Here is a 144,179-nt window from a genome sequence, read left to right as displayed (position 1 = left end):
TTCAAGAGCTTGAGAGAGATATGGAGTTTAGGGTTTGCGTTATGTGAGGAGGAAATAGGAAGAATGAAGAAGAAAAGGGGTTTATGAACCCGTATAATTTCCGGTACTGTAGCTTACTCGATCGAGTAGGCGCTATTTTATCCAGTTACCGTAGGAAATTCCTACATCTCAACGTCATAGCTTCCTAACTAGATCGAGTGAGGTCTACTCGATCTAGTAGGAACTCACACTCGGTCAAGTAAGGTTGGGTACATGGTCGGAACTTACGAGTTTAACTGAAGATTCCTGCAAAACAACATTACGTGTCGATTCCAAACCAAGTTCGGAAATCGTCACTTGTTATCATATTCATACACATTATACAATTACTACTCAATTATATTGCAACGGTTTCACCAACTAAGATTCATATCAATTATTTCATAACGAAATTCACACAACATAGTTTACCCTACTATTGAGTCATCCATGTATGCAATTAACTCATTATATCATGTCTAAACTTTTGTCTACAACATCGCTAACAAACTGATAATCACCTTACTCTGAGCACATATTTAGCATTGAATTTCCATGTGTCATCCAAGTGCATTAGCAACATATTCAAGCTTCAACATAAACTAATTAACCTACTCAAATTAATCACGTCATATGCGGAAACTTTCAGCCATACATGTATCACATTCATCCATTAACGTCTTATAATGCTCATTACAATTCTATAACTATTTAATTACTAACATTAGCACTATTATAGAACTTATAAAATCGTATAAGACTACCATTACCAACAAGTTGAAGAAAATATAGCCGTTACCACATTCCAGATCACATCACACATTTCTACTCTTTCGCATACTTCTATCGTATTAGACCTTTCACGTTCCTCATTATCATCACATACACACACTAACTCTATCAAAACTTCACCATACACGATTCTAACGAGACTATTGTGCCTATGTTAACTTCAACAGAGACTCGACCACAAACAATTTCAACATAATCACCGTACACATTAAACACATGATTACCGACTCTACATTCCCATACCCAGTGACTGGCTTAAGCACAATGAGGCCAAGATTTTGAAATGAGGGCGCCTACTCACCCAAAATCTAACATCAGCTGGGGCTCCCATTATACATACACCAGGTTCATTTTATTAGACTCACTACGTTCATTGGCTTCATTTGTTCAGGTTTCGAAATCGTCGCTCTGATACCACTTTGTGACACCCCCATATACCAAGGAGCCTAACTAAGACCTTCCCTAGCATATAAGGACATCACCATCTCGGTTGCCCGAGGAAAGTAATCTTCAAAGATCAATTAAAGAACATTTAAACTGTTTTACAAGTGTAATAACCAAACTGTTAAAAGAAAGATACAACTCATCACTATATACTACTTCCTGTCATAACTCGTGAGGACTCATCCCAGCCCGGACTCCAGCAATCATCCAAGACAACACCTACTAAGACTGACTGCTCACCATAAGGGATCACGGCAGACACAACAAAACAAACAAGACAAACCACACAAGGTCAGTAACTGAGACAAGACACGGCAAACATAACCAACTATAACAACCACAACCAAACACAAACACAAACACAACCACTCCAACCAATATCCGTCACCGACTGTCCACTGGACCAGTCCTGCCAGTGGGGGACCGCAGCCGTTTCCACCTAAGCCCCGCTCATCATATCAAGTGATAACCCTGTCCCATTAATGTGCACATCCCCTTCCGTAGCGGGTTCCACGGAGTGCGAAACTAGGGCGTGAAGTCACTCCCGCAAGTGACTCCACTCAGCCGAGGACACACCTCGAGAACCAAAGACAATCAATCACAGACAGCTGCAATACCACATTAACCAACAAAATAATATACACCAACCGAGTACTATGTATACTCACCCACACTACCACCACAACAATACAACACGACACAACAACCGATACACTAGACATCATATAAACTAAGTAGGCGAACCTATCTTTAACCAAAAGCAGCGATTCCTCGATCGGTCATACGGTATCAACCAAGCAAGCAATCCCTAAACAATCACTACACAAGCCTATTACTATCACTACCATCATACAAAGAATCACAAAGACAAAGATGGCGATGATGACATACCTACGCATCTCACAACGGTGTTAAGACCGCTACCCGGCTCAAGCAACCCATCCTCAAGGTACTAGCATCCTCAAAGGCTCCCATGGAAGGTATTTGGTGAAGGGAAGAGGAAGGGATGACATCTAGGTTTAGAGGAAAGAGGCGAAAATGATTTGCGGTTTTGACGAGACACGATTATAAACCCTCGCTGAAAAGACGCTACTCGATCGAGTACCACCCACATAGAAAGGCAAACAAGGCAAACGGTAACTCTAGCATGCATCACTAAGTGATACCACCTGCTCCCAAGGTCGGTCAAGGTTGGTCAACGAGTCCCTAAAAAGGTGGGTATTACACAGTGGACTTGTTAGAGTTTCCCTTGGATGGCTTTGAGATGATAGTTGGTATAGACTGGTTGGGTAAGTAAAATGGTAGAATAGATTGTCATCAAAAGACAGTCTCTTTGAGAGGTCCTAAGGGAGTTAATGTGTCTTATCGTGGGTTTGTTGTCAAATCCAAAGTTAAGTTGATTGCAGCAGTGGCCTTGAAGTCTTATCTGAGAAAGGGGTATCCGTTGATCTTATGCCATGTGAAAGACCATAGTATGGTGAGTCCGACAGTTGAGCAGATACAAGTGGTGGGAAATTTTTCAGATGTGTTTTCGGAGGAGATACCAGGTTTACCACCAAAGAGGGAGATCGATTTCAGTGTTGAGTTGAAACCAGGGACGGGACCAATCTCTAAGGCCCCGTACCGCATGGGTCCTAAGGAGTTGGAGGAGCTGAAGAAACATTTGGATGATTTGATCGAGAGGGGATACATTAGACCTAGTGTATCACCGTAGGGAACACCAGTCTTGTTTGTGAAAAAGAAAGATGGGAGTTTGAGGTTGTGTATCGACTACAGAGAGCTGAACAGGGTTACCGTGAAGAACATGTATCCTTTGCCAAGGATAGATGATTTGTTTGATCAGTTGAACGGAGCAGCAGTCTTTTCTAAGATTGATTTGAGGTCGGGTTACCATAATGTAAAGATTCGGGATAAGGACATACCGAAGACAGCTTTTACATCGAGGTATGGTCACTATGAGTATGTTGTGATGCCGTTTGGGTTGTCTAATGCACCTGCAGTGTTTATGAATTTGATGAATTGGGTCTTTAGTTAGTTTTTGGATCGGTTTGTCTTTATCGATGATATCTTAGTCTATTCTAAGACTAAGGAGGAGCATGAAGAGATTTTGAGGATAGTGTTGCAGACTTTGTGAGACAATCAGCTGTATGTAAAGTTGTCTAAGTGTGAGTTCTGGGTAGAGGAGGTTGCTTTTCTGGGGCATGTGATTTCAAAGAAGGGTGTTGCTGTGAATCCTGCAGAGATAGAGGCAGTTACGCGGTGGGAAGCACCGAAGAATGTAGCAGAGATCAGGAGTTTCTTAAGTTTGGCAGGGTACTATCGACGGTTTGTGAAAGTGTAACACCCCCATTTATTTAAGGGCCTGAACTAGGACTCCTCAGATAAATGACGGTGTTACCATCTCGGTTTCCCGAGGTAGTGAATAACAAATTAAACTCCAAGGCAATTTATTTAATATTTTAACTTAATTATTACAAATTCTCCTTTTAAATTAAATTACAAGAACTGACGTAAATAAAAGTGAAGTCTTCTAGATGATGATCTAGCTACTAGGTCGTCTGATCCAGTGTCTCACGCCCATCAAGCTCCCGTCCTATCTCTTAAACCTGTCAAGTCTGCTCCCCATAAAACGGTTCATCACAGGTGTTCACGAATACACAGGGTCAACCACGAGGTTGAGTAGGGAAAACAATAAAACAGTAAATATGATATGCATGATACTCCGACACCTCCACCTCCATCTCAACTCATCACACACATCTCATACCCCGGAACGCCCAGCCATACCGATCCCCGGTAGACTATATATCGACCGAAGCCGATCTGCCACTCAACAAATGAGGACACCAGGGCAAGTCTGCGAGAACCCGCCTGGGCCTTATCACAACATCACATCGTATCTCCACATCATCACCACCACATCATCCTCCAACTCCAATGCATATGAAATGCTCAACAGTAATTAATGCAATGCAATATGTATATAATTCACTAAACTGATAAATCATAAAGTCATGCCAGATACCCGATGTTGTGATATCATACTCAATACGATAAATTCAGTCAATCACTTCCCAAATATAAATGATAACGTAAATCAACAACCAGGAATCAAGTCAACACAATTCAACTATGACGATAATAGGACAAGTGTATTTCCCTACCTCAAAGTGCCAGCAATTCCAATTAAGCAGTTAAGCAGTCCAGAAAGTAAAGCAATGAATCTGATTATCGATCCTTCACGAATCCGTCACCTAAGACAATTATAATATTTATAATTACTAACTACTAAATATAGCAATCTCCCAAAATGGAAACTTTCCCTATATAGTAACTTTTCATTTTAACAAACCCGACTCAAAATCCATTTCTAATTATATTAAATAATTCGGGAATTACATTAATTAATTATTTAGAAGACTCGGGAATTAAATTAATTAATTAAGAATACGACTCATTACGAATTGTAACGATTTAAATTAATAAAAACTCGTTTCAAAACAAATACAACCCGTCCACAACCACCGTCCCTTCACACTCACTCACACAACCCCACGCACCACCTCACCACCGTGACAACCACCTGACCAAACCCCCACTCTGCCCCAGCCACCAACGGCCACCCCCACTGGGGTCGACTGCCGCCGGCGAGCCCAACCATGGCCGTCTTTTGGCCTGGTTCAAAGCCGTGCCTCACCACCGTCCCATTTTCTCCCTTTACCACCACCGCAGCTAACAACCACCACCTGCCAACTCACCACTGTCCTGCTCTCCGTCAACCCGTGAACCCAGACGTCATGGCACCACCATTTCGACCTCCCCCGAGTCCACGGTGGTGCCACCCCAACATAGTCGTGTAAACCGCCTGAAAACCCATATTATAAACCCGTCTGAAAGTCTCTGTCGACACAGCCCCCTGCCACCACTTCCACCGCCTAACACCCACCTAACCACCACCAAAAGGGGCGACTCAGACCACCCATTACCAATACCCCGACACCAACCACCCATATCCCCTCCTTAAGACCCGAAACTACAACCAACACCCACGACATAAATACAAAACAGAGGAACAAGGGGTTGAGTTCTTACCTTTACCGCCACCAAAACAGCCACCAGGGCCACCCTAGGTCGTCGCCAAACACCCCTAGCTCTTCCTTGCAGTGCCGTCACCACTCCTGCTCTCTCTCTCTCTCTCGTTTTGCGTGAGGGTTGAAGTTGGAGTTGATGAAAGGGGGGAGGCGTGAATGAGGGAGGCGGGTTGAGGGAGGCTGTTTTGGGTAGTGTACTATTAGGGTTAGGGTACTTATTAGGGTTAGGGTTATTAGGTTTAGGGTAATTGGGCTAGACATGTTATTGGGCCAGCTCAAATGGGTCGATATTTAATTGTTTAGCTCATCTTTCGAATTCAATATAAACCCGTCTTAATTAACTTACGATAGTTTAGCGTAATTATCGACTCAACAAATATCACGATATAATTAGTAATATAAATTGTATAATAATTAATTTATAATAATATCCATTTAATTAATTATATAAAAATACGGGGTATTACAGTCTTCCCCCCTTAAAATGAACTTCGTCCCGAAGTTCGCTCCCATACTCAAACAACAGAAGGGTATTGTATATCGTACTTACGGACGTCACGTATTTCTAACTCGGTTAACACACACTTTTGACACACCAATTAAACATAACAAATACGGAATGTTACATTCTGCCCTCCTAAAAATAAACTTCGTCCCGAAGTTTAACTCGTCTTTACTTAACCCAACTAACTACGACTAATAATTACCTGGGAACACAGATATATAACAACTATATAATCATCTGAGAACACCGTCATCTTCATCTAAATTCCGATCTCAAACTCAAGTAACTCAATAACCATGGTCGCCTTTGGACCGTAAACATAACTCCCGTAATCATCACTCGGCTCATAGGCCAACTCATAACTCATTACCAGTAGTTTAATCACACTCTCCTTTTTCACATCAATCAACTAATCGAAGTAGGAACAAAACATATAGAACTCATTTGCATAGGTACCCCACAACTAAACGTCAAATTGGTCAACTATAACCTACAAACAAGTGCAAATTAAGCATCAAGATTTTACAATCCTACCCAACTAAAAACATGGTTACGTCCTCGTATCCACCATTATACCTATGCAACAAAATCATTATCAACCACATGTGACAGGAAAGAATACATGGTAAGAGATTGCGCATCAACATTAAGGTCGAAACAAGGTTTTATTAAGGAATTAACTGGTTGTCAACAAGTAACGTTTATTACTAGCTCATGCGTAACTTAAAAACACAACATCAAACTAAAAGAACAACAAGAAAGGAATCATGGTTTACACGGTTTCACAACTAAACAAATTTGATGATCAATTATAGACTATGAACGCGCGAGAGCAAAATCAACAAAACAATTTGAGAACTTCTCACATTTGTAAACATATCACAGAAATAGATCTACCACCACTATCTATCACAATCACAGGATCTTATTGACATGTCCATACAACCATTTACTCACTCACTGGTTTAGGTCACGAATTAGGTCGATGAATTTAAGCAATCAACAACATACTCATAATTCATGTTTTACATTATAAAAATTGTTTGCACGATATCAATTCTGAAAACATGTTTCCCAATAAAAGTAACTACATATGATCTATGACAACGACAACATTACTTCCATGTCACACCTATGTTTCACATTTTAGCAACCATATCATTCAATTGTGTCCAGCAACTTAGTATAATTCATTTTCCGCAAAACAAGAGATATTGTATAAATAGTTTAAACATATACATTTGCCATCATATACTGTGTAGAACACTAGCAATGATAAAAGATTAGCAACTTGAACAACTTCTCTGATTTGCATGACTGAATAATTAGGCAACTCGTAGGCTCAATTAAATGTAACTATAATGACTATCATTTAAACCAATGCATATCATGTGAATCATCAAAAGAGTTATCCCATTATAATTGCCAACATAGTTATCATGACAAATTTATTTATTTATTTATTTTTTTTTATTATTATTTTTTTTTTTAATATAATTGATAGTAACGACTCGAGAATATAGATATGCCAATTGTCATGTTATATCAAACAGTTTCCTTTATATCACACCCATACAATTGCAAGAATCACTTTAGCATTTTATGACAATATAATAACGAACATATTCAATAAGGAATTACAACATTGTTTATTATCATGTTATAGTTTTAGGTCCAATCAAAATAATTTAATGTGATGAAGGTAATAAATATAACTATTGGCACACAACTCATATGAAAGACATTAGAACTTAGATGCATCCTACATGTGTGAACATTTAGACATACTCATTACTATCTTACATATGTAAACATTTAGACATAATTATTATAATTATTCATGCGAGTATATTAGAACAATCAAATTAACTTTTAACGCCATCAACTTTACCAAGATATGACAACCTAGTTTTATATTTATATATATCCGACCACCATGCAAATATGATGAACATACTAGAGATATTACAACATGCCAAACATACATAAAATATGCAACAACTGGGCTTGTTTAAAATATTTCACCCTTGATTAAGAATCAATTTAAGCTATCCAATTTTACTCACGCTATCATGCCAACAATGTTATCAACTAAGTTTTAATTTTATCACTTGTTAAGATACATAACTACTGAACATGCGTGCTACTATCGTCATATAAAGCATTATAAATTCACATTACTAAGGCTCATGAATTTATCAAACAACTGTATGAAACTCAACCTAGAACACACATTTACAAGTCATGTTTCACGTTGTAACTTTCAAAGATCGCGAATAAATAACCGTTCAATTAAAACTTGATTCATATTATTTTTATAAAACACGGAGAGATAAAAACACAGAGAAAAAAAAGAATTAGGTCTAAAGCACAAAAATTTCATTTTTAAAGAATTTTACAACTCAGTTGGTCCAAACAAACATGTGACAGCAATTGGTCCAAAACTTGGGTCAGTTTGCAAAACCTACCGTTTAATATAGAGACATCAAGAATTTTCGTGGCTTATCAATTTGAAAACATATGCGAATTTTATGACTGATGGAGTTGGAATTATGCAAAAATGATTAATACAATTTAAATGAGGATTTTTACAAAATCGTTGGTCAAACATCACTGCATAGAAACTTCCTGACCACAGCCCACTAAAATATTTATTACTCCTAATCCGTATATCCTATAAGCATGAAACCGACGCCAAATGGACCCTAACTCACGAGGCTATCTCCCATAAAATTTTCATCCATAGGAAATAAACAGAAAAGAAATGGCAGTAAGGTCAATTAAAGAGTACAACCAAACAAAGCAAGTTTCAGCACTAAGTCGTTCATTTTCTATGTTCCAACTCTTACAACCATATTATCGATACTAACCCATCCTAACTTAAATCTCACACTGTACTTTCGTAAACATCTATCCCGTAGAATCCCTTCGCATATCGATCTACTCCGTACATCTAAATCACGATTGCTATGACTATAAACATGTAATTCAGAAGTGTTTCTAATTACTGTCACAAGACTATACTAGCATGGCTTTGGGATCACATAACCGCATATTACTAGACATAATAGTACTATCAGCACATCATTCAACATCCACCTAGGTAACTATCATCGACTCGCAATTATTTTCATGCTCACGACTACCACAACACTTCATTGATTATTAACCTGAACTCGAAATTTTATTTCTCATTTCCACAACATTATATGATCACGTCATCATTCATACAAAATACTTACCGTAGCGTTGTCCTGCAGAATGGTTAGAATATATGGGTCTCAAGGTATACATCAACTCTTTTATGCAATAATCAATGTATCAATCAGTTAACACTTAGGCAACGATATATGAATTTCATGTTCAACCTCAAGCAACTTTTCTACCCTTTCTCTCATATACACTCAGGGTTTCCGGGTCAAACTGAGAGGGCCGCTGGTTCGGTGTGAGGGGGCCCCTAACTCATACCTTACCTTAGTGTGCTCCTAACAGTTCTATCCCGGGGTTCATTTTAATTAGACACATCCTATGTTCATTGGGCTCATTGGTTTAGGCCTGAGGATCGTTCGCTCTGATACCACTTTGTAACACCCCCATTTATTTAAGGGCCTGAACTAGGACTCCTCAGATAAATGACGGTGTTACCATCTCGGTTTCCCGAGGTAGTGAATAACAAATTAAACTCCAAGGCAATTTATTTAATATTTTAACTTAATTATTACAAATTCTCCTTTTAAATTAAATTACAAGAACTGACGTAAATAAAAGTGAAGTCTTCTAGATGATGATCTAGCTACTAGGTCGTCTGATCCAGTGTCTCACGCCCATCAAGCTCCCGTCCTATCTCTTAAACCTGTCAAGTCTGCTCCCCATAAAACGGTTCATCACAGGTGTTCACGAATACACAGGGTCAACCACGAGGTTGAGTAGGGAAAACAATAAAACAGTAAATATGATATGCATGATACTCCGACACCTCCACCTCCATCTCAACTCATCACACACATCTCATACCCCGGGCACGCCCACCATACCGATCCCCGGTAGACTATATATCGACCAAAGCCGATCTGCCACTCAACAGGTGAGGACACCAGGGCAAGTCCTGCAGAACCCGCCTGGGCCTTATCACAACATCACATCGTATCTCCACATCATCACCACCACATCATCCTCCAACTCCAATGCATATGAAATGCTCAACAGTAATTAATGCAATGCAATATGTATATAATTCACTAAACTGATAAATCATAAAGTCATGCCGGATACCGATGTTGTGATATCATACTCAATACGATAAATTCAGTCAATCACTTCCCAAATATAAATGATAACGTAAATCAACAACCATGAATCAAGTCAACACAATTCAACTATGACGATAATAGGACAAGTGTATTTCCCTACCTCAAAGTGCCAAAGCAATTCCAATTAAGCGATTAAGCGATCCAGAAAGTAAAGCAATGAATTGATTATCGATCCTTCACGAATCCGTCACCTAAGACAATTATAATATTTATAATTACTAACTACTAAATATAGCAATCTCCCAAAATGGAAACTTTCCCGATATAGTAACTTTTCATTTTAACAAACCCGACTCAAAATCCATTTCTAATTATATTAAATAATTCGGGAATTACATTAATTAATTATTTAGAAGACTCGGGAATTAAATTAATTAATTAAGAATACGACTCATTACGAATTGTAACGATTTAAATTAATAAAAACTCGTTTCAAAACAAATACAACCCGTCCACAACCACCGTCCCTTCACACTCACTCACACAACCCCACGCACCACCTCACCACCGTGACAACCACACGACCAAACCCCCACTCTGCCCCACCACCAACGGCCACCCCCATCAGGGGTCGATCGCGCCGGCGAGCCCAACCATGGCCGTCTTTTGGCCTGGTTCAAAGCCGTGCCTCACCACCGTCCCATTTTCTCCCTTTACCACCACCGCACTAACAACCACCACCGCCAACTCACCACCGTGCCCTGCTCTCCGTCAACCCGTGAACCCAGACGTCATGGCACCACCATTTCGACCTCCCCCGAGTCCACGGTGGTGCCACCCCAACATAGTCGTGTAAACCGCCTGAAAACCCATATTATAAACCCGTCTGAAAGTCTCTGTCGACACAGCCCCCTGCCGCCACTTCCACCGCCTAACACCCACCTAACCACCACCAAAAGGGGCGACTCAGACCACCCATTACCAATACCCCGACACCAACCACCCATATCCCCTCCTTAAGACCCGAAACTACAACCAACACCCACGACATAAATACAAAACAGAGGAACAAGGGGTTGAGTTCTTACCTTTACCGCCACCAAAACAGCCACCAGGGCCACCCTAGGTCGTCGCCAAACACCCCTAGCTCTTCCTTGTAGTGCCGTCACCACTCCTGCTCTCTCTCTCTCTCTCGTTTTGCGTGAGGGTTGAAGTTGGAGTTGATGAAAGGGGGAGGCGTGAATGAGGGAGGCGGGTTGAGGGAGGCTGTTTTGGGTAGTGTACTATTAGGGTTAGGGTACTTATTAGGGTTAGGGTTATTAGGTTTAGGGTAATTGGGCTGGACATGTTATTGGGCCAGCTCAAATGGGTCGATATTTAATTGTTTAGCTCACCTTTCGAATTCAATATAAACCCGTCTTAATTAACTTACGATAGTTTAGCGTAATTATCGACTCAACAAATATCACGATATAATTAGTAATATAAATTGTATAATAATTAATTTATAATAATATCCATTTAATTAATTATATAAAAATACGGGGTATTACAGAAAGATTTTTCCAAGATAGCCAGACCTATGACAGCTTTGATGAGGAAAGAGAACAAGTTTCGTTGGGATGAAAGTTGTGAGACGGCGTTCCAAATATTAAAGGAGCGTTTGACCACAGCTCCAATCTTAGCATTACCTGAAGGGTGTGAGAACTTTGAAGTGTACACAGATGCTTCAAAGAATGGTTTGGGATGTGTGTTGATGCAGAATGGGAAAGTAATTGCCTATGCATCTACGCAATTGAAGCCTTACGAGGAGAACTATTCGACACATGATCTGGAGTTGGGTGCAGTTGTGTTTGCTCTCAATATTTGGAGGCACTATCTTTATGGGGCGACCTTTAAGGTGTTTTCAGATCACAAGAGTCTCAAGTACATCTTCACTCAAAAGGGGTTGAACATGAGACAGAGGAGGTGGATGGAGCTGATTGGGGATTATGACATGGATATTATATACCATGAAGGGAAAGCTAATGTGGTTGCGGATGCGCTGAGTAGGAAGAGTGTGCATTCTCTTTGCACAACTATGTCTTTGATGAGGTTGAGAGATGAGGTGGGGAAGATGGGGATACATATGATACAGAAAGGGGATGCTAGAGAGGACTTGACAGTGGAGCCAGATCTTTACGATGATATTTGCAGGAAGCAGGTTTTGGATCCTAAGATTAAGGAGTGGAGAGCTGGAGTAGAGAAAGGGACAGTGTCTAGATTCTTTATTCATACAGATGGCAGTGTGAGATTTGATGGGAGGTGGTGTGTTCCTAGTGATGAGTAGTTGAAAAAGGTGATTATGACAAAGGCTCATTGCACACCATATTCGGTACATCCAGGCGGTGACAAGTTATATAAAGATTTGAAGAAGACTTTCTGGTGGCCTGGGATGAAGAAGAAAACAACTGAGTTCGTGGCTCGATGTTTGACATGTCAGCGGGTTAAGGGAGAGCAGCGACGACCACAAGGTAAGATTCAGTCTCTTGAGGTACCTGAGTGGAAATGAGAGTCTATCTCTATGGATTTCATAGTGGGTTTGCCGAGGAGTCAACAGGGTAACAACATGATATGGGTGTTAGTTGACCGTCTGACTAAGTCAGCTCACTTTATTCTGATGAAAGATACTTGGACCAAGATACAGTTAGCTTTGGCTTATAGGAAGCATGTGGTCCGTTTGCATGGGGTGCCTAAGGATATAGTTTCAGATAGAGATGCAAGGTTCATATCACGGTTTTGGAAAGAGTTGCAGGAGATGATGGGAATTATCTTAAAGATGAGTACTGCATTTCATCCTGCGACAGATGGGCAGACAGAGAGGACCATCAAGACTTTAGAGGATATGTTGCGAGCTTGTGTTATGGATTTTGGTGGTAGCTTGGAGGAAAGACTGGATCTGATTGAGTTTTCTTATAACAACAGCTATCACACGAGTATTGGTATGACACCTTTTGAGGCTTTGTATGGGAGGAGGTGTAGGAGTCCGATTTGCTGGGATGATAGAGTTGAGGCAGTGGTTATAGGACCACAGATGGTACAGGAGATGGTAGAACAGGTTAAGTTGATCAGACAAAAGATGAAAGCGGCCCAGGATCGACAAAAGAGTTATGCAGATTTACATCGTCGTGACATAGAGTTTCAGGTTGGGGACAAGGTTCTTTTGAAAGTGTCTCCTATGCGTGGGGTCATGAGATTTGGTAAGAAAGGGAAGTTGAGCCAGAAGTTTATCGGACCATATGAGATTTTAGATCGTGTGGGTGAGGTTGCTTACCGGTTAGCGTTGCCAGCTGCTTTGGATAGGGTGCATAATGTGTTTCATGTGTCTCAGTTACGGAAGTATGTGAGTGATCCTTCACATGTGTTAGATGTCGAGAACATAGAACTGGATGAGTCCTTGTCTTATCTTGAGGTGCAAAAACAGATTCTTGATCGCAAGGTTCGGAAAACTAGACATGGGGAAACAGTGTTGCTTAAGGTTCTTTGGTCTAACCATGAGGTTAAGGAGGCTACTTGGGAGGCGTAGGAGGCTATGAGAGAGCGGTATCCGTCTCTTTTTGATCAGGTATATGTGGTTACGGGGGCGTAACCATGTTTCTTTTAGGGGGGTAGTATATAGTCGCATAAGGTTTTTGTATGTTTTATGTTGGTTTTAGTACAGTTAGTAGTTGCCTTGAGTCGGTTTGAGTGTTGTTTGGGAGTTGTGTTTTAAGTTTTGTTGTGAGTTGTGGTTATGTTGTTGTGTCGGAGTGGAGATAGTATGTTTTGTTTTTTTCTATGGGTTGAACTTCGGGGACGAAGTTCTTTTTAAGGAGGGAAGACTGTAATACTACGGTTTTCTATGTCTATGGGTACTCTATCGAGTGGGACTTACTCTGTCGAGTAAGTACCTTTTTACGCAAAACAGTAGCTGGCCTGATGGGTACTCGATCGAGTAAATGTGACACTCGATCGAGTAAGGGGAACTCGATCGAGTAAGTGTGTCTTACGGGATTGTTTAGCCGGGTTTTGTTAATAACGCGAGATTAATATAAAAGGCTTCCGTCATTATTCTTAAACACTTTTAACATTCTAAAAACCTTTCAAGAGAAGAACAAGAGCTACGTTGATCGCATCTCTCGCGTTGTTAGCAAATCCCAAGGCTAGCTTCGTCGGATTGTCTTGTTCGTTATACCGTTGTGATCGCCATGTCAAGGGTAAGTTCCTTGTATAATTTTTATAGTGTTTTGTTGAGTTTGTTTAAAACCCTAATTGGGTAATGTTGGGGATTTTGGGTGTATCATGTGGTTTTGGTAGTAATTGTATGAATGCATGTTATAGGAGGAGGATTCATAGAGGAGAAGTTTTGATTAGCTGCTTGACGGTCTCGTGTGATTGCTATTCCAGGTAGGGTTTCCCTACTCAGTATTGATTACATAATGTGTTGGTGATTGTTTGTTGTTGTTGTATATTATATTGGAATTGGATTTGGAATTGGTGATTGTTGATAGTATAATGTGGTTATTGTATATCGTCTGTGGTTTGCGAGGTGCGTCCTCGGCTGAGTGGAGTCACTTGCGGGAGTGGCTTCACGCCCTTAATTTGCCTTCTATGGAACCCGCCACAGAAGGGATGTGCACATTTAGGAACTTGGGTTTATCGCTCGGATGAGATGAGCGGGGATTAGGTGGGAATGGCTGCGGTCCCCCTCACTGGCGGTGTGGAATACTTGTTGCGATGAGTATTCTGGCAGGACTACACACTTTAGTGTGAAGTCAGGTGTATGGTGATGTGATGGAGTTAGGTTGGTTGGATTAGATTATAATGTTGTTTTATTGCAGCTATTTGTTTTGTGTAATCATTACTGACCCTGTTTAATTGTTTTAAAAACTGTGGTGATCCATTCGGGGATGGTGAGCAGTTATTGAGCAGGAATGAGTTGATGCGCATGGGATAGCTGAGTTGAGTCACCACGAGCTGTTTTAAAAGTTTTCCGTTGTGTCGAACATTATTTTATATTGATTAGTTGGTTTGACAATTTTGAGAACATTTGTATTGTACTATATCATTTTTGTGATTTGAACTTGTATCGCTTTAAACTTAATTATTAAAGTATGTTTCTTTATTGTCTATTTGATATTCATTGGCTCGGGTAACCGAGATGGTAGCACTTCCATGACTTAAGTGATCCTGGTAAGGCACTTGGAGTATGGGGGTGTTACAACACTCGTATACTACACATGCTAGAAGTAACGTTCATCTTTTCTTACCACATTCATGCTCATACTTCCAAACGAATGCTACACATCGCATCTCATCAAAATGAAATTCAACGCAAACATATCACAATTCGGTACCATTCATATTGTTCCCCCACTCACCCATGCCAATCATATTACTCGTCAAAATCACCATATTAGTCGACATACCCATACTAATGCACATAGACTACTACATAATACAATTTCCACACCACTCCCAAAAAAGATACGCATACACCACTCCATTCATACACATATAGACACACATATACACGCAACGATCCCCTTGACACACCCCATGTTGACCGGCTCGAAGTTGTAAGTGGTTGAGCTTGTGTCCTCCACAAATTAGTATGATAACATTAATAAATCTCTTATAGGTTCACAAGGGTATACTTCGTATTTTATCAGTTGATTAACGATTACTTAATAACTATTGGCTTGCTAGAAAGTTTAACGTTATTATCATACAGATGGCGGTGATCAATTGGTCCCTAAAAGTCACACCTATAGAATGTGTTTGATAGATGTGATTGTATGAAAATATAATCACATTGATGCCTGATTAAAAGGTTAGTCCAAGTATTTGACTAAACAGTTAGTCAATGTGTTGATGAGACGATTATTTAATTCAATTAAATAATATTAGCTGAGACGAATTAACTGTCAATTCGTAAATTGAATATAATAAGTTATATTTAATTATTGTATATAATGTTAGCTTAAACGAATTAAGATGTTAATTCGTAATTAAATATAAACGGTTATATTTAATAAGCAAATTATAAATATGCGATATTTATATTTAATGTATATATTATACAATATTGTCATAATAAATGTTGACAGACTGGTATTGACAAATCGACTGCAAACTGTTATAAGTGGACTTATTAATACATGTCGATATATATGACAATTGATAAATAATACACATAATATACAATTAAAACAACAACCAAAAATAAGAAGATTATATCCTCATTTTGGTTGTTGGGAATTCGGTCAAAACCGAGAAAGAGGAAGCAAATAAAAGAAAAAAATCTTTCCCCATTTTCTCTAAACCTACACGGTTTAAGAGGCCAAAGGGATTCATTTTTTACTTACTTGTTTTTTTGCTTAACCTAATTCTTTTGACCTAATTTTTCCTCTCATCAAAAATCACACAAAAATCCTAAATTAATTAGTGAATTTGGGGATCGATTCTAGCAAGAACAAAAGGGCATTTCTCATATCATCTTAGGTGCAACGATTAGGCGAATATCAATTTTGATATTGTTCTTAGGCCATATTTGCAAGGACCAAAGGTTGATTCATAATCCCTATTCTATTTTGTTTATGCAATTCATTTATGACTAGTTTCCATAGATTATAATTTCGTTATAATCCTTAATTTTAAGGGAAGTATACCGATATTTCCTACAATTGGTATCAGAGCCAAGGCCACGAAATTATTTTATATGATTTTCATAGATGATTTAAACAAAAGAATTTCGAAAAGAAAAAAAAAATCGGCCGTAAAAAATTTTTGCCGTGAGAAAATTTTTTTTTTTCGATTGGTTTTCTGTTTTTTTTTCCTTGGTTTTTGATGATTTGTTCCATTTTGATTTATTCATATTATTGTTTTAATAGGTTAAGATGATATTATAATAATTTTGTAGATGTTTTGATTTAATAAGCATTAAATTAAAATGTAAATGGAAATCGTCTTGATTGATGATGTTAAATTTATTTTTTGCTATATAGTTTTTGGCATATATGGTTTAAATCGTTGTTTAGAATCATGTTTCATTAATTTAGATGTTCCTGATTATGCCAATCTTGTTCTAATAGCAACTATAAACGAATTTGTTCATCTAAATTTTTTTTTATTAGGGCAAAATGCCGAAATACAAAAGGAAGTTTGTTTGTGTTTTTGGCTCTAAGCCGTGAGCAAAGAAAGGAAAAAAAAGAGGCTGTTTTTTTATGTTTTGTAAATGCCGAGACAATAAAAAAAAGGAGATTTTCTGTTGTTTTTTTTTTTTTTTGCTGAAATGCCGAAAAAAAAAAGGAAGGAAAAATTTCTGTTTTTTTTCGTTTTGCTGAAATGCCGAGAGCCTTATAAAAATAAAAAAAAAATTGTTTTATTTTGGCCTAGATTGATTATACATTAAATTTATAATGTATGATAAATTATTGTGAAGCGGTTCACAAATCATAGATACCTAATTATTTTAAAGAGGTTTAAAATAATGTGAGATTAATTCATATTATAGGTCAATGTGAATTAAGATTTAAATTAATGTGAGTAATTGAGGAATTGTCACTTAATTTGATCATTTAAATAGGTGGTTTGGATAAATTAATCTACATAATTAAGGAATTATGTCTTGAATGTTTAATTTTATAGTTGATGCATTTTTATTTTAGTTGAATGTTTTGTTGAATGGTTTTATTTTCGTATTTTTGCAATCGGTTGTAATTTGTAATACCTAGTGTGGCCTTAGTTAAATTATGTTTTCGTAATGATGGAAACATAATTTTTAATGTAATTTGACATCTCGTATCCGCGTTTGGTTTTCTTTAATTATTACGGTTTTGAAATTAGAATGTAAATAGGTTTATTATGTAATTTTTAAATTGTAATTTTGAGAAGACTAAAGGTGAAGATTGGATTGCTCACTCCCACTAAATGGACCAAGATGGAACATCAAGACAAGCTTCTCGGGTCCTAGGATGGATTCCAAAGTTGTATTTATGTTCTTTTCGGTAGATAGGTCACACTAGGACTTTATTTTGTTTTACGTTTTTCCATTCTTTTTGCTTATCATTCACATGATAGTTAATGCATCATATTCCGCCTAAAACCAAACCACCTACTAAAATGTATGAAAATTGACTCATATAGGTTGAATGTTAGTTTTCATAGACATACAGATGTCACACTTTTTAAAGCCATCGCCTTAGTTTATTCATTCACGCATACTAGATATTAGTTCACTTAAAATGAATTAAAATAAAGTTGATGGGATCTTCCTCTAAAACTGAAATTGAGACTAGTCTTTATAGGCCAAACAGCTATGAATCCCTTCTTCGTCGGTAGGCATATAGGACCTTACTCTCCATATGACCCCTTCTACATTGGGTAAGTAGTATGTGTTGACTTAGTTTATCTCAACATTATAATCCGAAAAGTTTCTCGTGATTATGATGGACTAAAGATAGAATTTACAGAAATTTATCGACCAAGAATTCTAACAGTAGAATTAGCCAAAAGGTTGGCTTATCAATTTACAGATAATTGAGTCTTGGGATCATTTATATAATTCTTGAGGGAGGTCAATTGTATAAATGCTTGAGTCTTCGCGTTATAACAGTATTGCATTAGACTTAAATCATAACGATGAGTATGCTTATTATATTTTTCTTGTTTTCGCAGTGTAGAATACGTCTTATTTTGATAATACTGTTACAACAAATGGTTGGAAATAACGAAATCCCAATGCCAAGTACCACACTTGGACGCGAGTTCTGGCTTAAAGTTTTCATGGACAACATGAATCAGTTCACACGACTGAAGAATGATGGGTCCAACTTTGCGGATCGGGAGCGGCACTACGGAATGCTTTGCCATTCTTTGAAGGTAAGCTCAAGTACTTAACTGAGCTAATACCGATAAACCCAGGCTCCAATGCAGGAGTTAACGAGTCACTTGCTTATAGTGACTTCGTCATGGAAGCGGGTGCGATAAAGAACGTACTCATCTTTGCAATAGAAACCAATTTGTAGAGACGCTTCATTGCCCAAGGTGCAAACAAGATTTTCACCACGCTCACTAACGAGTTCTCAAAAGCACCGAGAATCGTTACTTATGAGCATACCTGTCGCTTCTTTGATGCGAAACTCCAGAAGGGCCAACCGGTTAGCCCACACATTCTTAACATGATTGAGAATGTCGAGAAATTGGAGGCACTTGATTGCAAAATCAGTGAGAGCATAGTCATTGACCGTATGCTTCATTCACTTCATGATGGTTTTGCCCTTTTCAGGGCAAATTACTACATGAATGACATGAATAAAAGTCCTCATGAGCTACACTCACTTCTCGTACAGACCGAGAAGGATATGAAATTGAGTAGGAGCATGAAGCAAGATGTTCTCATGATTTCCAACAAGAATAAGGGTAAGGGCAAAGCTCCGGCGACCTAACCTAACTGTAGGTAAGCCAAAGTTTAAGAAGCCAGGAAACGGTAAGAGTGGGCCTGGTGAGACTAGTGGCTCACAAGGCAAGGCAAAGAGCAAGGGCGGTGACATTGAGTGCCACCATTGTCACAAGACTGGACATTGGAGGAGGAACTGTCCCGTGTACCGTGAGGACATAATAGCAGGCCGCGTCACTCCTGTTGGTATGTCATCTTATATTCATATGATTGAGATTAACCATGCAAGTTTCGGAACTTGGGTACTTGATACTGGTTGTGGTTCTCATCTGTGTAATCATTTGCAGGGCCTAAAAAATATCACACCTCTCGGAAAGGGTGATGTGGACCTGCGAGTCGAAAATGGAGCTAGAGTTGCTGTAGTCTCGAAGGGAACATACGTAATCCAACTCCCAAGTGGTTTTGAGTTATATTTATATAACTGTTACTATGTACCTAGTTTGTCTAAGAACATTATTTCTGTTTCCGTACTTGATAAAGATGTTTTTCATTTTTAATAAAGGATAATAGCTGTATTTTCTCTTTCAATGAAATGATTTATGGCAAAGCAGTTTCCATGAATGGAATTTATATCTTAGATCAAACCACAGATATATTACACGTGAATAATAAGAAATTAAACGTTGGTGACAAAGATCAAACTTATCTATGGCATTGTCGGATGGGACACATAAATGAAAAACGTGTAAAGAAACTCGTCGAAAATGGGACTATTCCCGCATTCGATTTTTCTACATTTGGCACGTGTGAATCATGTCTTATCGGCAAAATGACTCGAATTTCCTTCAAAGGTGTTGGAATGCGCGCTAGTGACCTATTAGGACTCATACATACTGATGTATGTGGACCTATGTCAATTACCGCTAGAGATGGCTATAGATATTTTATCACTTTCACGGACAATTTGAGTAGATACGGATATGTCTACTTAATGAAGCATAAAAGTGAGTCCTTTGAGAAATTCAAGGAATACCATAACAAGGTTGAGAACCAACTGGGTAGAAAGGTTAAAGCACTCCGTTCAGATCGGGGTGGCGAATATCTTTCAAATGAGTTTGATCAACACCTTAAAGACTGTGGAATCGTTTTACAGTTAACTCCACCTGGAACACCTCAATTAAATGGTGTGTCCGAACGGAGAAATCGAACATTCCTTGATATGGTTCGATCCATGATGAGTCACACGGTAGTACCTGATTCATTATGGGGTTTTGCTCTTTTGTCAGCTGCTCTTATACTTAACCGAAGTCCGACTAAAGCTGTCGACAAGACTCAATATGAAATGTGGAAGGGAACGGTCCTTAACTTGTCCTTTATTCGGGTTTGGGGCTGCGAGGGTTATTTCAAGTGGAGACACGAGGATAAGCTAGGCCCGCGATCGGTCAAGATATACTTTATTGGTTATCCAAAAGGAATGTTTGGTCATTACTTCTATTCGCCAACCGAACATCGAGTTTTTGTTGCGGCTAGTGCGGCTGTGACACCCTCATTTATTGCGGAAAAGTAAACATATAATTCTAGATAAAAACTGCATGGATATGTTTGTAATAGGTTCATTTGGGTAAAAACCTGTGAATTTTAAAACCTGAACCTGTTATAAAAATATCCAAATGGGAAGGTGTCAAACATGCAAGGTCTAAAATAAATCTCATAAATAAAACATCGCTAAAGTCGCGAAACAAAGTTATACAACCCAAATATGAAAAAGGGAGACATATGTCCCTAAAAAGTATATGACATAAAAAGTGTTTAAGGGTCACAATAAGATAAAGCCAATCTAGGTCCCAAGGTTACTTTGCTCGCTAGCCATATATGCATCACCTACCTGTCAATCGCATTTTATACAAATACGAAAGCCACAGTCAGTGGGGAGTAACTCCGAGTTCTCCCAGCCACAAAATGTCATAATTAATATAACATGTAAACATAAGAATATGAATATGAATAACACATAGCCTTAGCATATAGATGCTAGACAATCATGCTTATCATGTGAACAAGAATATAAACAACACATAGTCCTAGCATGTGAATACTAGACTGACTCACACTACACTATCATGTGAATCACATAACATCCAGGAATCCAAACTCTATCAACCATAGCCGGCTTGCATCTCACCTTCTATGATTCATAGAATCATCAAACAAGAAAGGACAATATATCTAGAGACAGGCATAAGTTCTTAGGACAGTCAATAGTCACTTTGTAACTCGAGTCTATACCACGAGGTAAGGTAAACACCCTAGTCCTAAACCTGCGCAGACCTAGCGACATGCGGAAAATACCGCATCCAAGACCCATGATCACACACATGAGTACCCCTAAGGAGTCCACCAAAGGGTTGGCTAGTACTTAAGCTGACCACATACTTCTAAGAGTACGTCAGGAGGTCATGCCCTAACTTGGATATAAGCCCACCAAGCTAAGACACAAAGGCTATTAAGCGGTGAACATACACTCGTCAAAGACTATAAGGGCCTATCTATGACGAAGGCCGAAATACTCACCTAAGACCTAGTCCCAGCTTGAATACTTTAGCCCACTCCACACAAGACAAGTAGGACACCCAATTAACCATAAGAGGGGCAAAGAGTCAAAACTTGCACACACAAATGATCATACACACCCTAGCATATGAAAGGCTACGCAAAAGCATATTCAGCTGATAATCCAACAATATCTCCAATATCAATAATAATCCAAATTCCAGGTAACCGTTAATCTCATAATTCATGAGAACAAGCTAAAATGGCAACAAGGCAAGAAGACTCAAGTATAAGGCAACCAATTCATCCAACAACCAACATGTGAAATGATAATCACAAATATTAAGGCATCAACATAAAACATCCAATAACAACCAATCTCACCTCAAAGACAAACCCTCGACCCGAGTCCCGCGACGGGTCATCGGTCAAATTGAGGCTGACCGGTTTAAACCTAGTTTGACCAAACTCGTTCGGTCAATCTGGCCCAGCTCAGAGTCTTGGCCTACTTTGGCCCAAATCACAAAATTCATCACAATATCATTCTCATGCCATTTCCAATTTCTATCATGTGAAAGACTATCAACATAAGAAAATATATTTCAACTTACAAAATAACTAATTCCACAAAATTCTCGCATAATAAAATAGCATAAATAACCGTCTCACACAAGGGTAAACTTTTCTATAAATTTTAATCGATAAAACGACGTCAATTACTCATACGGACTCCGAATTGAGTGATTCAAGTGGCTAAACCACCTAATTTTTTGATGCCGTTCAATCTGTCATATTTTTGGAAACATTGGAAAACGTCTCGGTCCGATACTGACGCGTTCCAGCCAAAACACGGACTTGTCACAACACATAATTCCTCATCCAAATTTGTTCCAAACAATAATATACAAATGGGTAACATAAACTAAACACAAGCATACTCATCTTACTCCATTCATTTATTTATCAACAAGATCGTCTCAAACAACAACAAACAACAAATACAACTACTAATGTGACATTAATTCGTCGAGTAACTCGGAATAGTTACCTTAAGCTAGCAAAGAGACAAGTAATAACTTGAGAAAGCTTCTAAAACCCAAAATTACTCTTCATCTTCAACAACATATGAGTCACCTAACTCATCTTCAAATTCTTCACCTATAAGAACAACAAAAACACAATTATTAAGCTTAAATTCAAACCCTAAAAAAAGTGTCTTAAACAAAAATTGGAAATGAAAATAAAGCTTACTAGTAGATGAGGATTGAAGAGAGGATTCCAAATATATAATTTTTATGAGATTTGGTGGAGAAATGAAGGATTTATGGTGGATTTAGGGATTGTAAGGAGGATTTTTAGTGGGTTGTTGGTGTTTGAGAGAAGGAGGAGATAGATTGAGTTATGGAAGAAATGAAAATTGGAAGAGGGGACAAATGGAGGGTAGGTGGCCAGCCAAAGGCATGGGGAGATAGGTCATTTATTTACGTTTTGGTTCGTTTCGAAATTTAAATTAAAATATTCGTCGAACGCGATTTCCGAGAAAATTAAAGTTCTTAAACACGATTTTACTAAAAGATTAAGTACTCATATGCCCAATATCCAAACTTGTTTACCCAACGACCGTAAGAAATGGGAAAATCCCAATTTTACGACTTTTATCCGAAATCTATTTTATCAAAGGAAAAGGTTTAAATATAGTTTAAATCACTTTTAAACATTTCTAAACTATCAAAAATGATTACATTTCTTCAAAATAAAATAAGGTTATATTTTATCAAATAAATTTTATTTCAAATAAATTAATATTAAATTAAAATAGATTAAAATATTACTCTTAAAAGATAATAAAGATCTTCAAATTTACGGGGTGTTACAGCGACGTTCTTAGAGAAAGAATTTCTCGAGAACAAGTCAAGTAATAGAACCTTCGAGCTGTCGGAGATTCAAGAACCAACAACCGAGGAACAGATGGAGGAAGTTGTTCCTCCAACTGATGATACGGTTAATATTCCTCTGGAACCTAGGAGGTCGGGTAGAGTCTCTAATCCTCCATACAGATACATTGGTATGGTCGAGGAGAATGACGTTTTGCTCCTAGAGAGAAATGAACCCGCTACCTATAAAGGTGCCATGACCTGTTCCGACTCAAAGCTATGGCTTGAAGCCATGCAATCCGAGATGGACTCCATGTATGAGAATGACGTATGGGATCTAGTTAATTTACCTAATAAGGTAAAACCTCTACAGTGTAAATGGCTTTACAAAATAAAGCGTTCTGTAGACGGGCAACCAGATACCTATAAGGCACGACTAGTGGCAAAAGGTTTCACTCAAGTGCACGGATTGCATTATGATGAAATTTTTGCACCCGTAGTTATGCTGCATTCCATTCGGATTATCTTAGCTATTGCCGCTTTTCATGACTATGAAATTTGGCAAATGGATGTGAAAACCGCCTTCTTAAACAGTTATTTGGAGGAAGAGTTGTACATGGTACAACCCGAAGGTTTCATAGATCCTGAAAATCCTAAGAAAGTGTGCAAGTTTAAGCGTTCCATTTATGGACTTAAGCAAGCTTCTCGGAGTTGGAATCATCGTTTCGACCAGGTGATTAAAGAGTATGGTTTTACTCGATCGGTCGAGGAACCATGCTTATATATCAAGTCGAGTGGGAGCAAGATTGTTTTCTTGATATTGTATGTCGATGATATACTCTTCATTGGGAATGACATTCCTCTCTTATCTTCGGTTAAAGGATGGTTGAAGAACCATTTCCAGATGAAAGATCTGGGTGAGGCACAACGCATATTGGGAATCCGTATCTACCGAAATAGATCACGACGGACGTTATCACTGAGTCAGGAGTCTTATTTGGATAAGATTCTTGAAAGGTTCAGCATGACCAACTCCAAGAAGAGGAACCTTCCAATGACGTCTGGGATGCATTTGAGCAAGTCTCAGTCACCCACGACGTCTGAAGGGATTGAGCGCATGAGTCGTGTTCCTTATGCATCAGCCATAGGATCAATCATGTATGCCATGATATGCACACGTCCAGACGTGGCATATGCATTGAGTATGACGAGTCGGTACCAAAAGAATCCAGGTGAAACACACTGGATAGCTGTTAAAAACATCCTTAAGTACCTACGGAGGACTAAGGATAGGGTATTGACTTATGGAGGAGATATTAAGCTATGTGCAATCGGTTACGCAGATGCTAGCTTCCAAACGGATCGAGATGATTCAAAATCTCAGTCCGGGTTCGTCTTCACTCTTAATGGTGTTGCGGTCAGCTGGAAGAGTTCAAAACAGGATGTTGTAGCAGATTCTACCACTGAATCCGAGTACTATGCCGCTTCGGAAGCAGCAAAGGAAGCAATATGGATGCGTCAATTCTTACAAGGACTTACGATAGTTCTTAGTTCGAATGACCCGATCACTATCTATTGTGACAATAGAGGTGCCATCTTCCAGGCTAAGGAGCCAAAGTCTAGCAACAAGTCTAGACATGTACATCGGAAAGCTCACCTGATCCGTGATTACGTGGAGCAAGAAGAGATAGTGATTGACAAGATAGCTTCGGATGACAACATCGCGGATCCTCTCACTAAACCGTTGAATTATGATAAGCATGAAGGGCACGCTATTTCCATGGGAATTAAACGTGTTCCTGAGTTGTAGTAGTTGATTATGGATTCGATACATTATCCTTTTCATATACTATTTATAACTTCATCGTTTTATTTCATATTTTGTTTTTCATGTGGATTGTACCGACAACATTGAACGCCACAAAGTGAACTGAATTACATTATATTTTGAAGAGTCTATTGATCCAAAATACTCAAGAGGGAGGGGGGGGTGAATTGAGGATTTAAAACTTTTGAAAGCTTTTTCGATTATGCTAATGTAATTGATTATTTAAAGTTTATTGGTTAAACTTTAACTAATCAACTAACGACGGTAAGTGAAATAAACGAAAGAACGAAACAAGGAGAAACACACGGATTTTTCAAGTGGTTCAGTTTCACAAGTCGAAACCTACGTCCACTATTCTCAATTAATAAATTTAGTACCTTTCTACGGATTACAAATTTACTAACCCAACTCGTACAACTAACTCTAGCTGTAACTCAATGAGTACCGTTAAATACTCGAGTGACTAACTTACGCTAATAAGAAAGCACTAATGATTCTAACAAAGGTTCACGTTAATGAACAAGTAAGAAATCAATTACGCACTATTATCTTATAACGATAAATGAAGAACAAGTATGCGAGTTTTATGACACACGACCTTTCAAAATTGCAAATCGGTTTTTCTACTTAAAACACACGGTTTGCTTTTTAAAGATGAAAACAATTTTTATGCTTAAGGTCTCTATTTTAGATGTTGTAAATAGCAAAGTATTTATAGGAGGAGAAAGAGTAAGCTACACGATTTTGTCAAACCCTAATAGCCGAAATATTAAGATATAAAGACAAATTATATCTTCTTATTATCTCTTTCCTAAAAGCCATAAAAGATAATAAAGAATATTCTAAAAGATAGAATATAATCTTTCCAAATATTATCTTTACTATAAATTCTAAGATTATGATAAGATTTCCTAAAACAAGAATATCTTTAATCATAAATAAATATATTAAGTAAGATATATAAGATATGTAAAGATATTTTTATAGAATAAAATCTTTACCTAATATCTCCTAGGCAACACGAGATATCACGGCCCATAAGCTCGTGAATCGTGCAAACCCTAGTCTTAACATATAATTAGAATTTAGGTTTTAAGAAAGGCTACATAGAAACCCTAATTAGTAGCAAAGTCCAACTCATAAGTTGATCCATCACAATTACCAATTAACGTTTACTATAAAACCGGACCCCTCACTAAACCGGGCTTTATTATATAAATACTTTTATTAAAACATTTAAAATAAACTTTAAACAATTATAAAACAATTTTCGAAATATTTATAAGTCGTGTATAAAAACTCAGCATTTCAATGTTATAGTAGAAGAGCTATAACATTGAGCTCTTTTACTAGTAATGTTATAGCTGCAAAGCTATAACTTTACTAAATCAAGAAACTCACTCTTGATTACCATTACGAGATAATCACCTATACTATTCTAATCTTCAAGGAGATCTTCGAGTATAGGCTACGTCATCATCCAAGCTTGATTAATCTTTTAGACGAACTTCGTCTTCACATAATACTTGAATGAATCTTGAATTGCTTGATCTTGACCGAAGGCCTGAACTTCTCATGCAATTGTCACAATCCTCTTTGTTGCTCGTAATAGGTTAGCTCTAAGATACTCAACAAACGATTACACGCAACAAGTATATAGAATGTAAAACACCTTGACATCATCAAAACATAAACATATAAGCTATATGGTCCAACAAATTCCCCTTTTTTGATGATGGCAAGTCTCCTAAAATTGTGACTAATTAAGAAGTTCCCCCTCAATATAATACCGTTATCTTGATAATAAAGAGTAACGCAAGATCAAGACAAGTTTTCAGAAATCGAAACTTAAGGACTTTAAGAGACAATTGGTCTTGACAAGGAGCAAGCTTAGGTAGATGCTTACTATAGACGTTCTTTCCCCCTCTTGACATCATCGAAAAGCTAAGAACAAATCAAAAATGACTAGAATAATATAAGACGAGACAAGAGATAAAACGTCATAGGAAATAGTTATAACACGCAAAAACTATAAGCATCCAAAAGATAATTAGCATACAAACTAAGAATTAAACATGTTAAAGCCAAAGTGGGCCGAATGAACACATGTCTAATAGAACACTTGGGCCATAACCACAAGTGCATTGCCAAAATGGGCCGAATAAGAAGTTTGGTTAACACACCATTAAAGGAAATAAAAAGAAAGCTAATTAAGGTAAGGGCTAATGATGGGAAGGCAGGGGATCAAATGTTACGGGTCTTATACGGGTTCACGTAGTCGGGTCTAGTGCGGTGCTCCAAAGCATCCAGACGGTCAAACGAGCTCCGAACCAGCTGCGAAAGAGTACCAATGCTCCTTTCAAAATTAAGCACTTTCAAAGAAAGAGCCTTTGTGGCCTCCAACGTGAGAGCTTGATCGCCCGCCATTGCTTTCCCGTGCATCACCAAAGTTCCACCCTGACTCGTAAGGAAGGTGAGACGATCACCGTGTGGGAACACATCCCCACGAATTGCCTTCAGCTCCCTCTCAAAACCTGCTAACCTCTTGTCCACTTCCTCCATCCAAGAGTACACCCGAGTAGCATCCAAGCCCGAGTCTAAAGACCGAGATGGTCCAACCCGTGACAACACCGTAGCCAAATTAGTCGAATGCTCCTCGAATTTCTCCATTAAACCACTCATAAACCCCTCCAACTTTGACTCGACAGCTCCTAAACCCGAATCCACCGGGGCTTTCTCAATATCCTTTGCAAGAAGCAACTCGGGTCCATCAACAACAAGACCCATCAGCTTGATCAACTTGTCACACATACAATCCCGAGCACTAACACTGTAACTGTCAGGCCCTACAATGCGTTTTATTTCCAACAATCGAGATATCCACATACCATACGGCAAATCGATTGTGGTGCTCAATTTCTCCTTAGTTACCGTAAGACTCGTCTGAATTATACGGTGCAAGACAACACTACCCAAATTCACCTTCTGACCTTCCAACCAAGAATAAACCAAAACCATTATAGCTTCATAACTCGATACCTTATCACGGCCTCCTCTCCTCGGCACCACTGTGTTCCACAAAAAGTTCAAGAGGAACTTGATTTTTGCCGAGAGAGGACGAACCACGATATTAACTCCCTCCGTCATCTCCTCAAAATACTTCTTCACTAACAACTCCTTTTCACTCACAACATTAGACCATTCAAGACTCGGATTTAATTCGATTCCTTCATCGGGAACCGAAAAAGCAGAGCAAAAATCCGAAACAGAGACTGTAACATCAACGCCATTAACAACCGCATGCAAGACACCTTTCTTAATTGATACACTAGCAAAGAATTGTACCACCTCAACTGGGTAAATAGGACCCGAAAACTGACTAATGTGACCCCACCCTTGAAAATCAAGAAAATTAACAAAGAAAGCAAGAGCGGGAACACTAACCAACCAAGATTTCGGATAGTACCTACCACCATGAATGGAATACCTCAAAACTCGATTAACTAAGATGCTTTCATCATGAGTAAGCCGAACACGATTTAACCCTTCCTTGGTCGCGGCTTTTGAAGCATCCCTAAGCAAAGTACGAGCAACACCATTCTGAACTATCACCTCGGGTTCCTCCACAGCTTCACTATCATCAACAACTACTTTATTTTTACCCTTGAAAAGACGGCGTCTTTTGCCTTCGGACACCGATTTGTCCCGACTACGAAACAGGGGCGAGTTTGGGTTTGGTTGTGGTGAAGCACAATTCATGGAATGAGGATCATGTGGTGGTAAAGGTGATGTTTGGTTAGGAAAGGGGCGGTTTTGGTGGTGACGGGTTGAGGATCGGGTATTTTTTGCATGAGATGGATTCATGATGATGGTGATTGTTGAAAAAGGAGGTGATGGTGATGGTTTGAGTAAAGGAGATGAATTGTGATGATGGTAAAAATTTGAGAGAAAGAAAGGTATGCAAGTGGGGTTGGGTGGACGGGTAACACGCAAAGGGTAGATATAGGTGTAGGCTTAGGCTTAGGGTTAACAAGTGGAGGTCAATTGTGGTAAGTCTCTTTAATTAGGAATAGGTATTGTGATAAGTATAGGAATTTATGGTGATAAGACAAGAATGAGGAAATTGATTTGATGTAGGAAGTATGAGCCATGTATTTGAGAATTATTTGGAAGATTTTTATGATTTGGAAAGATAAAAATATGGTGTGTTTTGTTTATTGTGATAAATAATAAAGTTTGTATCCCAATTAAATTCTAAATAGCAAATAGAATATTATGATAAAAATATTTCTATAAACGAAATTATTCATGCAACGCAATATACGGACACAGTCATACAATCTTAACTTAACTAGTCAGTCATAAAAAGATTGAACAAATATAGAAACTTAGGTACCACTGATTAAACCAATTTCCAACCGTAAAGTCTCAAATCGTTCTCTAGCTAACGATTTTGTCAAAATGTCTGCCCATTGTTTTTCAAGATTACAAAAATTCAAGTTTTATATTCCCCTTCTCAACATGGTCTCGTATAAAATGGTGTCTTATTTCAATATGTTTGGTACGTGAATGTTGTGCGGGATTTTTATAAATAATTATCGCACTAGTATTATTACATAAAATAGGAATACATCCTACGTCAACACCATAATCACGTAATTGTTGCTTAAGCCATAAAAGTTGAGTACATACCAGTCCTGCAGCAATATATTCGGCTTCAGCAGTTGAGAGGGCAACCGAATTTTGTTTCTTCGAACCCCACGTGATGACATGGTCCGATAAAAGTGGCGACACCTGACGTGCTTTTTCTGTCTAGAGAACATCCTGCGTAATCGGCATCAGAATAACCGACTAGATCAAAATTGCATTCCATTGGATACCATAGGTATAAGTTGCCCGTTCCAATTAAGTAACGTAAATTTCGTTTTACGGCCGTCATATGCGATTCTTTGGGAGACAATTGATATCTCGCACAAACGCATACGCTGTAATACCCCGTATTTTATATAATCAATTAAACGGATATTATTATATATTAATTATTATACATTTTATATTACTAATTATATCGGGTTAACTGTTGAGTCGATAATTACGTTAAGCTATCGCAAGTTAATTGAGACGGGTTTTATATAGAATTCGAAAGGTGAGCTAACCCATTTGAGTTGGCCCAATAATCTGTCCAGCCCATTTAACCCTAACCCTAAACCCTAAACCTAATAGTACCCTAATCTCTATCAACCCTACTCCCTCAACCCGCCTCCCTCAACCCGCCTCCCTCACTTCATCAGCTTCAATCCCAACCCTCACGCAAAACGAGAGAGAGAGAGAGCGTGGGTGTTGGCGGCACAGCAAGGAAGACCTTAGGGTGTTTGTCGACAACCGTGGGTGGCCCTGGTGGCGGTAGAGGTGGCAGGAAAAAGGTAAGAGCAACTCCTTTCCTCTGTTTTCGCATTTTTACGTCGTGTGTTGGTGGTCATTGCGTGTCTTAAGGAGGGGATGAGGGTGGTTGGTGTCGGGGTAATGGTAATGGGTGGTGAGTGACGAGTGTAGTGGTGGTGTCATGGTGGTTTTGGGTGGTTATAGTAACAATAAAAGGCGGCGACGACGGGGAGTAGCAAACGAGTTTAAATGCGGTTTCAAAGGCGAGTTTAGATGGCTAGGTTGGGGTGGCGCCACCGTGGACTAGGGGAGGTCGAGACGGTGGTGCCACCGTTTCGGGTGCGTGGGCTGACGGCGAGCAGAGCCATGGTGGTTTGACAGGGGTTTGGTGAGTGTTGCGGTGGTGGTGACTCAAGGTCAGTGGGCGGTTGGTGAGGCTTGGCGGTGAACCAGGCCAAATGCCAGCCCTGGTTCGACTTGCCGGCGGCAGTCGACCAGGCTGGTGGTGGTTGTTGGTGGTGGGGTCGAAGTGGGCAGCATGCCTGGTGGTTGTCACGGTGGAGAGGTGGCGCGTGGGAGCGTGGGGATGCGAGTGAAGGGACGGTGGTTGTGGACGGGTTGTGTTTGTTTTGAAACGGGTTTTTTATTAGTTTAATCGTTATAATTCGTTAATCGGTCGTATTATTAATTAATTAATTTAATTCCCGAGTTGATTAAAATAATTAAAGACGGGTTTTGAGTCGGGTATTGAGTTGTTCAAATGTTGATTCGGGTTTTTCTTAAATCGCATAATTCGTTAACCCTTTAATTATCATTTTGGTTTTAGTTCCGAGTTATTTAAAATAAAATAATAATTAATTAATTAGAGACGGGTTTGTTAAAATGAAAAAGCTACTATATCGGGAAAGTTTCCATTCTAAGAAATTCTACTTTAGTAACTTTCTATTTTGGGAAGTTGGGGCAAATACTAATCGGGTTATTCTAGTTATCAGTTGGGCATAAGTTTGGTGTCGGGATTGTATTTCGGGAAAGCTTCTATTTTGGGAGATTTCTATATTTAGTAGTTAGTAATTATAAATATTATAATTGTTTTAGGTGACGGATTCGTGAAGGATCGATAATCAGATTCGTTGCTTTATTTTCTGGACTGCTTGAACTGCTTAATTGGATTTGCTGGCACGTTGAGGTAGGGAAATACACTTGTCCTGTTTTCGTTGTTGTTGAATTGTGTTGACTTGATTCCTGGTTGTTGATTTACGTTATGATTTATATACGGGAAAGTGGTTGACTGAATTGATCGTATTGAGTATGATATCACAACATCGGGTAACCAGCATGATTTTATAATTTATCAGTTCAGTGATTTATATATATATTGTGTTGCATTAATTTCTTTTGAGCATTCATATGCATTGGAGATGGAGGATGTTGTGGTGATGTGGTGTGATGATGACGATGTTGTGATAAGGCCCAGGCGGGTTCTGCAGGACTTGCCCTGGTGTCCTCAGCTGCGAGCTGGCAGATCGACTACGGTCGATATATATAGTCTACCGGGGATCGGTATGGCTGGGCGTTCCGGGTTATGAGATATGAGATATGAGTTGAGATGGAGATGGAGGTGACGGAGGAGCATGCATATCATATTTTATTGTTTCATTGTTTTCCCTACTCAACCTCGTGGTTGACCCTGTGTATTCGTGAACACCTGTGATGACCCAAATATTGGCGAGCAGACTTGACAGGTTAAGAGATAGAACGGGAGCTGGATGGGCGTGAGACACTAGATCATAAGATTTAGTAGCTAGATCATCATCTAGAAGACCTTCACTTTTATTTATGTTAGTTCTTTGTAATTTGACGTATAAGAGGTTTTGTAATAATTAAGTTAAAGTAATTATAAAATTTTGCCTTGGAGTTTAATTTGCTATTCACTACCTCGGGAAACCGAGATGGTAACAGTCCGGTTTATTAGGGAATGTCTTGCTAAAGGCTCTTTCATAAACCGGGGTGTTACAAAGTGGTATCAGAGCGAACGATCCTCAGGCCTAAACCAATGAATCCAATGAACATAGGAAGAGTCTAAATAAAATGAACCCCGGGATAGAACTGTTAGGAGCACACTAAGATAAGGTATGAGTTAGGGGCCCCCTCACACTGAACCAGCGGCCCTCTCAGTTTGACCCGGAAACCCTGAGTGTATATGAGAGAAAGGGTAGAAAAGTCTGAGAGGCCGAGCATGAAATTCATATATCGTTGCCTAAGTGTTAATCGATTGATACATTAATTATTGCATAAAAGAGTTGATGTATACCTTGAGACCCATATATTCTAACCATTCTCACAGACAACGCTACGGTAGGTATTTTGTATGAATGATGTGTTGATAGTACTACTATGACTAAGTAATATGCGGTTATGTGATCCCAAAGCCATGCTAGTATAGTATTGTGATAGTAATTAGAAACACTATTGAATTGCATGCTTATAGTCATAGCAATCGTGATTTAGATGTACGAAGTAGATCGAGATGCGAAGGAATTCTATGGTATAGATGTTTACGTAAGTACAGTGTGAGATTTAAGTTAGGATGGGTTAGTATTGATAGTGTGGTTGCAAGAGTTTGGAACATAGAAAATGAATGACTTAGTGCTGGAACTCGTTTTGTTTGATTTTACTATTTAATTGACCTTACTGCCATTTCTTTTCTGTTTATTGCCTATGGATGAAAATTTTATGAGAGATAGTCTTGGGAGTTAGTGATCGTTTGGCGTTCGTTTCGTGTTTATAGGATATACAGACTAGGAGGAATAAATATTTTAGTGAGCTGTGGTTAGGAAGTTCCTGTGCAGTAATGTTCGACCAACGATTTTGTGAAAATCCTCATTTAAATTGTATTAATAATTTTTACATAATTACAACTCCATCGATCAAAAGAGTGTACTATCAAGAGGATTAGCCGCCAAAGGGATCTCTCTTTGAATGAGATCTCAATTCCAGCGACGGTCGCGCATGGTGGATTCACAATCCACTTGCACGCATAGAAATTCAAAAAAGAATCGATCTAGTGAATGAACAACTCACAAAATCTTTCCGTCATTTTTTTTTTAGTTTTTGCTCTTTTTTTGTGTCGCATATGTTTTCAAATTAATGAGCCACGAAAATTCTTGATGTTTCTATATTAAACGGTAAATTTTGCAAACTGACCCAAGTTTTGGACCAATTGCTGTCATATGTTTGTTTGGACCAACTGAGTTGTAAAATTCTTTAAAAATGGAATTCTTGTACTTTAGACCTAATTCTTTTTCCCCTGTGTTTTTAACTCTTCGTGTTCTATAAAAATAATATGAATCAAGTTTTAATCGAACGGTTATTTATTCGTGATCTTCGAAAGTTACAACGTGAATCATGACTTGTAAAATGTGTGTTCTATGTTGAATTTTCATACGATTGTTTGGTTAATTCATGAGCCTTAGTAATGTGAATTTATAATGTCCTTATATGATGATAGTAGCACGCATGTCCGGTAATTATGTATCTTAACAAGTGACAAAATTTAAAACTTAGTTGATAACACTGTTGGCATGATAGTATGAGAAAAATGGGATAGCTTAATTTGATTCTTAATCGAGGGTGAAATGTTTATACGAGTCCAGTTGTTTGCATACGTTATATACATTTGGCATGTTGCAATATTTCTGGCGTGTTCATCATATTTGCATAGTGGTCGGATATATATAAATTTAAAACTATATTGTCATATCTTGGTAAAGTTGATGGCGTTAACAGTTAATTTGATTGTTCTAATATACTCGCATGAATAATTATAATAATTATGTCTAAATGTTTACACATGGATGATAGTAATGAGTATGTCTAAATGTTCACACATGTAGGATGCATCTAAGTTCTAATGTCTTTCATATGAGTTGTGTGCCAATAGTTATATGTATTACCTTCATCACATTAAATCATTTCAGTTGAACCTAAACCTATAACATGATAATAAACAGTGAGTTATTTCTTATTGGATATGTTCGTTATTATATTGTCATAAAATGCTATAGTGATTCTTGCAATCGTAATACGACATTTGGCATATCTATATTCTCGAGTCGTTACTATCAATTATACTCTAATAAAGATTGTTTATGATAACTATGTTGGCAATTATAATGGGATAACCCTTTTGATAGTTCACATGATATGCATTGGTTTAAATGATAGTCATTTTAGTTACATTTAATTGAGCCACGAGCTGCCTAATTATTCAAATCGTGCAAATCAGAGAAGTTGTTCAAGTTGCTAATTTTTTTTATCATAGCTAGTGTTCTACAAAGTATATGATGGCAAATGTAAAGGTTTAAACTATTTATACAATATCTTTTGTTTTGCTGAAAATGAATTATACTAAGTTGCTGGACACAATTGAATGATATGGTTGCTAAGATGTTAAAACACATGAGGGATATGGAAGTAATGTTGTCGTTGTCATAAGATCATATGTTGTTACTTTTATTGGGAAACATGTTTTCAGAATTGATATTGTGCAAACAATTTTGATAATTTAAAATATGAATGATGAGTATGTTGTTGATTGCTTAAATTCATCGGCCTAATTCGTGACTTAAACCAATGAGTGAGTAAATGGTTGTACGAACATGTCAATAAGATCCTGTGATTGTGAGGGATAGCAGTGGTAGATCTATCTTCTGTGATATGTTTACAAATGTGAGAAGTTCTTAAATTGTTTTGTTGATTTTGCTCCCACTCGTTCATAGTCTACAATTGATCATCAAATTTGTTTAGTTGTGAAAACCGTGTAAACCTTAGTTCCTTTCTTGTTGTTCCTTTAGTTTGATGTTGTGTTTTTAAGTTAAGCATGAGCTAGTAATAAATGTTACTTGTTGACAATCAGTTAATTTCTTAATAAAACCTTGTTTCGACCTCAATGTTGATGCGCAATCTCTTATCATGTATTCTTTCCTGTCTCATGTGGTTGATAATGATTTTGTTGCATAGGTATATGAAAATTGAAAAGAGGTTACGAGGACGTAACCATGTTTTTAGTTGGGTAGGATTGTAAAATCTTAATACTTAATTTGCACTTGTTTCTAGATGGTAGTTTTGATCAAGTAGATGTTTCGTTGTGGGGTACCTATGCAAATGAGTTCTATATGTTTTATTCCTACTTCTGTTAGTTGGTTGAGGTGTAAAAGGAGAGTGTAGTTAAACTACTGGTATTGAGTTATGAGTTGTGGGGCTTTTGTGCCGAGTTACGTTTACGGTCCAGTGAGACCATGGTTATTGAGTTACTTGAGTCTGAGATCGGAATTTAGATGAAAGATGACGGTGTTCTCAGGTAGCTATTAGTCGTAGTTAGTTGGGTTAAATAAAGACGAGTTAAACTTCGGGACGAAGTTTATTTTTAGGACGGCAGAATGTAACATTTCGTATTTGTTATGTTTAATTGATGTGTCAAGTGTGTGTTAACCGTGTTAGAAATGAGTGACGTCCGTAAGTACGATATGCAATACCCTTCGAGGTTTGGGGGTATGGGAGCGAACTTCGGGACGAAGTTCATTTTAAGGGGGGAAGACTGTAATACCCCGTATTTTATATAATCAATTAAACGGATATTATTATATATTAATTATTATACATTTTATATTACTAATTATATCGGGTTAATTGTTGAGTCGATAATTACGTTAAGCTATCGCAAGTTAATTGAGACGGGTTTTATATAGAATTCGAAAGGTGAGCTAACCCATTTGAGTTGGCCCAATAATCTGTCCAGCCCATTTAACCCTAACCCTAAACCCTAAACCTAATAGTACCCTAATCTCTATCAACCCTACTCCCTCAACCCGCCTCCCTCAACCCGCCTCCCTCACTTCATCAGCTTCAATCTCAACCCTCACGCAAAACGAGAGAGAGAGAGAGAGAGCGTGGGTGTTGGCAGCGCAGCAAGGAAGACCTTAGGGTGTTTGTCGACAACCGTGGGTGGCCCTGGTGGCGGTAGAGGTGGCAGGAAAAAGGTAAGAGCAACTCCTTTCCTCTGTTTTTTCGCATTTTTACGTCGTGTGTTGGTGGTCATTTGCGTGTCTTAGGGAGGGGATGAGGGTGGTTGGTGTCGGGGTAATGGTAATGGGTGGTGAGTGACGAGTGTAGTGGTGGTGTCATGGTGGTTTTGGGTGGTTATAGTAACAGTAAAAGGCGGCAGCGACGGGGGAGTAGCAAACGAGTTTAAATGCAGTTTCAGGCGAGTTTAGATGGCTAGGTTGGGGTGGCGCCACCGTGGACTAGGGGGAGGTCGAGACGGTGGTGCCACTGTTTCTGGGTGCGTGGGCTGACGGCGAGCAGAGCCATGGTGGTTTGACAGGGGTTTGGTGAGTGTTGCGGTGGTGGTGAGTCAAGGTCAGTGGGCGGTTGGTGAGGCTTGGCGGTGAACCAGGCCAAATGCCAGCCCTGGTTCGACTCGCCGGCGGCAAATGATCGACCAGTGGTGGTGGTTGTTGGTGGTGGGGTCGAAGTGGGCAGCATGCCTGGTGGTTGTCACGGTGGAAAGGTGGCGCGTGGGAGCGTGGGGATGCGAGTGAAGGGACGGTGGTTGTGGACGGGTTGTGTTTGTTTTGAAATGGGTTTTTTATGAGTTTAATCGTTATAATTCGTTAATCGGTCGTATTATTAATTTATTAATTTAATTCCCGAGTTGATTAAAATAATTAAAGACGGGTTTTGAGTCGGGTATTGAGTTGTTCAAATGTTGATTCGGGTTTTTCTTAAATCGCATAATTCGTTAACCCTTTAATTATCATTTTGGTTTTAGTTCCGAGTTATTTAAAATAAAATAATAATTAATAATAATTAATTAATTAGAGACGGGTTTGTTAAAATGAAAAAGCTACTATATCGGGAAAGTTTCCATTCTAAGAAATTCTACTTTAGTAACTTTCTATTTTGGGAAGTTGGGGCAAATACTAATCGGGTTATTCTAGTTATCAGTTGGGCATAAGTTTGGTGTCGGGATTGTATTTCGGGAAAGCTTCTATTTTGGGAGATTTCTATATTTAGTAGTTAGTAATTATAAATATTATAATTGTTTTAGGTGACGGATTCGTGAAGGATCGATAATCAGATTCGTTGCTTTATTTTCTGGACTGCTTGAACTGCTTAATTGGATTTGCTGGCACGTTGAGGTAGGGAAATACACTTGTCCTGTTATCATTGTTGTTTAATTGTGTTGAATTGATTCTTGGTTGTTGATTTACGTTATGATTTATATACGGGAAAGTGATTGACTGAATTGATCGTATTGAGTATGATATCACAACATCGGGTAACCGGCATGATTTTATAATTTATCAGTTCAGTGATTTATATATATATTGTGTTGCATTAATTTCTTTTGAGCATTCATATGAATTGGAGATGGAGGATGTTGTGGTGATGTGGTGTGATGATGACGATGTTGTGATAAGGCCCAGGCGGGTTCTGCAGGACTTGCCCTAGTGTCCTCAGCTGCGAGCTGGCAGATCGACTACGGTCGATATATATAGTCTACCGGGGATCGGTATGGTTGGGCGTTCCGGGTTATGAGATATGAGATATGAGTTGAGACTGAGATGGAGGTGACGGAGGAGCATGCATATCATATTTTATTGTTTCATTGTTTTCCCTACTCAACCTCGTGGTTGACCCTGTGTATTCGTGAACACCTGTGACGACCCAAATATTGGCGAGCAGACTTGACAGGTTAAGAGATAGAACGGGAGCTGGATGGGCGTGAGACACTGGATCAGAAGACTTAGTAGCTAGATCATCATCTAGAAGACCTTCACTTTTATTTATGTTAGTTCTTTGTAATTTGACGTAGAAGAGGTTTTGTAATAATTAAGTTAAAGTAATTATAAAATTTTGCCTTGGAGTTTAATTTGCTATTCACTACCTCGGGAAACCGAGATGGTAACAGTCCGGTTTATTAGGGAATGTCTTGCTAAAGGCTCTTTCATAAACCGGGGTGTTACAAACGCTAAACATTATATCGGGTCTACTAGCGGTCAAATATCACAGTGACCCAATCATCCCATGGTAAGTAGTTTCATCAACTGATTTACCGTTTTCATCCAATGTCAATTTCTTGTTCTCGACCATTGGAGTAGGCATAGCATGTGAATTTTCCATTCCGAATTTCCGAATCAACTCTTTGATATATTTCTGTTGATGGATCTTTATGCCTTCATCTGTTTGTTGTATTTGCAGCCCTAAGAAGAATTTTAATTCTCCCATCATACTCATCTCGAACTCGGAAGTCATCAACTCAGAAAAGTATTTGCACAAGTTTCGGTTAATCGATCCAAAGATGATATCATCGACATATATTTGAACAACCAAAAGGTCAGAACCCTCAGTTTTTAGAAATAGGGTTTTGTCGACGGATCCTCTACTGAATCCACTGTCAAGTAGAAACTTAGATAATCGATCATACCAAGCCCTAGGTGCTTGCTTTAATCCATATAGGGCTTTATCCAATTTGAACACGTGCTCCTCAAATTTGATATTCTTAAAACCAGGGGGTTGTTCAACGAAGACTTCCTCTTGTAAATAACCATTCAAGAATGCCGTCTTGACGTCCATCTAGAAGAGCTTCATTCCCTTGTGTGCGGCGAATGCTATTAGAAGTCTAATAGCTTCAAGACGAGCAACAGGTGCGAAAGTCTCTTCATAATCTATTCCTTCTTGTTGATTATACCCTTGGACCACCAATCTTGCTTTGTTTCTGACAATGACTCCGGCATCATCTAATTTGTTCCTGAAGACCCACCGAGTTCCAATGACTGTACGATCTTTTGGTCTAGGAAATAAATGCCAAACCTTGTTTCTTTCGAACTGTTGAAGCTCTTCTTGCATAACTATAATCCAATCTGATTCAGCGAGAGCTTCATTAATATTCTTTGGTTCGATCATGGATAGAAAAGAGTAGAAGGAACAGAAGTTGTTTAAGGAACGTCTTGTTTGAACACCCTTCTTAATATTTCCAAGAATATTATCCATGGGGTGTGAATTCTTGTATTTCCACTTCGTTGAAGTGCTTGGTTCTTCATCGTTATTTGAGCTTGTCCCGACTTCATTTGGTTCGGAATTAGAGGAAGTGCCCCCTGAATCCAATTCGGGTGTTGTATTTGAGCCGATTATAACTTCGGACTCTACACCTTGGTTTGGATTCAATGTTACAGTAACATCATCTATAACATTAGTTTGGGATTTCTTGTCTTGAGTCAATGGTATAGTATCATCAACTATAACTTTGCCTTTCTCCTTTTTATCTTTTGAGGAACGATCAAGTTCATCGTTTATTCCCTCAATATCATTATCCTCTAACTCCAAATCCGGGGGATCATCTCTTGAGAGACGAAAGTCGGGTTCATCCAAGTCTTCTTCCTCATCCTGTAATGGCTTATCAAACACGTTATCTTCATCAAAAATAACGTGGACACTTTCTTCAATGCAAAGAGTTATTTTATTGAAGACTTTATAAGCCTTGCTATGATCTGAATATCCTATGAAAATCGCCTCATCACTCCTAGGGTCGAATTTACTTAACCGGTTTTTACCGTTGTTGTGTACAAAACATTTACTCCCAAAACAGCGAAGATGGGAGATATTAGGTTTTCGACCTCTAGGGAGTTCGTAGGGGGTCTTCTTGAGAATAGGTCGGATTATAGCACGATTATGGATGTAGCAAGAAGTACTAATGGCTTCAGCCCAAAAGTTACGAGGTAAACCACTACACAAGAGCATTGTACGTGCCATATCTTCTAAAGTTCTATTCATACGTTAAACGACACCGTTTTGTTGAGGAGTTCTTGGTGCAGAAAAGTTGTGCCCTACACCATTAACTCTACAGAATTCTATAAAGGTTTGATTATCAAATTCGGTGCCATGATCCGTACGAATAGATACTAGATTAGTCTTATATTTATTTTGAACACGTTTCATAAGACAATCAAATTCATCAAAAGTTTCGTCTTTTGAATGAAGAAAGATAGGCCATACATACCTTGAGTAGTCATCTACAAGAACGAAGACGTACCTGGATCCTCCTCTACTCCTTACCTTCATTGGTCCACATAAATCCATGTGTACTAATTCCAAGGCTTGATTTGTGCTTACTACTCTTTTTGGTTTGAATGATGATCTTACTTGTTTACACCTTGCACACGTATCACACATCTTTTCTTGGTCGAACTTGATCTTAGGTAACCCTTCAACCAAGTCCCACTTCTTGAGTTTATTCAAGGTAAGTGAGCTAATGTGACCAAAACGTTTATGCCAAAGACAAGGATCATCAAGTGTAACTTTCATGAACGAAAAGGAGTTAGTAGGCACAGCATTTAAATCTACCATATAAACATTCCTTTTTTTGTGGCCTTCAAGAATAACGTTGCTAGTTCCTTCAATAATAATGCGACAACTATCAGTATGAAAAACTACTTTGTTACCTTTGTCGCATAGTTTAGATATGCTTAGCAAGTTATGTTTTAGACCATCCACGAGATAAACATCACTGATTGCGTGAGACTTAGAAATTTCGATTTTGCCAACTCCGATTACTTTACCCTTTTTATTGTCCCCGAACATTACTTTTCCTCCGTTGAAGGGCTTGAGTGAAAGAAACAGATTCTTATCTCTGGTCATGTGTCTTGAACATCCACTGTCAAGATACCATTGATTGTTTTCTTTCACTTTTCCTTCAGAAAGGATTAGATACAGTTTTTAGGTACCCAAGCTAAGTTGGGTCCCTTATGATTAGTTAATCTAAATACTAAGTCCTTTTGAACCCAAACACGTCTAATGACCGTTTTTCTAACTTTAGGTTTGTTTGGCTTGGGAGGAGTTCTAGGGTTAGAGTTTTCTCTAGGTCTAGGAATTTCTCTAGGTTTCTCTTGACTATTTGCCTTGTGAATAGGTTTACTGGGTTGAGATTTACAAGGGCTTTGTGAAGTGCTAGGTTTCTTAGAGTAGTCAAAGGCCATGTCATAGAACCAGCGAAATTTATTGTTCCTTTCTTCGTTAGGTTCGTTAGTGGGGATTTCCTTATCCTCGACAACTGTGTCAACAGTTTTGGCATGTTCGGCATTTTTTCCTAAATCATGAGCCTTTTTGAAACAATTGATTTGGATATGACCCGTATGACCACAGTAATTGCAAATCAAGTATTCAGGAAGATCAGCATACTTCCTTTTTTCTAAAATCAAAATCCGAAGGTGTTGATTTGCATTTGGAGTGATCTGTACGGCTGTAGCACTCATGTCCTAACCCCATCTTCATATTATTGTCAGATTGTTCGGTTAGGAAGTTTAGGACTGTTGTGCTACCTTCCCACTTGTCATGGACCTTTCTAGCGTGTAGAAGAAGGTCTTTTAGGGTTTTAATTTCCTCTTGACATTTCGTGTGATCTACATCATTGTTCTTTTTAAAGTTGTCACGAAAGTCTTGGAATCGTTTATTAAGAATGAACACAACATCGGTGTGGTGTTTCTTAACATTAATCATATCGGTCTTAGATTCTTTCAATTGCTTTGAAAGAGAATCTATCTCTTTCTTTTGATCTAAGATCACTTCTTCATTAGATGTGACCTTAGTTTCCAAAAGTTCTTTGACTTTTCTAAGTTCTAAAGTTATAGCTTCATTAGCTATAACTTTGGCTTGAAGGTGCTTGATGTTAAGTTTTAGGTCGGAAGTTATAGCTTCATTAGCTATAACTTTGGACTCTAATTCCTTCTTTTCGGCCATAGTAGAATCTAATGTTGTAGCTTTCTCAGCTATAACTTTAGATTTCAACTTCTTAGCTTTAGTCTTGAGAGTATGATTCTCTTCTGCGATTTCGAGAATCTGTTCCTTTAGATCTTTCAATTCCAAATCCTGTTCGTGACACTTATCAAGAGATTGTTCAAAGAATTCAATTAAAGCACTTTTAGACAATTTCCTAACACGTTTTTTAAGCTCAAGGTAACTTACCTCTTCATCGTCGTCTTCATCTGATTCTCCAAGAAAGCAATAGTTTGAATGAGAATTTGTGCTTTCATCGTCACTGTTGGAAATTAGGTCAAGACTAACACTGCTGAGACAAAGGTTTGCTACTTCGTCGTCTTCAGATTCCTCGTCATCTTCTGAGTCAAGGTCTCCTCAACACGAAGCCATCATAACTTGCTTGAATTCTCTCTTTGTCTTCTCACGTTTCGTCTTGTCCTTTATCTTTTCCCATGTTGGACAATCCTTGATCATATGACCAGATTCTCCACACTTGAAGCAACCTCTATTTGCGAAAGACGACTTTGAGTCATTAACCTTTTTGTTGAATGATTTGTTGTTATTGTTATTATAGGATGATTTTGTTTGTTTATTTTGAAATATCTTATTTTTAAAGCGTCGTGCAAACAAGACAGTTTCATCCTCTAATTCAGAGTCAACTTCTTCGCTCTTTAAGGCCATACTCTTATTGCGACTTGGTTCAGCGTCATCTTTGTTAAGAGTAATTTCATGGGCCATGAGAGCACCAATGAGTTCTTGATAGGATAGGGTTTCAAGATCTCGTGATTCCTCCATTGCAGTGACCTTAGCACGCCACTTCTTAGTCAGGCTCCTAAGAACCTTTCTAGCAATGTCCTCGATGCAATTTGCTACCTAGGTTTTTCAGTTCATTTATGATGCTTGAAAACCTTGCGGACATACTATCTAGAGACTCATTAGGCTCCATGATGAATAGCTCATATTTTTGCATAAGAAAATCAATTCGGTGCTTCCTAACAATGAAAGTACCTTCATAAGCTAATTCGAGCCCATCTCATATCTCCTTAGTCGTGGAGCATGAAGAGAACCGATCAAACTCAGTAGAAGTCATTCCGTTTTGCAGAAGACTTATTGCTTTGGAGTTCTTTTCGGCCTTCTTGTAATCGGCCTCGACATAGTCCTCTTCTTTCTTTTCATAGGTAGTGCCTTCCTCGGATGCGACAAGAATTTTGTGCGGTCCGTTTTGAATAATCCTCCAGCACTCCCAATCGTGTCCTTTCACATAGTGAGTCATCATGTTTTTCCACAATCCGTAATTCTTCCCATCAAAGACAGGACACTTGAGATATTTGGAATCCATTTATCACATGATAGGCAGCGGAATATAAAACAATACGATAAATGAAAAACAAGATAGATCAGCCTCTTTGCGGTTAAGCAATCAAGAGCACGAGGCTCTGATACCAATTGAAGAGTTTATTGATCCAAAATACTCAAGAGGGGGGGTGAATTGAGGATTTAAAACTTTTGAAAGTATTTTCGATTATGCTAATGTAATTGATTATTTAAAGTTTATTGGTTAAACTTTAACTAATCAACTAACGACGGTAAGTGAAATAAACGAAAGAACAAAACAAGGAGAAACACACGGATTTTTGAAGTGGTTCAGTTTCACAAGTCGAAACCTACGTCCACTATTCTCGATTAATAAATTTAGTACCTTTCTACGGATTACAAATTTACTAACCCAACTCGTACAACTAACTCTAGCTGTAAGTCAATGAGTACCGTTAAATACTCGAGTGACTAACTTACACTAATAAGAAAGCACTAATGATTCTAACAAAGGTTCACGTTAATGAACAAGTAAGAAATCAATTACGCACTATTATCTTATAACGATAAATGAAGAACAAGTATGCGAGTTTTATGACACACGACCTTTCAAAATTGCAAATCGGTTTTTCTGCTTAAAACACACGGTTTGCTTTTTAAAGATGAAAACAATTTTTATGCTTAAGGTCTCTATTTTAGATGTTATAAATAGCAAAGTATTTATAGGAGGAGAAAGAGTAAGCTACACGGTTTTGTCAAACCCTAATAGCCGAAATATTAAGATATAAAGACAAATTATATCTTCTTATTATCTCTTTCCTAAAAGCCATAAAAGATAATAAAGAATATTCTAAAAGATAGAATATAATCTTTCCAAATATTATCTTTACTATAAATTCTAAGATTATGATAAGATTTCCTAAAACAAGAATATCTTTAATCATAAATAAATATATTAAGTAAGATATATAAGATATGTAAAGATATTTTTATAGAATAAAATCTTTACCTAATATCTCCTAGGCAACACGAGATATCACGGCCCATAAGCTCGTGAATCGTGCAAACCCTAGTCTTAACATATAATTAGAATTTAGGTTTTAAGAAAGGCTATATAGAAACCCTAATTAGTAGCAAAGTCCAACTCATAAGTTGATCCATCACAACTACCAATTAACGTTTACTATAAAACCGGGCCCCTCACTAAACCGGGCTTTATTATATAAATACTTTTATTAAAACATTTAAAATAAACTTTAAACAATTATAAAACAATTTTCGAAATATTTATAAGTCGTGTATAAAAACTCAGCATTTCAATGTTATAGTAGAAGAGCTATAACATTGAGCTCTTTTACTAGTAATGTTATAGCTGCAAAGCTATAACTTTACTAAATCAAGAAACTCACTCTTGATTACCATTACGAGATAATCACCTATACTATTCTAATCTTCAAGGAGATCTTCGAGTATAGGCTACGTCATCATCCAAGCTTGATTAATCTTTTAGACGAACTTCGTCTTCACATAATACTTGAATGAATCTTGAATTGCTTGATCTTGACCGAAGGCCTGAACTTCTCATGCAATTGTCACAATCCTCTTTGTTGCTCGTAATAGGTTAGCTCTAAGATACTCAACAAACGATTACACGCAACAAGTATATAGAATGTAAAACACCTTGACATCATCAAAACATAAACATATAAGCTATATGGTCCAACATATTTGGTTTGGTCTGTAATCGCCTACATGAGCCGATAACTCTGGCTATTATATTGTCCAGTCGATTGATGGTGGCTTTAATGAGCCATAAGTCAAACAGTTGGCTGATCGATCACAGATGCGAGCTATAACGAGACCTCGTAGGACAATAAATTGTGACAACGTAATGGAGTCCTAAATGTTTAAAAACATTCGGTGCCAGGTCGTGGATTGGACGTCCATTGTGTTCTTACAGTCGATTCTTTTGACTATCGACTGTCTCTTGAGATTAAGGCAGTTTTTGGGTGACTTTGGTTTCTTTCTCATGGTCTGCCATAACAGGAGGCTAAGCAGATTTTTTCTGGGTCATTTCATATTGTGCTTATATCTGCAGGATTCGAGTTGAAGAAAATATCCAACCTTTATCAGGTTTAGTTATTTCTCAGGGCCACTCGAGGAGTTGTAACTGAAATGCATGGCCATGCTCGAATGATGATTCGTTTATCAGTTAAGTTACTCTCTAGTCGGGGAAACCACTCTTGATATTGATCACTTGTAAAATACGACCTTTGTGAATACAGATTTTGCAAATTGTTTTACATTGCGTGGGAGAAATTTTAGGATATGAGAATCGGTTATCGCACATACACTTGTGAGGACAAGTGGGAGTTTGTTGGAGCTTGTGTCCTCCACAAATTAGTATCATAACATTAATAAATCTCTTATAGGTTCACAACGGTATATTTCGTATTTTATCAGTTGATTAACGATTACTTAATAACGGTTGGCTTGCTAGAAAGTTTGACATTATCATATAGATGACGGTGATCAACTGGTCCCTAAAAGTCACACCTAAAGGATGTGTTTGAGAGATGTGATTGTATGAAAATATAATCACATTGATGCCTGACTAAAAGTTTAGTCCAAGTATTTGACTAAACAGTTAGTCAATGCGTTGATGAGACGATTATTTAATTCAATTAAATAATATTAGCTGAGACGAATTAACTGTCAATTCGTAAATTGAATATAATAAGTTATATTTAATTATTGTATATAATGTTAGCTTAAACGAATTAAGATGTTAATTTGTAATTAAACATAAACGGTTATATTTAATAAGCAAATTATAAATATGCGATATTTATAGTTAATGTATATATTATACAATATTGTCATAATAAATGTTGACAGACTGGTATTGATAAATCGACTGCAAACTGTTATAAGTGGACTTATTAATACATGTCGATATATATGACAATTGATAAATAATACACATAATATACAATTAAAACAACAACCAAAAATAAGAAGATTATATCCTCATTTTGGTTGTTGGGAATTCGGTCAAAACCGAGAAACAGGAAGCAAATAAAAGAAAAAAATCTTTCCCCATTTTCTCTAAACCTACACGGTTTAAGAGGCCAAAGGGATTCATTTTTTACTTACTTGTTTTTTTGCTTAACCTAATTCTTTTGACCTAATTTTTCCTCTCATCAAAAATCACACAAAAACCCTAAATTAATTAGTGAATTTGGGGATCGATTCTAGCAAGAATAAAAGGGCATTTCTCATATCATCTTGGGTGCAACGATTAGGCGTATATCAATTTTGATATTGTTCTTAGGCCATATTTGCAAGGATCAAAGGTTGATTCATAATCCCTATTCTATTTTGTTTATGCAATTCATTTATGACTAGTTTTCATAGATTATAATTTCGTTATAATCCTTAATTTTAAGGGAAGTATACCGATATTTCTTACAGTAAGGGCCTCAATGCGACTTCGGGACGTCTCCCAAGTCTTTGCGGTCCACGGGTTCATTTTATTTAGACTCTATACATTCATTGGGTTCATTGGTTTTAGGTTCTAGAATCGCCGCTCTGATACCACTTTGTGACACCCCCACATACCAAGGTGCATTACCAGGACCACCCTAGCATGAGAGACCGTCACCATCTCGGTTGCCTGAGGTTAGTATATCAAAGTTACCAATCCAAAACATAATTATTAAAGTATAAATGATTAACTGGTTACAAAGTTCAAAATTCAAAAACCAAAGTACATGTGTCTAGTGTTCAACTAAAACTGAAAACTAAAAGCTCTTGACAACGGCAGCTAGACTCGAGTGATGACTCCCCATGACGACCCCATAGCTAAAGCACATCATCACCTATCATAATCTGCTCACCATCCCCGAATGGATCACCACAGATTTTATAAAACAACAACGGGGTCAGTTACTGTATAACCAAAATAAGACAAGTACAGAAAGGCAAACTGCTGATCATCACACCTCCAACTTCCGATCTCACATAGTAACTGACTACACACTAAAGTGTGTAGCCCTGCCAGATTACCCATCGCAACAGGTAATCCACACCGCTAGTGGGGGACCGCAGCCAATCCCTACCAAATCCCCGCTCATCAACAAGCGATAACCCTGTTCATTAATGTGCACACCCCTCCTGTGGCGGGTTCCACAGAGGGCGAAACAAGGGCGTGAAGTCACTCCCGCAAGTGACTCCACTCAGCCGAGGACTCGCGAACATCATCAACAACCATCACATCACCAACATCAACTCCAACACACCAACAACGATCAGCAGATAAACAATCGTACAACAATACAAACATATACTTATAATGATTAAACAGTAAACCAAGTATGGAAACCCTACCTTCGCACAACTGCAATGAGACACAAGCAAGGCAATCTAGAACGGCTCCTCTACGAAGTCCTCACCTAACAACAATCACATGAACTCCAATTACCATATGCAAAACCCCCTTTTTCCCCCAATTCATAAATTAAGACAAACCCTAAAATATTAATCAATGAAACTAATGAAATCAAAGATTTACCGACACCAACGATATAATGAATGATGAAGAAGACCTACTAACAATCCACAAACTTGAGAGAGATTTGGAGAGGATTAGAGTTACGTTGAAGTGTTTAGGTTTTGTGAAAATGATTAGAAACTGTTAATCCACGATTATATAACTCTAATCCTTTCTAAATCAAACCGCGGAAATAACACCTGTCAGACCGGATACTCGGTCGAGTATAGAGTATACTCGGCCGAGTATCCTCTACTCGGTCGAGTATAGAGTATACACGGCCGAGTATCCTCTACTAGGTCGAGTATTCCCATACTCGGTCGAGTATTCCTGGGCAGTAAACTTCCCAGAAACACACGACACACCTACTCGGCCGAGTAAGCCATATTCGGCCGAGTACAGACTTAGGAAAAACCGTAGTATTACAATCACTATTGTTATTATTATCCGTCTAAAAATATATATTTTTATATAAATTAAACCTTAAAAATATAATTTTATAAATATTAGGCTTAAAAAATGTAATTAATTAAATTAAGCAATTTAAAAATATAAAATAGAGTAGTAGAATGGCTAATTAAATTATAAATGTTAAAATAGAAAATTTGCGGGTGTTATAGTGATAGTATTGTGGAGATTGGTTGATATTGGTATTATGGGTATTGATTGTGAAGCCATTGTCGGGAGATGGTCTTCACTCCAATGTTCGCTCCTTGTGGCTCCCGTCACAAGGGGATGTGCACATTAATGATCAGGGATCGCTCGTTGCGATGAGCGGGGCTTAGGTCGCAAGGTTGTGGTCTCCCACTGGCAGTGTGGGTACCTGTTGCGATGGGTTACCTGGCAGATCTGGGCTACGGCTCAGATAATGATACTTGGAGGTTGGAGTTTGTATTGTTACAGGATTGAATTGGATGGTTATTGCTGTTGTAGTTATGTTTTTATTGTGCAGTTAACTAACCCCTTTTCTATTGTTGCCAAACTTGCGGTGATCCATTGGGGGATGGTGAGCAGATATCTAGCAGGTTTTGGTTGCTGGAGCTCTCTTGCGGGATGGATAGGATGCCACTGAGTCTAGCTTTTGTCATAGCTTGCGCTAATCGCTAGTAGACTTTATTTTATGACAGTTTGGTTGTATATACTTTTCATTTGAAGTTTTGGAGTTTGTAACTTTAATTTGCTATACTTTATATATTTCCGTTTCATTGTGGTATCTGTGATGCTTACTACCCCGGGTAACCGAGATGCTAGCATTTCCCGTTTGCTAAGGTAGGCCTTAGTAAGGCACTTTAGTAGATGAGGGTGTTACAGGCCTGGAGTTTCATGGCCCAGAGGTACGGGTTGGGCCGAGCTGACCTGCACTGTTGTACACTCCTATAATCAAGCAACGACGTACATGTTGTTAGCTTATAAACGGACACCAGCCATCAATGGTAAGATAAAAAAGGTCACGGGTACAAATCTTATCACCCCTTATTTCTAAAGTATAATATTGGTACAATGGTACATGTATGGGGAGGCTTTGCATTTACACTTTAAACCCAAAGGACATTTATGTGAGGGGGCATATTATAGTATATAGCCGATCTTGGAATTCCAACCACTCGCTGAACCTTCTGGTTGTTATGGTTGGTTTACACATGTAAATGACGATGCATTATACAAAATCAAAGCCCAACAGTGAAAAATGCCATGTAGTTTAAAAACTTTATAGCCATTTAAAGCATTCCATATTGTTAGAATATAGAAACGAATCAATTGTGATTTGTTTATTTATTCATTCCGTAATTAGATATTATTAGTTACCTATTGTATTATATTTAGTCAATAGAAGATCCCGTGTAATTAGGCAATTAGCTTGTTGATTAGGTGTATATATTCGTTCTCATAATCAATGGAAAAGCATCGATCATATTTCCTACATGGTATCAGCTTTTAGGTTAAATTGATCCATCGCTTCCGCTCCTCTCTTCTCTTCGATCTCTGCTAGTCTCGACATTTCTCTTCTCTCTCGACCTCACGTCACACCATTGTCATGACTAACAAGAAATCGAACACCTTTCATCCGGCTCTTGCCGTCACAAATATCAAGAACAGCGTTACCGTCACTCTCGGGATGGATAACGACCAATATCCCCTTTGGGTCGCACTCTTTACGAATCATGCTAAATCGAATCGCGTGCTTCATCATATAATTCCGGCTAAATCGGGTGGACCTAAGGCGCCAGAAACAGCGGAGGAATTGGAGATGTGGGAAGTTCTTGATGCTACGGTCCTTCAATGGATCTATGCAACGGTCACTATTGACCTTCTCGAGACCATTGTGGAGGCTGAGTCCACCGCAATGGAGTGTTGGAATCGGTTACGGAATATTTTTCTCGATAACCAGAATACGCGTGCAGTCACTCTTGATCAAGAGTTCTCTCACACTTCCATGTCGGATTTTCCAACTGTCGCTGCTTATTGTCAACGTCTCAAATCGCTTGCAGATCAATTAAAGAACGTCGGGGCTCCGGTTACAAATAATCGCCTGGTTCTTCAATTAGTCTTGGGTTTAACGGAGGCTTACAACGGCGTCGGTACGATAATCAGGCAAGCAAACCCTTTGCCTCAATTCTATAGTGCCCGATCTATGCTCGTCCTAGAGGAAGCAAGTATCGCCAAAAGCGCTGCCACAACGGCTGCTCAGGCGATGTATGCGAAGACCCCTGGTGATGGTTCGTCGATTCTCGGACCTGCACCATCATCGTCACAGGGGAAGGGTAAGAACAATGGGAATAATAAGAAGAAAGGCAAGAATGGGAAAGGCGCTGGTGGTGGTACGCGTGGTTCTAACACAGGGGGTTCTAGCGGCGGCGCTACTGCTGCTCCCACCCCGTCCTCTGTTCCGGCAGGACCTTGGCAATGTATGGGTTATGGCGGATGGCCCTGGCAGCAACCCAATTGGGCCTACCCTCCATGTCCCTATCCTACGGCCTCTTGGCCACGTCCTGCTGCAAGACCGTCGTATCAGCCTCGGCAACAGGCGTACACGGCAGAGAACCCGCCTACTCCGACTGACATAGAAGCTGCAATGTATACGTTGGGCATTAGTCCTCATGATCTACGCTGGTTCATGGATACGGGAGCGACTTCTCACATGACATCGGACGCAGGTACTCTTTCTTCCTTTGTTAATTCTAGCATTAATAATGGTATTCTCGTTGGAAGTGGTCAGACTATACCAATTAACGGATTTGGAAATTCTAAACTACACATTAATAAACAGCCTTTCACCCTTAAAAATGTCCTACATGTACCTCAACTCGTAAAGAACCTAGTTTCCGTCAGAAAATTTACCAAAGACAATTCTGTCACCGTAGAATTTGACCCATTTGGTTTTTGTGTGAAGGATTACAAGACGGGGAGGCGTCTAATGAGATGTGATAGTCAAGGAGACCTATATCCGGTTGTGTCGTCACCAGTTCCGCCCCACCAAGCGTCGTCTTTTATTGCACTTACACCGTCAGTATGGCACGCCCGGCTTGGGCATCCTGGATTCCCTATTTTTAATTCGCTTAGAATAAATAATTTCATTTCTTGTACCGAAATTTCGAAACAATTTGTTTGTTCCTCATGCTCTATTGGTAAAGCAGTTAAACTGCCTTTTATGCAATCTCTTACTAAGACATTCATGCCCTTTGATATTGTTCATTGTGACTTATGGACATCACCCGTCCCTAGTTCCTCTGGTCATCGGTATTATTTGGTTTTTGTTGATGATTTTACTAATTTTGTTTGGACCTTTCCGATAGCTCAAAAATCTCAAGTCCATTCAATTTATTTAAAATTTAGACAATACATTCGTACGCAATTTGAAAGGGAAATAAAGAATATTCAATGCGATAACGGAAAAGAATTCGATAACCATCCGTTTTGGGAAACGTGTGCCAACCATGGTACATCGTTTCGTTTCTCGTGTCCCTATACATATTCACAAAACGGAAAGGCTGAGCGTAAAATTCGATCCATAAATAACATTGTCCGTACTCTTCTCCTTCATGCATCCATCCCACCCTCCTTTTGGCATCACGGTCTTAGTATGGCGATTTATTTGCTAAATATTTTACCAAACAAACAAATTAATTTCGTTACTCCAACGTACTCTCTTTACATGAAACATCCATCCTATACTTCTCTACATATTTTTGGTTGTTTATGTTATCCTCTTGTACCGTCTACTACACGACACAAATTACAAGCCCGTTCCACTCCTTGTGTTTTCCTTGGGTACCCGGATCATCATCGAGGTTATAAGTGTTACGACATGAAACAAAAGAAAATAATTCTCAGTCGCCATGTTGTATTTGATGAGCATCAATTTCCGTTCCAACATACTCCAACTAGTGACACTCTTGACTATCGTTTTCTTGATGACGTAATCTCGCCTTACACCTTTGATCACATGACCAACACCCCACTTGGAAACCCAGTCGACATACCAGTCGACCCACCCACTTCCTCCTCCCCTGTTTCGCACACCAACTCCCCTGGTTCTCCCATCCTCTCGCCTGCCCCTGTTCAACCCGAACCACAGCAGCCACAGCCAACCCGTGCCCAGCCCCCTCCTCCACACGTCTCGAAAGCAGTTACACGCGGTGACCATGGTATATATAAGCCCAAAACTATATTTGATCTAAATACTACAGTAGCTATATCACCCTTACCTCGTAACCCCGTGTCCGCCCTTAACGACGTTAATTGGAAACTGGCCATGGATGACGAGTTTAATGCTCTAATTAGCAATGGAACGTGGGAATTAGTACCTCGTCCGCCTAATGTGAATGTCATTCGTTGTATGTGGATTTTTCGTCATAAATATAATTCTAACGGTTCCTTTGAGCGACATAAGGCTCGTCTTGTAGGTGATGGGAAAACTCAAGAAGTTGGAGTCGATTGTGGTGAGACATTTAGCCCGGTGGTCAAGCCGGCCTCCATCCGCGTGGTCTTAAGTTTGGCTCTTGCCAACAAGTGGTCAATACATCAATTGGATGTGAAAAATGCGTTCTTGCACGGTAACTTAAACGAAACCGTCTACATGCATCAACCTATTGGCTACAGGGACTCCCGTTTTCCTTCTCATGTTTGTCTTCTTCGCAAATCCTTATATGGCCTCAAGCAAGCTCCGCGGGCTTGGTACCAAAGATTTGCCGAGTACATTGAAAGCATGGGATTTGTTCATAGCAAGTGTGATCATTCGCTTTTCATCTATAACAGTGGTAAACATCTCGCCTATCTTCTTCTTTATGTAGATGACATAATTCTTACCGCTTCCTCGGATGTTTTGCGTCAATCCGCCATGGCTCGTCTTGGGGCCGAATTTGCGATGAAGGACTTAGGTCCGTTGAGCTATTTTCTGGGTATTGTCGTGACACCAGAACCAGGGGGATTATTTCTTTCGCAATCTAAGTATGCACTTGAGATAGTCGACAGGGCAGGTATGTCTTCGTGCAAACCGTGTTCTACTCCCGTGGATACTAAGCCTAAGCTTAGTTCGGTCGCTAGTCCTCCTTGCAGCGATCCCTCCCTCTACCGTCGTCTCACAGGAGCTCTTCAATATCTTACGCTGACTCGTCCGGACTTGTCCTATGCGGTTCAACAGGTGTGTTTGTTCATGCACAATCCGATGGAAGTGCATATGAATGCTCTCAAGCGAATCCTTCGATATGTAAAAGGCACTCATGCGTATGGCCTTTTCTTTAGTGCATCACCGACGTTCTCCTTGACGACGTATACAGACGCGGATTGGGCAGGGTTCCCGGACACGCGTCGGTCCACCAGTGGGTATGCCGTGTTTTTGGGGGATAATCTGGTGTCATGGGCCTCCAAGCGACAACCCACATTGTCTCGTTCTAGCGCCGAGGCCGAGTACCGTGGGGTTGCGAATGTGGTATCCGAATCTTGTTGGTTGCGTAATCTTCTCTTGGAATTACATCGCCTCTTGTCAAAAGCAACTCTTGTGTATTGTGATAACGTTAGTGCCATATATCTTGCTGGGAATCCGGTCCAACATCAACGCACTAAACATATCGAGCTCGACATTCATTTCGTGAGGGAAAAGGTTGCTAAGGGTGATGTTCGATTCCATCACGTACCGTCTCGTCATCAACTCGCGGATATTTTCACGAAGGGGCTGCCTTCGGTTCTATTTAATGACTTTCGGGACAGTCTTAACGTTCGCTCTCCTCCCGTTAAGACTGCGGGGGTGTGTTAGAATATAGAAACGAATCAATTGTGATTTGTTTATTTATTCATTCCGTAATTAGATATTATTAGTTACCTATTGTATTATATTTAGTCAATAGAAGATCCCGTGTAATTAGGCAATTAGCTTGTTGATTAGGTGTATATATTTGTTCTCATAATCAATGGAAAAGCATCGATCATATTTCCTACACATATATCTAAGAGCTAATAACATTGATGTAGCTACTTACTCCTTTTGAAATTGCGTTAAGTCGTTATTGTATCATGGAACTATGAAAGACACAATAAGTATAGATGAGCAATTTAAAAATAATACAAACTGCCCCGTGCAGAGCACGTGCAATCCACCTAGTTACAATAGTATAATTGTGAAATGGAGTTAAACACAATTCTTTTAGTGGATAAATGTTGTTACTAAAAAGATCTGTTTTATGATAAATTTGTGTAAACCGCCTTACACAAGTATTTTTGATTATTCAAAGGCATTTGGTTTAGTATAATTTAAAGGTTAAGTTGATAACTTGTACCTAGAATAACCCGATTTTTCAACTTATACTTAAAGATAACTTTACCCTGATTACTTTACAAAAATTTACCCTGATTACTTTGACTTCATCGTTGCCAATTTGGTTGCGTCATACATACTATTTCAGATACAAGTTTAACACACTCAAGTTTCGGACAAATTTTTGAGTTACAATACAGAGAGATAATTTGACCTAAATAATGTGACAATAAATAAAATAAATAATGTGACAATATACTACGTACAAATACTCTAAAAAATATGGTTTATCATCTGTTTTGGAAGTTAAATGTCCTGATGGCGAAAGCAAAGATGAAGGCAAAGAGGACCGCAAATCCAGCAACAATAGCAGCAACTTCTCCAAGGAAATCATGATGAAATCCAAAGTAGCTCTTGAGAAACTCTTCTACTGTCGGGTTGGCAGGATTGTCCACGAGTATCTCCTGTATGTCCCCGAACTGAGAGGTTACTAACCCGTACAAAGTCCATGACACCGGGCAAATATAGTAGTACCATCTCCACCATATGGGTATTTTCTGTTTCATTACCAAGCATAGCATTAGATTTAATACCGATGCCCAACTTTATGTTGTAACTTAGTGTTTTAGTAATTTCTAAACAAGTAAACTATGCTATAAGGTAGGTAGCTACAAAGACAATAACTTTACCGCCCAAGTTGGTTGATATGACTCAAAACTCAATATTACATTTCAGCCGACAAGACCCTGTAAGCTAGTAAAAGAAGCTACAAGGTAAACAAATGGATTACACTTGGTTGGTCTTGTATGAAAGTATGAAACAACCTCATTATATGAAACGGTACGAAATTTAAATTAGTAACAGACATTAATCGTAAATAAATAAGGTAGGTATTACGAGTCTGCCATCATGGGAAACTACTCAAAAATATTTACATTTTAACAAAAGGTCAATTTTCAAAGTAACTGTTGGGGATAAAATTCACAAATTTTATTAGCAGGACACGTGGCACAAATTGACTGGACAATCGCATGACTTGAGGATCGCTGAGGTGGCAATTAGAAGACCATTAGATTATCTTGAAGAAACACACGCAAGTGGCATGCATAAATCATAGTAGGAGAAAAAGTCAAAACAAACTGTTCCTATTTTTCAGGTAACGTCTCCTGGATCCTAGGAGCCTGACCCGGAGGAACCTGCTGCAGCCAAAACCCTAGAAGGATAACTATAAAAGGGAGGAGCATATGTTTGAGGAGATCATTCTCTAGTCAACGGTTAAAAAATAAACACCATTGTATTTCCTTACTTGCTGCGAAAATCTTGAAAGTGATAGTGAAAATACTTGGCGGGATTCCGACTCCCCCCGCGGTTGTTCCCACAACGGGTTTTCCGCGTCACCAAAATTCCTCCGTGTCATTTTTCTCCTTTCGTTATTTTCTATTTTTGCTCATCGATTTCTTTACTTATTCGAAGTCACAGACGATCACTTTGACCTCACATATTAAAATCTAATTGGTAAAATTTACCCAAAACAATTTGGCGCCCACCGTGGGGCCTCAGTGATCAATTTCTCATAAAGTCGAAATTAAGCAATCCGTCCGTCATCATGTCCGGATCCAGCGCGAGTTCGTCTAGCACCCAGGGGGTATCCCCTCAATCCTCTGGGGGAAGACCTCTTCCAAATGAGCACGGGATCGATCCCATCGTTCCGTCGGCGACCGTCCGATGGCCCTGGCCAAGACCTCCCGAGAGCCATGCCACCGCCTTTCAAGCCACCCCAAGCGCCTAAGGCATCGGCAGCACCCGTTGTTACGAGATCTAGCAGGAAAGCAGCCCAGCAGACCCGTTTCGGAGATCGCATCAGGAGGAGTCCTGAAAAAGTCAGGAGCCTCATCACCAGATCCAATGCGAGTGGTGTTGGAAGGAATGGATACCCTGCATCGAGCCATCGAAAGCCTGAGGAGAGACAACCAAGACCTCAGGAACCAGATCGCAACAGTAACCAGGACCCCGTCAGCCGCACTGCCTCCACCTTCTGAGGCCCCAGTTCCGGCTACCAACGCGGGTCCCAGGCAGATTCCATCGGAGTTGGTCACCAGACTGGATCTTGAAGGAGTACCACCCAGAGGAGCCATCGAGCCTAGCGGATTGGGATTCCTGTCTTTTGATCGACCGTCTAGCTTGCAGCCAACACCAGGTAGTGTTTTGTCTAACAGTCAGCCAGGGACTAACTTGCAATCTTTTGCAGGAACCCCCATCCAGCAGGTGGCAGGATGGAATCCAGGACCCAGCACCGGTGTAATGAATCCAGCAAGCGGATACTTCTCTGGAGGAACCTGGGTGGGAGGAGCCTCTTCTCAGCAGGCACCAGAATGGCAACCAGGGACCATCGTCCACGCAACACCCTTGGCAAGTCAGCCAGGCAGTCAATTCCCAGGAGGAACCTGGCTGGGAGGTATGTCTGGTGGCTCTTATCCGCCTGTCCCTAACCCTCTTGCAGGAACAGGCAGCTTGCTGGAGCAGCAATACCAGGAATTGAGGGACCTGATGTACAGGATTCCGGGCGTAGCACGACCCCTGGAGAAGGTAACACGAGACAGCTACGCAGACTCCCCTTTCGTGGATGAGATAGCCCTTGTCGGCGTCCCGAAAGGATGCGTGCCGCCAGCAATGACGCTCTACGATGGAACCACGGATCCTCTTGACCATATCAACCACTACAAGCAAAAGATGATGGTGACCACCGCGACAGGCTCCTTGAAAGAGGCCTGTATGTGTAAAGGGTTTGGGTCCACCCTATCCGGAGCTGCCTTGCAATGGTTCGTCAGCCTGCCCAACAGGAGCATAACCTGCTTTGCCGACCTAGTCAATGCCTTCCACCAGCAGTTTGCCAGCAGCCGCAAACCAGAAAAACAAACCAGCGACCTATATCGGATAGTGCAGGGACCTGAAGAGACTACCAGAGATTTTCTAAACAGGTTCAACAGGGAGAAGGTGGCAATCCCCCGGTGCGACATAGCCACCGCCATACAAGCTTTCCGCCAAGGGCTGCACCAGGACTCGGACTTATATAAAGATCTGACCAAGTACCCATGCACTACCTTCGAGGAGGTGCAAGAAAAGGCAATTGCAGTCATGCGGCTGGAAGAAGATGCAGGGCCCAGGAGAGCAACTTATGGCGTAGATCCTACATCCAGAAAGGCACCTGTAGAGAAGCAGAATGAAAGAGCCAAACCCTACAGCAAACCTGTGAATAAAGTATTAGAGGGCCCAGGAGGAAAAAACAACTCAGAGCCACCTCCGAAAGTAAGTGAGTATAAATTCTCAACCAATCTTGCAGGTGTACTCAAGGCCCTAAAGGAGATCCGAGGAGCCAGATGGCCCAGGAAGCGGACTGACGAACGTCCTAACGATAAAAGAGACTCCAGTAAAAGGTGCGAATACCATGATGACATCGGCCACGACACCGACGAATGCTACACCTTGAGAAAGGAAGTCAAATTCCAGTACGATCGAGGAAACCTGGACCACCTACTGCCAGGAGGCTCCACCAAAGTTCATTCCACCAACCAGGTTCTGCCTACTCCTCCACCTGTGTGCACTAGAATTGTAAATGTTATTACAGGAGGCTCGGAATTGTGCGGCCTGACCTATTCAGCAGCCAAAAGACACGCCACACAAACCAAAGGAGATAAGCCAGAGTTTTCCTGCAGAGTCAGCCGCCAGGACCTCCCTGCAGTCACCTTTGATGAAACAGACGCGCAAAATGCCCCAGAACAACACCACGATGCTCTGATCATCACCCTCCCCATAGGAAACTGCGAGGTACGGAAGATCCTGGTAGACACAGAAGCTCCGTCAACTCGATTATCTTTGGAAACACTAAAGGTCATGGGGTTCAGCGAGAAGGACTTAGCAACAAAAGAGATACCTCTAGTCGGTTTTAGTGGCGAAACGAAGCACTCTCTGGGAGAAATCGTCATCCCGACCTATGCCAAAGGAGTCAACAAGCAGGTAAGATACTTGGTTATCGATGGGCCCTCTACTTACAATGTGATTCTTGGCAGGCCCTGGATCCACGAAATGAAGGCGGTACCTTCGACTTACCACCAATGCCTGAAATTCCCAACGCCTTGGGGAGTGCAAGAGATACGTGGGGATCAGGAGGAAGCCAAGAATTGCTACAAGATAGCCCTAAAATCAACAGCCAGACCGCCAGCATAGCAATTACAGAGCCAGAGCATCCAGGAAGAATACGTCGAGCCACCTCAGGCAGAGCTAGACGAGGTCAGCCTGGATGAGCCGCAACGAACGAACCATACTCATCGGGTCGAATGCACGCACAGTAAAGTCCGTCAGGAACTTGTTCAATTATTGAGAGCTAACATGGATTGCTTTGCCTGGTCCCACAATGACATGGTAGGTATAGATCCAAGTATCATAACACACAAGCTGAGTGTGGACCCAAGCTATAAGCCTATCCAGCAGAAGAGGAGGAAGATTGCTCCAGAGAGGAACCAGGTCATAAACCAGGAGGTAGACAACCTGCTCGCTGCTGGAAAAATCAGGGAAGTAAAATACCCGGAATGGCTATCTAATGTGGTGGTAGTTCCGAAAAAGAATGGCAAGTGGAGGGTTTGTGTCGATTTTACGGACCTAAACAAAGCTTGCCCTAAGGACCCGTTCCCGCTGCCGCACATAGACGCTATGGTGGATGCCACAGCAGGCCATGAAATGCTCACATTCCTGGATGCTTGGAGTGGCTACAACCGATCAAGATGCACCCGATGACCAAGAGAAAACGGCATTCGGTCGGAGCGAGGTATCTATTGTTATAACGTGATGCCCTTTGGTCTAAAGAATGCGGTTCCACCTACCAGGGGTGGTGAACACTATGTTCAAAGAACAAATAGGCCGAACCATGGAGGTATACATCGACGGCATGGTGGTGAAATCAAAGCAAGCTGCCCAAAGACGTTGAACATCCGGGCGACACTTTCAAAGACCGAGAAAATATGAAATGAAGTCAATCCCTCGAAGTGCACTTTCGGAGTCTCCGGTGGGAAGTTCCCGGGATATATGGTCACGCAGAGGGGGATAGAAGCCAAGACCGATCAAATCAAAGCCATACTCCGGCTAGAGTCACCTCAAAAGCCGAAGGACGTGCGGCGTCGACGGGACGGGTAGGCGCTCTCCGAACAGATTCATAGCAAGGTCCTCGAGACAGTGCAGGTTGTTCTATGACATCCTAAGGAAGAGCCGAAGTTCAAGTGGACGGAGGAGCATGAGGCGGACTCAACGAGCCGAAAAGATATCCGAGCACTCCACCACTCCTATCAAAACCGAACACGGAGAGCCCTTGTCTTTGTACCTCTCGGTGACGGAGGTGGTCACGGTGCGGTGTTAGTTCGAGAGCAAGAAGGAATGCAGCATCCAGTATACTATGTCAGTAAGTCTCTGCTACCTGCAGAGACCAGGTACACCTCACTCGAAAAACTTGTACTTGCGCTGGTGACAGCCTCCTATAAATTGCGACCTTATTTTGAATCCCATACTATATCTGTGATAACTAACTACCCTCTTAAGACTATAATGAGGAAACCAGAGTTATCAGGAAGAATGGCCAAATGGTCCATACACCTGAGTGGCTACGATCTGAAATTCGAACCTCGGACAAAGAATCAAGTCCCGTGCTCGCGGACTTTGTCTCCGACTTTTCCCCCTCCCTCCGGATGCGGTGAGAAGGAAAAATCCTCACTCGGAGGAGGATAAAGGAGAGCAAGTATGGGAGCTGAATGTAGATGGAGCCTCAAATATGAAGGGAGCAGGAGTTGGTCTGGTCCTTAAGTCACCTCAAGGGGACCAGCTGGTCCAGGCAGTTCGGTGCGAATTCAAAGCTACCAATAACGAGGCAGAATACGAGGCCTTGATCCTGGGTCTGCAGCTGGCTCTAGATCTAAAAATCAGGCACCTCCAGGTATACAGTGACTCCCAACTCATCGTGAATCATGTAAATAACTCTTATGCAGCCAGGGACCCCACTATGATGGCCTACCTGGAAATAGCGCAAGCATTAAAACTCAGGTTCCAGACCTTCAACATCAAGCAAATCCCCAGGGACCAGAACGTGGAGGTTGACGCCCTAGCCGCCCTGGGGGCAACATTCAAGGCAGGTACAATCTCCACCGTACCTATCGTCCACGTACTAGAACCTGCAATATCAAAAGCAGAGCAAGGCAACGAAGGCACAGCTGGCTCACCACAATCACAGGAAAAAGAGGTGTTAACAAACACCGCCACCCCGGGAGGAGGTCAGAGACTGGAGGAAGCCTTATCAAGAGTGGTTGCAGAATGACACACTTCCAGCAGACAAAAAAGAGGTAAGAAGCTTTAAAATGCGAGCCTCCAGATTTGTATTAATTGATGGTGTCTTGTTCAGGAAATCCCACGCAGGACCCTACCTGAGGTGCCTGGATAAGGATGAAGCCCAGGCTGTTTTGCATGCTATCCACAGTGGTGAATGTGGAAACCATGCGGGGGCGGCCTGTCCAACAAGGCCCTCAAGCGGGGGTACTTCGCCCACGATGCGCAAGGATGCTATGGAATACGCGAAAAAGTGTGACGCCTTTGCCAAAGGCATGCACCGATCGACCACCACCTGCGAACCTCTCGCACCCGCTATTTCTCCCTGGCCCTTTATGAAATGGGGAATGGACATAGTGGGACCACTGCCCAAGGCACCAGGAAACAAGGTCTACATGCTTGCCATGACGGACTACTTCTCCAAATGGATAGAGGCGGAATCATTTTCCCAGGTTACCGAGGCCCAGGTGATATCTTTTATTAAACGCAACATCATCTGTAGGTTTGGTATTCCATCTGAAATAATATGCGATAATGGGTCCCAGTTTATTGGCAATAAGACGAAGCATTTTGTGCTAGTTGGAATATTTCATTGCGAGTCTACTCCCGAAACCCTCAGTCCAATGGCCAGGCAGAGTCCAACAATAAAATCATAGTGGAGAACCTGAGAAAGAAGCTGGAAGAAATTGGGGGTAAATGGGCAGAGGAGCTACCACTAGTCCTGTGGGGCGACAACCACCCCTAAAGTAGCAAGAACAGGCAAACTCCTTCACTGGTGTTTGGGGTGAAGCGTTTATTCCTTCAGAGGTTAGGGTTCCTACACACAGATACGGATGCCTGACAGAGGAGCGGAACTAGGTGGAAATGGCAAGCAGTCTAGACACGGTGGATGAGCTCAGAACCAGCGCCCAGATCAGGATGGCCTCATACAGGCAGACAGTGGCCAGGAGCTACAACAAAAATGTAAAGGTCAGGACCCTGCAAGTAGGAGACTTGGTCTTGAGGAAAGTTTTCCAGAACACTAAAAACCAGAAAGCAGGCAAATTTGCCTACAATTGGGAAGGACCGTACCAGGTGGAAAGTATCGTCGGAAATGGAGCCTACAGGCTCATGACAATGGAAGGGCAAATGGTCCCTAGATCGTGGAATATCATCCACCTAAAGAAGTATTTCATATAAAGCGACCAGAGCAGTCAGCAACCAGACATGCAATACGACCCCACCAGGTTCCAGGTTTTGCAAAAGTGTCCTTTTCATTTCTAAGAGCTTCAATTTTTCAAATAGAACCTTAAAAATCCTTTTCTGAGCTTCCAAATAAAACTTTTGACTTCAAGTTATCAAATTGCAATCAAAATTTCAGTACGCCTTAAGCAAATTTAAAATCTAATTGGTAAAATTTACCCAAAACAGTAACCCATCTAATACTTTGTTGGGTTCTTTATGTTGATGATAACATGCCCATTTGATTTGTGTCATCTTAGTTTACCTTTTCAGGATATATGATCATATCAAGCATGGATTAAGAAGTGTTGAAGTTGTTATTAATCCCATTGTAATAAGTCATGTGTCATCTAATGTACAAGTGAGAAAGTAGAGTATATTAGAGTAATAGAAACAGTCCAGATGACTGTTGCTTTTACAAGTAAACAGCTGCTTGGATTGTTGCCACAACTCGAGAAACTTGAAGTCCCTTTTATCTTTCAAAAGCTTTCACGTGACTTTTATTTTCAAAAATAAAAAATCAGATTTTTATTAAGGAGATGGTATTCATTAAAGAGTGGTTTGAATTATCTCAAAATGTTTCCTCTTTATGCAAATTCAACCCTTTGGTCCTTTAAGAAAACAAAGAATGTTTTTTGCCATTTTAGTGTCAACTTGTCATCATGTGACTTGTCTTTTCTCTCTTTGTTTTCTGAATTTGCAAGAGCTTTTAAGGATATATTTCAAACCATCTTTCTCTATTCTTACCTTTGCAAAAGAGGCCTTTTTGGTGCAAGTTTTGGGTGGTTGCTATTGCCCTTCACATGTGAGGTCTTTGACCCTTCAAAACCCTAGCAACCCCTTCACTCACCTCCTCTATATAAACCGTGCATCCTCTCCATAAATCCTCAAGACTTTTCTGAATTAATTCTTTCAACTTTGCAAATTATTTTTAAAAGCTTAAAAATCGTGTTTGTTTGCAAAATCCTTTAAAAGTCTTCAAGTGTCTTCAGTTTCTACGATCGTGGCTCTTTTTGCTTTATAATACTAAACTCTCTTGCTTAAGAATTGTTGATCTTGTAAAAGTTGTCCATCTCTATTCTTTGTTAAGAATATGTTAGTGGAAACTTGATCCTATAACATTCTAAGTGTGTTAGTAGAGTTTAGGACGGAGTAGTCTTTAACTCTTTGGCAACCGGAGTAGGTTGTGAGTTGTTGAGTTCTAGGACGGAGTAGTCCTTTAACTCTTGGCAATCGGAGTAGATTGCGAGTTAGCTTGTCATAAAAACGGAGTAGTTCTTGTACTAGCTTTGCAACCGGAGTAGGTTGGCGTCTTTTATTACAAGGGTCTTTTAGTTGTCGGAGTAGATCACTAAAGGAAAGTAATAAAAAGGTAGATTGGACGTAGGCACTTGAGTATTTGCCGAACCAATTCAAAAATCTCGTGTTCATTGTTTTTACTTTATTTCCGCTGCAATTTACTTTGTTTGTTTGTTTTGTTTCGCTTAACCTTAGAAATAACAGATTCATCATATCTTTGTCGCATTTGGTCTGCAATCATACTCCACAAACCGAGACAAATAGATACGATCGAACGATTGTTGCTTTCATACTTCAGCAAACATTCATCGTGATACTTGTTCAATCTTTCAATATTATTCAAAGTATCCTCTAATCTCTTTTGTTCACTTAACTTACTTTAATTCAATAAAGTTGAAGTTAAAATTTTTAAAAGGGTACCTAATTCACCCCCTCCCCCTCTTAGGTACTTGAATCCATAAACTCAACATACTTGAAGCCTTTGAATCATATACTCGTACTGTAAAATAGTAGTAACAAGTAATCAAGCATAGTATAGTAATGAATAATGAGAGTAGGTGTGTAAAAAGGGATTACCGGTTTGGATATGAGGAATCCAGAAAAAAGGTTCCAAATTCCATAAAAGGCGGAAGCAATGATGGGGGCAACATGGTGGTTGGGTGTGATGGCCACGGTCATCATGCCATAAAAGGTGAAATAACAAAGGGTGAAGAACATGAAGAAGAGGTACCATAAGAACTTGGCTGCTGTCCATTCAAACCCTATCATGGCATATACTATGAGGCCATATACTAATGCTTGCACAAAGATGTATGGTATCTCAATCAATGCCTGTCACCAAACACAAATGTTATGACAAAATTACCTTAAAACAGCAATTCTAATAATGATTTAACAGGAAATTTCACACTCGCTTAGACCATCCCCAAGCAGTGGTCGCGCTAACTAGGTCGCGACTCTGAGCAAAAGCATAAGGTAAAGCTAAAATTTGTGCAGATACCTGAGCAAAAGCATAAGGTAAAGCTGAGTACATTCCTGCAGCTTTTTCTCTATAGAACACTGTTCTTTCTACAGCAACAACTGGTTGAACTGACGCTGCATTTTGCACACCGATAAATAGCACAGCAGCGTACATAGAACCCATTGCATTGAATAGATCTATAGATTTTTTTCTGAACATAGACAAAATACAAATTCAGCATACATTTCTCACTAGTAAATCTTTAATAAATTTAATCTTCCTTGCTAATTTTTATCGCTAGTTAATCTTGAAGAAATCATTTTGACCATTAATTTACTACATTTTCTAGAGGGTATTTTGGTATGCATATCCTCAAAATTTACCCCAAAGTGATGATATAGTCAATTGGTTTGAGTGGCCCAAAAACGAATATGTATTTGAATCTAAATGAAAATAGCAAGTACTAATTCTCTTTGATCAGGATTTCTTGTATCAGAACGTACGTTTTGCCTCCAAGTTGCCAAAAGATAGTCCCGAACAATATAGCAATCATGGTGGTAAAGAGAAATCTGATGGCGGTGTACATGGGATTACGCCAGTAAGACCAGTGCTGTTTCCACAAACAAGCCATAGTTTGTACCATGAAAGGTTGGGAATACTGAGTGTTGAAATGAAGGTCTTTTGAACCAGGTCGAGGTCTTCCTACCTCTTGGATCAGTGCTTTGTTCCTCCTGTAACCAAAATCACCCGGCATCAGGCACAAGTCTCACGCTGTCCTACTATAATTTTCTTATACATGTACAAAGTTTAGGGATGACAACAGATTCTACTTTGTCTAGATCCATTGGTCCAATGGTTGGTTTGGATTTTAAAATTTTGTATTTTATGGATCCATTTGTCTACATTCTCTCTTTCTCCTTCAATGTGGGACACTCACATGTGGGTTTATATTCCAACAACATGAGAGACATGTCCTACAAACAAAACTAAAATTTGACTCGTTCGGGTTGGAATTGTTGGACACTCGGACCCTATCTTGACGGAACCTACAGATCCAGGTCGAATATGGATTTATGCTAGTATTTACAGATTTGAATCTGGATTACATAGGATCCAGTTTAAATCCGGTTCATTGTCATCCTTGGTTAAATATTTGTTAGAAATACCTGTACAGGTCCGAATTTTTGTACAAATCTGCAAAATCTACTCCAAGAGTTAGCTCTTGACCTGGTGTTGAGACCTCCAACATCCAGGTTGCTGGATTATAACCATTTGTGATTTTCTGTACTCCTTGAATACTCTGTATCAAGTAGACCAGTCAAATTCTGACTCGACTCGTAAACCTAACCCAACTCGTTTTTCTAGAGCCAAGACCCGAAAATCTTGACCCATTAGAACCGAATCCAAAATGACCTCTTAATTTAGGTTGAAATCTGACCCCAACTGGTTGACCCGTTGGGTCAAAGATAAATTAAGAATTTTATTAAAGTATTAATATATATATATATATATATATATATATTTCCTATTTGAAAAAATAATTAAACAACTTTTAGTATTAGTAATTTAAATTACAAACACAATTAAATATCAATTTTATAGAACTTTTATAACCTTTAATAATAAAAATAATTATTGAAATAACTTAATTCTATAGTTATTATTTCAATATATAACTAATGTAAGCATTGAATATGATTAAATTATTAATATCAATATATTGAATATGCTTTAGTTTTAAAAAAAAAAAAATTAGATTTGAAAAAATAAAAGCGTTAAAAACTAAATTTTGACCCGTATTCTGACCCTTATCCGACCCGTACTAACCTGACCCGACCCGTATGACCCAACCTATTCGACCTGTTTGACAGGTCTAGAACTATCAAGCATGTAACAAATCACTTAAATGCATGAATTCAAGTGCAAACTCTACTTAAATCAAGCATAAAAATCACAAGTTAACCTCAAAGTAATTGATGAGATCACAAGATTGTTGTCCTAATGGCCCAACATATATTTCCTGCCCTCCTCTCTTCATCAAAAATAGCTGCAACAACCACAATAAAACTTTATTTACTTTTTCTAAAGTATGATGAATGATTTGATCAAGATGACAGATCCCTTTTAAAATTTAGTGGAACCGATTTTTACCTCATCAAAAGCCTCAAATATGTCAATGCTAGGTTGGTGAATGGTACACACAACAGTTCTTCCTGTATCGACTGTGTTTCTGACAGTCCTCATCACTATAGCTGCAGCTCTTGCATCAAGCCCTGAAGTTGGTTCATCCATGAAAATGATGGACGGGTTTGCAACTAACTCGACTGCTATTGTAAGCCTTTTCCTTTGTTCGGTTGACAACCCACTCACACCAGGTAACCCTACTAGTGCTCCCCTCAATGGGGCTAGCTCAACTAGCTCCATCACCTCCTCCACAAACATCTACTTGGACAAAAGTAAGTTTTTAAGTATAGCATTTTGTATAATGCAATAAGATAAATATACGAGGTAAGACTTGAATACAATTTTTAACATGCGAGTTATGCGAAAAGCGACATTATGAATTTCAAATGTAAAATACATTTGTTCAGAATTGTTAACACTTTAAAAAATGATATGATATCTTTTGAGGCGTCTCATACAGTGAGACAGTCTCATGCAGAAATAGTTGGATCCACATATTAATAAAGAACAATCAATACTAACCTCTCTTGTTTGAGGATTGACATCAGAGGATAAACGCAACCAGGCAGAGTATAGCAAAGATTCGTAGACAGTTACATAGGGAGAGTGGATATCATTTTGCTCACAATATCCTGAAATTCTAGCAAAAGTTTCTTGCTTCTTAGGATATCCCGAAATTGTAATGTCTCCTTTAATGTAACCTCCAGTTTTCCTGCCAGCAAGAACATCCATCAGAGTCGTTTTCCCAGCTCCACTGACTCCCATTAGAGCAGTAAGAACCCCTGGCCTAAATGCACCACTGACGCCTTTAAGAAGCTCCAGCTTATCTTCAACCACACCCTGTGCTTTCATTTCCTGGTTTTAAAAGTATTTCAGGTAATTTTCAGATAGCGTTCTGATGTTATATATATATATATATATATAATGACACATGTATCAGACGATGTCAAATGTAAGACCACACAAAATAAGGGTTAATGAGTTGGCCTCAAATGTAAGAAATCTTATACTGGTATGAATTTCTGAAATTTACAAGACAGTTGTATTGTTTGACCCTCAGTTACTAGCATAGACTTTATATGTTTACCTGTGGCATGTCGACTGAATATTGTACTTCACTGAAAGTAATCGAATGTTGCTCAAAAGGAAGAACCATTCCCTTTTTCTTAATTTCTTGAGCTGCTTGAACAACAATTTCGCGTCCATTTCCTACAAGTTAAAGTAATAAGGCCATTTAGAATTGCCTTAGATTTAAACTATGTCCACTATTTATTCACTCTACAATAATGTTGTCCAGCATATGCCAAATTAAGGGGGTCAGTACCGTTTGTGTCGTTCTTCTTGTCATCATCATCTGGGATTGCTTGGGTTGTCTTGTATGCTGCATAAGAGCATGGTGCAATATTAGTTGAAAATCTACGACATGACCTACGGATTTGAAGGTGCTATTCCATAACTACTATGTGTGTCAAATGTATGCAACCCTACTTTCTCCTGAAAACATACAACGGTTCATCGCATGTCGATGACCCATAATGACAATTATCGAGATTCAAGAATTGTCACTGACTGCTAAATCCAGATATAAAGAAGCGCAGACAATTTCAGTCCAAAAGAACAGGGCCTTTAGCAAGGTGTAATAAATGTGAGATATGAAAATTTCAGAAGGTTGTCCAGAGTTAGAAGGCGACATACGGCTGAGTACAGCAAGAGCAAGAGTATAAACAATGTTGAAGAGAAGAGTAAATCCAACTAATGCGCCTGCTGCTATCCAATACCAATATGCGTGAGTGGGAAAGCCTCGACCCTTTAGGGTTAAAACTCCAAGTGTTTCATTTTGGCCTGGAAGAATCTGCGGTGTACACGAGCAAATGTTAAGCCAAATTCTAAAACAACAACTAAATTCTCATATGGTATGAAATTGGCTGATATGAATCATCGTATGAAACTTAAATAGAAATTTAAAAGTTGAGAGAAGGGAAAACACAATAGTGACACTGTAGAAACATACTTTGCTCCAACTGTGCCCGAGGAATTCATTGACAGCCACAGCATTCTGAGCATACATCATTGGTGATGCCCAATACCCCCATATCCACCATTTCTTTATATTATCTAATAGAAAAAAAATGTAAGCATTAGGAAACTGCAATGGTAATTGTGATTAAAAAGTAGCTCGCTCGAGAAACAATGTTGTACGACTTAGACGTGTTCAACTATTCATTACTGTCTTATTATAGGAGTGATCAGTTATTTAGGATGTGTATTTTTAAGGATTTTTTCTGAATTTTAGAAAGGTGCATAGCATTCTTATGCTCAAACTTGTCAGACCTTACCTTTAGAGAGAACGAAACCACCCAATGCAAAGAGTATGAGCAAGGCAAAGGATCCACATGTGTTTGTGATAACCAAGGTCCGTCCTAGTGATCCAATTGTCCTAAACAAACCAGATGCCATTTGGCTTAAAAGTACTAGTATGAGGTAATGCTTGAGCATCCTGCAACAAAAATATACACCTTGGTTAACAAAGAACAGAAATGCATGCCCTGTGATTGTAAAGTTAAAAAGGCTCACTACTTTAATTCCCAAAAAAGAAGGAAGTTACCTTCCAACATTAGGATCAAAGCCAATGACATAGTAAGATAAGCCAACCCACACAGCAGTTTCAACAAAGGTAATGGGAATCTTAAGGATCCAGCTAGGAAGAGAATATGCCCAAGGAGGGAAGAAGAGAAGGTCACGATGCTTATAGAAAACTGGAAGTTTGCTTACTGTCAGCGACAACTCTACCATTCCATTGAACATACTGGTCGTCACCCCGAAAAATAGTGCACCAGAGAATATTGTGCCATCCGGTATGGTGTCCTTGTGCATGTTGGTTCGAAAGAACACCGTCATTGCTATAAAAGCCATGACAATGAGCTGATGATATGAAGACATGTAAACATAGAATAGAATTAGTAATTTAGTATTTTCATAAAGAAATCATCGGTTGCAAAGGGGGTTATTGAGGTCTGATCATGATGGGTTCGGATTATTTCATCAAGTCCTGGATTTACTATAAATGATGGTATGGTATACGTACTTGAGCGAGCTTAAAGATGTAGACAAAGGAATTCCTCTTCATCAACAATAATTCTCTATCAAAGCAAGCTTTGAGATAGTCCATTGTACCAACACCATACTTTTCAGTAGTTAGGGCAGCAGGATGATTTCTAGTCCTATCAAATGCAACTGAAAGCTCTTGACTGAGCTTCCTTCCCAGATGGAAAGACTTGAATGCTTGAGCAAATTCCTCGGTCGTTATGAAATGATAAGGCATATGTCTTCTTGACCAGTACTGTTCCTGGTCTTTCTTGGATGTCACCTATTATATTATTTCAACAAGATTGGTTGGTTAATTAAAAGAGTAAAACTAGGCACCAGCAAACAAGAACTAGCTAGATCCGGCATAACTAAGTCGACGCAAATAGACTAGAACAGAACAAGCTTTGAATATAATCCTAAACCTGACTCAACCCACTCTCGACCCTGTGGACACATAATTGAAGTGACTTGAACTAATCCCAAAATGACTTATATGGGAATCACGCTTAACTTATTCTGTTGGAAAATATAGGGGCTTTTTGCCTTTGGAGTGTTTCCAATTGTCCCACATTGGTGAGGAAAAGGGAGTTTTATGGGTTTATATGTACCCACCCTCCTTACCATATCACTAGTGGGTCATGGGAGGCTTTTGTGGAAGCTTTGCGAGGTGCTTAATTCAGCTCGCACACGCGCCCGGATCCGGATTCGGGATTTGGGATTTGGCAATCGCCTGCGGCGGGCTGTGCCTATCTTTTTGGGCCGCGGTTTGTCATATATTTTCTGTTTTGGACTTGGACTTGGTCAGTCAATGCAGTTAGTGGGTTGAGAGCTTTGCTCCTCCATTTTCTCCACTGACTGCTGCGTTTTAGGGAGCTGTTTAGGCTCTACTAAGTCCTCCGTCTTCTATATAAATAAGAGCTTCTGCTCTTCTTTCTTTCATCAATCAGAAACATATATGACAATATCTTTCTCTCTTCCTCTCTTACAATTTCTGGGTAAAGTAATTATATCGTTCCATAGCTCTTAATCTCGAGTGGGCGGGTTTAAGCGCTGTAGTGTAAATCCTTGGGGGACTACCGGCAACTGCTGATCGCCACCACGGTCGTGCCGAAATAGTTTTCAAGGCAGTGGCCTCCGTACCACGGCACTACGAATCGGTTATATATTCTGATCTTTCTCCTTTTATTGTTACTGCTTCGTTTTTTGCAACAACAATTTGAAAACTATTTATCTCTTGTTGTCTGCTGCTGTAACATGTCGTCTGTTTTAGCTAAAACCCTTCCTGATTTGACTAAACTTGAGAAATTAAACGGTCATAACTATAAGCGTTGGTCACAGAAACTGTTGATGTTTTTCGAACAACTAGAAATTGATTATGTGCTGTTTAGTGACCCGCCTGCTCCTGTTAAAGAGGTCATTCTTCGAGACCGTAGAGAACACCCCTCCTGCTAAATCTGCTGTTAAGTCAAACGAAGAGGATATTAAGAAATTTGATAAGGACAATAAACTTGTTAGATGCCAGCTTCTAAACAACATGACTGACACCCTGTTTGACCTGTTTATGGTTCATAAGTCGTCTAAACTGATATGGGAAAGCTTAGAGGCTAAGTATGGGGCTGATGATGCGGGGAAAAAGAAATATGTTGTGGGTAAGTGGCTGGAATTTCAGATGGCTGACGGGAAACCCATCATGGAACAAGTTCATGTCTACGAGAACCTTTGTGCTGATGTTGTTAATGAGGGTATGAAATTAGATGACATTTTCGTGGCTAATGTTCTGTTAGAAAAGTTCCCTCCCTCCTGGTCTGACTATAGGAACCACCTTAAGCATAAGAAAAAGGACCTGTCTCTCCAAGAACTAGTAGGACACATGAGGACCGAAGAGGCAAATCGCCTTAAAGACAAACCTGTTAGTCAACCTGTTAAAACTTCTGTCTGCTCTGTTAATGCTAATCTGGTTGAGTCTGGTGGTCCGTCTTATACTGAGAAGTTCAAGGGTAAGGGTAAGGCCAAGGTTGGTCAGGGTAAGAACCAGGGTCAGACTAAGAAGAATGGTCCAGGGAAGCATACCAAACCATTGCTAAGATTCGAAACCAAAGGGTCCCATTGTTTGCTACGTCGTGGGAAAATCGGTCACAAAGCCTACCAAAGGTAATCGAAAAGAAAAAAGCTGCTGAAGCTAATGTTCTTTGATGATGATGTCATTGCTTCTTTGTGGTTGTGGAAGCTAATCCGGTGGGTAATGTCTTGAATGGGTTTTGATATCGGCGCTTCCGGACATCTCTGTCTTTGATAAGGGGTTATTTGCTTGAGTTCGAGGAGGTAGGCGATGGGGAATGCGTCTACATGGGTAATTCTTCATCTGCAGGTGATCACGAGCAAAGGCAAGATCTTTCTCAAACTTACCTCGGGGAAAACTCTTGCTCTCACCAATGTTTTATTTGTACCCTCATTGCGTCGAAACCTCGTGTCCGTGCCTTATTGAACAAAGTTGGTTTGAAACTTGTTTTTGAGGCTGACAAGGTTGTAATGTCGCGTAATGGGGAATTTGTGGGCAAGGGTTATCTTTAAGGGGGTCTTTTTGTATTGAACACCGATTCGCTTTTTAATAATAATGCATCTACTTCGCTTATATTCTTTGAGTCTATTGATGTTTGGCATGGTAGATTAGGTCATGTGAATGTTGACTATATTAAAAAACTTAGAACTATGATCAGTTTAATTCCAAGTTTGACGAGTCAAGAATTCTCTAAATGTGCTAGCTGTGTTGAGGCTAAATTCACAAAGAAACCTAGTAAACCTGTCACAACTAGGAATACGAGTCTTCTTAAGTTAATTCACACCGACCTAGCTGACTTCAAAAATGTGGCAAGTAGAGGTGGAAAGAATTATTATGTCACCTTTATAGACGACGTTCAAGGTACACCCGTGTCTATCTCGCTTAAGACTAAAGATGAAGCAGAACAATCGTTTATAAACTTTAAAAATGAAGTCGAAAATCAACTCGACAGAAAAATTAAAAGGGTAAGGTCTGATAGGGGTGGTGAGTATAAATCTAGTTATCTAGCCGACTTTTGTGCCGCTAACGGTTTAATACACGAGACTAGTCCACCTTACTTACCTCGCCTAACGGCGTAGGCCGAACGAAAAAATAGAACCTTAAAAGAGATGATGAATGCTATGCTTTTAAGTTCTGGCCTATCTGACGATATGTGGGGGGAAGCAATTCTATCGGCTTGTCACATTCTTAACCGTGTACCTCATAAGAAACTTGACAAGACACCCTATGAAATTTGGAAGGGCTATCCTCCTAACCTTAGTTACCTTAAGGTGTGGGGGTGTTTGGCTAAAGTGGGTTTACCAGATTTTAGGAGACCTACCGTTGGACCAAAGACCTATGATTGTGTTTTTATAGGTTATGCTCAAAATAGTTCCGCTTATAGATTCATGTCTTTAAGTGACCGTTCTATATCCGAAGCTAGAGATCCTGTGTTTTTTGAGCATGTTTTTCCATTACAGAAGAATGTTGATTCACCTCCTAGTTTACCTGTTACATCTGTTGATATCTCTTCACATGCTAGTAGTAGCACTTCTATTGATCATGTTGTTGAACCTAGAAGAACTAAGAGACCTAGATGTCCAAAGAACTTTGGAGCTGATTTTGTTTCAACTTTGTTGTCTGAACATGGATACTCTGTTTGTGCTAGTGATGAATTTGTTTCAGCTTTTTTAATAGAAGATGACCCAAAAACGTATAGTGAGGCAATGAAATCCATTGATGCTAATTTTTGGAAAGATGTTATTAAAAGTGAACTTGACTCTATTGTGTCAAATCAGACTTGGGAGTTGACTGATTTACCTAAAGGTAGTAAACCCATCACAAGTAAATGGATCTTTAAAAAGAAAATGAGACCTGACGGAACAATAGAGAGGTTCAAAGCTAGACTTGTAGTTAGAGGCTTTACACAAAAGAAGGGTATTGATTATTTTGATACTTACTCTCCTGTGACCAAAATTTCGACTATTAGGACTCTTATCGCCTTAGTTTGCTATTCATAACCTTGTTATACATCGGATGGATGTTAAAACGCTTTTTGAATGGTGAACTAAGGGAAGAGATCTATATGTCTCAACCTGAAGGTTTTGTGATTGAGGGTCAAGAGAGTAAAGTGTGTAAACCGAACAAGTCTCTTTATGGATCAAACAAGCACCTAAACAAAGGGTATGAGAAATTTAACAACACTTTGATAAGTAATGGCTATGTGGTTAACAATTCTGATTCATGTGTTTATTCAAAGGTAATAGAATCCGATTGTGTGCTTATATGCCTTTATGTTGATGACATGTTAATACTTGGTAATAATTTAGAGGTGATAATTAGAACCAAAGAATTTTTGTCATCACAATTTGAGATGAAGGACTTGGGAGAAGCTGATGTTATCCTAGGAGTTAAGGTCATCCGAAACCCCAATGGAATCTGTCTAAGTCAATCTCATTATGTTGAAAAAGTGTTGAGAAAGTTTAACTGCTTTGATGATGTGTCTGCCAGAACACCCTATGATCCTAGTGTAGCATTGTGTAAAAACTTGGGCAAGAGTGTTTCCCAAGAAGAGTATGCTAAAATCCTAGGTAGTGTGATGTTTTTAATGAACTGTACTCGACCAGATATTGCTTATGCAGTTAGTAGACTGAGTCGTTATACACATAACCCTAGCAATGAACACTGGAATGCTCTTCGTCGTTTACTAAAATACCTAAAAGGAACAGTTGACTTATGTTTGCATTATAGTAAATTTCCTGCTGTGTTAGAGGGATATTGTGATGCGAATCGGGTTGCGAAACGATGAGATCTGTTCTACTAGTGGTTATGTCTTCACCATGGGTGGAGGTGCTATATCGTGGAAGTCTTCGAAACAGACTTGTATTGCACGCTCTACCATGGAATCTGAGTTCATAGCTCTTGAGTTGGCAGGACAAGAGGCTGAATGGTTGAAAAACCTTTTAGCTGATATACCAGTATGGGGCGGACGGCTAACACCGGTCTCCCCTGCCTGTGACTCGCAGGCTGCTATTGGTGTTGCAAAGAATAGTGTCTACAATTCGAAAAAGAGACATATTCGAATAAGGCACGCTGCAGTTAGACAACTCCAAGACAATGGAGTGATTGCTTTGGACTATGTGAAGTCCGAAAACAATCTTGCTTTGATCCCTTTACTAAAGGGTCGCTAGGAGACTAGTCGTTGATACGTCGAGGGGAATGGGGCTTAAGTCCTTAGGTCAAGAGTGAGACTTGACTAGGTCTAAAGCTTCTATTCCTATGGCGTTGTATGATTCATAACCTTTATGGTGGTGCTTTTGAGACGCACTTGATGGATCATACACCAGGTTGGACTTAGGTCCTTAATGACTCATGTGAGAAGTGCTATTGAGAAGCACTTGAGTCACCTACGTAGGTTTAACGATCATTAGACTATGAGAAGTCTTCTGAACACACCTATTAGTACCGAGGTAAACGCACAGCTCTAAAAGAGCGCGTTGCACTTTGAATCGCGGAACGATCTTAATTACAAGGTATGATATGTGTTGTGGGGGGGTATCGACCAAAGCTCAGCTAGGAATTCAAATCGCAAGATATTCTCTCGCTGTAAGTAAGTTGTTTCCTCATTTCACTAAAGTGTCAATTCAAATCGAAAGATATTGATACCTAAGTATCCAATCCTTCCTTTACCCGAATTTCTTTCTCTGTCTCTGCGCCCCTAGTGGGGATTGTTGGAAAATATAGGGGCTTTTTGCCTTTGGAGTGTTTCCAATTGTCCCACATTGGTGAGGAAAAGGGAGTTTTATGGGTTTATATGTACCCACCCTCCTTACCATATCACTAGTGGGTCATGGGAGGCTTTTGTGGAAGCTTTGCGAGGTGCTTAATTCAGCTCGCACACGCGCGCGCGCGTGCCCGGATCCGGATTCGGATTCGGGATTTGGGATTTGGGAATCGCCTGCGGCGGGCTGTGCCTATCTTTTTGTGCCGCGGTTTGTCATATATTTTCTGTTTTGGACTTGGACTTGGTCAGTCAATGCAGTTAGTGGGTTGAGAGCTTTGCTCCTCCATTTTCTCCACTGACTGCTGCGTTTTAGGGAGCTGTTTAGGCTCTACTAAGTCCTCCGTCTTCTATATAAATAAGAGCTTCTGCTCTTCTTTCTTTCATCAATCAGAAACATATATGACAATATCTTTCTCTCTTCCTCTCTTACAATTTCTGGGTAAAGTAATTATATCGTTCCATAGCTCTTAATCTCGAGTGGGCGGGTTTAAGCGCTGTAGTGTAAATCCTTGGGGGACTACCGGCAACTGCTGATCGCCACCACGGTCGTGCCGAAATAGTTTTCAAGGCAGTGGCCTCCGTACCACGGCACTACGAATCGGTTATATATTCTGATCTTTCTCCTTTTATTGTTACTGCTTCGTTTTTTGCAACAACATATTCTACCAAGGATTCTCGCTTAACTTATTCTACCAAGGGTTTTATTGCAGGTTTTAACATACAACTTTGGAAACTCACCCCCAAACAATCTCATAAATCATAATCTCATTCAATTAATTAATTAATAATACGATACCCAGGCCAATTGATATTTTGACAGAATGTAATACTTATATTTCAAGGGCTTTGTTACTTACTTCCTGCAAGAAATCAGCAACTCCTTTTCGGTCAGGACACCGAAATCCCACGGTCTCAAAGAAGTCGAGAACGTGTTCTCGAGGTCCTTGGTACACAATTTGGCCATCAGAGAGAAGGATGATATCGTCAAAGAGATCATATGTCTCAGGTGCGGGTTGCAGAAGTGAAATGACAGCAGTTCCGTTAAGGATATGGACTGATTGCCGGATTGAGTTAACAATTTGGTATGTTGTGGAACTGTCTAACCCTGTTGATATTTCATCCATGAAGAGAGCCTTAGCGGGTCCCACCAACATTTCACCTACAATCAACAACCATTTTATTGCAAATTCATGAAGATTCACTTGAAAGACTATCTTTGGAGCCTATCTTTGGAGCAGTCTAACATATGAAATACAGGGTGAATTTTACAGATTTTGGTATGCGTCTTGAAATCAAAAGTTTAAAATGGTCATACAAAACTTTTAATAACATTCAGCATGTTTCTGTTGTATTAAAGTAGATGCTTGAGTTGTACTCGTGTGCTTTACCAGTTGTGACTCGCTTTCGTTGGCCACCTGAAACACCTCTTAGCACCTCATCTCCTACCATTGTATCAGCACAGATTTCTAGCCCTAATATCTGAGAATGTTTTCAGATTATTATCAGAAGACTTACAGTAGTTAATGAATAAAGTTGAAAACGGTAGTGAAGGGTTTATGATAAAGTACCTTAAGGATGTAATCTGTGATAACACTCTCTTCGTGGCCCTGAACTGCTGCCTAAAGCATTATATTGTGCGATATACATTAACTCAAGTACTCAACGTTGTTCGTGTATTGAAATTTATTATAAAGAGCTCACAAAACTTATATGAGACGAGAACCAATTCACTAACCATTCAAGTAAGTAAATGACAAATGTATAAGAATTTATTTGGTCTCAGTGTCAGTAATAAAATTTATAATACCTTCATGAAAAGATCAATATCAGGATCAGGCTTAATATTAGCCTCTTTCTCTCTTCTACACAACTCAGCTAACATTTCTGTAAAATTCATGAAAACAAGTGAATCACGGTGTTGACCCTTGAAACATATATAGTTAAAGGATGGAAAGAAGCAAAGTGAAACGAACCATAGCCGTATCCAACACCCTGAAACCTGGCAGAAAATGCGAGGGTTTCTCTGACAGTAAGTTCAGGAATATGAACATCATGTTGGCTAATGTAAGCTGCTGTTCTTTGTGGTACAAATTCGTTCATGTTATGTCCATTGTATGTCACTTTTCCTGAAACCTGTTCATGTGGATAATAACTACTACTTATTAAAGAAGCTCAAGAAATCCAATAATAAACGTAAACTTAGTAGTAAGTAGCAAGAGGTGAGGGCCTGGCTATGTTAATCCAATTTGGCAGCAAGTGTCGGACACTGTTACTTGTACTCAAAAGGTTTCATTTTTGTTTGTTATATAAAATCAAGTGTCCAAGTGTAGAGACGTCAAATTGAAGTATCCAAGACCCATACACGTTCTACCACCCATAGCGGTTTCCAAAGTAGCCATGGAAATTGGACTCAAGGGACGGACGGTTTATGTGATTAGGCCGTAACAAGTGTTTGTACAACCCCAATCAAACATAAAAACTAAAAACTAATTAATGAGTTTGAAAACAAATACACATGGAAATTGGACATCATAACTCAAGGGACGGTTCACAACATACCTAACAATTTCCAGCCAACTAAAAAGTTGGTGGAGATGTCGATACAAAACGTTACCCGTCCATTACTTACTAGTCTCTTTCACTTCACCTTCCAATACTCTTCTCCCGTACTTCCTCCCTACTCATCAATTGTTTACCTATTTCATTTTGTCATCTCATTTAATTGTTTACCTTTTTCTATTTTGAGAATGCCTTTGGACAGTTTTATCCTCCTTGCCGAATTGACCCCCTTTTTCGTTAGTCTTTGTGGCAAACTAAAAATAAACAAATGACTCGAACAGAGTCGCTAAATTTTACAAGGATAATATGACAGCGGCAAAATTATGAAAATATTGACGCATCTTTTCATATTTACAAATTTACCGACTATATTTAACTTAAACCAATCTTAAAATCGTAAAATTGTTGCATAATTACCTAGAATTTCCAATTCATGGACTATATATACAACCAGTTATATATGTTGTACGGATAGAATCTGAGCTTTGTGATAAAGTATCCGAGTTTTATGTTAAAGAATATGAGTTCTATTAGAAAGTATTGAGCTCATCCATTTACACATGAAAAACATGAACTTTAAATTAGCTCAGAAAGAATACATATAAGTCATTAAAAAGATGAACTTTAAATTAGCTCAGAAAGAATACATATAAGCTCGGATTCTTATACCTTAATTGTACAATGTTTATGGTACAACTGGATATATAATCTTATTTGTGTAGAATTTCAGTATTAGTTTATATTTTCCTAAGTTAATTCTACTTCATACTTAATACTACCTTCGTCCCAATTATTTATTTCGGTGTAATTAAAATATTTTCCACAAAGAATAAAAAGGTACATAAGTTCTTATTACAAAGACAAAATTTGTAGTTACTTTGATTAGGCTTGATTTGTTCATATTGAAGTTTTATGGGTGTTTCTCCGATTATTTTTATGCGCGATATAATGTTGTTTTAGCTGCACCTATTAAATTAAATAGGTATAAAATCGATGTTTATTCTTCACTATAAAGTTAAATGAACTCTGATCACGTTTGTATCTCTGTTACATTATGAGTAATATAACTAGCCTCACATTTTGATTATAAAAATATAAAAGTAGTTTGAAGGTAGTGATTTTTTTCTCTCAAAGAGTTTCAGTTCTTCTTTTCGAGGTGATTTAAAACTTTATAGTAATACTTTTGTTCCATGGGTTATCCACTTATCCTCATGTCTCAAACAATTTCCTCTTTGTATAATCTAATACTTTAGTAAGGCAACTACTCTGTATTTGAAAAGAACATTAATTACCTGTAAATCTGTACCAAGTTTTCCGGCCAAAGCCAAAAGTAAAGTTGTTTTCCCGGAACTTGGCGGACCTAAAAGTAGTGTCATCCTATATAAAATAAATACACAGAAAAACCATTATTCTTTTTTTCTTTATGAAAAAAATTACTCTTACTATATTTATGTTAGGGTTTTTTTGTCAAACACAACCTTTAAAAAACTTTTTTTTTTCCAAACACCACCTTTAAAAAAAAGTCTGTAAAACACAACCTTTAATAATTTTTTTTTGTAAAACACGACATTTTGGCCAGAGTTTAACCACTTGCAATAGGGTGACTTTAACTCGATATTTGAGGTAGCAAACGAGGTTGATTTTAGGTGTTCGATCATAGACTATTTGAAAAGGTAGGAGTACAAGCTTTTCAGGGGTTACCAATACGGTGGTGATAAGTGGCCTTATGTTGGGTTTATTGGTGTGTAAAGTAAGGTTGGTCAAGAAGTGAATTGGAGGTAAAAACAAATTAGAAAAACACCAATTCACTCCTTGACCAGCCTTATTTTACACACCAATAGACCCCACATAAAGTCACCTATCACCGTCGTATTGATAACGCCTAGAAAGCTTGTACTCCCATCATTCCAACGAGTATAAAAACACCTCAAACCGACCTCGTTTGCTATCTCAAACATCGACTGAAAGTCACCCCATTGCAAGTGTTCAAACTCTAGCCAAAATGTCGTGTTTAACAAAAAAAAAATTATTAAAAGGTTGTGTTTGACAAACTTTTTTTTTTAAAGGTGGTGTTTGGAAAAAAAAGTTTTTAAAGGTGGTATTTAAAAAAAAAAAAAAAAACCTTTATGTTAAGCATATGTGATGAACTTTGTGATTTTACCTTTTTGGCTTGATGATGCCACTTACATCACGAAGAATAGTTAAATGCTTCTTTTTATTAGACAGTAAATGAAAAGAGTTTAAAACTCCTTCCACAATATTTGTCATGAAGTTAATAAACGTCGGTAAAGCTCTACTTCCCATAAACACTTCTGCTTCGACTTTCAAATTCTCATATCTCACTTCAATTGTAGGGATTTCAATTCCAACCCTGCAATCCATGAATTAAGCACGATAAATAATCGAATTACATAATCCAAAACTTAATTCAACACTATGGAAAAAAAACTTATTCCCTCTATTCCAGTAAATAGTTTATATTTGCTTTATTTTATGACAGAAAAATAAAGTAAATGTAAACTATTGACTGAGATGGAAGGAGTAAGTAAACATAAGACTTCATAAATCAAAGTGAGTCTCCTGTAGACAAATTTTTATTGGTCGTCGATTACACTATCACTTATACTCGTACCATAATTTATGCCTGAAATATAAATAATCCGATTTTTTATGAGACTAGGAGTTAAGTCCTTTAAGATAATTGGGGACGTACGTAAAACTTAATAATTTTCAAGTTGGAAACTCAAAAAGAATACATGTAGTGCAAAAATATACTCCGTAACAAGTAAAAGGAAGACATAATAACATACATACACAATGAAATTTATTGGTGATATAACAACGCTCCAAATTAGAAATGTAACTCAAAACCCGAAAAATCCCATCTCGCTCTATTGCAAAATCGACTTAACTATTTTAATACTACCATTTTATTCTCGGTATCGTTTCAATTTTATTGGATGTCCCCGAAGGGACTTCTAAGTTGTAACTATTTAATTTAATACTATTATTATAAAACGATGAACTAATTTTATTTTATTTTCTTAAAAGTAAAAAAGCTTAGAAAATTACCTTTCAATGCGACCCATGAGTTTCAATAAAAAGTTCTCGTTATCATCCTCAGTGACATGAACCAACCTTTCCAAAAGGTTTTTCTTGTCATGAAACCCAAGATTATTAACATCAATTTCATTTACAACTCCATGAGACGACGTCAATATACCCTTCCTTAAACGATCATACGTAGGGAGTTTCTCAAGAGCTGCCCACCTTAGAGCTTCTTCATCGTCTTCATCTCGTATCGATCTTGAGAACACATCTCCTCCATTGCTCCTCCATACTGATGAACTATTCCTCCTTAAACTACCTCCAAACTTTGCTATATCACCCCCGTCCATTATCCCTTCAAATGTGCTTTCACAACATAAATGACGATAATACTGGTATTTTTATCGATACAGAGAAAATAAAATATGAGCGTAATAAATAGTAGTGTATATTTGAATAATGTTGGTTGTTATAATGGTGGTTATAATTTTTGTTGTGATATATAGCTAGGAGGTGAGAGTGGTTTTATAATGTACAAGTTTATGATACGTGGACCAAATGTGTTTGCCAACATCGTTACTAAAAAGCGATAAAAAGAAGAAAAAAGATTTGAAAGAATTTTTAATAGATTAAGTTAACGGGTATGATGACGGAAGTGGTGATTTGTAAATTATTCCAATTCATATGGTAGCTAACCGATGTTTCCATTCATACTTAATGTTTAAAACGAAAAGAGGTAGTTGGACGATTGTTCAGATTGCTTGGGGTAATAAAGCCAATTGCAAATTCTCTTGTACAATAGTTATACGTGTGTTTACAAGAAAGTAGTTATTTTTTACTTTTTTCGTTTCATTCAATTCTATATATTTGCTTTATATATGTGTATCAATGTTCGTTTCTTTTTTGTTCATATTTTTAGTTAAATATGGGTAGACTCGCTATCAAATAGGATGGATGATGTTTTGGCAGATGATTTGGTTGGAATGAATTAACCCTTGTTGGGCTTTCTAAAAAAAATGACATTCTCCCCGACCTGATACCCGAACTTAACCCGAACTCGAATTAACTCGACCCAGTATAACTCTACTTGAATTTTTATTGTTACAAAGTGTTTATTATCTACAATTAACTTGACAATAGTTGACCCGAACTCAAAATGACATGGCCTGGCCCGAAGTCTACAGGCTAGAAATGACCCGACCCGAAATGTATCCCACCGATTGACCCGTTTGTCAAGTCTGCTTTTTATATGATATGAACTCTTTATATACTAAAATTGTTATTGCCCTTATCAAATTAATATTGTGACATTTAGGATTTTTTTTTAATAGGGTGAAAATTTTAACGGGGATAAACAGAAAATAGCATAAGATTAAACTTGAAAAATGTTCAAAAGTGTCACTCGATAAAAACGAGTGCCTCTCCTAACCGTTCTTTACCTAAGTGAATCTTGGAATAGTGCTTTTCCACATTAAATTTGATGATAGAATATTAGAATAAGTCAATATGTAATATTGTAATTATTTGATATTATTCATTTACCTAGCTTAGGTTAGATAGTTTCCTAGCTTATAGTATTTGTTACCTAGTTTGTAGTATTCTGTTAAGCATTAGTTTGTATTTAAACGTTTGACATAATCAATACAATCCACCGATTACATTCCTTTATGGTATCAGGAACCCCAATCGATCCTTCATCTGCTTCCGCTCAATCTCCTCCTTCTTCTTCTTCTTCTATCCTCCACCAAACATCCGACCTCACGTCACAAATGGCCCCTGAAGCAAAGTCGTCTTTTCATCCGGCGCTTGCAGTCAACAATGTTGCCAATCACATCGCTGTCAAACTCGGCATGGATAACGATCAATACCCGCTATGGGTAGCATTGTTTACAAATCATGCTAAATCAAATCGTGTTCTCCATCACATCATTCACCCGAAGGTTGCTCCTACGCCGCCTTCTACCGATGACGAAAAGGAGATGTGGGAAACGTTGGATGCTACGGTATTACAGTGGATCTATTCCACCGTCACCACCGAATTACTTGAAATAATAGTCGAACCAAATTCCACGACCATGGAAGCGTGGACTCGTCTCGCTGACCTCTTTCAAGACAATCAGAATTCGCGTGTTGTGACCTTGGAACAAGAATTTTCACACATTGAGATGGCTGATTTTTCATCCGTCTCTGCTTACTGTCAACGACTCAAGTCGTTGGCCGATCAATTGAAAAACGTAGGCTCTCCCGTTTCTCAGAATCGGTTGGTCCTTCAATTGGTCTCGGGTTTATCACCAGCCTATCACCATGTCGGAACCATAATCCGACAAGCTAATCCTCTTCCTAATTTCTTCAAAGCTCGCTCCATGCTTGCTCTTGAAGAAGCCGGTTTGGCCAAGCAGGAGGCAACCGGGTCTGGTTCTTCGGCAGCCCTTTTCTCTCGTGGTAATGCTGACATCGACAATGGTGGCAAGTCCAGTGTCTCCACAAACAGCAAGGGTGGTCGGGGTAACGGAGGTAAGAAGAAAGGCAACAAGGGTAAGGGAAACAATGGTGGAAATGGTAAGGCTCAAGGAAATTCCTCCTCTGCCGCGTCTACTGTTCCGTCGACATCTCGTACTCCTGCACAGTGGCCTGGTGGTTTCGGACCATGGCAGTGGTCTTCTTGGGCATACCCGCCTTGCCCATATCCGTCTAATCCTTGGATGATGCGGCCTGGTTTTACCCCTCGCTCTCAACAGGGCATTTTAGGCCCACGGCCGCAGCACAGCTACACGGCAGATGCTTCATCTCCGTCACAAACTGACATAGAAGCAGCCATGTACACTCTGGGACTCGCTCTACCTGAGCCATGGGTCATGGATACCGGGGCTACATCACACATGACAGCCAATCAAGGTACACTTTCGTCTTTTATTAATTCGAGTTTTTCTAATGGTATACTTGTCGGAAATGGTCAGTCAATTCCAATTCATGGATACGGACATACTGCCCTTCCTAAGCCATATCCCCCTTTAGTTTTGAAAAATGTTCTTTACGCTCCCAAACTTGTTAAGAATCTTATTTCTGTTCGCAAATTCACGACTGATAATAACGTCACTGTTGAATTTGATCCGTTTGGTTTTTGTGTCAAGGATTTACGGACGGGGACTCGAATACTGAGATGTGATAGTAAAGGTGACCTTTATCCGCTTTCCAAGCCATCCGTGTCAGCTGCTCATCCTTCCGTGTTTGCAGCCTTAGCTCCGTCTGTTTGGCATAGCCGCCTCGGTCATCCGGGTGATCCCATTTTTTCTATTATTAAGCAAAATAAAACAATTGATTGTAATTCCAAACAATTCTTTTGTCCGTCTTGTCCTCTTGGGAAACATGTTAGACTACCTTTTGCTAAGTCCGTGTCGTATACTTATTTGCCCTTTGATATTATTCATTGTGACTTATGGACTTCACCTATATTATCGTCTTTAGGTCACAAATATTATTTGGTAATTTTGGATGATTACAGTAATTTTTTATGGACGTTCCCAATTGCTAAAAAGAGCCAAGTCAGCCCCATACTAACCATTTTTCATAATTTTGTTCAAACTCAATTTGAACGAAAAATAAAGTCAATTCAATGCGATAATGGTACTGAATTTGTCAATGCTCTTTTTCGTGATTTTAGTGAGAAACATGGTCTGCAATTTCGTCTTTCTTGCCCTCATACCTCGTCCCAAAATGGAAAGGCCGAGCGTAAAATACGTTCCATTAATAATATTATTCGTACTTGTCTCATCCATGCCTCATTACCTCTTAATTTCTGGCATTATGCCCTCGACACAGCTACTTACATGTCTAACATCCTCCCCAGCAAGCCTATTGTTTATAATATTCCACTCTCAGTGCTATATAATCGTTCCCCGACTTATAGTCACCTCCGTGTCTTTGGTTGTCTTTGTTTTCCCTTATTTCCCTCCACCACCATAAACAAATTACAACCTAGATCGTCCCCGTGTGTGTTTCTTGGCTATCCTAAAAATCACCGTGGTTATAAGTGTCTTGACATGTCTACTCGTAAAATTATTATTAGTCGCCATGTTATCTTTAATGAACAAATCTTTCCATTTGCTAATTCAAAGACACCCGACACTACCTCATATGATTTTTTGGACGCTGGGCTCTCTCCCTATGTTATACAACATCTGACCCAGCCCAATAACTCTCACCCGGTCCCTTCCCCTAACCGGCCTGATCCCATCAGCCCACTTCTTCACTCCTCACAACCAGAGGCCCAATCCCCTGAACCAAACCCGACTACCGCGGCCCAATCTCCGGACCCCGACCCCTCTGCCCAACCCCATCCAAAGCAGCCCATCCCACCATCTAAGCCCACTACCCGAGCTGATCACGGCATTTACAAGCCCAACCCCAAATATATGAAACCGTCTTCCCAGCATAAAAATTTGGCCCATATAATAGCTCCGTCACCGATTCCAAAAAATCCCGTATCCGCTATTCGTGACCCAAATTGGAAACTGGCCATGGATGACGAATATTCCGCTCTTATTAATAATAAGACGTGGGTGTTGGTTCCTCGTCCTGCAAATGTCAATGTGATTCGCTCTATGTGGATTTTTCGTCATAAATTTAATTCTGATGGTTCCTTTGAAAGGTATAAGGCTCGTCTTCTAGGTGATGGCAAAACTCAACAGGTTGGTGTCGACTGTGGGGAAACTTTTAGTCCGGTGGTTAAACCCGCTACTATTCGGACGGTTCTTAGTATTGCTATATCTCACTCTTGGACCGTCAATCAGCTTGACGTCAAGAATGCCTTTTTACATGGTACTCTTAATGAAACGGTTTATATGTATCAACCTCTTGGCTATCGTGACAAAACACGACCTGATCACGTTTGTCTTCTCAAGAAATCACTCTATGGTCTCAAACAAGCCCCTCGGGCGTGGTATAAACGGTTTGCAGATTTTATTGCTCTTAATGGATTCCGGCATAGTACAGTGGATCACTCTCTATTCATCTATCACAAAGGTAATGACATTGCTTATCTATTACTTTACGTAGATGACATAATATTGACATGTTCCTCCGATGCTCTCCGGGCAACCATTATGCGACACCTTAGCACCGAATTTGCTATGAAGGATCTTGGCCCCCTCCATTATTTTTTGGGTATTTCCGTCAAGCAAACATCTAAAGGTATGTTTTTATCTCAAACCAAGTATGCAAATGAGATCATTGATAGAGCGGGAATGTCATCGTGTAAATCCTCCGCTACACCAGTTGATACTAAACCTAAATTGAGTGCAAATCAATCCGTCCCTTTTTCGGACCCCACCCTCTATCGTAGTCTTGCCGGTGCTCTACAATATCTCACATTTACTAGACCCGACATCTCCTACGCGGTTCAACAGTGTTGCCTATTCATGCACAACCCCATGACCGAGCACATGGCCGCCCTCAAACGGATTATCCGTTATATCCAGGGTACCGCTGACCGTGGTTTGTGGCTATACAAATCAGCTCCTACCCTCCTCCGAGCTTACACAGACGCGGATTGGGGCGGGTGTCCCGACACGAGACGCTCGACTTCTGGTTATTGTGTCTTTCTAGGGGATAACTTGATCTCCTGGGCTTCCAAACGACAACCTACACTATCTCGCTCCAGTGTCGAATCCGAGTACCGTGGGGTAGCTAATGTCGTTGCAGAATCCTGTTGGCTCCGAAACTTACTCATAGAACTACATGTTCCTATGCCCAAAGCTACACTCGTGTACTGTGATAACGTTAGTGCCATTTATCTATCGGAAAACCCAGTCCAACACCAACGTACTAAGCATATCGAAATGGATATTCATTTCGTCCGGGAAAAAGTTGAACGTGGTGAAGTCCGGGTTCGTCATATAGCATCTCGTTATCAAATTGCCGATATCTTCACTAAAGGCCTTCCTCTTGTCTTATTTGATGATTTCCGTGACAGTTTACACATTCGCTTACCTCCCGTTTCAACTGCGGGGGTGTGATAGAATATTAGAATAAGTCAATATGTAATATTGTAATTATTTGATATTATTCATTTACCTAGCTTAGGTTAGATAGTTTCCTAGCTTATAGTATTTGTTACCTAGTTTGTAGTATTCTGTTAAGCATTAGTTTGTATTTAAACGTTTGACATAATCAATACAACCCACCGATTACATTCCTTTATTTGATGGTCCAACGTTTAAACTATGGTATACATGTGCATGAGTTGTATTTATTTCAAGGTAGAAATTAATTAAGACATACGAGGATTGACAATTGCCGCCTTTTGTTGATTTTTTATCCAATGAGAATTTATTCAATCGATTCTAGCAAATCCAGGCATATTAACCATTAATTCAATTTATTAGTTATTTATAAAATAAAGAGATATCGACGCGGTTACAATATAGAAGAAAGATAATTTCTTATGACCCCTAATTTTCGCAGTACATATTTTAATCATCGCAGGACACTATTGACAATTATATTTCTCTCATTTTTCCTCCCATTTTCCCTCTCTAACCTCTTTCTAATATTTTCTCTTATGTCCGATTCATCTAAAAATTCACAAAGCCTACACTTAGCAAGTTGATGTCGACAGCGGGGGGGGTCGTCGCCGATGGGGATGCAGCACATTGGAGATGTGTCAATCTGAATGCGACATCGATGGAGATGCGCCGTGGAGAGGCCAACGGTGAGTGGACGTTGGTGAGGAGCCGGCGGTGATGGGTTGGCAGTGTTGTTCCATGATTAATAATGTTGTTTCATGGTTAATATTAGTAAATATTCTGTATATATTTAGTTTATTATATTTCCTTGTATATCTCGTAATTAGTTTATTTTGTGATATTGTTTCCTTGTATTCAGGATACTGTAACTATATAATTGAGATCAATACAATACCCTAATTAGGGATTGCATTATCTTTATGGTATCAGACACCAGGTCATCTTCTTTGAAAAATTACTCACGGTAATTCTCCGATCCCGACCCCGTTCGTTTGCCTTTGCCGTGCTAGCCTCACGCAACGATGCCCGGCGAAGAAAGAGTCGATCCCCCCCCCCCCCCCCCAAATCCACAATTCACCCCGTCTATACCGTCACCAATATTCAAAATAAGGTACGGGTTCTAGACGGTGTCAAGGTCTCCTATTCTCTATGGGTCGACCTATTCACCCTTTATGCTCGAGGGTATAAGGTTCTGCATCATATCGATGGCACTGACGCCCCCGCTGAAACCCATCCCCTTTTCGAGTCCTGGTCGGAAATTGACGCTATTGTGCTCCAGTGGATCTATGGCACCATGTCAGACGATCTCCTCCCGCACGTTCTCCAGCGTAAATTCACCGCTCGCGAAGCTTGGACTCGAGTCGAAGCGATGTTCCTGAATAACAAGGGCGCGCGTGATGCGAGCCTTGAGCATGAATTCACCAATTTAAAATTGGGTAATTTCGCATCTCTCGATGCCTACTGTCAACGTCTCAAAGAGTTGTCAGTTTCTCTAGGTGATGTCGGTGCCGCCATTAATGATCAGCGTTTGGTGCTTCAGTTGGTCCGTGGTCTCCCAAAGGAGTACGACACGGTTGCTGCATTTATCAATTAATCGCTTCCCAATTTTGAGACGGCCCGGAGTATGATTGAACTCGAAAATCACCGACGTGACAGACGCGAGGAACCTACGACCCTTGTCGCGCCCTCTGCCCCCTCTGGTGACACTCTTACTTGGGATGATGCACCCAAGTCTAGGTCCTCTCGCACCACCCGTCAAAGTGGCGGCCGACGCGGGAACAAGGGCGGCGGAAACCGCAATCAATCGAAACAGCAGTCGCAACCTGCTGCCGTCCCTGCTCAGTGGAGATCCATGCCCTCTTGGCCGGTACAGTGGGCTCCACCACCGTGCCCTTACCCCACCTATCCCGGGTGGACCAACCCTTGGCAAGCGTGGCCTATGCCACAGCAGTTTTCGAGACCTCGCAGCAATAGTAGCGGTGCAAGAGCACCATCATCAGGCTACGGTCAAGCACACGTAGCTGCAACCAGTGAAGATGCTCAACAAATGACGGATTTGAGTCAAGCTTTTAACGCCTTTACGTTACAACCGTTTGGACAGGGACCCTTCTACATGGATACAGGAGCTTCTTCTCATGTCAGCGCGGATGCAGGTACTCTTTCTCCCTCTATTAATTCTAGTTCGATTCGCTCTATTTATGTCGGTAATGGCGCTAGCATTCCAGTACACGGTTCCGGCCACACTACCTTGACCGCACCTAACCGAACCCTTCACCTACACAATGTCTTATATACTCCCAAAATTATTAAAAATTTAATATCAGTAAGACAGTTTACAAAAGACAACAATGTTTCTGTTGAATTTGATCCTTATGGTTTCTCTGTGAAGGATTTAGCGAATGGGAGTCTGATTCTGAGGAGTGATAGTGACGGAGACCTCTACCCCGTGTCAGCCGAGTCACCTTCATCGAAGCCCGCGTCCAGCTCTACTTTTATTACTTTTTCACCAAATGTATGGCACTCCCGTCTTGGTCATCCGGGTGCCTCTATTTTCAATTTCCTTAAGTCAAATTCTAGAATTGATTGTGTTAGCAAATTGGATAATTCTTTATGTCATTCATGTCAAATAAGCAAACACAAGCGTTTACCTTTTTCCGATTCTTTGTCTCGTACTGTTGCACCCTTTGACATTATTCATAGCGATTTGTGGACTTCACCAATCAAAAGTAAAGCAGGCTATAAATATTATTTGATTTTGATTGATAACTTCACACAATTTGTCTGGGTATATCCGTTAAAATTTAAATCGGAAACTTATTCTAAATTCATTAAATTCCACGCCTACGGCAAAACTTAATTCCAACGACCCATCAAAGCCTTTCAATGCGATTTAGGCCGCGAATTTGACAATAATGAATTTAAAGCCTTTGCGGACCAAAATGGCCTTGTTTTTCGGTTTTCATGTCCTCAAACCTCACCACAAAATGGTAAAGCCGAACGAATGATACGACGCATCAATGAAATCGTCCTAGCTCTCATCCACCATGCCTCCCTTCCTTTAGAGTATTAGGTCAATGCCCTCCATACGGCAGTCCATCTCCATAATATATTGCCCACCAAAACACTTCACTACGCTACACCAACTTCCGCCCTCTTCCATAAAAATCCCTCTTACTCTCACTTACGTGTCTTCGGGTGTGTTTGCTTTCCCAACTTAACTGCCAAAACCCCTCATAAACTCGCACCCTGTTCCACAAAATGTGTCTTCCTCGGGTACCCACAAGAGTTTCGAGGTTACAAATGTCTAGAGTTGTCTAGTGGTAAGCTCATTATCTCACGTCATGTCACTTTCGATAAGTCCATCTTCCCCTTCGCTAATTCCACTGCTCCGTCCCAACCACGACCCGTCCCTGCCCCCACCACGTCCCTATCCCCTGCTATCATTGATGCCTTTCTCCAACAACAACCAGACGCCCCACTCCCTGCCCAACCAATACCCAAAACACCACCACATCAGCCTGCCCCTGCCTCCCCACCACGTCCCAATACCCCGCCTACACCACCTACCCCAACCACCACTGCAGAACCCTCTAGACCACCATCTAACCAGCCTACTCCCTCCCCTGCCACTGTTCGACATTCCCCTTCCCCGCATCATCACTCCCCTGACCCTCCCCCATCTTCATTCCGTGACCATCGAATGACCACTCGAGCAATGAACGGGATTTTTAAACCCCGTGTCCTCGCTGCTACTACCCAACCCGAGCTTTCCCCGCTTCCTAAAAGCCCTCACGCTGCCCTGCACGACCCCAACTGGAATGCCACCATGCATGACGAGCATCGTGCTTTAATTAATAATCAAACATGGGAACTTGTGCCCCGTCCGTCTGACGCTCATGTGATTCGATGTATGTGGCTATTCCGCCACAAATTTAAGTCTGACGGTTCCTTGCAGCGATATAAGGCTCGCCTTGTGGTAAATGGCAAATGTCAACAAGTGGGTATAGATTGTGATGAGACCTTTAGCCCCGTGGTCAAACCCACGATGATTCGAACTGTTCTTAGCCTTGCGGTCACCCGGTCTTGGCCAATTCATCAATTGGATGTTAAAAATGCGTTTCTCCATGGTGACCTCAATGAAACAGTTTTCATGCACCAACCACCTGGTTTTGTCGACCCCTCTAAGCCTCGACATGTGTGTCGTCTTCGCAAGTCACTTTATGGCCTAAAGCAAGCCCCTCGGGCTTGGTATCAGCGATTCGCGACATTTCTCTTATCTAAGGGGTTCAAGAGTAGTGTGTGTGACCAATCATTGTTTATTTTTCAAAGTGGATCCGATACGGCCTATTTGCTGCTCTATGTAGACGACATTGTCCTTACTGCGTCTAGCACAACTCTCCTCCGTCGCATTATTCACGATTTGTCACAGGAATTCGCGATGACCGATCTTGGTAAATTGCATCATTTTCTCGGCATCCAGGTATCCCGAAATTCCTCCGGCTTCTTTTTTTCGCAAACTAAGTATGCCCGTGACATTTTAATTCGTACTAATATGGGCTCCTGCAACCCCGTGTCCACCCCTGTTGAAACCGGGTCTAAACTTAGTGCTACGGCTGGCTCGCTCTTACCTGATCCTACTTCATATCGAAGCATTGTAGGAACCGTCCAGTACCTTACCATCACTCGACCCGACATTACCTATGCGGTTCAGCAGGTCTGTTTATTTATGCATGCCCCTCGTGAGCCTCACTTCCAGTTCTTGAAACGAATTTTGCGCTATCTCAAGGGCACCCTCGATTGCGGTTTGACGATTTCGAAGTCTTCCTCTCATACCTTGACCGCCTATACTGATGCTGATTGGGCGGGTTGCCCTGACTCACGACGATCCATTTCCGGCTACTGCGTTTTTCTTGGTAATAATTTGGTTTCTTGGTCTTCTAAGCGCCAAAGAACAGTTTCTAAATCTAGTGCGGAAGCGGAGTATAGGGGTGTTGCAAATGATGTAGCTGAGACTAGCTGGTTGCGAAATCTCTTGATGGAGCTTCGGGTTCCTATTTCTTCGGTCAGCCTTGTTTATCGTGATAATATATCTGCGGTCTACCTTTCGGACAATCCTGTTCAACATCAGCGGACCAAGCACATTGAGATCGACATTCATTTTGTTCGCGAACAAGTTCGTATTGGGAAAGTGAAAGTTTTACATGTGCCAACTGATTATCAATATGCCGACATTTTCACTAAGGGGATTCCCAAACATCTTTTTACACGATTTAGATCCAGTCTCAGCGTACGGTCTCCTCCCGCTTAGACTGCGGGGGTATATTAGTAAATATTCTGTATATATTTAGTTTATTATATTTCCTTGTATATCTCGTAATTAGTTTATTTTGTGATATTGTTTCCTTGTATTCGGGATACTGTAACTATATAATTGAGATCAATACAATACCCTAATTAGGGATTGCATTACCTTTAGTTAATAACGTTGCAATGTGTAGTACGTTTTTCATGTACTATAGTGATATTTTTTCAACGTTATGTACTACACAAGAAAAAGAAAAAAAAAAGAGCAAACAATCACCAAAATCGTCGGCCACTCCTGACGTCCATCGAGCCGGCCAACATTTGTTGGTGGCTCATATGAGCAGCGTACCTAACCACCTCCATAAACCCGATGCTAGCAAACTAAACTCCCTTCCTCGCATATAACTCACAGTGCCAAATCACTGGCCCACACTCGTCGACGAATCGTGGTCCACCGCCAACCACTGGCCGCAATAACCAACACCAACAGACCAACCACACTACATCATAATTAATTAGACCATAATACACTCTAATTAAAAAAAACAAAAATATAAGAAATAGTGAAATTAATAATTAATATAGGATTAACGAATTAAATACTTGTTCGTCATATGAAAGGCAGACAAATGGAAAATTTGGTGTAAAAAAAAAACTGCGATAATGAGTAAAAATCATATTGCGAAAATGAATCCCGTTTTTTATGTGCACGGGTCTACTAAGATTTTGTACACCCTAATCAATAAGGGTCATTTTTTATTTCATTTAGATTTTGCTTTGTTATTACACAAATTCTTATTTCAGACCGTCATATCCGTCTGAAATGGTCAAGACGGATACCATTTCCTCTCACAAAAAACCCATTTAGGGTGTGAGTGGGAAAGCACATGGTTATTAATGGTTATATTTACAATTTCATTCATTTCACAGATTCATGTATCCATTATGTGTGTTGTACATTGATGATTGATCCGATTACCGATATAACAAAGAGTTTCTCTGATCTTATTAAAAAAAGGATCCAAATTTGAAACATTACAACCATCTAGCTATGGACAGATTGGTAAAAAAAATTGAAACAAATTGGTAAAAAAAAAAAGTTTTTGCGTGTAATAAATTGGTTAAATTTTAAGATTTTGTGTCAAATAGGTAAAAAGGGAGTAATATTTAAGTCCAAAACAAAACATAATCAAATGGAAAATTAGTTATCTAAATAGTATAAAAGCTGAGTTGTTTAGGTTGTGTATTAGTTGCTTCTTTTTAGCCTTTTAGGATTGTTTTTTTTTTTGTACGGAACCTCATGTTCTTTAACCTTATTTAATTATTAATCTATCATTTCATTGTCACACTCATGATCTCTGAATTTATAGAAATTATAAAAACCATATAATATACATTTGTTACCATATAGTATATTTGTTTTTCTAACCATTTGTTTTATAAGTTGTTTTAGGAAAAAACTGTTTCATCTACTTTATCATAATGAATTACTTTTGATAACTGACGACAAATATTGTCATACAAAGAGTAAATTAAACTGTGGATAGATTTGAACTTTGAAAGTGGTAAATTTAAATAAATGTAGAAATTTAATGAAATTTCACGATATATAGCAGTAGAATTTTGAACGTTAATATTTTAAATAGTTTTTTTTCGTAAATTACTAAGTGCATATCTAATACAACACCTAATATATTTATATCAAAATTTTCCAAAATTTATAATGTTATTAGGTTCACGATATAAATTGTATCTTTACGGAGTGGTAATAATTATTGTATGTACATAATTGATTTTTTTTAGACTATAGTTTGTATATTTAAATTTTGATAGTTATCTATTCTGTCAATTCTAATAATAACAATTGCTAAATAAGTAAACCCGAGCAAATTTGCACGAGTTTAAAACTAGTTTAAAAGTAATACTCCCTTATTATCACTTTAATCTTGCCGTTTCACATTTGCGGTCAAAGTTGAAAATATTTAAAGATATACGTAGTAACATTATACAGTAATAATTTTACTAAAAAGAATTTTACTAAAAAATAAATTTCAAACCAGATAAAGTACTATGTACATGCTAAAACATCACAAATACTACTATACAACCAGACATCACAAATACTACTATACAACCAGTTGTATAATAAGCATTGTACAACCCTATACATTAATCTGAGCTTATGTGTAATTTTTCTGAATTTGGTAAGAGTTTATTTTTTTATGTTTAAGTGTGTGAGTTCAAAAACTTTATGACATAGCTCAAATTCTTTTAAACAAAACTCAAAAACTGTAGTAGACAGCTCAAATTCTACATCATACAACTACATACAATAGGTTGTATAATCTATTCATTGCTAAAACATAGGGTTAAAGTGTCATTTTCGAGACACAAAAAAATGAAGCAACGTTTTTTTTTTTGCTACCAATACAACATGGAATTACAAACGTGCATGCGGTGATACAAAACGTTTCATCATACATGACCTACATTAGTACACTCCATCCAGCATTCCAGCACCGAAATTAATAGGTACGGAAACGCTTTCTTTATGAAGGTGGCAAGTTCTTTGACTTCTAGAAATTGAATCAACCGTCAATATAATAATTTACTTTGACCTTATTCATCACGAATTCACGAGTCTCGGCATAAACAGAGTTTCATTTAAAATCATGAACTCCCATTATTTATTAGTCCATTTTTGTTTACATAGGTGTCCACCAAATCTAACCACCGAACGGTCATTACTTATTCGATAATTCTCCTTTAAAACGATGGAGTACTATTTGTCTTAAGCTTGACCTGCTTTATGCTTAAATTAAATAATGTTGTCTTAAATGAGAATTTGTTTTAGTTGTTGATGAATTGTAGAAGAGAGTATTCCATAAAATGGTTTGTATTATTAATTGATGTGTTTCTAAACTAATAATACATGTATTTATAGAATCATAGTAGAGGGTAGGGGTGTAAATGATCTGAGCCGGCTCGACAAGCCATTGGAATCGGCCCAGTCAAAGCTCGGCTCGTGCTCGGTCAAAACGAGCTCGAGCCGAGCTTCGCTAAATACGAGCTGAGCCCGAGCTCAGCAAGGCTCGGCTCAGAAGCTCGTTTAGGCTCGTTTATAATTTTTTTTTGTATAATTTATACTCCCTCCTATTCATTCATTTTGTCCCTTTTTCCTTATCGAAACTAGTCGGATTTTTGTCCCTCTTTCCTTTTTTGGTAACTTTTATGTGGTCCAAATTTAATTACATGTGGGGTAGAGTGGAATAGAGTGTTTTGTGTGGTCCAAAATCATTTTCTTAATTCTTGTGCAAAATAGAAGGGGGACAAAATGAATGAATAGGAGGGAGTATAATTTAATATTAATGTTATTTTAAATTATTTGTTATTTAGCCATTTATAAGTATATTATATCATAATATTTTTTGGTATTTTATAATCTTATTTATTTTTTTAAATATTTATATTTAGTTAGATTCAAAAAGTAAAAAAGTGAAAATAATATAAAGATAAAACGAGCTCGATTTGAACTCGAGCCGAGCTCGAGCTTTTTCCAAGCCGATCTCGAGCTTCAATTTTTTAGCCTCGACGAGCTTGAAGCCGAGCTCGAGCTCAGTTCGGCTCGTTTACAACCCGAGTAGAGGGAACACGAACCCTAATACTCTAAACCCTAGACGATAGTCGTCGTGACGTAGTCGTCAGCGTCACTACTACACCCTAGATATTCCCTAACATCGTCCCTCCAACTCATGGTAATTTAATAAAATTAAATTTCCATGAGTTTGCAAAATAAGAAAGATAAAAAATATCTTCATCTTCGACGTCTTCTCATCTTCATCTCCATCTTCGCAAGGTAGGTTAGATAAACGAGTATAAACTCGCTTGAAAATTTTCTCAAACAAGAAGGTTAAGTTTTTCAGACTTGTCGAAAATCAAAAAAAATTGTTAGGAACAGTAATCGGACCTAAACAAATTTTAGTAAAACGGAAAATTATCCGTTAATTTCAATATTTGGAGATCGTTAAAATTTTTCAGACTTCAAATTTCATTGCGTAACAACTCGCCAGTCAATTTTGTACCACCTTAATCAGAACGGAAGACTAAATCAAATTCCAAGAAGATAAATGGTCATCATTTTCTTATCAATTTTAACGAGTAGATAACATTAGAGCTGATCATATGGCCCAGGCCTGCTACCCCGACCCGACCCATCGCGATTTTTCCCCGGACTTGGGCCTCGATTTTAGGCCCGAAAAGCCTACGGCCCGATTCAATATAATAGGGCCGGGTTTGGGCCGCCTTTACGACCCAAATTTTGGCCCGGCCCGGCCCGAACATATGCAAAATTTACGAATATGTACAATTCAAGAATGTTAATAAGCATTTAGTAAAATAATTAATCAATCAATTGTTGTATTGTAAATAAGCGGTTGTCACTTGTTTACATGTATTAGTTTGATAAGGCTTAGTATTTTCCTTTACCAGTATTTATATGATAAAAAATGAGCTAATGATTTTGTATCACGCTCGTGCCGATAAATTGTTTACCATTATCGGCGTGCTAAGTCAATGTTTTTGAGCCTAAAGAACAACAAATATCAAATCAATTACAACACTACAACAACATATAGTGAACACCGCACTAAAATATATTATTACACTATTAAAAATTGCGCATTTAGTTTGTATGAGTTACCTCAAGCAGTAAGTTCATAAAAGCTACATTAGGTTACTAGTTCTTAAATCTTATTTGACAATACTCGAAAAAATCACATAATTCTATACGAAAATTTTGATAACAACTACACAAAGTATCTAACTTCATAATGGAGATTTCTAAACTTATTTTAAGAGGAAAAGTATTTAGCCCGAATTGGCCCAAAAGCCCGCTTTAAGCCTGCATGGGCCGGGTTTGGGCCGATAAAATAGGCCCGCACTTGTAGCTCGGCCCGCACCCTTGGGCTTATTTTAATTCTTGGGTCTGACCCAAACCCGGTCCGGTCCGGCCCATGATCACCTGTAGATAACATCATAAACCTTTATTTTTGAACCCCTCGTTGAAAAATCAATCACTATGAAAACCATAGAATGATATTTGTGCAAGTGGAGACACAAATAGGATTATACAACCAGTTGTACTATAAGCATTGTACAACCAAGGTATAAGAATCCGATCGAGCTTATATGTATTCTTTCTGAGCTAATTCAAAGTTTATGTTTTTAATGTGTAAATGGATAAACTCAATACTTTCTAATAAAGCTCATATTCTTTAATATAAAGCTCGAATACTTTATCACAAAACTCAGATTCTACACCGTACAACATATAAAATTGGTTGTATAGTTCATGAATTAGTGGGGAGAGTGAGGAAATCATGATTTTTAAGAATTGCTAAGGAAAGCTTCATGCGTTCGTACGCACGCAAGGCATTATTATAATTGGAGTAAAAAAAACTAAACCAGATCAATAAATGTCAATTTGAATGTTTTTTTTTCTTTTTCTGAAGGGTATAATACTAAGATATATCCAGCAGATGAGTGTTATACATGTTTGCCCGTCGGCAAAAAAAATGGAAGCGATTTTTTAGAGACCTCAGAAAATAGGCTCTGATACCATGATAAATTGTAGAAGAGAGTATTTCATAATAAAATGGTTGTTTGTATTATTAATTGATGTGTTTCTATTGATAATACTACATGTATTTATAGAATCATAGTAGAGGGAACACGAACCTTAATACTCTAAATCTTAGACGATAGTCGTCATGACGTAGACGTCACTACTAAACCCTTGATATTCCCTAACACTTGTCAAGTAAATTTAACATCGCCCACAACAACAATAAGTTTTTGTGGTTTATGCGGGTCATCAGCCTCATTTTCTCAAAAGATGGTATTTTTTTACAAAAACTTTCCACAACAATTTATCCAATTAGTTTTAGGTGAGTTAAATTTAAAAAAAAAATGCAACATGTCCTTTTTCTAATGGTTTAGGCCAATTAAAGCACATGAGACCCAAGTAAGATTAATCGTAAAAATCATCTTCATGGACCTATTAACACATTTGTAACACCCGTATTTTAAATCATTAACTATTAAATTATAATACTCCCTCCCAGTCATTATATTGTTCCCATTTGATATGGGCACAATACTTAATAAAAAGTACTCCCTCTATTTTTTTATATATGACTTTCTCACATTTCGAGACACTCCCTTCTCTCTTCAATATCTCTTAAAATATAAGACTAAATATTATGATATGTATACTCATATGAAAGAGTTTTTCGTAAGGAATTTAATGGTACCATTTTTATATTTTTTGAACAAATATATTTTTGTAAATATTAAAGTCAAAAGCTTACCTCGTAAATGCAAAACGTCATATATAAAAACATGGAGGGAGTATTAAAATAAGAGTAAAAGAGTTGTGTCGGGTTGGTGATAGGAGAGAGGGATGAATTATTAGTAGTTAAATAAAGAATTGTGGGGCTAAAACATAAAGGAAAGTAATAAAATAGGAGTAAAAGAATTGTGTGGGGTTTGGTAATAGGAGAGAGGAATGAATAAAATAAGAGTAAAAGTTTCTAAAAATAGAAAGGGGAACATTAGTTGAATAATCCGTTTCGGTAAAGAGGGAACATTATAGTGACTGGGAGGGAGTATTATTTTTAATTTTATGTCTATACTAGTTGTTGCTCCACGCCCTATCGGGCGCGGAACCCCAATTTGGTTAATCATTTAAACGATCTTATTAGTAAGCGTCATAGAAGTTGTGGACATTGCGATTTACATCTCCTAAGAGCTGGATAGAAGACGCTATGCTGTATATGGACACAACCCAGCAAACCAAAAAGAAACTTACTTTGTACCTCTAAATGCATTAATATTTAATAATGTGTCGAAGTTAAACATATTTCAAACCCTGCTTGTGCCATTACATGCATTACTAATGTGCTAAGTTAAACATAGTTCCTGGATGTATGGTGTTTTATTTTAGAGCGGAATATGAGCATCCTACAAAATTCGCTCTAAGCCTTGAGGAAGTATCTGTGGCACAATCTGACGGTCCCAAAAGTTGTGTTCAAGCAGGCACAAATGTTGACATTAGGAGATTTAAGACACCTGAAAATTAACAATTTACTGAGAGAACTGGGTTAGAGTGCAACGTAATGCAGCTCCTTTATCAAATCAAGAAAATGCTGAAGGTATTTTGGCAACGGATATAAAGGACAAAGCAGCAACATAGTTTAGTGTACCTGTGCTTCAAATGATGCCAGCAAGCTCAAGGACGGCATAGGAAACAATGTTTTTCGCAGAGTTTGTAGGAGCGTTTTGTGGTCGTGGGGCTGTAATAACCGCTACCTTGTCTGACCTCCTAGCGCGTGACAGTGCGACGTATAGTTACCCCGGTGAGAAACATGGCCTTGGCAAGTAAATAGCAACCTGGTCTAACGTTTGCCCCTGAGATTTGTTTATAGTCATGGCAAAACTCAGTTTAATAGGGAACTGCCTGCGCCGGAACTGGAACGGATAGTTTGCAGAAGATGGTGGCCGTAAATTTATACGTGGTATGGACACATGTTCACCTGCATGGTCTCCATGTTTATCACACACTCTATCAAGTTTCGGCTGAAACTTTTGCAAATAAGTCGTGTACCGTTACATATGTTCACCTGGATTGGATGTTGATAGGAGCGAAGTCTTGCTCCTATAGCGAACACCGGCATGGCTTGAAATCAAGTTGTCCTCATCCCTGGATCAGTAGTTGGCTTATTCCCCTTGTTTCCCTAAGCGTGGACATGAGGCAACGCAACAACACCCACTAATTAGATAGGAACTGAGGCAGCCTACACGGGAGGATACCTCAATGTCGAATACTACAGTATAGGTATTGTGCAATCAGAATAAATGCAACAACAAGCATAGGACCTATTCAATCGCAGGCATGTACATACACACACAAACATATATTTCAGAGGCAATCCAGCACACATGCTACATGTTTCACATGTACCAGACAGGGCATAGACTAACAAAACTACTGCCAAAACAACACATCGCGGGCTTATTCAACACAGCCGGACCTGGCGACACCTAATATACAACTTATGGTACAGAACACAGGTAGCCGTAACCAGAGGCATAAGAAACCAACATTCACGCCATAGCACACCTCCAAAGAATCTGCAGTACCCCTAAAACCCTGAACAGTTTATTGGTAGAGCGTATATGAGGCAGCTACAACACTGTCAAACGGATATATCCGCATTCGCAGTAACCCGAGCAGTGTGCCACAACTTGCTATCCATGAGCGGACAAGAGCGAACAACAAAACATGGCATTGCGGTGTATCAGTCACACAAAATTGAGAACATTGGAACAAACAACCCTTTAAAATTGAACCACCACCTTTAAAAACCCACAAATCAGACACACGAAAACAGTCAAAATTCAAACAAACAACCAAACTGATCGTGTTGCTAAGGAGATTGAGAAGGTTCGATTCGCCACTATTTGACACAACTACATCATTCCTGCATCATGTATAAAATCAACTTGCTTATAGTTACTTTTTAGTCAGATAATTCCTACATCCTTTACAACTGCATGCCGAATAGTTAACAAATGAGAATATGAGATTTAATACATAAGACTACAAAAAACCCTTTGTCCTTGTCGGAAGTCCCTATTCCTAGCACCACACCCTTATTCCTCGGGTATAAAGAGCTATAACGACAAATTTGGTGTTAATTTATACGTACATGAGTATCACCGTTCACCATTTTATCTGTTAAACTAATGTCTAAATTATTAATGACGTAATGAATTAACTGAGTAAAAGAACTTGAGAAGGTACGTCTGGGCATACCTAGGATTTGGTGCCAGTCAAGCATCTGGTTGCTTTGCAGGCATGACATTTTGAAATGTGCGTAGTTCAGAATACACATCATTCAACCTCTTCATTAGTGGGAATTCAGCCCGAGTGGTTATATACAGATAAACAAAGCTAGTTAGCTAACCTTAAATCTTCCAAAAGATGATCTTATTGTTAATAACAAAGCAAAGATTAATAGGTCAAATTATGAATATCATACCCCTGGATAGGCAATACTTATGTGAGGAGGAGCAGCAGCAGCATCACCATCTCCGTCACGCCAATTCGCCATAGTTGTGTCGCTATCATGATAAATCTAGAATTCACGAATCAAATTTGATCCAATCAAAGCAGTTTCATAAACATGATGCAGCAAGCGGAAAACGTAAACAAATGCTCCTAAATCAAGTAGAATTTGAAACATTCAAACGAATATCTCTAAAATTGAATTAAACCACCCTAAATCTGACAAAATCATGCTGACTTTACCCGAGGAATTCAGAAACGATTGACCACATGGTTGAGCCGCTCAAAATCCGACGGGCACAACTCTATAAATTTGAACAATCAGACACCCCAAATAGGAATCCTAAATCAAGCCGATTAAACGACGCAAAAAGTGAATTAAACTATCTAAAAATGAACCAAACCAAGGCGATCATACCTCAGGAACCCTAAATCGATTGACAACATGCCGGAGTTGCTTTAGATAAGTCACACTATGACCACTAATCAAAAGATGAAGATGAAATAATTGGTATAGTCGGTAGAGCACAAAAAAATGAATTAAGTGAAAAGAGTAAAAAGGGAGAATAGGTAGAGGAAATAAAAGGAGAAGTGAAGATGTAATAAGGGAGAATGAAGGAAGAGTGAAGATGAGGAATTAGGAACTGAAGAAAGGATGAAACGAAGGGCTTAGATGAGTGGTAACACAATTGTTCAATGGTTTAGATGGAAGAATGACACTATTCGTAAGGGGTAGTATTTTTTTGGGTCTTATTTTTCCAAATTCTCACATTTTAGGAGCTAGGGACTAGGGATTCTAATCTTTGACCTTAATTTTATTCTTTTATTTATTTTCTCACATAATTTACTTCTAGACGGGTTAAAACGGGTGTATGCCGTCATACTATTCTAGCTTAACAAAATTTTACCAAGCTCGATAATCTTATTAGGTGATACAAACTTGACTCGATCATTTTATAATGGGATAATCAAGTATGGGTTAATAACTTAATATAGCCAAGATCGACCTAGTAAACAATGTAAAAGAATACTACTCGGTATATTTGCCTTGCCTCATTCTATTCTGTTCTCCTTCATCAGTCATTGCCCGTTTGTTTCCACACCCTTGTTGTCATATTGCCATCAGTCCATCACCAACATCTCGTCTACCTTCTCTTAACCATCGTTCGTCCCCTACTTTTGTTGTAATCGGGTTTATTACTACGACGGCGGTGTCAATTCCACACGGTTAAGGACAACATAGGAGCGTCCTGTCGAGGTAACTAGGCTAACCCCTTAATTGTATTTTAGCCTTTAATGCATATGATTGTAGGACGTTGGATGTGTTTAGTGTGATCTGGATGCCTTTTTGTCCGCTAAATTTTGAACTATGTATCAATTTGTGCTTGTTACATTGTTCCACTTTGTTATTTTAGCTGTTGATTTCATTGAATTTGATTAATTGTGACCGTGTGTGCAATGCGATGGTTTAAGGTTTAGATTGCCTGTATTAGTAATTTGCTATGCTGATTCATGAGTGGAATAAGGTCAACTTGAATTGTTTGCATTCCTATGTTTTATGAGTTCAGTGTACTCCTTTTGCTTGTCCACTTATCCAACAAGTAAGTTTTTGTTAATTGATATTTGGTGGTTTGGGCATCATTGAGAGTATTTCATTAATTTGGTTTGTGTAGGGCAATTTTGTTGCCATGTCTGGATTTGTTAAAAGTGTGAGTATTAGGTTGTTAATGCATGCTTTCGTGAATCTGCAACCATCCGGTACGGGTGCGATGATTAGCTGCTCAGGCGGACTCCTGAAGATTTCTTCTGGTGGGTTTTGTACTCCCTCCAAATTTTAATGTTCTTCCCATTTCATTAAAATATTACTCACATATAATAGAGAAATAGGAAGAACATATATATTTGGAGGGGTATTTATTATTACACTTGGTGTGCAATATGATTTTTTTGTCCACCTTGGTAATGTGTTTAATGTACACACTTTACGTACCATGCTAAATAAGTAATCATATTATTTGATGGTTGAGTGATATGATACTTCTTGCTTGCTTGCTTGCTTGCTGATCAATTGAATCACAAGTATGAAATATTGTAGGGTGACTATAAATGGTAAATTATTATTATTATTATTTTTTTTTTTTTTGGACAGAAGGGCTAAGGTCATCACCTAGCTAGAAACGCTAGACGATGAGCAGTCCGATTTAGAATTCTTGGACAGTGACTTAGAGAACAACAATGAAAAGAAACAAGCACACGAAAGATAGAATGACAAAGAGTCTTGAGATCTTGTTGCACATCCGTACCGGCAGCAAGAAGAAGAACTAACTGTAGACAGTCAGATTGAGCGTTGATATGCCAGAACCCCGACTGGCTGCATCCCTGAGAGCATGTAAGAGAGCCGTACCTTCAGCTTGAAAAGCAGAACTTGCCCAAAGCCGAGAGTGTCCTGTATGAAAGACAACACCATTTGAATCTTTAAAAATCCATCCAACAGAACAGAGGGCGTAAAGTCCGTGTGCCAAGAAGCATCACACATAAGACTGATGTTATTGGAGCAAAGACAATCGTTAATGAGAAAGAAAGGCAAATGATTCTTAATTGACTCCATTACAGAAAATTCCCCCGGATCAGAAACGGCAGAGGAAGAAAGACGAAGCTTAGCCACTGAAAGATTATTGATAGCATCAGTCGTTAGGATCCTGATATGTGAAGATAACCCCATCACCGAATCAGGGCTAAAAACGAACTCATTTCGTAAGCACCATATTCTCCATAAGGTACTTATAAAGAGAAGGCGGGAATCTAATGAATCATCCTTGTAAAGGAAACTGATCCAATGGTAACAATATTTTTATTAATGGTAAATTATGAGTGTTATTTTGCTATTTGTTGGTGTGGTTACAAGTACTTGTAGTTGAGTCTAGTTGAGAGGTAGCAATACGGTATTTTGAACCCCCTTGTTTTGGTTATGTGCCACCCGTTGATGGGTTACCACTGAGTGGGTAGATCCTTGTGCCATATTGTTGGTACTAGGTCCACGAGGTCGCTCCATTGAGTGGCTGCGGTTACTTAATTTGAGACTATGGGATTGGTTTACCTTTTAGGTTACCAGTTGTTGAATCGGGTATAATTGGTGCTCGAGAGTTTGGCCAAACTTAGACTAGAACCGTATTATGATCGTCGTCCTACCATAGGGAATGGGATGTCAGTATTATCTGAATGTCTCTAGTGTGTCATATTGTTGACTCACCGGCGTTCCATCATTCTCATGTTTGACCTAACTGCTGATACTGGTAACTATATTTGCAATATTTCATTATATTTAATCATTATTCACTTGTTAGCGTTATTCTATTGATAACTTGCATGAATGATATTTATCTAATATTACATGTTGGTTGATCTAATGTGTTATTAATCAAGTTTGAGAACCCCATGAAAACAGTCCTTTGGGCAGTTCTATTTGGCTCTTTGACTCTGGACTTGAAGAGACAGTTCTACGAACAATCGTATATGTGCTTTCATGTGAGGCATGTTTAATATTTTACAATTTATGTTTTATTGGGTAAAATATGACTGGGGAGCACCTAGTTACTCCCGACTGATTGTCGCCCCCCTCTCAGGTGTTGTTTGCAGGTCTATGATTTATTGCTGGTTGGGATAATCGAGTGAGAACTCTGAGCTACATATACCATTATATATAATAATGGTTAAGATATATTATATTTCATTTAGTCGTTTAATCGGGTGGGTATTTATTCCCATTCCAATTTGTAATAAGGATTTTTATTTATTAAATTTAGAGCAAACCGGAATAACCTTGGTGTTTCCGCCACTGAGAGAGTTTTATTAATGTAATTGACTTATTTAATGATTTTCTTGTATTTCAGAATCCGGGTTGTTACACATTGTCCTGATGCCGCACAATAAATGTCAAGGACATTCATAAGCGCGTGGCTTGATTAGGATTCGCCTCCATAAAGAAAATAGAATCATATGCAAATAACAAATGCGAGACAGAAGGAGAGTCACAACATATCTTAATTCCCTTTAAGAGTGATGTGTCGTCAAACCAACAAACAAATTTATACCTCAACTAACTTAGCATATAAAGCAAGTAGAGAACGAACCCAAAGGACGGAGGTATTCAAATCATTTAAGCAAGTTGTAGTTATGCTAAGGATGTCAAATTTAAGATAGGGTTATAATGTAAACAAAAGTAAAACAAGTGAAAAACAAGAACTAAATCAATAAGGAGGAAAACCCTAAGGTGTCATGGGATAATAGAAGTAATCAAATGATAGATCCAAAGGTATGAGTCTAGGCTTGGTCAAGGTCATGGTAGAGTAAGGCCGGAACTCTTGGTCCTCCGGCTTATAGGACGAGTCGGGTTAGCTTTCGGTGTACATCCGGTGTTCCCACTAACTTAGTGCATGGTCTAACAATTCCCGAGGCTTCCGATCTTACGAGAATCGTTGAAAAGGTAGAGATAAATGCAAGGGTTGACAAGTCAAGCTAACATTTCATCAAACATAACTAAGCTAGAACTACAACAACAAATTTAATCATCCAAATTAACTCACTAAGCATGGATATACTCTATAATAATTCCCCCTAATCCCCCATTAACCCTAGCTACAAGACCATTCACTACACATCATGATTATCATGCTAACAATGGTGTCAAACGTCATAAAACAAGTAAATATGATGATTAAGCAAGATAAAGAACAAAGGATTAACAAGAGAGAGATAAAGAAATACGAACAAATTAAGGAAAAATGAACATAAATAAAGAGGATTTTTGGATGGAGATGAACACTTGTCACTAGTCTTCAATACAAAACCTAAGAAATCCAAATGTAAACTATTAAGATGTAAATTGCAAGAACAATATTGAAAGATTAATGTAAATTGCGTGGAAAGATTAAAAAATAATCGAAGAGAGTAATGTAATCTAATCTAAAAGAGTTTTATAATCTAATATAAGGACGCTTAATCCTCTCCAAGGAGGCATAAGCCCTAGAATTATTACAAATGAGGTTTATATAGGAGATACAAGATTAGGTTAGGAAGGGCAAAATAGGAAGAATGCGGAAAATGAGAAGTGATTAGTGCCCAGCTCGAGATAGAGTGTACTCGGGCGGGTTAGGAGCAGTTTCGGCCAAACTGACTGTCAAACAACTTGGGCGGGTTGTTTAAAAAGTCCACTATCTCGAGCGAGATGGATTTATCTCAGGCGAGAAAGAGCCGAGTTTCCTGCTTTTGGTCTCCAATGGCTCCATAACTCCTTAAGGCTTCCATTTCTTCCTTCCAAACGTCGTACGTAATGTCCGTGGGTCGTTATTCTCGCCTCTTCTTCATGCTTATCCTCTAAAGTCGTCAAATAGCTCCCAATGCACAAAAAACGGGAATTTCCCCTTTTTAGCTTCTTACCTGCAAAACGCATATAAATGCACTAGAAAACAATTAGGAAGAAATTGACTAGAAAACGGACTATAAAAGACCATAAAAGCATTCAAAATGGGGTTCGAAATGGGGTTAAAAGTGCGCTATTTTGAACTGCATCAAATATCCCCAAATCGAATCTTTACTCGTCCCGAGCAAAGAGGTGACTAAAACTAAGACCTTTATTTAACTAATCCTATATAGCATATCCGATACATGACAATTAGCGGGTTCCGCTCCGCCCCTTCAACTCACAACAAGACATTCATAAGGTAGAATGCCTTATTGCAAGACAAGGTGAGGCTTGCCAAAATGGCGATGCATCCATCATTAAGCACATAAACAAGTGCACATACTCCATCATAGATACTAGTTCTACAAACCACTAGGTTCAAAGGGATAGAAGTAAATCGCCTCCAAGTAGTGTTAAACTAGGCTACGTTTATCCAAAATTACTAAATGTTTTTGTCAAGAGCAAGGTCCTTATGGTGTTAGAAGACACTATAGCATCGCGGAATTCGTCCTCTTGCCTAGACAAAAGGAAGAGTCGTGCCTTCTCCACCATGCAAAAGAAGATAGGACCATCAATAGATAAAAGGGACTCAAGATACATGAGCTTCACATTTGTAGTTTGATTTTGGGTTATTTTTACTCCCATTTTTGTAGCATTTGATATTAAGCACATATCTTGCCATTTTTTATGATTGGCAATTTGGTCTTTTGGCAAAGAAATGCGGTGGTGACCAACAATATGAAAATCCTCACCGAAGTGGCATCGAGAGCGACCCCATATGTAATAAGGGTACTCTATAATAACATAGAAGTCCCATTTTCACTCCTAAGTATAAGACAAGAATAACTTTGACAAAATTTGCAAACTGTTAGGCTTTCATTGGCGTTTGAACTCAATCGACGATTATAGTGCCCATTCCCTTTGGTTAACAAGATAATAGATGGTATAAGTTGGAAGAACGATTGCATGGCTTTAAAGGTCACCTTGGAATAAACGTAGCCAAGGAATTATCACACCACAAGGTACTCTTGACTAGACGTTAGCGCATGGGTCAAACGATACTAGCATGACATTAAAAAGGGTGTTTTAAAATTATTCTAGTAGACAAAGTGTTTAGGAGAAAAAGTATCTACAAGGGCCTATGCACACTTGTCATGTTTCTTAATTAAGCATTTTCCTAAGTTTATTCCTAAATGCAACTACATGACATGATGCAACCTACATATAAATAATATAATGCATATGATTCTACCAACTATTATGCCATATAATCCTAAATGCTAGCTCCTAATGTGGACATGGCCCACCTGCGCGCGCCCAGCCGATCTGTGGACAACGACAGCGGTCTTTTTGAAAGCCACGCTCGGCGGCGTAAGAATGCTTTCGACCGGATCGTTTTAGATCGGTCGGTTTCGTCTCGGCAAGGGTCTCGAAACGATGCAAGAGATGTTCGGAGTCGCCAACAAGCATTTGTGGGATGCTTGGTGATACCCGTCGTTGTGAGTACCAAAAATAATATTTATAATTCCTATTAAAACTAACCTAGGCTAGTGGTAACAGGGTCGAACCACAAGGAGGCGAATGTAATTAATAATTGTCTAATTCTAGTATAAGGCAACGAATGTGGGGGTTGAATTGGTTTGGTCTATAGCTAAAGGCAATAAAAGACAATAAACTAAATAAACGAATAAAACAGATAAAAGAAGGGTACTAGGATGGTCGGTTCACTATAGTTTCGGCGGCAGCATACTAAGTAGGTCTAAATCAAACACATGAGGCGGAAAAACAAGAGGTCCTCTCGGTCCACTTTTAACAGATAGCATCTTTCGATCTCGCTACAAGTCCCTAATATCACTAATACTGACTCTCGTCCTAAAAAGTGACTAATAATCTAAACTTTACCTATCTTTCGATCTCAGCTTAGTTTAGTCATTTTAATTGGTGATCTAACAACATTCCCTATCTTTCGATCTAATGGGTCAGTCATATATTAAGCATTCAACTAGTCGCATGCATTCGATTCGTCAAATACAACATTTAAATCAATTAAAACGAAGGTAAACCTCACGTGGTCAGTCGATCGACCTGGTATGGCGGTCGATCGACTGACACGCGATTTCAGGCCCTGTTAATACTAATGCCGCCTACACTATAATTCCCCTACATCCTAGTACAATGAAATTAGCTACTCATACTAAGAATGATAACAACAATAAGTTTGGCTAAATAAACTACAGAATTCATGATTGATACGGTAAGATAAACAATTAACATAAGATGGCAATTCGGCTTGGGAAACTGATCTAGCAATTCTACAACTATGAAAGAAAGCAAAAATAACTGAACAAAACAGGAGAGTACCGTGTGAATTGCGAAGGAAAAGAACAAAGCCGAATTATCAAAGTGAATTGTATTCAATCCCGAATTAATCCTTGAACCCTAATTAATGATAAACTAAAACTGACTCCTAAACTTGAAAAATAAAATTCGGTCCTTATTCTGAAAACTCATGCTGCGTTATATAGGAAAAGTGTAACACCCCCATTTATTCAGGAGCCTTTAGCTAGACATTCCAAAATAAATAGGACTGTTACCATCTCGGTTTTCCGAGGTAGTAGATAACAAAGTCCAACTCACCAAAGTACTTTAAATAAAAACTTTAATGATTACATATTTATTACAAATTAACCAACTAAACTTAATATAAAATAAATACAACTCGCAGCAGAAAATAAATAAAGTGCTAAAATCTTCTATGTGGTCTAGACTTCTAGGTAGATTGGCCAAGTCCTCACGCATCCCATAGCTCCCAAGTCAGCTAATCTTTAGTACACACAAATCTGCTCCCCATTATGGTTCATCACAGGTGTTCACGAATACACTGTCAACCACGAGGTTGAGTAGAAAACTAAACAATGAATAAAAATACAAAGAACCTCCAAATAGATTCCACAATCACATTTCGCCCACTTCCCATCACGTCACACACCCACTTCTAGACACACAGTCATACTCCACTTCTAGACACACGTCATACTCCAGACACACGGTCAATGGACACACAGATCCCGCCTCGGACACACGATCGGTTATACTGACACACACGATCCCGCCTCGGACACACATGCGGATACACACAATCTCATCCCCCAACCTCAACAACAATCGATAATAATGATAGTCTCAATAATATAGTCGAACCAACGTTATATAGAATAATGGCATAAGAGAGAAAACCCAACAAGATAATAATATCGTTGTAAACAGTTAAACACATTCTTCACCAATCCTCCACAATATACAATTAATCCATCTTTTAGTAATAACATAAAGAAGTCAAGATTGAGTAGTTTCCTACCTGGCAAGCAAATCCAATTAAGCAGCTCAAAGTGCTCCAAATAATTAAAGGACACGAACCCGATTATAAATCCTTCACAAATCGCCACCTAACATAAATATTATAATTTAATTATTTAATCATTATTCAATTCATTACATTAATTTATTCGATTATAATTATATTAATTGTAATATTTATATTACTACGTCAATTACTAATTAAAAACTCGTCTCAAACCCAATTAACAAACCCCTCAATATAGCAATGACTCACATAATTCACGTGTAAACACATGTTTTACAAACCTCATGATCCCGTGTCAACCCGTCACATAACACACTCAAACACCCAATGGTTTAAACCCGTCACACTACACCCACAAAGCCCGTGTGAATCTGTCTCACAATAACCAACAACAACAATAAAATAATTGAACCACTCACGTGTATTAAATCACCTTCCTCTAAATCCCGATCATCAACACGTGAGACCTCCCTTCAACCATGTGACAACCCTTTCCCGACAACCACCATGGCCTGCCACCGCAACCACCGAGAGTCTCCACTGCCGGCGGTCCATCCACGGTCCAAAATCTACTCCAAGCCACCACATGTGGTTACCCATCCACGCCCTAACTCACGATACAACAATATACAAACCCGAACCCGAACCCGACGCAACCTATACAAACTCACGATTTAACCACTATACATGACCACCACCACCATTACAGACTACCACCCACCTCCACCGTACCCATCACCACCAGAAAACCGACTCCTAAACCCTACCACCACAACCTACGACTCAACACACACAACCCGCAAACCCCACAAAAACCGTGATAACCATCCCCCTTATCAACCACCCTACGCTACCTCCGGCCACCAAGAAAGCTACCCATCATTCCCCTGACACGCCACTAACCACCAGCGCCAAACCCGACCCCTTTAACAACACCCCATCACCAACTCAACACCGGCAACAACAACACAAGCAACTCTCCCCTGTTTTGCGTGTTTCCAGCCGCCACCGCCGCAAAACACCACCTACGACCACCCTATAGCCACCACTAGACTCGACTCACCACCCCGGTACCAACCCTAACCCCGTTCAGGTCTGGGTCACTCGAAATAAGGGTCAAAAGCCATATAACCCACGACACAAACACATCCAACCACCAACGAAAAACCCTAATAAAATCCCCCTTCCCGCCGGTCAACGGTGGTCAACGATAGGTCATAATCACTCCCTGGTGTCCCACGGTCATAATGACGGTCACGGCTTGTGCTATGATGTTCTATTTTACGAGTTATAGCGTAGCAAAGAGTATACATGAGACGGTCTTACCTTGAGTTAATTAGCGATGTAGATTCCGTCTTAATTCCTTCTACGTGTCTCCTCTTCTTCTCCCAAATTTTCAGTTTTGCATATGATAAACTAGGTCAAGGTATTTATCTCTATTTTATAGGGTAAGTTTAGATCTATAAAGGAACAATTAGGAAACTATGTAATTACCTTATTAGTTATTACTATTATTATTATGAAATATTATTATTATTATTATTATTATTATTATTATTATTATTATTATTATTATTATTATTATTATTATTATTATTATTATTATTATTATTATTATTATTATTATTATTATTATTATTATTATTATTATTATTATTATTATTATTATTATTATTATTATTATTATTATTATTATTATTATTATTATTATTATTATTATTATTATTATTATTATTATTATTATTATTATTATTATTATTATTATTATTATTATTATTATTATTATTATTATTATTATTATTATTATTATTATTATTATATAATTATCGAGTATTACTATTATTTTATGAATTATGATATATTGTTATTACTCGATTGTCATCCCGACTCATTATTCTATTAACTTATTAATTAGTTCCGTCTAACAACATAATCCGCAATTATTATAATTATTAAACATAACTAATCAATATAAATAATAAAAATATAATTAAAATACGGGGTATTACAGTCTTCCCCCCTTAAAATGAACTTCGTCCCGAAGTTCACCCAAAAATGCTACAAAAGGCTTATGAAACTATAATACATCTAAATGCCATTTTAACTAATTATTATTGCAACACAATCAACTTACTTAATCATTATCAAACCATATCATACTTATCAAAATATATCGCAAAATTAACTCAAAACACGAAAATGTATCACATAATAAACTTAAAACTTGAGGTGTCACATTCTAACCCCCTAAAAATAAACTTCGTCCCGAAGTTTCGGAACTACTACTATCTTATTAAACTACTGACAACTTAAATACTTATATAAATTTTAAGACTCTAATCCACTCAATAAACTAGTTACCTTTCTCCACATTCCCTTGCACTGTACCAGCTGTACCAAAAGTCTTTCCACCATTACTCTGATTGCCCCTATTGCCTTGCCTATTGTTATAGCTTTTCCGGGTACTCCATTGTCCTGGATTCCTATTGCTCCCAATATTTGGTAACGGGGTTTGATAGTTCCTTTGGTTTCCATTTCTATAGCCTTCATTTCTATTGTTGTACCTTGCTGGTGTTCTGCATTCCCTTGCCTTGTGTCCGTACTTGCCACATATGTAACATACTTGCTTTCCTGCAATACCACTACCCCCACTGCCAGCTCCCATGCTCCCATCATACCCAAATCCACCATATGTCCTTTTTCTTCCCTCATCACTCACAAATTTCCGCTTCCTTTTCTCCCCTTTTTCTTTCTTCCCTTCCTTCTCCTTCTTCTCTTCCTTTAACATATCTGCAATCCTCTCCGCATGCCCAGCTCTCTGGTAAACATCATCCATGGTACTTGGCTGACCAGCTGCAAGCCTCTTCTTAATAGTGGTTGTTAATCCCTTTTCAAATCTAAGTGCTAACATCTCATCACTAAAATTCAAATCAGCTACATATTCTGACAATTCCATAAACCTGTTATAATAAGTCTCTACTGTCATCTCATCAGTCATCTTGAAAGAATCAAATTCAGCTCTCATCTTACTCCTAATATGTTCTGGCACAAATATAGCTCTCATAGTTTCCTTAAAACCTTTCCAAGTGATAAAAGGTTCCTCACTCTCCCTCCAAGCTTCCCTTAAGACCTCCTTACTACGATTCCACCACAAACCCGCTTTTCCCCTCAAATAGTAAGCAGCTTGATCTACTTGCATCTCCGCAGGACATCCTAGCAACTCAAAAAGGTTATCGAATTCCCTATGCCAATCTCCTAGTAATGATGGTTCACCTAATCCATCAAACTTCGTCGGGTTATGTCTTGCAATATTAGCACTCATCTTTGCTGGATCCTGAACTGACCCCTTAGCCTTCAGTGCCGCAGTCAAAGCCTCATTCATAGCTATCAAACGGTCAATCTCCTCTTGGGACATGGTAGAGGGTGTAGGTGTAGATCTCTTTGGCGGCATGGTTCTCTAAAAGGTAGAACAAGGCAATGTAAGTTTCTATCCGAGGTAAGATGGCTCAACATTTTAAACATTCTATACTTGCAAAGATAAGGTGTGGTCAATTCTACCCATTAGATCCCCCATATCCACTCATATCTCTCAACTAGCATAGGTTAAGATTTGATAAAACATTTACACTAATTTTTTTTTTTTTTTGTAGTGAAACTTGCGTTTTCGGAAATTAAGGTCAAGCTGTAACTTTCAAAATTCACCATTAATTAACCATTACATTCCACGTTGAGTTTTCATAGTTTCCAGAGAATATAAAGAGTTTTTAAAGCATGAGAAAAAGAATCAAGTCCAAATCTCGAATAATCAATTTATAAAGATTTCTACAATTCAGTGGGTCGAAACAAAAACTGATCAGCAAAAGTCAAAAATTTTAGGTCAAATTGTAAAAATCACTATTAATTGTCAAAAATTCACCTTACAACGTGTCTTATCAATTTGAAAACATATTTGAGTCCTTTAAACATTGTAGTTGGAATTAGGTAATAATATTAAGTACAAATTAAATGAGAAATTTTACAAAATCGTTTGTCGAAAACTTCACTGTACAGGAACTTTTTGACCACTGCCCACTAAAATATTTATTTCTCCAAAACCATAAAACTTTTAAACATGAAACCAACTGCATTGGTAAGCTAACTCACTGGGTTATCACTCATAAATATTTCAACCATCATGTATGATGAACGGATATCAAATGGCAACTAAATATAATAGAGGTAAAATCTGACGGAATAAAGTTCAGCTCTAGGTTCCTTTCTACTAGGTCACAAGCCCTTATTAACACCCTTCTACCCCTATATCAATACAACTTGGTCGATAAACTTTCACACACGACTAGTATATACTCTAAAGCATTCATATCACAAGCTTAATCATTTCATAATATATTTTAAATAACATGGCTTTGGGATTCACACAACCGCATATCACTAGACATGATTCTACTATCACACAACGTTCAACCATATAATCAATATAAATTTATAATTACTTTCATGCTCATGATCAAAACAATTCAACATCAACTCCTCATTTCATTCATTCCACACCCCTTAAAATCAAGGTTACGTCCCGTAAACTCAGTCATCGATGAAAACAATATTCAAACAAAGTAACCAAAACTCCTACGACAAAATAAACAATATTCATTTTAAATTACCCCACTCTGTAATATCTCTCAAGGGAAACCGGTTCAAAACTAAAAGGGCCAGAAGTTTGGTGTGAGGGGGCCCCTAACTCATCCCAAGCCTTAAGTGGGCTCCCAACAGTTTCTATCCGGGTTCATTTTATTAGACACATCCTATGTTCATTACTATGTTAATTGGTTAGGCCTGAGGATCGTTTTGCTCTGATACCACTTTGTAACACCCCCATTTATTCAGGAGCCTTTAGCTAGACATTCCAAAATAAATAGGACTGTTACCATCTCGGTTTTCCGAGGTAGTAGATAACAAAGTCCAACTCACCAAAGTACTTTAAATAAAAACTTTAATGATTACATATTTATTACAAATTAACCAACTAAACTTAATATAAAATAAATACAACTCGCAGCAGAAAATAAATAAAGTGCTAAAATCTTCTATGTGGTCTAGACTTCTAGGTAGATTGGCCAAGTCCTCACGCATCCCATAGCTCCCAAGTCGCCTAATCTTTAGTACCACAAATCTGCTCCCATTATGGTTCATCACAGGTGTTCACGAATACACCACAACCACGAGGTTGAGTAGAAAACTAAACAATGAATAAAAATACAAAGAACCTGCAAATAGATTCCACAATCACATTTCGCCCACTTCCCATCACGGCACACACCCACTTCTAGACACACAAATCATACTCCACTTCTAGACACACAAATATACTCCAGACACACACCCAATGGACACACGGTCCCCGCCTCGGACACACGATCGTCTGGTTATACGACACACACCCCGCCTCGGACACACGATCGGATACACACAATCTCATCCCCCAACCTCAACAACAATCGATAATAATGATAGTCTCAATAATATAGTCAAACCAACGTGATATAGAATAATGGCATAAGAGAGAAAACCCAACAAGATAATAATATCGTTGTAAACAGTTAAACACATTCTTCACCAATCCTCCACAATATACAATTAATCCATCTTTTAGTAATAACATAAAGAAGTCAAGATTGAGTAGTTTCCTACCTGGCAAGCAAATCCAATTAAGCAGCTCAAAGTGCTCCAAATAATTAAAGGACACGAACCCGATTATAAATCCTTCACAAATCGTCACCTAACATAAATATTATAATTTAATTATTTAATCATTATTCAATTCATTACATTAATTTATTCGATTATAATTATATTAATTGTAATATTTATATTACTACGTCAATTACTAATTAAAAACTCGTCTCAAACCCAATTAACAAACCCCTCAATATAGCAATGACTCACATAATTCACGTGTAAACACATGTTTTACAAACCTCATGATCCCGTGTCAACCCGTCACATAACACACTCAAACACCCAATGGTTTAAACCCGTCACACTACACCCACAAAGCCCGTGTGAATCTGTCTCACAATAACCAACAACAACAATAAAATAATTGAACCACTCACGTGTATTAAATCACCTTCCTCTAAATCCCGATCATCAACACGTGAGACCTCCCTTCAACCATGTGACAACCCTTTCCCGACAACCACCATGGCCTGCCACCGCAACCACCGAGAGTCTCCACTGCCGGCGGTCCATCCACGGTCCAAAATCCACTCCAAGCCACCACATGTGGTTACCCATCCACGCCCTAACTCACGATACAACAATATACAAACCCGAACTCGAACCCGACGCAACCTATACAAACTCACGATTTAACCACTATACATGACCACCACCACCACTACAGACTACCACCCACCTCCACCGTACCCATCACCACCAGAAAACCGACTCCTAAACCCTACCACCACAACCTACGACTCAACACACACAACCCGCAAACCCCACAAAAACCGTGATAACCATCCCCCTTATCAACCACCCTACGCTACCTCCGGCCACCAAGAAAGCTACCCATCACTCCCCTGACACGCCACTAACCACCAGCGCCAAACCCGACCCCTTTAACAACACCCCATCACCAACTCAACACCGGCAGCAACAACACCCGCAACTCTCCCCTGTTTTGCGTGTTTCCAGCCGCCACCGCCGCAAAACATCACCTACGACCACCCTATAGCCACCACTAGACTCGACTCACCACCCCGGTACCAACCCTAACCCCGTTCAGGTCTGGGTCACTCGAAATAAGGGTCAATAGCCATATAACCCACGACACAAACACATCCAACCACCAACGAAAAACCCTAATAAAATCCCCTTTCTCGCCGGTCAACGGTGGTCAACGATAGGTCATAATCACTCCCTGGTGTCCCACGGTCATAATGACGGTCACGGCTTGTGCTATGATGTTCTAGTTTACGAGTTATAGCGTAGCAAAGAGTATACATGAGACGGTCTTACCTTGAGTTAATTAGCGATGTAGATTCCGTCTTAATTCCTTCTACGTGTCTCCTCTTCTTCTCCCAAATTTTCAGTTTTGCATATGATAAACTAGGTCAAGGTATTTATCTCTATTTTATAGGGTAAGTTTAGATCTATAAGGGAACAATTAGGAAACTATGTAATTACCTTATTAGTTATTACTATTATTATTATGAAATATTATTATTATGAAATATTATTATTATTATTATTATTATTATTATTATTATTATTATTATTATTATTATTATTATTATTATTATTATTATTATTATTATTATTATTATTATTATTATTATTATTATTATTATTATTATTATTATTATTATTATTATTATTATTATTATTATTATTATTATTATTATTATTATTATTATTATTATTATTATTATTATTATTATTATTATTATTATTATTATCGAGTATTACTATTATTTTATGAATTATGATATATTGTTATTACTCGATTGTCATCCCGACTCATTATTCTATTAACTTATTAATTAATTCCGTCTAACAACATAATCCGCAATTATTATAATTATTAAACATAACTAATCAATATAAATAATAAAAATATAATTAAAATACTGGGTATTACAAAAAAGTACGTAGCTATTATTCCTAAACCTAATAACTCATGGGCTTGATAAATCTCGATCTTTTAATTCTCGTCTGAAGTAGCGACTTGGTCGATCGACTAAGCATGGCGGTCGATCGATCGCCTGAGCTGAACAAAGAGCTACGGAACTCGCAGGGTTGGTCGATCGATCAAGGTAGTGGTCGATCGATCAAGTAGCGATAGTTGGCTTCTATAATCTCGTGGATTTGTCTTTTGGGCCTTGAAACGCGCACCAAGCTCGTTCCTTAAGTGAATTCTTCACGTCAAATGCAATGCAGGATACTCGGGGACGGATTTAGCTCAATTTCCGTTGAATTCTTTACATTTCTGCAATAATGTACAAAAACACGAAAGTAGACGGAAATAGGGGAAATGGTAGCTTAAACTACACAAATGAGCTCTGAAATGCGTGTAAAATGAGGTGTAAAACATCATATAAATGACACGCATCAAACTTCCCCAAACCAAACCCTTGCTTGTCCCCAAGCAAGAACTAAACTCGATCTAATGACCTAATGGAACGAGTTCAATCTCAGAGCGAATTACAACATGTAAAGCCTAAACCATTTTAATGCAATAACCAACAATCAATTAGCAATTATGAATCATGCAACCGAGTTATGAAGTCGTTAAAAATCAATGAACCATCAACTATAGAGACTTATCAAATTGGACTCTCACGGGTCGCTCATATCACACATAAGCATAGGTGAATATATGTAAGAGGATAGAAAGAATTCATTTTGTAAAGACTCTCACCTAACTACGACCTATAAGAACATGCCTGCAATATAATATGAAAGTAATCTCTATGACCGTACATATGCATTCCAACCAACAAAAGACAATGACACATGCCGAGGTATATATGGATATGTGAGGTATGGGTAAGAAGAGGCAAAACATTTACGGGAAAGTGGAGGTACAGGTGATCAAGCTAGTACCAAAACGGAACCATATGACAACATCCTTCTTCTTGTTCAAAATTCAATCGATACGGTGCTATAGCAAGCACAAAACTCACAATCTCCAAAGATAACAAAGAATCAACCAACTCCCCATAAGATACTAATGCAACATGGGAGCAAAAATCGCCATAAGATAAGGATTTTGAATTATGCGAATTTATTTCCTTCGGAACCCAGTCGATCGACTTGATGTAGTGGTTGATCGACTGAAGTAAACAGTACAAAAATCTTTTTTCTTTTTCGAATCATTTTTTTTCTTTTTTTTCTTTCTTTTTTCTTTTCTTTGAACTTCTTTCCTCCTTCATTCTTTTTATCCAACAAAATCTCAATATGAGCATTAGCTACCAAAAACTAAGTAACAATCCCAAGAACATAGACTACTAGCTTGACAAGGGCAGGCTAAATGTAGGATGTAGTAATGGGACAAAAAAAAGCTATTTTTGGCAGTGTGAAGCTTATGGGTAAAATGAGAAAGGAGACCTCTACCACATGTGTCAACAAACCACAAACCGAATGCATACAGGTATTAAGCAGATCAAGTTCATATTTATGCATATTTGTGTAACATGTGTCATAAGGAGTACTACTCACATTCCTAGATAAACTGGTCATAGATGACACCAGTTATAAGCTCTAAACCTTAGAAAATATGATGTAGCTTGCCAAAATTCTAAGTCAAGTCTCAAGTTCAGCAAATAATTAACGAAAACTCGTAGATATGCACTTATACGATTCTACTAATAACATGTCAATTAGCAAGGTTCAGGCAGAAACAGATGCAAATGCAATATCACCAGTGAAATACTACCGTTCCGACTCGACCTATATGCTGAAATAAACATGCAAATTTTTGAATTTCGATAAATATTTTTTTTTTAATTTTTTTGTGAATTTTCTGTATATATGAGAAATGAAAAAAACAATGCAAAACAAAAAATGTAAACGTGAATTCAAGCAAATGATATGTGACGCAAAACCCTTCCCCAAACCAAATCGCACAATGTCCCCATTATGCAAAATCATGTAATGAAAGAAAAGAGAAACGGGAATTTGCGAGAAAATAAAGAAATATGACATGAAGTGGAAATCGGGAACTCACAAGACTTTAAGCGCAGCAAAAGGAAACCTCCCCAAACCAACGAGAGTTAGGAGGTTTCAGTAGCTAGCAGTGCTACCAAAAAGTACCTGAAAAGACAAAAGGACCACGCATAAGTCCGAGAAAACAATTTTGAAGCGGTATTATGTGCACAATTGAGAAAGTAGAAGAAATAAATAATATGACGAAAGATAAAGTGGAGTAAAAAACTCCCTCAATTCCGTAAATCGACCAAACACAGCAGGGGAGAGGTCGTGAACAGGTACAACAGTGCAGGGCGGTCGATCGACTACATAGCCCAGTCAATCGACCAGAGTGAACAGAAAATGCAAGCTTCGAATCTGGGCGGCGGCCGATCGATCGACCATACGACTACCGATCGATCGAAAAATACTCTTGTAACTTCTGATTTCTTCGTATTTGCTCAATAACTTGAGCTAATGAGGTCCAAAAACCTGCAAGTGCACAATAATACGCGCCCAAAATTGCGCAAAACCCAAAGTAAAGTCTAAAGTGCTTAAAAATCCTAAACAAAAAAAAAAAAAAAAAAATTAAATGCGAAGTCTCGCGCACACAAAAGCAATAAAAATAGTTTAAAAGCAATAAAATGAAGTTTTTGATAAAGCGCGTGATCAACTAGTAGTTGATCAAGAATGGCCACGGTATGGCCCACTTCGTTGGCTTCTGGCTACAAGAGGTAGCCTCAACGGTGCTCATCTTCTCAGCTGCACCTTTCTCAACTTCAGCATCCGTAGAGCTTGACGAATCAACAGCTTCGTCATCTCCCCAATCAATGACCTCTTCCGGCTCATCAAAGTCCAAATCGAACTTTCTCACTTTGGCTGACTCATCTTCGAGCTCCTCATCCGTGCCATAGCTAAGGCAACCTAGACCGCCTCTTGAAACGACTTGCTCCTTCACAGCTGGAGTAACAGGCATCTCTCCCTTCCCTAAACCAGCTCCTGCAATGTCTAAAACAGAAGAATCTTCCTCCACTTTGCTCCCAATCTGGGGCGGAGGTGTTACAACAGGAGTAGGAATAGAGACAGGCACATCAGGAAGTATAAAATAGGATTTCTTTTCAGAAACCCTATTGCAAGTGACCGGCCACATGGGGTCCTTCTTCTTAGCTGTCCGAGCAAAGACAATGGAGTGTTTCCCTACTTTGAAGGTCAGGGTCCCAGAGCCAACATCAATAACTGCACCAGCAGTGTGCAGAAATGGCCTACCTAGAATGATAGGTATGTGGGCATCCTCAGGCATATCTAGGACCACAAAGTCTACAGGGAAGAAAAACTTCCCTATTTGCACAGGGATGTCCTCTAAGACTCCTATAGGCTGGACCGCAGAGCGATCAGCCATCTGAACGGTCATGCTCGTAACTGCAAACCTATTCAATTTTAACTTTCTAGCAAGACTCAAGGGCATGACGCTAATACTAGCTCCTAGGTCACATAATGCCTTCTCAATAGAGAAGGTACCTATATTACAAGGAACGGAAAAGCTACCTGGGTCCTCTAGCTTATGGGGTACAATGTGAGTCAAATAAGAACATGACTCTTTAGTGAGTGCGACAGTATGCACAGTTTCAAGTGACCTCTTTTTAGACAGTAATTGCTTCATAAACTTCATGTAAGCGGGCACTTGATTCACTAATTTAAGGAAAGTTACTTGTACGTTTAAACTACGAACAACATTTTCAAATTTATTGAAAGATACCTGTTCCTTCGTCGGAGCCAATCTCTCCTGGATAGGGGGTCAAGAAAGTAACTTAGTCCTCTCCTCTAAATCTCGCATGCGGCATCCGTGGACTTAGGGCCGAAGTCCACTACCTTCTCCTTATTGAAGCTTGACCCCTCTTCAGACCGTCTCAAATATGAACCATTGATCGACATTGGCTCGTACTTGAACCGGATCGACCCATCAAAGACTCTGGGTCTTGCCCCAATACTTTCGGAGTTGTCGTACCCGAAACAAGTGATCCCTCGTTATTGGGCATTGGAGGACGAAATTGTTCAATATCGCGACGCCCTCGGTCGATCGACCATGTTGCTCGGTCGATCGACCGGATTCGACAAGATACCGAAGCTCCTGTAACTCGCACTTGATCGATCGACGGGTGTGTCGATCGATCGATCGATATACCTGGTAGACGCCTTTTTCTTGCTATTACTTGTTACAGCTTTATTCTGACTCGGTTTCGCCCCATCTTTTTCATTAGTGTCCTCGACCATGGCAGGCCCCTCCAGGGTAGACCCACTCCTCAAAGTAATGGCATTTAGGGTCTCTTTCTGGTCAGTTTGAGTCGGTAAGTGTCCCGCAGCTCGAGTGGTACTCTTGCTAGCCAATTGAGCAATTTGGCTCTCTAGAAGTTTCATTCCGGCCTCTCTAGCTTGGGACTCCTTTTGCAACATATTCTTTAATTCAGCATAGTCGGAATTTTGGGATTGTTGCTGCTGCAGCACATAAGGAGGTTTTTGATATTGTTGTTGCTTATGAGGGGGCACATAACTTTGCTGCTGCTGCTGCTGCAGAGGTGGAGTTGGATTTAGGACATTCTGGCTACTCCACCTCAAGTTGGGATGAACATTAGGCTCATAGTAGGTGTTTGTCTGCCTATAATGTTGAAAGGCAGCACAAGACTCAAAGGGACTAGGACAATTTTCTGAAACATGTCCCTCGACTCCACACCTTTTGCAGACGAATGGACCATCTGGCACATCATTTACATGGTAAATACCTCCTTTAGAAGCTCCTCCCAACTCGTACTTGTCAAATCTAGCAGTGGGAGCTTCAAGTGCAGCTACATAAGGAGATTCGGCACTCCTCCTTTGATTCCCTCTGGAATTCCCATACTCATCTTTATGGGTGGCTAAGTCGTCAATGATCTTCCACCTCTTAGTCTCTCCCATATTCTCTCGCAAAATCGGCCACCCTGGGGCAGGATCCAAGATAGCTCTTTGATCATCATAGAGCCCATTATAGAACTGATTGCATAGGCTCCACTTCTCGAACCCATGGTGCGGTATGGTTCGCACCAATTTCTTGAAACGGACCCATGCCTCATGAAAGTTATCATCCGGCCCTTATTTAAAGCTCGTGATCTGAGCTCTAATGGCATTCGTCTTCGAGGCAGAGAAGTATTTCTTGTAAAATGCCAGGGCTAAGGAATTCCAGTCGGTGATCCCATGAGCAGCTCGATCCAGATCTCTGTACCACTCCCTTGCAGCATCGCGGAGTGAGAATATAAACATAGTCTCCTTTATCTGGTCCTGGGTCACACCGGCCGGCGGGGGTATAGAGCAGCAATAATCAATAAATATCTCCATATGCTTGGATGCATCTTCATTTGCAGCACCCCCGAATTGGTTTCTCTCAACCAAGTTGATATAAGCAGGCTTTGGCTCGAATTTTTTGTCTTCCCCTGGTAATGCGAATCCTTTGTAAATATTCGCAGCTGTCGGCTCAGAGTGACTAGCTATACTCGCTTCTTCAGCCATGACTGGAAAATCAGGAGATGTGACGGTCTCAGCTGAAGAGGTGGAAACAGGAGAAGAAGGTGGATCTTCCTCGAATAGAGCATTCTCGTAGTAACTTGACAGAGTACTCAGCTCTTCCTCTGTCGGCAATACCCTAGCTGATCGTCTCAACTCGCGCAGGGTCCTTTCAATCTCAGGATTGAGCGATAGTAGTTCACCACCTTGTGACCTGCGCATAAGAAGAAACTACAAATAGGATATAAGAAGAGTTTAAGGAACATATGTCCCTTAAACTAAGAAACAGACTAAAATAAAACAACTAAAAATTAGAACAATTGCCTCCCCGGTAACGGCGCCAAAATTTGATACCCGTCGTTGTGAGTACCAAAAATATTATTTATAATTCCTATTAAAACTAACCTAGGCTAGTGGTAACAGGGTCGAACCACAAGGAGGCGAATGTAATTAATAATTGTCTAATTCTAGTCTAAGGCAACGAATGTGGGGGTTGAATTGGTTTGGTCTATAGCTAAAGGCAATAAAAGACAATAAACTAAATAAACGAATAAAACAGATAAAAGAAGGGTACTAGGATGGTCGGTTCACTATAGTTTCGGCGGCAGCATACTAAGTAGGTCTAAATCAAACACATGAGGCGGGAAAACAAGAGGTCCTCTCAGTCCACTCTTAACAGATAGCATCTTTCGATCTCGCTACAAGTCCCTAATATCACTAATACTGACTCTCATCCTGAAAAGTGACTAATAATCTAAACTTTACCTATCTTTCGATCTCAGCTTAGTTTAGTCATTTTAATTGGTGATCTAACAACTTTCCCTATCTTTCGATCTAATGGGTCAGTCATATATTAAGCATTCAACTAGTCGCATGCATTCGATTCGTCAAATACAACATTTAAATCAATTAAAACGAAGGTAAACCTCACGTGGTCAGTCGATCGACCTGGTATGGCGGTCGATCGACTGACACGTGATTTCAGGCCCTGTTAATACTAATGCGGCCTACACTATAATTCCCCTACATCCTAGCACAATGAAATTAGCTTTTTTTTTGGTAGAATGTGAAAATTCTCATTAAGCTCATCAAAACAAGTACATGAATACAAGCACAATAGGACCAAATAAATTAAGGCCCTAACACATACACCACTAGCTCATTACACATCTAACATTAACAAGCAAACAGTCCTCTATCACTTAACCAACCTCAGCTTCTCATAGTAACCTGAGGTTCCACAGCTTGCAGTCGGAATTTAATCATGCTCTGAAGTTGATGTAGAATCCTTGCAGGTCGGGGAATCATACTGTCATGTTTAGCAGTGTTCCTGCTCATCCAAATCAAGTACACCAAGCAGGCAAAACTGGCCATCAATACTTGTTTCTGCAGTAAGCTCTGAAAACGTTTGCGAAGAATGCATTCCAGGGAATGAAAATACCATGTCACACCCAACCATTGCCTAACCAAAATCAAGCAATGAGCACTGAATTGACAATCAAAGAAAAGATGATGTTGGGACTCCTGAGCATCTGCACAGAGGCAGCAGACTCCATCTGAAACTACCCCAAACTTCAGTAGTCTAATCTTAGTGAGCAGTCTGTTCTGAGCATATAACCAAGTTATGAAATTGACCTTAGGGAGACACACTCAGTTCCAAACAAAGGGTACCCAGCTAATCTTTTCTCTGGTACCCATTAAGTACTCATAGGTTTTCTGAGTGGAGTAAGGTGAGAGGAGCCAACAATGAAATTAGCTACTCATACTAAGAATGATAACAATAATAAGTTTGGCTAAATAAACTACAGAATTCATGATTGATACGGTAAGATAAACAATTAACATAAGATGGCAATTCGGCTTGGGAAACTGATCTAGCAATTCTACAACTATGAAAGAAAGCAAAAATAACTGAACAAAACAGGAGAGTACCGTGTGAATTGCGAAGGAAAAGAACAAAGCCGAATTATCAAAGTGAATTGTATTCAATCCCGAATTAATCCTTGAACCCTAATTAATGATAAACTAAAACTGTCTCCTAAACTTGAAAAATAAAATTCGGTCCTTATTCTGAAAACTCATGCTACGTTATATAGGAAAAGTACGCAGCTATTATTCCTAAACCTAATAACTCATGGGCTTGATAAATCTCGATCTTTTAATTCTCGTCTGAAGTAGCGACTTGGTCGATCGACTAAGCATGGCGGTCGATCGATCGCCTGAGCTGAACAAAGAGCTACGGAACCCGCAGTTGGTCGATCGATCAAGGCAAAGTGGTCGATCGACAAGTAGCGATAGTTGGCTTCTATAATCTCGTGGATTTGTCTTTTGGGCCTTGAAACGCGCACCAAGCTCGTTCCTTAAGTGAATTCTTCACGTCAAATGCAATGCAGGATACTCGGGGACGGATTTAGCTCAATTTCCGTTGAATTCTTCACATTTCTGCAATAATGTACAAAAACACGAAAGTAGACGGAAATAGGGGAAATGGTAGCTTAAACTACACAAATGAGCTCTGAAATACGTGTAAAATGAGGTGTAAAACATTATATAAATGACACGCATCACTTGGAACCCATTCGAATCCACTTTATACCTAGGTCAACCAAGGCAGAAAGCAATGTTTGACATAGGTACTAAAGATAAGGAATCGTCCCTCTTTAGCATCCTATCTCTAGAATGACTCTCGTACGCCCTGGATAAGGTCGTCCACCATCCAAAGTTTCTGAGTAAGAGGTGAAGGTACGTATTGGGAAGCGCTTTAATCAGACACCCAATCCCGCCCGCGGTAGCAGCCTCTACTGATCGATCTTGGTTGGTTAAATGCAAAAATTGATAAAACGGTTTAAATGCATGAATGCGCATCCAAAAGTTCGAACCTAACATGTGAGCTTTCTACGTCGGTTGATTTAATCCAAGTATCAAGTATAAGATGTCAATTTGGATTTATGGTTGATTTGCATGCAAGAGGGAAATTAAACATCCATTTACCGAATTAGGTTTATGGTGCATAACGTGATCCATTTATCTTAGTAATGCGTTTTGCAAATATGATGTTGAATGGGCATATTCTTCATCTGACCCGTCCTGTATTCGGGTTAACCGAAGTCGGGGTCGTTCTGGGCAAAGGCTGGAAGGGGAACAGACCCTGCATCAGGCAGCCATAAGAGGCGCGAGCCTATTGGCGATGCAAATGGGTCTCTCCTGGTTTTAAAATGGAAAAATGAATGGCCTGTTTAGGCGCGGGTCAACAGACGATGGAAGACGTCTTCTGACCATTGAAAAAGTTTCTAAAATGTATTGAGAAATGGGTATTTGAACCCGTCTTGATTTGAAAGGACCGTTTAGGCCACTTTTGTGTTGATTTGAAGAACGAGACTTGAATAATCGTCATTGTTTTGACAATATTCAATGTCGGGTTCGATTTTGCAAGCTTGACATGAATAGTTTTGAAAATAATTATGAACTAATTGTTTTAAGTTCAGTTGTTTGTAATTAGTCAATATTCATCATCGTACTCGGGTTAAAATCCGACATGGTATGTAGAACCAAGGATGACTTTGTGTTGATGACTAATACATTTATTTTAAAAATGTAAATAAATGATGAAAGGCTTTAAAATACCCTTCAAAATGTAAAGAAATGAAATAAAAGGCTTTAAAATAACTTTTATAATGTAATTAACCAAATATTATCACGGAAACACGGATTAAACCGTCATGGTATTAAGAACGAAGGGTGAAAAATGTTATATTGTTAAAAACTTGTCATAAAAAGGTTTGAAAATACTTGAAATGATAAAAACCGATTACAAATGTGAAGTAAAAATGAAGGAGATGAAGAGACCAAACACGGTTTAGATTTGAGGTTAGGCAGGCTGCTTTAGGCGCGAGCCTGTGTGCTACGTAAGTAGCCTCTGCCTCAACCAAAAGTCCGGTTTTGGCTCATTCTTCCCATGTTTTGGACTATGTTATGCATGATTTAGCATGTTATAGTCATGAAACAAATGAAAACATGATAAAAGAAGATTTTTACACCCTCATACTTACATGCTAGGCTTATGGCGAGAAATCGACGTAAGTGTATCAACTCGTTTGGTCGGAAAACTCGGTTTAAAATCGTTTTAGTAAGTAAAAAGAGTGTTTTGTTAAGTTTAGTGATGGTCTAGTGGTTGAGATGGTCAGTCAAGTGATTTAATGGATGATGAAGGTACCAAACAATGTGTAAGGCTTGTGTTTACGATCGGTAGGTCGTAAACACGTGTCGGATTGTGACTTGAGAAGTCGAGTCTATAATTTGAAGGGAGAAAAGAGGGGGCGGACGCTCGCGTAACTCTCAAATGGTGGCATTTCAGGGGTATTTATAGGAAAATAAGTGGTTGTGTGAGTTTTGAGCGACGTGGCCGCATGGGCTGCTCAAAGAGGCGCGAGCCACATCGCACGTCTTCGAGGTGTCTTGTCACTATCACACGAATGCAATCATGATTTGTTCTATCCTAGGATTTGGATGAACATGTTTGGTACTTGACTATGTAAGATTCCGGGAAATCTTAACATAGAAACATTTGAATGGTTTGTTTTTTGTGTTTGACTCGGTTTGACTCGTTGTTGGAGTCGGGATTTGAATTTTGAGTCGGTTTTTGGTTAGGTGTCGGTTTTGACTCTAGTTAGTGTCACTGCGACCCCGTCGTCATGCATTAAACACTCCAGATACTTTTGAAAAGTTTTAAAATGTTTTATTTTTGAAATTGTTTTAAGTTTTCCGACGTATAGTTGTACACAAATTGTCGATCAAACGCTGCGATTCCTAAGCATGTTGTAGTCCGATAATCATCAGGTGTTTGTTGGAGACTGAACAGATACTGGGTATCTACAGAGCCCCCACTTTGACTAAGGCTTGGATAGGGTAAAAGTCAAAGTAGAGCCCCCAGGTCAATCGAAGATTACAACCTGGAGACCCAAGCGACGTCGAGGCGGCTCGAAAGGATTCGGGCCAAGAACCTGCCGTCGGGAAGGCGACGCCAAGGCGACTTTAGGGTACGAGCCAAGGACATGTCGTCAGGAACAGTTTAGAGTCTGTCGACTGTCCGTGCAGGTCGTTTAAAGTCCGTTAGACTACGTACAAAGGCTCGCCAGCCGTAAGATGGAGTCATACCTGAGGCATCTTCGGGATATCTTCTTGGATCGGTTCTTTTTTGCGGACAAAGGCTCGCCAGCTGTGTGGAGGAGTCGCGCCAGAGGCATCTTCGGGACACGTCCTTGAGGTGCATCTTATTTGCGGACAAAGGCTCGCCAGCTGCTGTGCGTATATGAAGAGGCTCGCCAGCCGCGGTGCGTATATGAGGGGGCTCGCCAGCCGCAGTGCGTATATGAAAGGGCTCGCCAGCCGCTGCGCGCATATGAAAGGGCTTGCCAGCCGCGGTGCGTTATAAGGCTCGCCAGACATGTGCGTTTGTAAAGCCTGCCAGCCGTGTGCGCTTGTAAGGCCCGCCAGCCGTGTGCGATTGTAAGGCTCGCCATCCATGTGCGATTGTAAGGCCCGCCAGCCATGATGCTTGGTAAGCCTCGCCAGCCATGATGCGTTGTAAGGCTCGCCAGCCATATGCGATTGTAAGGCCCGCCAGCCATATGTGATTGTAAGGCCCGCCAGCCATGATGCGTTGTAAGGCTCGCCAACCATGATGCGTTGTAAGGCTCACCAGCCATATGCGATTGTAAGGCCCGCCAGCCATGTTGAAGGGTCGATTGATCGACCATGGAAATAGCCGCGTTGGATGGGCTCGTTTTGAATTAGCGGGCTCCGTGAAGAAGTGTAACACCCGCGAATTTCCCATTTTGACATTTAAAATTTATTAAACCGTTTGATTACTTTATTTTATATTTTTGAATTATTCAATTTAATTAATTTTATGTCAAACACGATTTTTATAAAAGTAATATATAAAAACTCATTTATATAAAAATACGTATTATTAAATTATATTTTAAGGCATAATTTATATAAGAATATATGTATACATATTTTTGGTTGGACAATAATAGTGACAGTAATACTAATAATTCCCTTCTTAATTTCCGTCTAACTTAGACCGTCACATTTCAATTGGGAATCTTATTTAAACTCGGTCCAACCGTATATCGACAACACATACCACCTACCCACCCCACACTCTACCTTTATATGTTATTACATATTATTATATATAATTATTACATAATATTATATATATTATTATTATTAATGTTATTGTTGTTGTTCACCGTGTCCCACCCTGCATACTCCTCATTTCTTCTTCTTCTTTTCGAAACAAACAAGCAGCAACAACAAAACAATAACAGAGCCGTACACCATTCTCGCGAGCTTCTATGGCAGATCCCACCTCCGTTTCTCAACCAAATTTCATAATTCTTGCACCATTCTCTTCCTCTTTCCTTCCTTATTCTATCAAGGAAAGAAAGTTTTAGTTTTGACTTAGTTTTCGAAAGTGTCGTCTTATGACAACCCGGCTTCTTAACTCATACAACTTGCTTTTCCTCTTTTTAGTCGAAGACCCGAGAGCAGCTCGTACTTATGGATGTTTTCGCTCAGAAATTCGAGGAGCTAAGGTAACGGTGATAGGTTACTCGACAATGAGTCGATATTCCGTCCCTTCAACTCGGTTTTTATACTCTTTTGTCGTAAAGTTTGATTCTTTAGTTTCTGTTGAAGTGAATATGTCCGTCTTGTATGACCTGTCTTCGCGATATCTTTGAGTTTTATTAGGATGAATTTGATAGTTTTATCCACTTTCTTGTCGTGCTTATTTTCGCCTAAATTCTGCTTCCATTTCCGTCTTAAGTTTGAGTCGAAATGGACTGTTTACTCCTCTATTTGGGAACGATTTTACTGTAACCTTAGGACTGTTTTGGGAGAGTCTTGCGAACGGAGGTATACTACTTTTTTGGGCCATTTTTGTGTTGCTCTTACATGTCTAAAATCACCTTCTAGTGCTCGTTTTATTGGAAAACATCGTCTCGTTTCAACTCGTAAATATTGTGTCAAGTATCACGGTGTGGTTTGTGTTGGCGGGTCTGATAGCCTGCTTTATGGCTCTGTTTTGGGGCAGGGAATAGCGGTGGATTGACACGGTTGAGGGACTCCAATGAGGGCTGTTCACGGACTGTTCTTAGGTACACATGGCGGTCTTGTTTATATGGTTGTGAGAGCTGGTTGTGGCTTGGTTAGTGGCTGTTTTGGGGTGGAAAGCATGGCTGATATGGGTAGTATAGGCGGCTGACTGTCGGGTCGTGAATAGGGCTGCCCAAATTAATCCTTGAGTCGTATTTACGGATGGTTTGGCGCTAGTTTAGTTTGTTTGAAATTATTTCATCACCGTCTCGAATTTTATAACGTAATTCGTTAATATCTTTCTCTCACATATTTAGTTTGTTTGGCTCATTTGGTTCTAGTAAATGGGCTAGCTATATTTGGTAATTCGAGCTAGTCATGTTTGATAAATTGGGCTAGTTAGGTTTAATAAATTGGGCTAGTTATATCTATTCATTCGGGTTTAACCCGTTAATTCAATTGAACTCGTCATATTTATTTAGTTGGGTTTGCATGATTAAGTTATTAGACCACATTTAGATTATGGGTATTTTCGGTGTCAAGTCTGCTTCATTTGAATAGTTTAATGATCGTCTCGTGTTTTATATAGCATAATCCGTCGAATATCGTTCTTTATATATATATATTTCTCTCACATGATCAAATTGTTGGGCTTCACATGATTATATGTTTGAATTTTACATGAGTATTAAGTTGGGTCTAACATATCTTGTTTGTTGGGCTTAATGTGATTTAATTGTTGGACTCCTTATAATTTGTTTATTGGGCTCATAATTGAGTCACTTGAGTTGATCACATTTTATCCCGTAAATTATTCACTATCACTTATTATATTTAACCGACATGTTAAATTATGAAGTGGAATATTTAATAATATAATACAAGTATGAGATATTTATTATAAATAAGTACTTGTAAGAGTCGTTTTCTAAATAATGTCTTGTATTTCGGTTTTGAGAGTCTTGATCCTATCGAATACTAGGGGTGAGCTATAAGCCCTCTAGTTGCGATATGATCGTCAGGATTGATGTTCCCATCCGTAATTATGGTGAGATGTAAGCCATAAGTATGAATGTGACATTAGTGATTCCGTGATGTAATCTTGTTTATTCGTGAAATATGACATTCTATCGTGTTTATATTTGCATAATCATTCTTACTCTTATTGTGACTCGAGTGTGACGTTTTACATTGTGTGACGACTTGACTTTCCTTATTTATCCTTTCGGACCTTTGGTTACGGATATGTGTTCCATGTTTTCGGATTGGGTTATCCTTCTGCTTCTTCAGACCTTTGGTTACGGACTGTGTGCCATGTTTCCGATTTGGGGTTACTCGACCTTTGGTTACGGTCTGTGTGCCATGTTTCGAGTCTTGGATGTGGATAGGTCACCGCATGTCGAATTGGGTGACGTCCATCCCGAGAGTCTGGATCCAGGTTTAGACTAGGACCGTATTATTATCGTCGTCCTACCAGAAGGATTGGGGTCTAGGAAATAGTCTTGTGTGTAGTATCTTTGACATGCTTTAAAGGTAGCCTATGAGCCGGATACTCCGTCTACGCTTTGTGTTGGTCTTACACTTATGAGTCGTGTCAATATGAGTTGGTTGACTTGATTATTCTATTTCCTTGAATGCATATTCATTCTAATGTATCATACCTATTCCATTAAGAAAGTATTATGCCTATCTCATCATGACTATCAATTATATTTCCTTGTTCTTTATTGTTCACATATGTTGCATGATCAATATGTTTAATTAAGTGTTTGTTTACTTGCATTTCGACATATTGTGGTTGGGAGAACCTTGAGTTACTCCCCACTGACGGTGGCGTTCATGTTTACATGAATGACGGGTTGTGAAGATGCTTACGTGGGAAAGACGTGTGGGCTAGCGAGAACTAAACCCTTGGACCTTAGTTTGCTAGTTTAGAAACCCCTTATCTGTTTGTTCGTGGGATATCTTTTCCCCGCTTTCTAGACTTGGGTTGTAATAACCTAAGTTTGCCTATTGTTGTATTTGTTTCATTTCATTAGTGGCTCCCGCGTGTTATTCTTTAACTAGTAATAAAAAGTTTTTAAAATATCATAAATTTCCGCTTTAATTTATTAGTTATATTTTCCGCGTTATCGCAGGGTGTCACAGGAAGCCTCCGATATCCTGGTTGGGAATCTCGGTGTTTTTTTGTTGTGCCGTAAAGGGATAGGTTCGTGAGCCTATCTCCCAGGGCCAGCAGCGATTTTTGAATCTCGAGGAGAGATTGTCGTTGTCTGAAATTTGAGGAAACAATGAATTTTGAATTTCACTATTATTGTTTGAAATGACGGTTTTAATTGTCGTCATTTGAAATTTGAAGAAATAGTGAATTTTGAATTTCACTATTATTTTTTGAAATGACGGTTTTAATTGCCGTCGTTTGAAATTTGAAGAAATAGTGAATTTTGAATTCACTATTATTTTTTGAAATGACGGTTTTAATTGCTGTCGTTTGAAATTTGAAGAAATAGTGAATTTTGAATTTCACTATTTTTTCAAATGACGGTTTTAATTGTCGTCGTTTGAAATCTAAAGAAATAGTGAATTTTGAATTTCACTATTATTTTTTGAAATGACGGTTTTAATTGCCGTCGTTTGAAATTTGAAGAAATAGTGAATTTTGAATTTCATTATTATTTTTGAAATGACGGTTTTAATTGCCGTCGTTTGAAATTTGAAGAAATAGTGAATTTTGAATTTCACTATTATTTTTGAAATGACTTTTTTAATTGCCGTCGTTTGAAATTTGAAGATTTGTGTGGGAAATTGGGCCAAAGCCCAACATTTCTCTGAAAAAAGCAAAGTGACACCCCATTGAGGCGCGAGCCCTTTGGCGATAGAAGGGGGCTTCCCTGTTTTTGTAGGAAAGACGCGAGATCAGGCTGCTCCCCTTCATACTTCGTCTTATCCAAAACTCGACAAACAAACTAAAAATCGCCATTGTTGGGTCTTCTTGCCTGCCTGAGTTCGTGCGATTATCATCATGTCATCTCAAGGTACGTAAATCCTCTTGAATCCATTTGAATTTGTTGGTCTTTTTGTTGATTGAATTAGGGCGAAACCCTAAACCCTCAAAAATTGAATTGGGCGTTTTTGATTGGGCCATTTTTGAGTGAAATTGATGATTGCATTAGGTTAGAAACCTGTTTAGGAGCATAAGGGTGCTTTTAGTTTGCATTTTGATCCCCGTTCCCGCTCCCTATGCTCGAAAAACGTGAATGAGACGAGGGAACCGTCTCATTTCACAATGTCAAGTTTATTTGCTTGAGTTGTGTGCCTCACTAGGTTGTATTGTAGTCGGGGAAAACCGTGTTTGCCACTTTGAACCTTTGTTGGGTATTGTGGGCAAAATTGGAATTTTTGCCTTTTGCGACGGTCTTATGTTTGACAAAATAAGCATCTATTTGAGCTCAAATTGAGTCAGTTTGCTTTGAAATGGACCTTATTGGCAGTTTAGGTCGCTTTAAGACGTGATAAAATCACGTTACTTTATTGTGGTCACATTTTGAAATTTTGACCTGTTTGTGCTCAAATTGGCGTAAAATTGCCTTTTTGAGCCGTAGAAAATACCCCATTGCATCGGGAACACTTTTTGGGTTGTTGGCGGACCTTGTGTGGGTCTCGAGGTGCCGTTTTTGTTGTTGTTGTTTTGACTTCTCTTTTGCTTGAAAAGAAGGGCGAGTCGTTTTTTGTGCAGTTTTTGTGGATTGTTTTGTTTGGTTAGGTTCGGGCGGGATTGCCCTGATTTTGTTTTGCACATTTTTTTTTGGATTTGCCCATTTTATGCCGTCGTAATGCCGAAATTTTGGCTGACGTTCTTTGGTTGCAGGGGAGTGCTCGGGACCTGTCGGGTCCATTGCCGAGACTTTGGAGGACTTGTTTGGGACTGGGCCGATTAGTACTCCGGCTAGTGCGCCAGACGTGGTAGTATAGGACGCTTTTGAGGAGAAGGGGCCCACCGAGGAGGTCGCTAGGGCTGAGAGAGGCGTTGAGGTTCATGAGGGGCCCGTTGTTGGGGCTGTTGGTGCTGAGGGAGCCACTGGGGCTTGGGAGAAGCCTGTTGTTGAGGCTTCTCGTGTTGAGAGAGCTCAGACAGGGTCTGAGGCTGGTACCTCCGGGAGGAGGGTATTTAGGAGGAGGGCTCCTCGGCCGACAAGACGGGAGTTGCAGAACGTCGTTAGGGTCATTGAGAGGCCTCCTATTCATCACGTGGAGTCTCGTGGACAGAAGAGACGGAGGGCGGAGACGGTCGAGGACGACGCTCACGTCGCGGGTTGGGAGGCTAGACGAGTTACAGCTCCACGGGGGCTGAACCTGCGGGCGACGCCTGCTTGGGCCGAGGGTTTTGACGGTAGCCAGCTGTTGCTTCGGCTGGACAGACACATCTTGTACCGTGCGAACAAGGGCTTGGTAAGTTGTACCATTTGGTTGAATCATTGTCATTTTTGACACTTCAGACCTGAATAGGTGTTTTGATGTTGTTTGTTTTTGATTTCAGGAGATTGGTACCATAAGGACTTTCTCAGGCTTCTCCACTTGCCTGGGTTTCTACGACGTTCTCCGAGCCGGTACGAGGGCGTTGATTGAGAGGTCGGCTTTAGGGCCGTTGGTGGCTGCTTGGCGGGATATTCACAGGGCTTCGATTGGGTCGAACCTGTGTCTGATCCGTGCCATGTTGGATCGTTACTGGTCGTCGTTCCATATGGAGTGTTGAGGTCTCTTCCTATATGTGTGTGAGAGGCATTGTCCCACATCGGTAGAATAATAGTGAAGGGGCTTGTTTATAAGTTAGTGGGCTACTTCTCCTATCACCAATTAGTTTTAGGATGGGACCTCATTTGCTTATGGGCCGGTCTCATGCACCTACTTCTATAAGCCCGCTACGGAGGACTCTTCAAGTGGTATCAGAGCCGACGGTTCGGCTTGGGACCGCAAGGTGCGATGTGGTGACGGTGCTCGAGATGGCACGGAGTAGCGTCGTGGTTGCGGAGTAGCACCACCGTTGGACTCTCTCCCTTGGTGGACCAAAGATGCGGAGTAGCATCGTGCGGAGTAGCCTGGTTGGCTCGATACGGGGTTGTGTCGGGTGCGGAGTAGCGGCAAGTGAGAGGGAGTTTCAGCACACACACATGTGAAAGGGGGAGATTGTTGAGGTCTCTTCCCATATGTGTGTGAGGGGCATTGTCCCACATCGGTAGAATAATAGTGAAGGGGCTTGTTTATAAGTTAGTGGGCTACTCCTCCTATCACCAATTGGTTTTAGGATGGAACCTCACTTACTTATGGGCCGATCTCATGCACCTACTTCTATAAGCCCGCTGCGGAGGACTCAACATGGAGTTTGGGGAGGTCGGCGTGACCTTAGAGGATTTTGCCATGATATCGGTCCTCCCGTGTGGCGTGACGCCTGTTGAGTTCTCGGAGACACCAAAGAGAGTGTCTTTCCCCGCGGTTATTCGTTTGATCGGCAGTGCTTTGCCCGAGCCTTCCGACATCACTCTATACTTGATTGCGAGCTCATATGTGAGGGATCACTTCAGAGGGAGAGTGGTGGATTACGCTCCGGTGCCGTTGGCGAGTCTGGAGGCGGAGGCTAGAGCTGACGCGCAGGAGGCACGGTTGTGGTTGTCGTACTTCTTGGGTACCACGTACTTTGGCGACAAGGGTGAGCTTTTGTCGACCAAGGTACTTCCTCTTCTTGCTGACCGAAACACTTTGGGTCAGTTTGACTGGGTTACGCCGGCTTTGGCGAGTTTTACCCGGTACTTACACGCTACGGTGCGCCCGGAGGCGGCGGGGGAGGGTAGTGCCCCTGCTTTGGTTGGTCCCGGCCTCATCTTGGAGGTACGAGCGTTTTTTGTAGTTTCTGTTGAGTTTGATTTGATTTTGGCAATTTTTTAAAAAAAATTGGCTGATTTGTGTTTGCTGTGTTTGGTTACAGGCTTGCCTGTACGCTTACTTCGTCCCTTTGTGCCCGGGGACCACTGGTGGCGTTCTTTCGACCTACACTGCCGTGAGGGCTTGGACGGTGGCTCGGAAGAAGTCGACCAAGTCAACTTACGAGGACTGCAGGCGTCGCGTGAACGCCCTTCGAGTTGCTGACGTAAGTTGTCGTCTCTTTCCCCCTTTTGTTTGGTAGAAACAGATAAGAGATAGGAGGACTAGGTAGTTCAGAAAGCCCCCAGTTAGTTGATTAACTCTACTTTGAGTGCAGTTTGTCGGGTGGCCTTGGGAGCACTACACAGACGTGCCAGCCGCTGTCAGGGAGCGTTTGCGACCTCGCAGTTCCCAGCTTTTGTACCTCGAGATGGCGATCGAGCCGGTTTGGTATCTGGGTGAGCGTTTAGCTCGTCAGTGCCTTACTGTGACTTTCGTGGTACCGGTTGACTCGCCTAGGGTGTTGTTCCAAGAGTTGACACTCGACGAGGTCGAGGAGCACCTTCACGGTCAGGGAGGTGAGGAGCTGTTGTTGCGGGAGGCCGACTATGACACCTTCTGGTTGTCGAGGCTTGCCTGGTACCCGATTGAGGTATGTTTTCCTCTTTCTTTGTTTTCATTGTCTCCTTTGACAGAAGGGTTCGTTACCTTTGATATGAACCCAAATTGTAGGGGGTCGATGCATTGATGTAGACCCAGCCCCCAGTTTTCCCAGCAGAGACCACCTTTCAGGGGCCAGGGGGCGAGGAGTTACAGCTGCGCTTGCCAGAGCCTGCGGTCATTGAGGTGACCGACACTGGCATGGAGTGGAGGTTGAGTGGTTTGAGGGCGAGTTTCCGATTTGAATACTCCTCCTTACTTGTGTGTTTTGCCTTGCATTGTATTGAAGGACCTTTCTGGTTGTAGGTGTCGACCGCTAGTCATCAGGCTTTGTGGTGGATGGCTAACCGGTGGAGGGCACTTGCTGGTGACCTGGCTACGAGGGAGTCTCGGCTCGCTCAAGTACTCTTGTAGGTTGTTTTTGTGTATTTTTGTGTTGCGTTTCACGTTTTTAGACCTTAATAAACTGTATTGTGTTTTGCAGGGTACTGCGGATCCGGCAGAGCTTACTCGGGTCCGTGCCGAGTTGGATGTAGCTAGGTCGACGATTAAGGCTCAGGGGTTGGGGATCACCAGTCGGGACCATGAGTTGATGCGTCGCGAGGACGGGTTGAGGAGCCGAGATACGGAGATTGCCTCTCTGAGGGCTCAGTTGGCTGTGGCGGAGGAGCTTTGCGTCACGATGGAGTACGAGACGTTGGAGAGTTCTCCGAAGAGGGGGCCCGCGCAGGAGGTGGTGTCTGCTTTGCCCGCGATTCCTCATGAGACCGGGAGTGGTCCGACGGGAGGAGCTGAGTAGTTGTGGTTGTTGGCCCGCGTCTTGGACTCTTGTTTGTACATATTTACATTTTGCGTGAGGCGGTTTGTATATATGTGTTTTTGGATTGTGGTTTATTTGTGATTTTTGGCTTTTTTGTGTTGTGTTTCAGAGAAGCGCTGTCGGCTGTTAGTTCTTCTTTGCTTCGCACTAGTTCCTGCATCGTTAGTATTGAAAACAGGCAACAGGTAGCATATACGCATAAGCATGAACACGTAAAAAGCATTTGATTGAAAATAAAATTAACCACGATGACTCGAAGTTAAAATTGCAATTTGAAATGATATTTTGAAAATTCCGCAACAAGACGTCACGTTTGGATTACTCAAAAAGGGATTGATTTGGAAATTGAGCAATTAACTCGTGTTTTGAATTAAATTGCATCGAAATTGCTGAAATTGATTTGTAAATCGAAAAATTCAAACTCAAACCGCCATGGGTGAATTTTAAAAGCAAATTTTTTTATTTTGCGAGTGTAATTGATTTTTTGTGAGATCGAGGCTCGGATTTGTGAGAGCTTGAAAGTTTGGAGAAAACTGACGTTGTGTTATCAATTTTCAATTTGTGGAAAAATGTGAAAAAGCGAATTTTTTTTTGGAATTTTGACTGATATGGAGATGATCCGTCACGGATCGGGGCGACTAGCCCTTCCCCCTTAAAAAAGAAGAGAAAAACCCGTATGTTTAAAGCTGCGTCATGGAAACCGTGTCGCATTTCGTAAAATGCGAAAATAAGGAAATGTGAGTGTGAGAAAACACAAAACATCCTGGATAGGCCCGAAGAGGCACGAGCCTTCTGGCGGGAGGGTTGAGGTGTCAGGAAGAAACACAACTTGAAAGGGACAATTCAAGGTTGGAATCCTGAGGAACAGCCCAAAGAGGCGCGAGCCAATTGGCGATAGAAGCCAGCTCTCCCTTTTTCGGAAAAACGCGCTGATTGTTTTGTTATAAATAGGGATGTTTGTGCTTCATTGTTTCATCGTCCGAAACACGAAAAACATCTCTAAAAAATCTTTCTTCTTCTTCCACAAAATTATTCATGGATGCTTTTGAGACTAGGTTGCGACAATGGTGTCGGGATTTGTCACCTCCCGAGAAGTATCAACTCATTTGCATGGGAGTTGGTCAATTGTTGGTGCTTCGTCAAGTCAAGGTGCAATCCTCATTTCTGGAAGCATGCTCTAGTGGGATTCGAAACATCATGTTTTCGTTTTCTACAAAGGCGAAGTTTGTCCTCTTGCCGAAGAAGTAGGTGCCATTGGTGGGTGGTCGGGTTGTGTTACGGTGCTTCCCCCTACTCGGTTATGTTATAAAGAGAAATTTCGTTCGATGTTGGGCTTGTTAACAAGTCAAGTCAACTTTCTCCTTGCTCCTCATGGTGTGGATATGTTGGCGCTTATCAACATCTTCTCAAACCGGTTGGATGTCAATGTTTCGGACGTGGCTAGGAGAAGGGCTCTTGCTTTTTGCCTTGTCCATGCATACCTCTTTGTTGATGCTTTGAAGAAGGAGGGGCCAAAGTGCTATGGTAGCATGACCCTCGTACACGTGGTTGAGAAAATGGAGCATGGTAGAGATCCATCATGGTTGGTGCTTAGCGAGATCATCCATGCTTTGGACAACAAGGCCTCTTGTGGAGAAGCTCCCTCGTTTGGATCTCCAAGGATCCTCCAAGTATGGCTATTGGAGAGGCTAAGGTATGTAGGGCCTCCGGTCGATTCTTCTTCTTATTCCTTCCGTCACCTTACCATGAGGAAGAAGTTGTATTCGGATAGCTTTGCATCCACCGAGGCCTATTGGACCGCGAGATTGGTGGAGGAGGGTGGTCCTCACATCCGGTGGGTGGTGCCATGGTGGCACTTGAGGTCCTTCACGGGGTTGCCCGCTCCGGTTGCTAGTTCTCGTTCTTTGATGGTGGTGGGTTTGAAGGTTGCTTCCTTTATTTATCCCGAAAGGCTCATGAAGCAAATGGGGCGGCGACAAAAGGTGCCCGCTCAAGATACTCTCGTCCAAGAGAGCGTTTTTCGAAACTCCGAGCTTGTGGAGGTCTTTGAAAGGTGGTGGGCCACTCGACCGCTTTGGGAGGTACCAAACCCCGTTGCCACGACATGGGTGACTCCTGCTTATATCAAGTGGTCAAGAGCTCAAACATTGGAGGAGAGGTCTAAATCTCGTAAGGACGAGGTTGTTGATGTGCATTATAGAGAGGTTGGCAAGGCCAACCGAGCCTTCTTTGAGGACTTTGTTGATGGAGCTAGCCCGGATGTGATGAGGCCACCAAAGAGGAGAAGCACGGGTCCTAAAGATGCATTGGGCCGTGTATTGGCTCGCTTTGGACCGAATATGGGGTCATGCAAGAGACCGGAGGCCGTCGCCATTGTAGATCCGTTCCGAAGAGGAAGTTCATGCTAGGCGGGCCAACAAGAAGAACAAGGGGAAGATGTACCTCGAGGGAAAAGGCAAGGGTAGAATGGAAGAATGAAGACCTCCATTACCCACTTTATTATTATGTTGTATTAGTGTTGTGAGTTTTTATAATGTTGTACTAGTTATGTCTTGTGTGTTTTGTGCTAGTTTTACTATGTGAGGTGTCGACACCTTAGCTTTGACAAGTTGTAGACTCGCCGAGCTTCATTTATTGTTGAATTTGTAATCCTTCTCATTATTAATTAAATAAGAGGATTGCTCGTGTCAAAAGAAATTGTGAACGCTTGTTTCTTCCATCCATTTTGTAAAGGCAATTCGGTTTGAATTATCCTAAACATTGCACTTGAGAAATGGGATTTTTGTAGAAGAGATAAAGGCCTCTTTTTTTTGTATTTTTTTTGTGGGAAAGGGAATGTTGCCCCCTCTCTCTTTTGAAAGTTGATGTTGGTGATGTTTTGTATGTAGGTAAACATAAGGGAATGTTTTTTTTTTTATTATGGGGATGGTTGTATCCTTCTTGTGTAAGAAAGGACTGCCTACGTATCCACCTAAAAAGGTGAAATCAAACCACGATCGTAGTTCGAAATGTTTTGTGGTTGTATCCCTCTTGTATAAGAAAGGACTGCCTAAGTATCCACCTAAAAAGGTGAAATCAAACCATGATCGTAGTTCAGGGGTTTTGTTTGAGTGCAAATGGGTGTTGCCTTTGATAGATCAAAGGGCATTTGAAACGGGCAAGGTGCCGCAACTTAGACTCGATAAAACATGCAATTTCAAATCAGAACGCGTAGAGGAACTTGACTGGAAAGGGTTAAGGTGGTCGCTAGTCGTAAAACTAGGGTGAGGTTATTGGTCGCTACGGTTCAAGGGCAGTACTTCTTGAGTTGGTCCAGGTTGGTCGGGTTTGTATAATCCTCCCCGTCTAGGTCATTCAGTCTCACTGCGCCCCCCGAAAGTATCTTCTTGACCAGGTATGGCCCGACCCAATTGGGTTTGAATTTCCCCCTCGGATCGACGGGTAGTGGTGTTCGAACCGACTTTAGGACCAAGTCGCCTTCCTTGATGTTCCTGGGTTTAACCTTTTTGTTCAATGCCCGTTGTATACGTCGTTGGTATAGCTGGACGTTGTGTAGGGCGCTGAGTCGCCGTTCATCTAGAAGTGTGAGTTGTTCGAACCTTCGACGGGTCCATTCCGCCTCAGGAACTTGACTCTTTAGTAGGATGCGTAGAGATGGGACCTCTAACTCTATCGGCTGAACCACCTCCATACCGTAGATAGAAGGGGGTGGCGCCTGTCGGTATCCCCAGAGTGCGAATGGGAGTTTACTCGGCCAATCGCGGTAATTATCTTGCATCTTCTTGATAAAAGTGACTAGAGTTTTGTTCGTTGCCCCCACCGCTTCGTTGGTTTGGGGACGGTAGGGGGATGATCGATGTCATTTGATCTCGTATTTGTCCAGCAAGGCTGGTGTTTCCACCCGGAAGTGAGAGCCTTGATCGTTGATGATTTCGTGGGTACCCCATATCTGCAGATGATGTTATCCTGGATGAACTTGGCCACTTGTTTGGCGGTCAAGACTACATAGGACTGTGCTTCCACCCATTTGGTGAAGTAGTCGATGGCGACAAGGACGAAGCAATTCCCTTTGGTGCCTATCGGGTTGACTTTTCCGATGATGTCGATGCCCCAGGTCGAGAAAGGCCAGGGTGATGTCATTGTGTATAAAAGCGATGGTGGTATGTGTTGTATGTTGGCGAAGATTTGGCAATTGTGGAGATGTTTGACGTAGTCGCGGCAATCGGCTTCCAAGGTGGTCCAATAGTAGCCTAACTGCATGATCTTTCGGGTCAGTATCATTGCGCTCATGTGAGGGCCACATTCTCCATCGTGGACCTCTTCCATGACTTTTTTGGCTTTGTGATGGTCAATACAAAGGAGGAGAATCCCTTGGGGTGTTCTTTTGTATAGTTGTTCTTGGTTTATCACGAATTGTGATGCAAGTAAACGGATGGCTCTTTGTCCTCTTGGATCAGAGTTAAGAGGGAATTCGTTTTTGGTTTTGTAGTTGAGGATGGCTTGGTACCACGGTTCGTCATGGTTTTCCTCATCGTCGATGATGGCAAAGATGTGAGCTGGCTCGCTCCTTCTCTCGACACATAGGGGCATCGATGTCATGTCGTCAGGTATATTGACGAGCGCGGCAAGTTTTGCTAGGGCGTCAGCAAATTGATTTTCTTCTCGTGGCAAGTGGAAGTAATCGACTTGGTCGAAGAACTCGGCCTCTTGATTGATTTTTCGCTCGGTATGGAGCTAAGTTGTCACTTCGGATTTTCCATGATCCAAACCCCTGATTGATGATGAGTGAAGAATCACGGTGGACCCTCAGTCTCTTGATACCAAGTGTTATGGCTGCTTGTAGGCCGATGAGGCATGCTTCGTATTCGGCAGCATTGTTGGTGACGGCGAAGTCTAGCTTGACTGAGATCGGAACATGTTCCCCCTCTGGTGATATTAGAAGGATTCCTACCCCGAAGCCTCTCAGATTAGATGCACCATCGAAGTATAGGTCCCATGCGTCGGAGTCAGCGCAAAGGATGTCTTCGTTAGGAAGTGACCATGTGTCGG

The 144,179-nt window shown here is 39.7% G+C and overlaps 3 protein-coding genes and 2 long non-coding RNA genes across 12 annotated transcripts; 2 read left to right on the top strand and 3 right to left on the bottom strand.

Annotated features, from left to right (window-relative positions):
- Positions 1-3,704: 3,704 nt before the first annotated feature.
- LOC141602675 (uncharacterized) lies at positions 3,705-5,516 on the bottom strand. Its single transcript, XR_012524598.1, has 3 exons — positions 5,347-5,516; positions 4,419-4,508; positions 3,705-3,869 (listed from the first exon to the last, which is right to left on the bottom strand). It is a non-coding gene; the product is annotated as an uncharacterized LOC141602675 (long non-coding RNA).
- Positions 5,517-55,659: 50,143 nt separating this feature from the next.
- On the bottom strand, positions 55,660-82,678 carry LOC141599739 (pleiotropic drug resistance protein 1-like). The gene is made up of 23 exons (XM_074419847.1): positions 82,152-82,678; positions 81,241-81,450; positions 80,372-80,456; positions 78,494-78,653; positions 78,328-78,404; positions 78,089-78,139; positions 77,909-77,999; positions 77,378-77,679; positions 70,697-70,978; positions 70,217-70,533; positions 69,948-70,108; positions 69,623-69,726; positions 69,307-69,463; positions 68,936-68,992; positions 68,699-68,820; positions 68,134-68,466; positions 67,579-67,869; positions 67,391-67,474; positions 66,594-66,727; positions 65,931-66,158; positions 65,467-65,638; positions 65,043-65,297; positions 55,660-56,140 (listed from the first exon to the last, which is right to left on the bottom strand). The coding sequence occupies exons 1-23, from the start codon at positions 82,475-82,477 to the stop codon at positions 55,874-55,876; spliced, it is 4,266 nt and encodes a 1,421-aa protein (XP_074275948.1). The 5' UTR covers positions 82,478-82,678; the 3' UTR covers positions 55,660-55,873.
- Positions 82,679-83,794: 1,116 nt separating this feature from the next.
- LOC141601017 (uncharacterized) lies at positions 83,795-84,822 on the top strand. The gene is made up of 2 exons (XM_074421278.1): positions 83,795-84,686; positions 84,782-84,822. Exons 1-2 carry the CDS (start codon positions 83,795-83,797, stop codon positions 84,820-84,822), a joined length of 933 nt encoding a protein of 310 aa, XP_074277379.1.
- A 3,911-nt stretch (positions 84,823-88,733) lies between these two features.
- Positions 88,734-89,744, top strand: LOC141601016 (uncharacterized). The gene is made up of 2 exons (XM_074421277.1): positions 88,734-88,836; positions 89,332-89,744. The coding sequence occupies exons 1-2, from the start codon at positions 88,734-88,736 to the stop codon at positions 89,742-89,744; spliced, it is 516 nt and encodes a 171-aa protein (XP_074277378.1).
- A 10,578-nt stretch (positions 89,745-100,322) lies between these two features.
- Positions 100,323-103,308, bottom strand: LOC141599738 (uncharacterized). 8 transcript variants are annotated; one of them, XR_012523912.1, is made up of 7 exons: positions 103,000-103,298; positions 102,556-102,651; positions 102,330-102,418; positions 101,930-101,994; positions 101,134-101,307; positions 100,717-101,046; positions 100,323-100,582 (listed from the first exon to the last, which is right to left on the bottom strand). It is a non-coding gene; the product is annotated as an uncharacterized LOC141599738 (long non-coding RNA). The 8 variants fall into 8 exon arrangements; XR_012523914.1 differs by lacking the exon at positions 101,930-101,994 and adding an exon at positions 102,825-102,886 and having other exon boundaries at positions 100,717-101,247; XR_012523911.1 differs by lacking the exon at positions 101,930-101,994 and having other exon boundaries at positions 101,118-101,247; positions 103,000-103,297.
- Positions 103,309-144,179: the final 40,871 nt, after the last annotated feature.

Source organism: Silene latifolia, chromosome 9 (genome assembly GCF_048544455.1).
Source record: "Silene latifolia isolate original U9 population chromosome 9, ASM4854445v1, whole genome shotgun sequence".
Classification (NCBI taxonomy): domain Eukaryota; kingdom Viridiplantae; phylum Streptophyta; class Magnoliopsida; order Caryophyllales; family Caryophyllaceae; genus Silene; species Silene latifolia.
The sequence above is the reverse complement of the archived record's forward strand: the minus strand, read 5'-3'. Positions and strand labels throughout refer to the sequence as shown.

Coding starts and splice junctions, on each gene's coding strand:
- LOC141599739 (XM_074419847.1), bottom strand. CDS start 82,477: ATGGACGGGGGTGATATAGCAAAGTTTGGAGGTAGTTTAAGGAGGAAT. Junction 80,457..81,240: donor GGCATCATCAAGCCAAAAAG/GTAAAATCACAA, acceptor TATTTTATATAG/GATGACACTACTTTTAGGTC. Junction 67,870..68,133: donor TCAATCCTCAAACAAGAGAG/GTTAGTATTGAT, acceptor TTGTCCAAGTAG/ATGTTTGTGGAGGAGGTGAT.
- LOC141601017 (XM_074421278.1), top strand. CDS start 83,795: ATGGTATCAGGAACCCCAATCGATCCTTCATCTGCTTCCGCTCAATCT. Junction 84,687..84,781: donor GGGAAACAATGGTGGAAATG/GTAAGGCTCAAG, acceptor GGACCATGGCAG/TGGTCTTCTTGGGCATACCC.
- LOC141601016 (XM_074421277.1), top strand. CDS start 88,734: ATGTCGACAGCGGGGGGGGTCGTCGCCGATGGGGATGCAGCACATTGG. Junction 88,837..89,331: donor GCGCCGTGGAGAGGCCAACG/GTGAGTGGACGT, acceptor TTTATGCTCGAG/GGTATAAGGTTCTGCATCAT.